The sequence below is a fragment of the Chelonia mydas genome, chromosome 18, assembly GCF_015237465.2.
Source record: "Chelonia mydas isolate rCheMyd1 chromosome 18, rCheMyd1.pri.v2, whole genome shotgun sequence".
Taxonomy (NCBI): Eukaryota; Metazoa; Chordata; order Testudines; family Cheloniidae; genus Chelonia; species Chelonia mydas.
This window is the reverse complement of record NC_051258.2, coordinates 15703222-15824347: the sequence shown is the minus strand read 5'-3', so window position 1 is coordinate 15824347 and position 121126 is coordinate 15703222. Positions and strand designations below refer to the sequence as shown.

General features: G+C 47.8%; 4 protein-coding genes across 30 annotated transcripts; 1 reads left to right on the top strand and 3 right to left on the bottom strand.

Annotated features, from left to right (window-relative positions):
- Window positions 1-5550: 5550 nt before the first annotated feature.
- TAS1R3 (taste 1 receptor member 3) lies at window positions 5551-14734 on the bottom strand. The gene is made up of 6 exons (XM_037881140.2): window positions 14346-14734; window positions 11865-12165; window positions 9768-10547; window positions 8027-8230; window positions 7613-7733; window positions 5551-6648 (listed from the first exon to the last, which is right to left on the bottom strand). Exons 1-6 carry the CDS (start codon window positions 14546-14548, stop codon window positions 5738-5740), a joined length of 2520 nt encoding a protein of 839 aa, XP_037737068.1. The 5' UTR covers window positions 14549-14734; the 3' UTR covers window positions 5551-5737.
- Window positions 14735-20884: 6150 nt separating this feature from the next.
- Window positions 20885-25680, bottom strand: LOC102932774 (ceramide-1-phosphate transfer protein). Its single transcript, XM_037881144.2, has 2 exons — window positions 25295-25680; window positions 20885-23812 (listed from the first exon to the last, which is right to left on the bottom strand). The coding sequence occupies exons 1-2, from the start codon at window positions 25663-25665 to the stop codon at window positions 23299-23301; spliced, it is 885 nt and encodes a 294-aa protein (XP_037737072.1). The 5' UTR covers window positions 25666-25680; the 3' UTR covers window positions 20885-23298.
- INTS11 (integrator complex subunit 11) lies at window positions 25093-46367 on the top strand. 3 transcript variants are annotated; one of them, XM_037881142.2, is made up of 18 exons: window positions 25093-25320; window positions 27136-27328; window positions 28607-28704; window positions 30511-30584; window positions 30866-31094; window positions 31992-32090; window positions 32193-32227; window positions 33797-33935; window positions 35867-35931; window positions 36676-36865; window positions 39721-39804; window positions 41110-41199; window positions 41909-42071; window positions 43122-43229; window positions 43788-43849; window positions 44568-44710; window positions 45144-45273; window positions 46186-46367. In XM_037881142.2, the coding sequence occupies exons 2-18, from the start codon at window positions 27301-27303 to the stop codon at window positions 46249-46251; spliced, it is 1803 nt and encodes a 600-aa protein (XP_037737070.1). In that variant the 5' UTR covers window positions 25093-25320; window positions 27136-27300; the 3' UTR covers window positions 46252-46367. The 3 variants fall into 3 exon arrangements, with proteins under 3 accessions (XP_037737070.1, XP_037737069.1, XP_027688130.1); XM_037881141.2 differs by lacking the exon at window positions 25093-25320 and adding an exon at window positions 25637-25785; XM_027832329.3 differs by lacking the exons at window positions 25093-25320; window positions 27136-27328; window positions 28607-28704 and adding an exon at window positions 28718-28886.
- A 174-nt stretch (window positions 46368-46541) lies between these two features.
- PUSL1 (pseudouridine synthase like 1) lies at window positions 46542-120706 on the bottom strand. Of its 25 annotated transcripts, none has more exons than XM_043531690.1 (11): window positions 120137-120706; window positions 117233-117290; window positions 101387-101574; window positions 87484-87633; window positions 84709-84882; window positions 65047-65101; window positions 56777-56939; window positions 52725-54669; window positions 52499-52602; window positions 51483-51586; window positions 46542-48740 (listed from the first exon to the last, which is right to left on the bottom strand). In XM_043531690.1, the coding sequence occupies exons 1-8, from the start codon at window positions 120193-120195 to the stop codon at window positions 54638-54640; spliced, it is 879 nt and encodes a 292-aa protein (XP_043387625.1). In that variant the 5' UTR covers window positions 120196-120706; the 3' UTR covers window positions 46542-48740; window positions 51483-51586; window positions 52499-52602; window positions 52725-54637. The 25 variants fall into 25 exon arrangements, with proteins under 25 accessions (XP_043387625.1, XP_043387630.1, XP_043387626.1 ...); XM_043531695.1 differs by having other exon boundaries at window positions 51487-51586; XM_043531691.1 differs by having other exon boundaries at window positions 52499-52599.
- Between the last annotated feature and the right edge of the window lie 420 nt (window positions 120707-121126).

Here is a 121126-nt window from a genome sequence, read left to right as displayed (position 1 = left end):
TTCATAATAATTTAAAAAACAATACTAGCTGCCTATTGAATTTTAAAAACAGAAAAAATATCCACCTCCCTTTCCATTCCTTATAAGGCGTCTTGAAGTTTAAATCTCCTCAGTGTGATAGATATGCCTGCTTTAATCTGCTCAGCTCTTGGAAATCCAGGGGCTCCAGGCTGCTGGCCCCGTGATCCCTGGGGTCCCTAGGGACAGCTCTGTCCGCCATTAGGGAATTTTTTCCTGAGAACCCCCTGTAACGTTTCGTGAACCCCCAGGGGTTCACGAACCCCAGTTTGGAAACCACTGCACTAGATAGTATACACTTAATAATATATTCATGGGAAGGAGCATGGCCTTTTGCCTAGGGAGATCCTAGGGTCTGTTCCCAGCTCTGCCATCAACTTGTTGTGTGACCATGGGCCCCTCTCTGCCTCATTTCCCCCTTTGTACAATGGAGGTGATAATACCCATGTACTCATCTCACTCGCAGTGAGAGAACGTGCGCCTTCACCCACCTTAGCGTCCCGATGGCTCCTACCTTTCACCGCAGGCAACAGCTAATAAACAGCAACTATCCAAGGTGCCGATCAAACATGTCGCCAAGGGCGAGCAGGGCTACGGATCTCCCTGCACTGTTGGGAGAAGAGACCCAAAGCAAGGAACGAACTTGGACACACATTGTCCTCTTCAGCTTGGGCTATGATACCTCCATGGTCGCAACGGTGCATTTATTTCTCATACAGGGTGATAGAGAGACAATTTAAACCTTGCTAGTGGGTTTAAAACCAAAGTGTCACTCGACTGAAAGAACAAATAGTAATTACATTGCCCAGAGCACAAATGCCCCAGTCAATGGATGGCAGGAAAAACAAACAGACGTATGAATGCTTCTGGAGTGGCCTGCACGGCGCTTTAAATGTGTCCGCTGGCTTGGTTTCATTGATTCCATTGCCACTCCGTGAAAGCTAGTCTCCATTTGGTTGGTTGGTTGGTTTGCTTCCCTTCCAGGCTAATTCAGTGGCTTGATCCTGCTCCATTGCTGTCAGTGGGAGCTTCACCCTTGTCTCCAGTGGGAACTGGGATCAAGCCCCATTGACCATAACGATTCCAAAGCGTCTGTTCTGATGCTGTCTGTGAACTGATCGCTGAATAGACGAGCTGTGGCTGAATCCAGCAATATCGCTGGAAGTTCCCTGTGCAGCTGGTGTGTGTGGGTGTGTGTGTGTGTGTGGACTGAGCGTTTCAGTGATGCCTAAAAGTACTGGGAATTGAGTGCCCGGATACCCTAAAGGACTTCGAAAATTGCAGCAGTATTTTGTTTTCCCGCATCCAAATAAACTGTCGTCCATTTTTTCCCCATTGCCTTTGTGGGTCCCGTGCACGTAGGGGTTTATAGCACCATGAACGAGTCAGATCCTTCATCACAAAGAGTGCCTCATTTAATCTGGATTATTTGATAGCATGTGTGTTCCTTGGTGTGTGTGTGGGGGTGGGGGGAATAATGGAGCCATATTATTTCAAAGCTAGACAGCCTGATCTGTGGGGAGTTGTTTGAGGCGGGGCAGGTATAGGGATATACAAGATAAAATCATCTTAAATCACAAACCTGGCTTTGAATAACCGTATGTGCATTTTGCCTACATGCCCTGGAACAGATCCTCTTATTCTAGATCATCCTAATACTATAAACCCCTTTAAATTCATAAGATCTGTCTAAACGTTCTTGTATTGGTGCTCAGCACGGTGGTATTTCAGCACCAGCTTCTCACCATAATGATGCTTTTCCTGCAAACATACCCCTCTTCTTCCCTTCATATCCACACATCTGCTGCCCCTTTTCACTCCTGGGATTCTAGCTCTCCTCTGCCTCTTCCCTTCTGCCTGTCACTCTCACGCTCGTTCCTCTCCTCCTGCTCTGAACGGGACAAAAGAAGCTGCTCTTCGGGGGCCGAGGCAGTAACGTGGCTCTGCCTTCTGAGCAGGATTTGAGAGATCTGGGATCTTCCAATAGGCTTACCATCCCCTGCCTCCTGAAAGCAGCTAGCCTTCAGCAGAATGGGATGCGGTGACATCCGATCATGTCAAGGTGATGCTGCTCTGGGGAGGGGAATGAATTGGGAGGGTGACGTGTTAATTTAGATTTAACAACAAAGGGCCAGATTTCCAAAGGTATTTAGGTACCTCAGGATGCAGGGAGGGGCCTAGTGAGATTTGTAAGTGTCCTAATGCCCATTGACTTGCAATGGGAGTTAGGCACCTAATCCGGTTAGGTGCCATTTGTGAATCCCTCTAGACGCACATCTGCATCTTTAGGCCTTTGTAAATCTAGCCCAAAGTGACTAGCCTCCATGCTGCTCTGAGACCAAGAGAGTCATTTCCCGGAAATGGCAATGGAAAGATTTCCCGTAACTGCAGCGGGCTTTGGCTGAGGCCGATAATTACTGTGGTTTTGTAGCACTGTAGCTTGAATGCAAATGGCCCCTAAGGCAGCTCCCCCTCTAAGACCAACAGAAGTAGCCACCGGGTGGCAGGAAGCTTCTGCCTCCCTCTTGCCTTTGATGACGAAGCTTTGGCATGTCCGTGGGCAGCAGTGCCACGTCGGGCTGTGATCTCCGGGGTTGGGGTAGGGATAGCAAGGAAAGGCCAAGATGGAAGTGATGCTCATTCAGTAGGAGGCACTTTTCCCTTGCCTCAGGGCGGTGTTATCCGCTGCTGCACTACAGGTAACTCCATCGGGTAGGTGAGATGTATCCCTGAGATCCCGACCACCTGCAGTCCTAGAAACCCTGATTCACCTAATCCAGAGCCTACTGAAGCCGTCGTGAGTCGTCCTTTCCAGTGGGCTTTAGGATCAGGCCCAAAATGCCTTCTGGCTGTTGTAGCAGAAAGAGGGATCGTCTATAATAAAGTTCTACCTCTCGTTAAGAAAATATTCAGTGACGTATCTGAAGCAGCTGCGAGGTAACCAAAGAATAAATGTCCCATCTTTGTTTTGGGTGTAATTAGAATTTCGGAGAGGGGTGTTGATTTTAATGCATTTGTTTCCTGTGGGATCAAACCTTTCCCCCTCTTGAATTTTGTAACTTTTGCAATAAATAGTTTGCACGCTCCCTCTGTACTTCCCCTCCTCTTCCCCAGAGCATGTCTCTCTGTACGCAGAGTGTAAATGATGTGTGGAATGCTTTGCACAGACAGCAGATGCTTCTGGAGCAATCCATATATTAGAAATGAACCGAAAAGGCAGTTGGCAGAAAGATCAATTTGAGGGTATGAATGTTTGTTGCTATGTATGGAGATAGAAAGTGACAGTGGAGATTCCTACTATTTCTGTTTACTCCTATCTAATTCCATTAACACAGCTGTACAAAAAACCCATATCTTTAGGGTTTGGATGTAGCCCCTAAGAAATGGGCCAAATTGAAGGAGCCTGGGCTGATGCTTGTAGTAAGCCGAAGCTGACACACCACAATGCAATAATTGGCCTGTGGAACTCATTGCAATGAAATATGCCAAGAGCTTGGTAGAGTTTCAAAAAGATTTGGACAACTCTATGGACAGTGAAAACATCCATTTACATTAGATAGGATTTTTTAAAAATGGAGAATATGTAAACCCTCATGTTTCCGAGCATTAACCAGCTCTGAAGGAACTTCTATGAGCTAGTTATTCCATAATTGTCCGTTTATAGGGTTTCCTACCCCTTCCTTTGAAACAGCTGCTATTCGCCGCTGTTGGTGGCAGGTTGCTAAATTAGACAAACCACTGCTCTGACTTGATCTGACAATTCCTGAGCCTGTTTTATGAACAGGTGAGGGTTTTTTTTTACATGTAGTTCATAATTTGCAACAAGGATTTTGTTATTTTATCCCAATGCAAATGGTCCCACTGGGTGAGGAGTGGGTCTTTTGGTTGATCCTTTGCATGTTTGCAGAGGCTGTGGGAGCATTTTGCTCCGACTTGGGACGGCAAGATTTGCATTTTCTATTTTCACTTCATTTCCATGTTCTTTGCAAAGGCAGCTTGGTGAAAAATACACTAGAGCAAATTTAGACGATTAATATGTCCCTTGTATCAGGCCAGATATTTTTCCCCTTATACTTGATCTAGATGTGGTTTCTACAAGCCTCGGTACAAATATATGCCGTGGTAGATAGATAGATTAGATACATCTAAGGAATAGCACATTCTTACCGGTATACTGAAGGATCCTGGGGAAGGTATAAATGGTAAGAGGAAAGTTTGTCACCAGAATGTTCAGGTGCGATTCCAGCATTAATTTATATCAGTTGTGAGAAGAAAAATTATACTCTTTTTTCCAATTCCTCCCTTTTCCCCCCATTTCAGGTGTGACCTACTCTTGTTCTCTTCTCCCATATCTTTCCCCTCCCATGTACCCCACCCCCCTTCTGTGTATTCCTCAAGGTGAAATCAAGGGCATGCAAAAATTGCCCCAACCCAAGGCTACGTTGGCTATTTTCCAAGAACCCAGGGTCACAGCTAACTTCAAGCAGATGGGACTCACCCTCATCTTTTAAGGCAAAAGGGCAGCACAAAGAAATGATAGATCCCAGCATGAAATATGGTATATTGGTCTGAGATGGATCCGGGAGTCTCTTTGGGTTTTGGTGGCCCCTTTGGCCTGCCGCTGATTTAGATGGTGAAATGATTTCATTCACTGTAACTTCTACAAAGTAAATCCAAGGCTGCAGAATGTCTTGGTTTTATTACTTTTTAATAAACACCTGTTACGCTAGCCTGGAGTTACATACCCAGTGTGTTGCAAAGCAAGCTTGGGTGCTAGGAACAGAGCAAACATATATACTAAGAAGCATCCAGGAGGATGGAAGCCAGAATCAAACTCCAGCCTTTAAATTAGTTGCTGGGACTGGAGGAACTGATCCTTGAATACAATTCTACGTGGGTTTCACCCTAGCAGCAACGCAGAGGCATTTCAGTGGGTTCTCTCCCCCATCCATGCTGTCTGTGATGCATATTTGGAGAGCATTAATAAAGGATCTGTATATATGTACTTGGCAATTCCTGGGCCATAACTATTTTTTTCCCCTACCGTTGAGTTGGAATTGGAAACTCACCAGTTGACACTCGAGGGGTTCTGAGCATCTGCTTCTTCCATGAGAGCAAGTCCTCTCCTCACCCACCCCATGCTATCCCTTCTTTCTGTGGCCCCTCCTGCATTTCCATGCTCTGGTCAGGACCGGAAATGGATGTACAGAAATAGCATGAGAGAAGCAGGCCGTCTTTTATTTCTGCCCTGACTAGAACCGGGAAATCCTGGAAATCTTTTGAGGGAGCTGGGTCTGGTGAGGTTCCCAGCTCAGATGTGCAGATCCGACAGGAACAGATGCTGCAGAGAAGCATCCGAACCTTAGGATGCTTGCTAAATGGAACCTGTGATGTTGCTGGCTTTATGGAGGTGACTGACTGAGCAATGTCTCCCTGTGCTTATTGTTGGCCCAAGAGGATATGGGACCTACTATTATTGTTACCTGGGGCATAGTCTTTTAGTTCAAGCATCAGAACCCTGTGATATTTTTTTTAGCTGGAAAGGTTCTAGTCTTCAGTCTACCAGGTAGGGCTGTGTGTGTATTTTATACAGTAATTGTGTCTTTCGACTGCAGCTCATGGAGTCATTACAAACCAAACCATCCTCGCTAACATTTAAAGCCCTCCCAACTTCTATTTCACAGCAGCCTAGAACAGGTCTGGTTAGCGGGAGTCCTTCTCATGAGGCCCCTCCTTGGTGTAACTGGAAATAAGCCACCGTGTTCCATTCGGGCTTAAACAAAAGGATGTAACATTTTGGGAGGTAGTAGGAGGCCAGGAGCCCCAGCGCACAGAGCAGCCCGCTGCAGATCTGCGCAGCAGGCTGCTGCGTGGGCTGCACCGTGCTATAGGTGGCAACGAAAGCGATCCAAGTAACAAAGTAGGACAGCATGCTAAATGTTATCCCCCGGGCCATGTTGTACCTCTTGGCAGGGGTCTGCACCATGAAAGTGCAGAGGAAACAGATGAATGCCAGGCCGCCAGTGTAGCCGTGGATCATAATGAAGGCGAACCAGGACTGAATCCTACAACCGATCAGAACCTGGGCATGCAGCAGCTTGTAATTGCTCGCCGGGATGGCTGGAACCGAGTAGATGTACCAAAAACAGAGCATGCTCTCAACCAGGCAGGCGATGGCGACAACGAGCCAAGCCCTCTTCTGGGTCACCCAGAGCAGGGAGCTTTTGGGACAGCTTGTGAACTCCGTCAGCAAGACGATCTCCAGTGACTTGACTAAGAAGGTGGAGAAGCAAGCGCTGAGGCCCAGGGCGTAGAAGGGCTGCTGGACCATACAGCTGACAACGCTGGGCTTCCCTATATGCAGGCAGAAGCTGAGGCACGTCAGCAAGAGGCAGAGCAGGGCAAAGATGCTCCTGGTGCCCCCGGACGCCTGCACCAGGGGCGTGTTGAGGCTCTTGAGGAAGAGCACTGCTGACAGGCAGGTCAGCACTGTGGCGAAGAGCATGAGGACCAGCAAGCCGATGACGAGCGGCTCGTCCCAGAAGAGGTACCTCTCGCTGCGGTCGTAACACTTGGTGCTTCGAATAGGTGACCACTGGTGCTCTGGACACTCAGTGCAAAACAAGTCCTCTGAAAACAAGCAATGAGGAGGGGACGTGAGGCTGGGCACGGCTTTGCACGCCGTCTCTCTGGGCTGCAATGACCCTGCCGCAGGCAGCTCGTGATGGCGGGTCACCGGCCCGGGTGAACGGAGCAGCCGATGCAGTTCCTACAGTCGCCGGAAATATGCAAGCATCTTCAGGGTCCCCAGAGCCTGTGACTAGCCAATCTCCTCCCCTGTCCGCCCCCAAACAAGCCCTGTATTTTCTGCTTCTACTCCCCCCATCAGGCAGGCGCCCCTGCTTCCAAAAGACCCTTCAGTTGTGCCACAATGATCATTTCCACCTTCTCACAAAACTAAAAATAAAATCCCGTCACGTCACATGGGCTCGCTCCCGCTGCTTTGGCCCTGCGTTGGCTGTCACCTGAGCCCTTCAGAAGGATGCTGGACAAAGCACTGGAGAATATATGATAGGGAACAATCCTGCACTGGCCAGTAGCAGGGGCAGACCAATAAAGCGAGTGAAAGATGCTCACCCACCCCATGCCACTCGAGCTGCGTACAGGGGCTGCAAAGGTGTCACAAGGTGCTGGGGGGAAATTCCCCCACCATGGGGCTGGCATAACCAACCCCGGCCTGTTCACAAGCGTAGGGGGTACACTGGGAGCAGGCCAAGGGCAGGAGCACATGTCTGCAGCCCATGCCACTACAGAAATGTGGAGCTGTGACTCGGCCCTTTGGAGGCTGCTGTAAATAGAGCAGCCCCAGGGTTGCTCCAGACTTATGGTGGGAGCAGCACTGGCCAGGATCAGGCCAGGCAAAGATGGCTTCAAGTCACCTTTGTCCCTCCTCCCCATGGTCTGCATCTTGTACACCAGGCCTCTCAGAGGAACAGCATAGAATTGGACACCACTTTTCCTTAGAGGAAGTTGTGTGACCCTAAAGTCAGCTGGGATATGGGTTATTCAGACAGTTGCTTTTCCCAAGCCTCACCTCTGGTGCCCTGGTAGGTGTTTTCTTCACAGTCGATACAGTCATAACAGCAGAGGTGGAATCCCTTCACTCTCTTAATCTGCCCTGGTTCACACCGCTGAAAACACGTGGATACAGGCTTCTGGAAGATGAACAAAGCCACAGACATTCAGCAGCAGCAATTTGATGACACTGAACCACACAGGCTGAGTATGGGCACCACTGCCCCATATAGGACCAGAGCTCTGTGTCTGAGTCCCTATACTGCTAAGGAGGACTTTCCTTTAGCTCACACAGCTGGGGTCTGTTTGGGAGCAGGAAGAACTGCTGTAGCCATAAAGTCCTGAGTGGCCACAGCAAACAAGCTGGGTGGGTAGATAGGTGCAGCTTTGTTACTGTGTTGTGATTAGCAGCACCTCTGCCCTCACTCTTTACCTTGTTATCCAGGGTGTGAAACCGAATCTGGGACGTGTCGATGCTTAAGGACCCCCGGTAGTCTCCGACGGATATATACTGGAGGCTGTTTTTCTGCCAGCTCCAAAACATGACGTCGTAGCCCTGGTTGGTGCTATGGAACTGGTTCATCTGGAATGACTGGTTATCAAGGGTGAACCGAAGCGTTTTCATGATGTCCAGCAGCTGCAGAGAAAAGGGGAGAAGGCGCGATTGGCAGTGGGCGGCGGGAGGCTGAGAGACTTTGCCAAGCACTCGCCGATATTGGGTACGTCTGGATTGCAATCGCTGGGTGTGATTGCGGCCCGACCTGACGTAGCAGAGCTAGCTTTCGTCTAGCGAGCTCAGTAAAGCTGTGGCAGCAAGCGCTTCAGCCCAGGCTAACCCCACAAGTAATTGCCCAGGGTTTGGGGTGGGTTTGCGTACAACCCATGCTGAAGCTTGCTGCTGTGGGACCCAAGTTAAATCAATTAAAGCTAACTTGGGTATGTCGGCTTCAGCTACAACCACACCCCATGACTACAGTGTACGGGATTATGTCTACATGGCAGTATTAGCCCAGGTGTCAAACTCAGGCTCAAGGCTAACCCCCCTTCCGGCTACACACACATCACACTAACCCAGGACTCCGATCCAAGGTCCCAGGGCTCCATGAGGATGGAGCCAGGACCCAGGGTTCAAGCCCTATTGCTTTGCAATGTAGACACAGACTCATTTGACTCATGCCCTGGAAGGCCGCCAAAAGTATCCCACAATCCCATGGGCCGACCTTTCTTTGTCCTCTGGATGGTCAAGTTTGGTGGACAGTGACCTTTTCCCACGCTGCTCCACGAACAAAGGGCTAGCGTGGGCCACGTTTTGGGAGGGCGCTAGGAAATCTAGGGTACAGCTGGTTGGCCCCAGGGCTGCATAATACGGTGCTGGTGCTGGAGCCCATATACAGTGATTCCTAGCTGGGGTTACAAATGAGGGTAGACAGCCCTCTCAAGCCCTAGGTTACCAAACCCAGTCTGCTGGCTCAAGTTCTACTAACCCTGGGTTTACATTGCAGGGAGACAGACCTGCTCTGAGTGTGGCAGTGGGCTGGGTATGAATGTCTCATTTTCTGATTGAAATCACTTGTCACCTGGGCAGGCTAAGATAGCAGCCATCAGCTCTCAGGCTTCTGGACATCAGCTGGTAACTGCTGGGCTCAGGAAGGAATCTCCCCTTTTTATAAAGCATTGACTTAGCATTATCCTGGGTGTGGAACTGACTTGGGGACCTGCTGCACGTTTAACGGCCCTTTACTGCAGTGTGGGGTTGAGTTAATAAATACACTGTTCCTTTGTAGATCTCAAAGTACCGCTTTCCCGGTTTTACAGCTGCAGAAACGGGGGCACAACGAGGGCAAGTAACCTGCCTGGAAGTCACCCAGAAGGTCTGTGGCAGAGTCAGGAATAGAATCCAGGTCTCCTGACTCAGAGGCCACTGGACCACATTTTGGCCATTGCCAGAGGCAGGAAACTGGACCTGATGGGCCAATGGCACGATGATCCGTTGTGGCAGATCCTATGCCTGAGTAAAGGAGTTGGTCAGTGTGGCTCAGGTCATGGGCTCATGTCAGGAGACGGCAAGGGGAATTAATCTTAGCATTTGGAAAAGGACCGATGGGAGAAAGCCGGCAGCGTGACAGATGGGTCGGAGTGGAAAAGCTGCTGCTGAGACTCCGTCCCTCGCTCACCTGCCAGGACTTGACAGTCGCTTTGGGGCACCCTTCCGCCGTGCACCCCAGCGCCTGGTGCAGCGCCTGGGCCACGCTGTACACCGCGACGTACACCGCGTAGGTCTGCTGGTTCTCCAGCAAGTGAGAGATGTCGGGCAGGGAGACGTTGTCGCACTGCCTGCACTGTGGGCCAAGCACCGGAGAGTCGGCGTCGCGGCTGTACTCCCAGGAAGCCCGGCAGAAGCTCTCCTGCTGGACGGATGCGAAGAGGTCAGTGACGTAGTCTTGAAAGCCAGGTACAATGCCTCCCTTGATGGTAAAGCCGATGACTGTCCCAATGGTCTGGATGTTAGGGATGGAGGTGACTATGTCAGACATCACCCAGGCTTCAGTGGCAATCCACACCTTCTGGCTGAAGCCATGACTGATCCACAGTTCCAGCAGGGCCTGCACTGGCTTGTCCACGGAGAAGAGGACAATTACATTCACCTGGGTCTCATTGATGTACTTGATTATTTTCTCCAGTTTCTGGTGATCTTGTGGGGCTGATGGGTCAGCAGGAATCAATGCCTCATAGGCTATGCAGATGCCCTGGGCTGTGGCCAAGTTGGAGAAGGTGCCTAGGCCTTCACGGCCATATTCGTTTTCGCTCCCAATGGCCACAATCCAGTTCCATTCAAACTTATTGATTAGCTGCACCAGGGCTTTCGACTGGCTCTTATCACTGGGAACAGTCCGGAAAAAGGATGGGTAATACTCCTCTTGGCTGAGTTTCTCACTGCTGGCTCCGTAGCTAACCTGGAAATGGGGGAGAGACCAGTGTGTCTGGATATGTCTGCACTGGACTGGAGGTATGCAGTGTAGTTGTAGCCGTGTCTGTCCCAGGATATTAGAGAGAGAAGGTGGGGGAGGTCATATCTTTGATTGGACCAGGTTCTGTTGGTGAGAGAGAAGCTTTCAAGCCACCCCGAGCTCAGCTTGAGACTCTCAGCAACAGAAGTTGGCCCAGTCAAAGATATTCCCTCCAACACCTTGTCTGGACTGGAGGTATAATTTCCACCTTGGGCAGACATACCCGCACTAGCTCTGATTGATCTACCATGCTAAAACCAGCAGCGTGGACATGGAAGCGCAGGTTGCGGGCCGAGCTGTCCACCCTGAATACATAACCTAGGATGTCGGATGGGATTGTGCTGGGGGAGGCCAGACCATCCTCCCGCCTGCGCGGCCACAATTGCGCTGCTGTTCGTGGTTCTCTAGCTCGTACAGAGCGAGTGTGCGTACGTCCGCCCACGCCGGAAATTACCTCTCCAGCGTAGATGTACCCTGTGAGACCAAAGCTGGTCCTGGAAAGAACCACTGGGAGCCAGAACCACCGACTCCAGCCTGTCACCCAGTCCCATTACATCTGATAGCGCGGGGTGCCTAAAAGACGGGTTCAGGGTAAAGGCGTAAGAAGGCAGTAGATAGACTGACTGGGGAGACTGCAGACATGAGGATGAAAATCAGTGACTTTCCCCAGTATGTAAACGCCCACTGCTGGTCATTTCCGCGCTCTGCATTTTCACCCTGCCGCCTGTTCAAAGGGGATCCAGTATCAAGAAACTGAGCTTCCCTCTGTAGGCAGAGGGCCTGGGGCCAAGCCCCCTTGATTCCACTGATAGGAATCTAGAGTGCTCAGTACCTCCCAGACGGAGGCCCAAACGCTACCCAGGGAGCAGCGTTTAGACCTATTGGAACAACAGCAGCAACTTGTACAGCAAGGCGGCTTCACTCTCCAGAGCGGTCTGCTGGCACCAGCCAGGGAGCTCGCGTGTGATCAGGAAACACGCAACCCCTCTGTCTTACTTCGATAGCCCTCCATTAGCGCAGTGTCTGAGCCCCACCGTCATGAGTGCATTTATCCACACGCCCCTGAGAGGTAGCCCCATTTTACAGACAGGGGACTGAGGGACAGAGAGACTAAGTAACTCACCATGTCTGTGGTGGATCAGGGAATTGAACCCAGGTCTCCCCAGGCCCAGGCTAGCGCTCTAACCACTAGGCAGTCCTACCTCTCACCCTCTCTGGGCCAAACCCCTATAATGCAAAAGCCGTGATTCTCCAAAGACTTACCTGCGGGATGAGAAAGAAGCCGAAGAGCTTGGCTGTAATCAGAGCGAGGTCTGACACGTAAGGCCCAATCACAGCTGTTACTCGGGTCTGGTAGTCGGTGTAGCTGCAGAGGACTCTGATGCCAGTGCTGCCCTCCCTGGTCAGGAATAACAAGCTGGGCTGTATGACCACCACAGGCTCTAAGCAGGTGTCGTAGATTTCATAGCCCAGTTTTATTCCCGGGAGGAGGGAAGTGGAGTTGTTGATTTTATCGATGGCAAACTTCATCCCTAGAGCCCAGATCAGGCCAGAAGCATATAACCTGCAGGTAGGGGAAACAGCAAAGCAGTGACCTAGAACTGCATGAAGCCAGACTGATCAGTGCCGTTGCAGTAGGGATGAATTTATTCTATGCTCTTTGAGCTCTCGGCAGCCGTGCATTAGCACAGATGTGCAGACCGGTATAGCTGAGCCTGCCTCTAGCAATTCCGGATTCTACAGGAGATGACTTAACTATCAGCAGAGCTTGACTGTAACCAGGACCTTTGTAAGATTTTGTACCTTCTGCCTGAAGATCGCCAAGCACTAATGAATTCAGCTTTGAAGCCCCATTGGGCGGTAGGTAAATATATTCTCTGTATTTCACAGGTGAGGAAACTGAGGTACAGAGCAGGGAAGTGATTCATCCTGTGTCACACACGAGGTCTGTGGCAGAGATGGGATTTGAACCCAGTGCCCTTGACTCCCTATGTGTTAACCACTAGACCATTGTGTGTGGAGTGTGCTGTTGACTTCAGTTCTGTCCTTTACAGTGGATGGGACACAAGGGTCTCTTTTCCACTCCCTGCAAATGGAGGTGTGTATACATATTGCCATTGTGGTCTGGGCTTGTTGGCAGCCTATATCGTCCCTGTAAATGTGACTAATTTGGGAATCTGACAAAGAAATATCAATCGCAAATACACAGGTAAGAGCTAGTGTGCAAGATGAATAAATTCTCTAGCTTGAGCTGAGCGCTGCCTACAGCATTCAGCTACAGAGTAATGACGATTGTAGGACTGTACGCTGGGAGATGGGGCTGACTGCTCTCTGGAGTTGGTGTATGGGCCCCCTGGTGTGCCCCCCCCCCACACACACCATGTTTGATCTGTGTGAGGCTTGCTTCCTCTGAGGCTGGCTTTTCCTGGGAGTTGACTCAAAGCAAAAAGTAATCCAGAACGCCAGATTTCACCCCAAAGCCTGAAGCAATGAACGGCACCCAGGTCAGCTCGTATCTCTGCATGTGGGCTTGTGGAATCTTCTCCAAATTTAAGTGTCCCTTATTAAAATTTCACCCGTTTCACAAAAGTCTGGATTGCCTCTGTGTTCTGAGGCTTTAACACAGCAGGTACTGGCCGAGGAAGAATTTCCTCACTTTTCAGTGATGCCCTTCTTCATGTAGGCTCTAACTCAGCAAAGCACATAAGCACGTTCTTAACTCCCATTGATTTGAATGCCTGCACTTAGAGTTAAAGTGTCTGCTTGGTGGGTCCTGCCCACATGCTCAGGGTCTAACTGAGCGCCATATTTGGGGTCGGGAAGGAATTTTTCCCCAGGTCAGATTGGCAGAGACCCTGGTGGTTTTTCGCCTTCCTCTGCAGCGTGGGACACAGGCCACCTGCAGGTTTAAAGTAGTGTAAATGGTGAATTCTCTGTAACTTGACGTCTTCAAACCCTGATTTGAGGACGTCGGTAACTCAGCCAGAGGTTGGGGGTCTATTACAGGAGTGGGCGGGTGAGGTATCGTCACCTGCAACGTGCAGAGGTCAGACGCAATGATCACGATGGTCCCTTCTGGCCTTAAAGTCTAGGTGCTTAAATGCTTTGCTGAGCAGGGATGGGAACGTGTAAGTGCGTAGGGCCCAATCATGCCAAGTGCTGAGCATCCTCTGCTCTGGCTGAATTTGGTGAGAGTGGAGGGTGCTCATCACCTAGCCGGGATCTTTCTTATCCTGGTTTGTAAGCATCTGCCCCCAGTAGGCCTGGTGAGCTTCCCAGCGGGTTACAAATGCGATAAGAAGCCACCATGCTCTGTCAGCGTCCCATGCACGCTTACAGCCGGTCTAAACCCACAGCGTATTGAAACCATCATGGCAGATGCAGCAGAATCCTTTCCGTGGGAACAGCCAAACAGGCCAGCACCATTAAAATCGCTGACCAAAGTGTGTTTGGAGGTGAGTGGTGGCATCTGATGCTGGAGTGAATAACATCAGCGGGAGAGTGCCGAAGATTTCCCATTCCAGCACCTGCCATCGCCGTGGCAATGCCCTCCGCGCCCCACCTCGCTGGGTACCATAGCGCTCTTTCTTCCGAACTCGCCTCAAATGTCATCCTCTGTGACTAAGACATCAGATTGTTTGCTACATAAAAGCCCCTCTCCCTCTCCCACCCTCTACCCCCGGGGGGGTGACCAAAGTCACTGTATGCCAATTAGGATGATATCCTTGACAGACCCCTTCTTACCTGTCACACACGACGACACTGGGCTCCAGTCGCTCGCTCAGGTTCATGGTATTCATTCCAAAAGGGAATAAGCCTCCCAGGATATAATCACCCGGCTTTTTAAACTGAGCCGACATGCATGTGCGTCCGTGGGCCGCGGAGCTGACAAAACTCAGGTACAGCAGCAGGGCTCTAGCCATGGCTTTGCTCTTCTCAGAGCTCATGCTTCCCAGGAAATTTAAAAAGGCCACAGGGAGCAGGGGGGGAAAGAGAGAGAGAATCTTGTGGTGGCAGGTCCCAAAAAATCTTGTCAAATAGAATTAAAAGAGGTGAGAATGACGCACGCGAATTTGTTTTGCAAAATTCATTAAATAAATAACTCTGTGTTTGGTCCTCGGTAGTCAAATATCCAGCAATGACCTCTGCGTGGGCTCTTCTGCAAACCAGGGGCTTGATCCTGGCTCCCTTCACTCAGTGAGTGGCATGTATTCAGGCCTGGAGTCTCATTGACTTCAGTAGGAAGAGTCTGTATTTGCTTGAGGGAGGCGTGCAGGATCACGTCCCATGCCCTGGAGATGATCCAATTTGACTAAAGTTGCTTTACATGACCTCTTTCACAGCGTGAAATTTGCAGAAACTGTCTCCTGTTTGCAAATTTCCCAGACACCTGGATTTGTGTGTTGTATCAACAACAGCTCTTGATTACTGCAGATCATCTTATCCAGAGTGCCCCTGCGTGGATGTTGTGTTTTATACACTGGCCTGATTGAAGCTCGGTGGTGCGAGTGCTCTGCACTTTTCAGGATCTGGCCTTTTAGTAGAGTAAATGTTTGCTTTCCCCAAACAGTGCCTGCTGCACTTTCTGTTTGGGTAACATAGCCAGATACCACGGTGATGGTCTTATACGAACAGGCCAAGATTTTTCAAAGTGACAAATGATAGTGAGTGCTCAGCTTGAGAGATCACTTGATGATTTGGATCACTTGATGATTCCCTGCTCTGTTCATTCCCTCTGGGGCACCTGGCATTGGCCACTGTCGCAAGTCAGGATGCTGGGCTAGATGGACCTTTGGTCTGATCCAGTCTGGCTGTTCTTATGTGAGAGATCTTAGAGGGCCCTACATTTCAGAAAGTGCTGAGCACACACCCATTGAGATTAGGCTCCTTTCAGGGTAGATTGATTTAAATCACTGATTTTAATCATGATTTAAATCGGCAAGCAGCAAACCTTGATTCAAATAATCGATTTTAGTCTTGTTTTGTATTTGTCGTTTTTAGTTATTTTCCTAAAGAGAGGTTGACTCTCGTTGGTTGGTAACTATTAAAACATGTCGATATCCATATGAGTTAGGCACCTAAATACCTTTGAGGATCTGGACCTCAGGCACTTTTGAACTCAGATTCTATGTAGCTTTCCCATCGTTACAGAGTTAGTGACAGAGCCCTGTTCTTAGGAGTCCTAGTCCAATGTTGTAACCTCAGGACCATCCTTATTCCACACCTGGGTTGATGCTGCTCCACTATAGTTACTTGGTATCAGCCCTTTCTTTATTATGCCCATCTAACCCTAGAGGTTTATAACTCAGCTAAAAATTCTGCTGGAAACAAACAAACAAAAAAGATTCTGGTCCAATCAGCAGCCGGTTCTGTCCTTTCTTCCCCTCCTCCCACGTAAATATCTCGTTCGGTCTGGCAGAAAAAGAAACAGAAATTAGTTGCAGATGAGACGGTAAATATCCTGTAGCTGCTTGCAATAATAAGCCTCAGTGGGGAGCATAAATCATAGCAATCACTGACTGCTCTGCTTTCAGAGGGATCCAATATATTATTTCTTGCCAGGGCTTGATCAGTCATCTTGTGCTGCAGTTAAACAAATTGCAGCTGTGTGGTCCTATGGCACCAGGGTACACAATGTACAGAACTCATCACTGCACTGTGCCTGATGGACCTGCTTTGTGTCTAACGGGAAAGCAAAATTAGCCACACATGGTTCTCTGAACAGCTCATTTGTGGGATTCCCCCACTCCAAGTGTATTTACAGTAGACAGTGTCGCTTTGGATTCTGTCAGTGCTAGAGTGGGGAGATTACAGGAACTGGACACTTTCCAAATACCTGTAAATGTGGGGAAACGGCTCTTATTTATTGGAGGATGGAATGGGGCCTGCAGCTAGTGACGGGACTAGGAATCAGGACTTCTGGGTCCTGTCCATGGCATTGCCACTGACTTAACATATGCTCTGGGAAAAGTCACTTTCTCCTTCTCTGTACTTCAGTTTACCTATTTATAAAACCATTCTAGTCCATCAGAGAGGGCTGTTTCCAAAACCACTCTCATGCTATTTGCAGTGCTTGGTGATTACCCAAAGGAGAGCACTTTTCAGTTCCAAAGAGGGCTGAGCAGGGAAGGCCTTATCAATGTACATTGTACTGCCTGTGATAGATTGGACTATGTTTAGGCCCATCCAATTGGTATAGCCAGGGAATAGAAAAACCAACATTGCTAATTTCTGGTGATTGACAAACTGTCTCCCTGGTGTGTGGGTGAGCTTAGCCATCAATTTCTGCAGGGCATAATCTTTCGGAAAGACCTTCCTAGCAGCCAACAGGCTAGGGAAGAGGGAGGGTAGGAGAGACCCCAAACATGCAAGAGTTGGGAGGCTTTTAGAGGCATGGGGGAACAACAGGGTGGAAGCTTGGGTGGGGAAAAGGAAGGACAGAGTTCCTCTTTTCTTGGAGAAGCCCAGAGGAGGTTGAGGTTTCAAAATTATCAGACTGCAACCAGCCAGAGGAGCCCTCAAGTGGTGTCCAGGGATTGCACGCTGGTTATGCACCCAGCAGCTGGGAGTGGTGGTGGTGGAGGAGTGTGTAGCGTAGGTGATGCTGGGGGCGGGGTACCTGAACTTGCTGGTGGCTCTCCCCCCTTCATCATTCTTATAGGCCTCTTTGGCAAGGTGAATTTTTCAAGCCCAGGATATGGTTCCATCCACTCCAATAGCCTGATCTTGTTCAAATCCATTCTGAATGAATAACTGCACAAGCATCCCCTGCAGATGGGAGCGAGCTCAGGGCCCACTTCCATGTTGATTCTGGAGCAGAGGGTTGTGTGTACATTGGGCTATTTTTCTGCGCTGCATTTTTATCTCCGCTCCCTCAAACATCTTGGCCATCAGGCTGCGAGAATGTCTTGTTTTTCATTTGCTGTCATGGCTCCATTTCGGTGTGAGCAGGGGACTCCTGTATGGGCACTGTCTGTTTCAAAGCACCTGATGTTTCTATCTGAAGATGCTCGTGCACTGCGGGAGGGGCAATGGAATAAGAGCAGTTAGAGCTGGCAAGGACTATGAGATCATCAAGGACAAGGCAGATTCCCGAGATAGGACCCATCAGCTGCCATTATGCGTGATCTTAGCCTCAAAGCAGAGAAGGCGAGGGCCACTCTTTTGCTTGCAAAGAAAGGAAAAGCAGTTGGTACGTAGGTGTATCTGATGGTGTATGTACGGAAACACGCTGGCATTATGGTTTGAGCAGAGAGATGATGTGATATCTGAAGATCCCACGTAGACTGACTGTTTCAGTAGCTGCGTGATGTACTAGTGTTACCAAGGATTTGTTCCGACGCAGGGCGGCGATCGTGCCTATAGGCCCTGGGTGAAGAGGGACGTGTGGAGAACCTGATCCTACACGAGTGAGAGTGTTGCTGGGTGGACTCCATGTTACTCCTGCAAGAGTGAAGTCTGGAGGGGAGTGTATAGCTAAGTGCTGAGGGTCTGGTGCAGAGCACATTGAAATCAATGGAAAGAGCTATTTTTGGTGTAGGATGTATCCCTGCAAAGTCAGTGGGGTTCAAGGGCCCAGAGCAAGCTGCAGGATCAGGCTCCTTAGATAACTGAAAGGGCTTTTTGGATACCCTAAGCTCTTTGTGCACCTTGGGGCGAGGGGGAGAAAAGGAATGGCAATAAAAAAGGTTGCCATAGGTGTTGCAATCTGTGATTTAAAGCTCTGTTCGAGAGGTTCAGGTGAAATAACTTTCCCAAGGTCAGACAGTATGTCAGTGGCAGAACTAGGAATAAAATCCAGGTGTCCTGGCTTCCCATCCCCTGCTCAAACCCCTAAGCCATTCTAGTGTAACAGAACAGATGGCCAAACCTCAAAAGGTTCATTGTTGACAGACATGCAAAAGTTCAGAGGCTTAGCTCACCTTCTTGGGTCCACTGAAATGTCACTCCTCTTTTCAAACAGCCTGAAGCATGGGGACAGGTTTGGCTGGGTATTAACTCTCAAACCAGTTTTAGAGAAAATCATTGGCTGGATTAAAAAACACACCCAGTCACCCTCTTCAGCCTACATTATGTTGGTCCCAGGAAAACTGCTAAAGCAGTGGGTCTTCCCCTTTTCCATCCCAGGACCTGGTGCGATACCGTAAGAATGTTGAGGGTCCCTGTCATCACGTCTAGTCATAAGGAAGAGGAACAAGCAATATGTTGAGAACACATCAAAAATAAGGGCAGACATTATTAGGCATTCTGAATAACTTCTTTAGCATTCCCCTTGACAATACAGCTTGGCTTTGACATGGGAGTGGTGAAATAGTGGCAGAGAAATATAGAATAGTTATTGCTAGAATGTGGAGTAAAACATTAAATGCTGCCATTAAACTCGGTGTTCTCTGGGGACACACTGTGTGCTTCTCGCCCATGACAGATGCGCTTTCCCAGCCTCAGCTCTTCATTCTCTTTGGGACCTATTATTCCTCCATAACCTTTCAAGTTCATCCCCAGGTACTAAATTCATTCTCCAAACTCCTGATTCTTATTTGAGCCTTTTCATCCACAGGTACAGTGACTAATTTTCTAGCTAAAGCGCCACATGTTGCATCTCCTGCTGGTTTTCAAATCACACTGGGACAGGAACCCTCTAACTATGTAAAGGTGACCTGCAATGAAAGAATGGTGTGGAACTTATTTTTAAATGAGCTGTGGAATTATGTGCTCAGTGGCCCAGACAGCAGGGATCCTAAAACTTTTTTTAATTTTAGGTCATCCAATGGCACAGATTTGAGTTTCCTTCAGAATCTTCACTGGAACTTGTCTGGAGCAGAGAGCTAGTCTATACTCCAGGACAGGTAAGGTGTGCAGCTATTTTTAAGTCATTTGGCAAAACTGTGATTTCTTGCATATGGGGTTACTATTTATGTTATCCTTAGTGCAACTCTTCATGGATCTCTATTCCAGAATGCAGTCATTTAGGCACCGAGGCTTATCCTGAGGAGGACAGAAGATCTAAACTGGAGAACTTCTGGTTTTAACACTTGAGCTCACTGGTGCACTTCTTACTGGCTCTGCATGCATTGATACTCCATCATGCACCTAGTCTCAAAGCACCAATGAAAAAAGCACTGTTTTCTGCTACTAGACGTTAGAATAGATCTTTCAATAAGTCAATTAGAGGAGTGATACTTGTGCATTTAAATTTAGTGTTTAGCTTGCTGTATGATCCCTATGAAGGTTGACACGGTTGTGAGTTTCCTGAGTACAGTGGGCTGTGTTTTACTGTTTAACTGACATGACTGTAGATCTCTTGGTAAGCTTTCTATGCATCATTCCCTAATCTTCAGTAAAGGGTCAGAACGTAAGTGTAGGAATATATCTAAGGACATGAACAGATGGAACAGGCCAGCAGAGAATGATCTGAAATCCTTATGTGACTGCAAAGTCAACTCATTGCTCCAGAAATATATTTTCCTCTCCTTTTAATGTTACTGGCTTACTTAGATTATAAATTCTTCAGAGCAGGGACCATCTTTTTGTTCTGTCTGTATAGAGTCTAGCACAATAGAATCCCTAATCATGACCAGCCCCCACATGCAATGGAAATACAATTAATGAGCAGAGTGGAAAGTGATTCATTTTTAAAGTATGTTCAGTAGTTTCATAAGACTAAACGAAGTACACATTCATTCTAAGATAAAAGGAAATTTAGAGCCAAATGGTGCAAGATTAATACGTGTACAGAGACAAAGAGATTGTACCTGTTCGTCACCCAATGAACGAGCGCCCTCTGGTGCACAGATAAGTTCATTGGGACCCTTCCTCAAAACCTACTTTCAGTCCCTGCAGCTGTAGGCCCACATGTCCGACAACACTTTCTGCTTAAAACGGACTTTCTAAACCCAAAAGTAATTTGGGTCCCAATCCTGCCAGCTGCTCTGCATGGCTGGGCCCTTACACCATGCAGAGGCCTTCTGTGCAAAGCAGCTTACAACCCCCCAGAGCAATTTGTAGGACCCCAGTCTTAATGAGCAGTAAGGGATAGAGGCTAGGATTTTGAACATGACCAGACCAGGGAGAGAAGAGGAACCTCAGAATTTGGAGAAGCATCACTAAACAATGCATATGCATAAGAATTTGCTAAAGATGCCACACAGATTGCAGGGTGCTGGTAGAAAGGTGTGGATTTTGAGTGCATGTACCACCCTGTGGAATCTAGCCATCATACATATAACTCCCATTTGAAAAAAAAAACAGGACCAACAGATTAGTAGAAACAAAGCAAACTCAGGTTTTCCACTGATAAGTGACTTTTTAATTGAAAAACCACTTGTTGGAAATTGCAAATCAAGTATTACAGCTTTGATCATATAAGAATAGTATTTAGCTTGGACATACTGGTGGAGAACAGATAAACAGTTTTCACGTTTCCCTCTTTATATTAAACCCTTGGAACAAAGGCATTACGCAAATGTTACTTACGATACATGCAGCTTTTTCACATCATATGTAGTGCGAGATACTTTAAAATATTTTATGAAATTGATCATACGCAAAATATGCAACACGACATTTTAGATGAAATATCAAGAACTTCTGACCAGAAAGAAAACTCAGTTAGCTAAAATAAAACAAAAACCAGCAAGTATTTATTAGACATTGGAACACTGAGTTACCTGAATTGTCTTAATACGTGGGGGAGCTACCCCATGGCATTGTGTGTAAACAGCATTTTTAAAGTTACAGTAAATTTAAAAGGGGCTTTTCTAAATTAATATCTTAACATGGAAGTAAAATAGTACATTTCACAGAGCTATACTAGAGGCATAAATACCTTTTAATCACTGTGGGTAAACATCTATCCTTGGATCAGATGGGGGCAAACCCTCCTTTCCTGATCCTCAAGCTAAGAAACACTCTATGCACAGATTCTGATCTGCAGGATCTAGAGAGGCATGCTGCAGCTGAGAGTTTAGAATCTGCTGTTAAATTTATTTGGTCTCATTTCTGATCACTAGCCAAATGACTAATTAAGCAACCACTCATTATTGGGTTCAATATGCCCTGAATGTACGAGACCCAAGATCACATGCCTTCAAAGACCTGAGAAAGGCAGGCATTCCTGTACAACGCCACTCTTTGGAGGCAAGTTATTAACGTAATTTAAGGGAGAATAGTGTGGCTAGCTAGGTCCAAACCCATGAGGTAATACTCAATTCCAGCACTGTGGCCTTATTGGCCATTTAAATGCCTCCAATTATCTAGATCACTTTATTAATGTTAATAAAATGTACAGTGGCACAGTGTGAGAGGTGTGAACGTTGTCTTAAAATAGTTTTACAGCAGTAATATTAGTGTTCTTTCTGAAATATCCATGCACTGTTGTGAAAGATAAATTTTGAAAATATCTGATAAAGTACAATTCATTATTTTATAACCAGCTTGCATCCCTCTTCCTATGTATACACCTATTATATATACAACATATATAGGAATTCTTGCTAAAACAATTTTACACTTACCACTTGCATGAAGATTTACCCTCCTTTTAAAGCTTATGATTGATTTGGACTGCAAGGCATTAAGCTTCAGCAAACACTATGATTTTATGTATAGCACAAATCATAATTACCCCACCCAGCCAGCAGGACTTCATTTCTCTACGCTTTCAGCATTCCCTTTATTTCCTAAAGTCTACTCTATGGGTAGTTTCTGTACCTGTAGCCTCAACTTCCATAAAGCTCTGAATTATTCTGTGATTCAGTACTGTGCAGTTTGCACTCAAGATTATTTCCCACCCCCAAAAGGCACGATGCCAAGCAGCAAAACTTGAGGGAGGGCGGGGGAAGAGGGAGAAAATAACAAAGGGTCTTCCTGTCTCAACAGCACCACACAAAAATGGGGGAAGGGGAACGTATCCTTATACCACACCGCCACACCATTTAGTTTTTGTGAGGATGAGTGGGAGAAGACGGGGCAGGAAGTGTTATCCAGTGCAAGTGATGACCAGCTGCCATGAAGATGGTCTGCAATCAATTGCTCACTGTTGTAAGAAAGCAGCATAATTTCAAGGGTCCTGCATTGTAGTGCAGCAAAACCAAAATTCCAGGCCCTGTAACACACATCACCTTGTTAACCTAAACAGAGAACAAGTGGCTGAATGGCAATGAGTGTCATCTGTACACAGGCCCTATAATACCACAGCGAGAGGTTCCGACCCTAGTTTAGCTGAATTTTAGCATTATCCCATGAGTAGGACAAAGGGAGATTCCTCACTACTTTTGTTTAAAGGCATTGGAGCTACAAAGATTAAGTGATCACTTGTGGCTGGGGGCTTTGTTTGGCTTTTACAAATAAAGACCTGATAAAGTTTTGAAAAAGGAGTTCAGTGCAGAGGAGAGAGATAAATCCTTTAAGTTTAAACAAGCTAACATGGGCTTTGGAATGTTTATTCCAAATTTCTTCTAATAAAAGGGGAGCCAAGAATTAAGTCAGCTCTCTTTTAAAAGGCCAAAGAGTATCAATCAAATTATTTATGGGCTCTACTAGAGACCTATTGGAGATGGCAGGGTAGGGGGAGAGGGAGGAAGAGAATCCAGTCTTTAGTGCAAATAATCACTTATTTACATGAGTGCCCCCACCCCCAGTACAGTGAACTCTTTCAGCAATTACAATAGTGAGATATTCTAATCAAACATCCCCTACGCTAGGGGAGGTCAAGCAGTTTGTGTTGGGCATAGAGCTCCTCTGTGATTTTATAGACTTCGCAGATATAGGGCAAAGCATCCCCCAGCATAGCCACAGCCTCTTCAGCTGTGCCCACATTCATGGTTTCAAGGAATGTATTTCGAGTGGGTAAGGCACAAAAAGCCACCCCAGCAGCCTTGCGAATAATCCAGGGATGATAGTTAGCCAAGGAAGCATTGTATGTCTCTGAGCAGATCACAGAGGTTTTGGAGTTGTCCTTGCCAGTCCTCAGTCCTTCCAAGAACATCTGCAGCCAGTGAAGGGCTCGGTGGAGGCGCAACAAGGTTCTGCAGCCTGAGTCAGATCGCTTTTGGAGATCAACCAGGCCGTTAGCCAACTCATACTCCACCATGGATTGAACGGTCAAGTAGTTTTCTCGCTGGTCACTATTACGGTAATTCTCTATTATCTCTATTTTGGTCACTGCATCTTTAGAAATGAAGGAGAAAATTGTGCCCAGGCAGTTCAGAAACCTACATTCAAAACAAAAATCAATTGTGTTATGTAACAGTGTAAGGGAGCTTGAGAAATGATGCTGAAATGGTGACCTTACTTAAGTGGTTAAGAGTTAGATCGGTCTTAATTTATAACGGAAATTATTGGACAGACCAGAACTGGTGAACATAGATTGAACTTAAATCTAAGATGGAATACATGGAAGAATAAGGTGGTAGTCATTTTTATTACAGGTGATGTCGTAAATAACTGGAACAGGCTTACAAACAAGACAGTAGCAGAGTCAAGTGTTGGTAATATAAAGCAAAACTGGTTAACTATATAGAATGTAATCTACTAACAGCCACTTTGTGCCTAGGACGAGTCACCTACCTTTTCAGGGATGATCAAGAGGCAGTGTTTCAGTGTTAGGCTTGGAAGGATTAGGTTTTTATTGGTAAATATTTATTGATAAACATTGATTTCACTGTACACACACACAAACTGATGAAAAATATTTTCAGAGACCGTCAAAGTTTATGTATAGGCAAAGTAAAAAAAACAAAGCCGCTTCAGAACTTAGTTTGATGTAAGGTTATTGACGCTGTGTGTTTTGACATACGATGTTGACAATTTAAGTTATAAAGTTTTGGCTTTTTGAATCTCAGTGTCTATAATCTCTCCCCCCCCCCCCCCCCATAATTTTGTGCAACTGCAAAAATTTAAATGGATAAACTTTTAGTTTGAAGCATATTTATCGATGATTTAAAAATTCAAAATTGAATTTCGTCATGTCTAATTATGCTTCACCTGTACGTAGGTCACAAGGGGCGGGGCTGAGGCAGGTGCTTGGCATTAAACTCCTGTAAAGCGTGTAGGAGGGTGACAGCAGAGACACAAGGCGGGTGAGGGACTATCTTTCCTTGGGCCAACGGGTGTTGGCGACGGATACAAGCTTCGGCGTTACCATGAACTCTTCTTCACGGCGGATGGCGCGCGAGGGCACCAAAGCCCCTCCCCAGGGGCCTGTGCGCCCGCGGCTAGTTACCTGACCCCGGCTTTACGGTGCCCTATCGCCCCTCCTACGTGCTCAGCCCTTTGTCCTCGGCCCGCAGCCCGGTTCACGTCCCGCTTCTTTCTAAGGGGCCTCCTGCAGCCTCCCCCGGCTTGGGCTCCGGCTGGCCCCGCCCTGGGAAGCGCTCGGAAGCTTTGCTCCGCCCCGGCCCGCCACGGGGCGGGGTCAACGGGCCGGGCCGGGCCGGGCCGGGCCGGGCGGCCACGCCCAGGTCTCCGGCCGCGCGTCCGGGCGGGGCGTGACCGCGAAGGGCGGGGCAGTGCACGCTGCAAGATGGCGCCCCCCACCCCAGCCGCTGCCGGCCACCTAGGCGGCCAAGCACCCCTGTCAATTAAAATCCGGGGCGGGGCCTCGCGGGCGGCCGCTGACCCCCGGCCCGGGGGCGGGTCTCGGGCCGGCTGAGGCCAGTCGCAGCCCGGGAGCCCCCCCGCCGCCCCAGCCTTACCGGACCAGGCCTTTCCAGCCCGCCAGGTACGGGTCCACGCGGACTTCCCGCTGCTCGCTGACGCAGGCTGTGAACGCCACCAGCACTTCCCTCAGGGAGAACGTCTCCGCCCCCTCCGCCATGTTGAACCGCCAGAGACTCCCCCCGGCTCCCCTCAGCCAGTTGCTTCCGCCTTCCCGACTGCTGCCCCGCCCCTTCCCGCCGCAGCCAATCGACGCCCGAGGCTCCCGCTCCAGCCATTCACCGTCTTCCTTTCCGGGCAGCGCATTACCCTGGCCAATCGCAAGTCGGCTTGTTGGGGGGGGTGGTTGCGGAGGTTGATAGCCGCTGGCCATTGGCTGGCGCTCGCTGGGGACGTGGTGAGAGGCCATGCCTGCGTCACGTGATAGGGCAGGGACAACCCCTCCAAGGCAGAGGGCGGGTCTTAGTTAGGGTTGCCGCGCATGCGCAGATGTCCCCGGGAAAGCGGGCCTGCTAGAAGCAAGAGCGATGTGAGTCCGTTTGGGAGCCGCGGGCTGGGAGTGAGCGGGGGGGGGGCCCTGCTGCGGGGTCAGTGGGCGGGAGGTTGCAGTGTTGAGCAGGGGCTGCCGTGCTGGGGGGGGGGGCCGTGTTGCGGGGGGGCCGCCGTGCTGGGGGTTAACTGGGACGTTTTGTTTTGATCACTTTTTCGGATCCCAACCTTCTAAACCTTTTTAAAATGGTTTTTATATAAATCATATTTTGTTCCTAAAAGTTCTTTTGAAACCAAAAAAAAAATCAGGACTTTATATTTCTGAAAAAAAGGATGTTTTTATGTTGTTTCAGGATATTTCAGCTTCATGAAAACGCTTCATTTGGTTGTTGTTTTTGACGCTTAAAAAAACCAGCTTTTTCTAAATATTTTGGTTTCGACTTAAACAACATTTTTTTGTTTGTTTTGAGGATGATTTTCCCATCGGCGGTCGTGGTCACTGTTCCCTCTAAGCTGTGCACGGGGTTTAGGATCTGTGTGCGTGTGCAGACACGCACAGCTTAGAGGGAACAGTGATCACTACCGCCGATGGGAAAATTATCATCAAAACAAACAAAAAAATGTTGTTTGTTTTTTCCTAAACCGTGCGCACACGGCGAAACACCGCGTGCGCAAAAATTTGCACCGAAGAAATTTTTTGCGCACACGGCCTGTCAAAAATTTGAGGGAACATCGGTAGTGATAACACAACCTGACAGCTTCCCATAATGATTTATAAAATACATACTGCTCTGGAATCCCAGAAGCAGAGCTAAAGAATGTGCTAATTGTATTCAGACAATTTAAGGGGTTTTGTTATTTCCCAACTTAGAAGTTAATTGAACTAAGTTCATTCTCATCTTTGATTTAATAGCAGTTTGCATTGGGAAAGGGATGCAGAGGATGAGAGTCCTAATTTTTTAAAACTAACTCCCACTTCAAAATCAAGGCTGTAATAGGGAGTTTGTCTGCAGTTCGTTAATAAATTAATGAACTTAGTCCTTGCTCAAGAATCCAGGAGGCTAAAGACCTCACTCTGTCCGCAGATCAGGTACTTCAGGAGCAGCAGCAGTCAGGCTTCCCACATACAGCCATGCCAATGTGCATCCCCTCTCACCTGGGCTGAATCTCTCTAAGGACCGAGAGAAGGATTCAGCCTCCATGGCCCAATCAGTCTTGGACTGAGTGACTATAACACACTGTAATAATGTGAGGGTTAAGGAAACCAGTTTATGTTTTTGGGGAACGTTAGCCTTGACTATGTTGGAAACAGGCATGCATTTTTAGATGACACTAATAATGTGCCGAGTTAGCTGACTCTTTTCTTGTCTGTATTCTTGTCTCCGTCTAGGAAGCCATGGGGCCCCAACTGAACTCTTCTCTGTGATATTAGTAAATAAACAGATCAGTGGTTTGAAGAAAGGCTGGATCTTCTCTTGTTTTCAGTACCCAGTTATGGTATCTCTGAAATAGCCTGCTGTACAGCTAAGGTTCAAAGAGTTCTTCTCTGCTTAAAATGCCTGAAATAAAAGTCACTCCCCTGGGTAAGTTCAAACCACAAGGTGGAGCTGAAATAGGTAGAAAAGGTTTGGATGCTGTGACAGAGCCTTAAAGGAATTAAAATTAATTAGAAATAACTAATATAGAAATGTAGAAATAACTCCAATACAGATAGCAGGAGATTTGTGCCTCTTTCCGTGTTTTGGGATAGAATAGCTTGTTATAGTTTTAAGGGATTGGCAATCCACTTCCCACGGCCCTTTTGGCTGGAACAGCGAACTGCGGCCAGTGGGAGCTGCGATCGGCCGAACACTGCAGGTAAACAAACCATCCCGGCCGGCCAGCGGATTTCCCTGACGGGCTGTGTGCCAAAGGTTGCCGATCCCTGCCCTATCTTATACTTCTATTTATGTTACGTTACTTATATGTTACTGTGTTACGTTTGTATAACTAGCATTCAGATTTGACTCCTCTCTTTAGGTGATCTTAATCTTGCTTTGCAAACATGAAGACAGAAAGAGACGTTGCTAACCTTGCTTTTCGATGTTAAAAGGATTAATTAATGTTTATAAGCTGCCTCATAGATAGAAATAGCTAGATACGTGCAAAATATTATTTCTTGTTGTCCTTTTGAATTTGGCAAACACTGTTTTCTGCCCACCCCAAAAATGTTTTTACTGAAGCTGGATTATGCTGTGCGCCTCTTGTTTCATTTGTGGTCTTGCTTCAGCATACATATAAGCATAGTTTGTGAAGAATGTTAGCTTATTTAACATTGCTGTAGAAAGAGTGGGGGTCATTGTTCTGTGGAGTACACAAATTCAAAAACAGCTGCTGTTACTTTGTGTAGCTCTGTCTCTGTGTGTAGTCTGCGTACAGAGGATGTTCCTGAAAGATGATAGTAGTCTTAGTGACAAGCCATTTGATGGCATCTCCTTAAATATATCGGCAGAAATGCTGTTTGCTAATGTATGTCTTTTGGTCTGAAACTGACAAGCTGGGTGCTAAATGGAGAGCTGCACTTTCACCGAAAGATGAGACCCTGTGGCACAGAGGAGTGACTACAGGAGGGGGAACTCCAGATTTCAAATCCAGCCCTGCCAATGATTAACTGTGTGCCATTGGGCAAGTCATTTCCCCAGTCTGCGCCTGAGTTTCCTCCCCTCTAAAATGAGGTTAATGATACTTGCCCTTTTAATACGGATTTTGATGTTTATCTAGTCAGTGTTTTTCCCAGAGCTTCAAATGTTTATATCCTTATCAAGATTTAAGAGGTTACATAGACAGGTGATGCAGCTTCCTTTGTTTGTCTCTTGCTCCAGGGGCTGGCCAGGATGTGGGCCGGAGCTGCATCCTTGTGTCTATTGCAGGGAAAAATGTCATGCTAGACTGCGGGATGCACATGGGCTATAATGATGATGTAAGTATCGCAGAAAGACTGAATGCTGTGTGCAGATTCTTTAAGGTTTATCTGCCCCGCCTTTTCCAGTATTACTTCTGGTTCTATGGGTGCCTAAGCTACACAACCTACTTGGCCAGCTGTACCAGCTTCATTTAGAAATTGTTTGAAGAATCCAGCACAACGTCTTGGTGCACTCTCAGGTGAGGGCTCACTTTCCTCTGAAACCTCAGGTATTAACCGCTGCTGGAGATGTAGTACCACGCTTGATGGACCAATATTCTCTCTGGCAATTCTGAGTTCCTGTGTGGGGACTATATGTCCCCTCTTCCCCATATATGTTTGTGTTCTGTAGTTCCACCTCCCAGCCCCCAGGTGGTGTGTGAGCTGCCTGAAAACCTTAAAAAGAGGATCAGCAGGGCAGTGGATCCTGCATTTCAGGGTCATTTCACTTTAAGTGGCAGGAGGCTTCCTGTGTGCTTAAAACAGAGGTGGGCAAACTACGGCCCGCGGGCCACATCTGGCCCACGGGACCGTCCTGCCCGGCTCCTGAGCTCCTGGCCGGGGAGGCTAGTCCCCGGCCCCTCCCTTGCTGTTCTTCCTCCCCCGCAGCCTCAGTGCACCGCGCTGCCAGCACGGGAGGCGGCTGCACTGCGGGGGCAGGGGAGAGCAGGAAGGGAGGCTCACCTGCAACCTCAGGGGAGCAGGCGGTTGGTGGGAGCGCGGCGAACACGAGCGGAGGACTCAGGAGGAGCACCGGGCGGCTGCGCAGCCGGCCAGAGAGAGGTGGTGCTTTGAAGGGGAAACGGCTGCTTCTCTCCAGCTGCGTGGCTGCCCCTGCTCCTCCTGAATCCTCTGCCCATGTTCGCAGGGCCGCATTCTGAAGGGGGCTTTAGAGGGAGGGTTGGATGGGGGTGGAGTTCCAGGGCGCCTATCAGGGGGCGGGGGTGTGGATAGGGGGCGGGGCAGTCAGGGGACAGGGAGCAGGGTGGGTTGGATAGGGGGTGGAGTCCCGGGGGGGGCGGTTAGGGGCAGGGGGTCCCAGGAGGTTGCAGTCAGGGGACAAGGAGCCCGCGGGGTTGGATGGGTGGGGTATTCTGAGGGGGGCAGTCAGGGTTAGGGGAGGCACAGTCTTCCTTACCCGGCCCTCCATAGAGTTTTGGAACCCCGATGTGGCCCTCGGGCCAAAAAGTTTGCCCACCCCGGCTTAAAACATAAAACCCATCATTAGTTTGGTACTGGGATGAGCTTTGTTACCAACCAGTTGATGGGACCCAAACCAAGACCTGCAGCATATATGCTTTGCTGAATATAGAGTGATGCATTGTGGTGGTTGGGTTTTCCCCCTGACTCTGTTGTTTTGGCTCACGATGCCTGAATATTGATGGCTTCTAAGAGAGAGAGGAGTAAACAGAATTCATAAAACACAGCACAGAGCAAACTAACAACTTTAGCAGAACTCTATGAAGAGGTCTGAAACCTACAAATGAGCATTTTGGTGAAGATAAAATGGATTAGCTATCTTTCTTCTTTGACGATAACTTAATTACTTATTTGCAATGTTCTAATAAACCCTCCCATTGGCAGTTTTCTCCTCCTCCTTCTTGGCACTCTCTGCACTCATCTCTTTTATGGGGTTTAGCCTGTAGCAATCCACTTTATTGGTGACACCAGCATTCCCTGTTGTCCCGCTGGAGTTCTGCCCTGTAATAAGATCACAGTGCATTCCTAAAGCTACATGGGCGGCTGACATTTGTTTAATGTCATGTTTTGAATTCAGTAACCAGTTTTGTTTAATATTTGATAACATGCTTTTGTGTCTTTTAGAGACGCTTTCCTGATTTTTCATACATTACCCAGAATGGAAGGCTGACTGACTTTCTAGACTGTGTAATCATCAGGTAAGAAAACTTGCTCCCGTCTTATAATTCAGATGCAAAAGAGGAAAGCACTGGAAAATAATTCTTCCGCTTTCCCCTCCTACATTAATAAACTAGTCATCCTTAATGGCTTGCAGTTCTATACCGCAAAGATTAGATTGCACTTCTGCTTCATGCAAGGATCTCTCAGCGCTTTACATGAACTAATGCGTGTTCACAAGATCTGTGTGTTAGGTGACAGCAGTAAACATCTAACTAAGTGCCTGTGGGATGTATCTTTCATTCTGGGTGTTCCTTCACAGCCACTTTCATTTGGACCACTGTGGAGCTTTACCGTATTTCAGCGAAATGGTTGGCTATGATGGACCCATATACATGACGCACCCCACCAAGGCCATCTGCCCCATCCTGCTGGAGGATTACAGGAAAATTACTGTGGATAAGAAAGGGGAGAGCAACTTCTTCACTTCCCAGATGATTAAAGATTGTATGAAAAAAGTGGTAGCTGTCCACCTTCACCAGACAGTTCAGGTAAAATGAGTCACCCCGGGGAACTCTCAGAATAAATCAGTTGGACTGTTGAAGAGGAGAGTACAGGGTCTTCTATTGCTACACTTCTGTAGTGCCTGAGCCACAAAAAGGTTAAGTGATGTGCTCAAGGTCAGACAGAGAGTCAGTGGCACACCAGGGAAAGGAGCCCAGGAATCTTAATCCCCTCTCCTCATACCCCTGCCCCTGCTAAGGAGCACTTTCACTTTAAACTTTTAAGATATTGTGTTTCTTGTCAGTTTCCCTTTGCAGCCAGCTGTGTGTGCTAAGGAGCTTGATACAGAAGGAGAAGGACTAGTCAGTTTCCTAGTCAGTTTCCTCTGCAGCCCTTCCATGTATAAAGGGGGTGGAGGATTGTTGTTCCTCACCTAGCAAAGACCAAAAATAGGTGGAAAAACCAAAGTGCATATAAAAGAAAGAAACAAGCAAGAGATCAGGGTGGAGGTCCAGAAACAAGAGAAAGCAGGGAGGCAGAGACACAATACAAAATAGGAAGAAGGTGAGACAGAGATTACCCAGAGTCCTTTTAGTGGCTGCTATTGAAGATTCTCAGGAGCTAGTGCGTTTGTCTTGCAGCCTGTGGATTCTGAGGCACTTCGGGGGTAATCAAATCCCTTATTTGTTCAGGGTACTGCACCTGAAGTTGGTTCTTCTCTATGGTTTCCTCTAGCAGGAGTGTGGTATAGAGGATGCTGCCTCTCAAACACAGGGGGTGGGAAGAGGACAATTGTATTTGGGAAGGGATCGGAAAATTAGCAGTGAAGAAACAGAGTAATAAAATCAGCTGCCATCAGTGCTCATAATTCCTAATTCATGAATTCTCTTTAACCACTGAGAGAGATGTCATCTAAAATTGGCTAAATGGTTTTGTCTATGTAGGTAGATGATGAGCTGGAAATCAAGGCGTACTATGCTGGCCATGTGCTGGGAGCAGCCATGTTCCAGATTAAAGTTGGTTCTGAGTCTGTGGTATATACTGTAAGTATACAGATAAATATTTATAGACCGATACATCTCCTTTGTATGGTATGTGTCCAATTATCTTTCAGGTAGTAAATGGGTTTTCTTTTCTTCCATTAGGGTGATTATAACATGACGCCAGACAGACACTTAGGGTAAGTAGGAAGCAGAGAGACTGTGAATTTTAATGTGTGTGATCCATACACGGGAGATCTTAACCTGCAACTCCTGGTAATGTATGGGAGTTTATTAGTGTTGATTCTGTGTTCTTGGATAAAAGACTCGGTCACTTAGTGCCTTCTCTCTTGGGAAGATAAATGCAGTTTTCAATTATGGAACTAAATAGGTTTAAAATAATTCCTCAAGATAGACTCTGAATGCACTTCTGCAGTATTATTCTTTTCTCTGGTGTATGGTCATGTTAATCCCCTTTTTAAGACTGCACAATAATTGGGTTTAAATGTTTTCCTGTCATGGCATTTTTTTATAGGTGTTAGCTTTCTAACATAGTTCAGATCAAATGCTATAAATTTGTAGTGAGGCATGTTTTGTTTTTGACTTGCAGTAATAAATGTTGTATCAGTGCTAAAGGAGAAGTATATTTACGTGTATGAAAGATTTTAAATGTTGCTGATCTTTAATAAAATGAAACCTCTTAAATTAGTCATCAGCAAGTAAATGACAACTTGTGTCTCAAAAATCTGTAGTGTTAGTTTCCATATTGTGCACTGGATTCATTTAGCAAGAGACCGTTACAGTGTGGTTCAATGAAGTTGGGATTCCTGGCTCTGCTACTAACTTCCTGTGTGACCTTGAGCAAGTCACTGCACAGTAATCTGGACAAACTGGAGAAATGGTCTGAAGTAAATAGGATGAAATTGAATAAAGACAAATGGAAAGTATTCCATATAGGAAGGAACAATCAGTTGCACACATACAAAATGGGAAATGACTGCCTAGGAAGGAGTACTGCGGAAAGGGATCTGGGGGTCATAGTGGACCACAAGCTAAATGAGTCAACACTGTTGCAAAAAAACCAAACCTCATTCTGGGATGTATTAGCAGGAGTATTGTAAGCAAGACACGAGAAGTAATTCTTCCGCTCTACTCTGCGCTAGTTAGGCCTCAACTGGAGTGTTGTGTCCAGTTCTGGGCACCACATTTCAGGAAACATGGACAAATTGGAGAGAGTCCAGAGAAGAGCAACAAAGATGATTAAAGGTCTAAAAAGCATGACCTGTGAGAGAAGATTGAAAAAATTGGGTTTGTTTAGTCTGAAAAAGAGAAGACTGAGAGGGGACGTAACAATTTTCAAGTACGTAAAAGGGTGTTACAAGAAGGAGGGAGAAAAATTGTTTTTCGTAACCTCTGAGGATAGGACAAGAAGCAATGGGCTTAAACTCCAGCAACGAAGGTTTAGATTGAACATTAGGAAAAACCTCCTAACTGTCTGGGTAGCTAAGCACTGGAATAAAATTGCTTAGGTTTGGGGTTTTTAAGAGCGGGTTAGACAAACACCAGTCAGGAACGGTCTAGATAATACTTAGTCCTGCCATGAGTGCAGGGGACTGGACTAGATGACCCCTCAAGACCCCTTCCAGTCCTATGATTCTGTGATTTCTGAGCCTTAGTTTTCCCATCTATAAAAGATGGATAAGGACCATCATTATCCCTATATTAAGGTGCTATATATTATCTATTAGATTGTCTGTCTCTGTTTTTAGAGCTGCCTGGATTGATAAGTGTCGTCCGGATTTATTAATCAGCGAATCCACCTATGCCACAACTATCAGAGACTCCAAACGCTGCAGAGAGAGGGACTTCCTGAAGAAGGTCCATGAAAGTGTAGAGAGAGGAGGGAAGGTATGGTATGCGGCATAAGCTAATTGGGGCCTTTCCCAGTCTGTAGAAAGCATGCGCATCCGGTGGGTCAGTAGGGCTGTATTATTGCTAATATTTGAGCTGCCTTCTTACACAGCATGACGACAGCTCTGTTGCTCCACCAAGCAAATCTGGTGGTTGGTTTTATTGCTAACCTATGCTAGAAACGGAAGGGTATTAAGTGGGTGTTCTTGCTTTTCTAGTGGAAAGGAAATGCCAGGTTACAATCTGAACTCTGTCGTTCAAAGTTACAGAGACCGTCATGCCTGAAACGCAGACGTGTGCATTCTGTGCTCTAAACCCATCTCTTGGTCTCTTTCTAAATTTCAATGAATATCTGTCAAAATCTTTACACTTAACCATTCATAAGAAACAATTTCTAGTATAACCAGTGCTCTCATCTCCATATTCCGTGCCCCACTATTAGACCCTGAGCAGATTTTTGCTGTAAAACCCCAAATATATGAGAAGTATTAACCTACCTACATCCCCTTCTGAAACATTTTAAAAATGTTTGAATGCACTGCATGTAGCTTTCCCCCTTTTATTTGTTCAGATCTTTTCTAATCACATCAATTTGAAGTAAACAACTGGTCGTCTTGTCTACGTGACCACCAAAGCACATGGCACATAGCAGTGCTTATAATGTTAATAACATCTTAATGCAATTTTTAACTGTAGTTGGCTTTTGTGATTTTTGTGTGTCTTCCTTAGACACTTGTTTGTTTCTTGTTCATTCAGAATTTTGGTCATTGCCCCCCTCTTGTTAATTAAAAGCCAACTTTCTGTAGCCTGTGAGAGAAGTTTCCCAATAAAATGTGCCTTAAAGCAGTCCTACTTAAAGATGGATGTTGTATCTGCATTAAAACAAATAATTTAGAGCCAGATCCCAATGGTCAAGTCACTGGATTCTCAAGTAATGGAACTATGCTGATATTCATGAGGATGTGGCCCTTAGTTCCTGAGGTTTGGATTAAATTAATCACTGATAAAATGGGAGGTGCAGTCTGTATGGCAGTCACATGTTTACAGTTTTAATGGTGTTGTCTTGGTTAAAAGGTACATTAGTTCATCCCCAGTGACTTTGGTCATATACTTCATTCATTTATTGTTCTGTTCCCAGTGAGGGAGAAATCTGGATCTGCTTATGGAAGGAAAAAGTGAGTCCTCTGAGAACAGAGGTAGCATACAGATAGATCTCCCACCTAGAGACTCCTCTTAGAACTAGCTGATGATTTAAGTATGAAGTTGTCACTGAATCTGGAAAACCAATCAGTAATGTAAGGTGCTGCCAATTGGCAGCAAGCATCAGTGAACAGTTTGACAGAAGAAAATATTAGAGACATGAAACGACGTGTGTGAAAACTCTCCAAGGAGGCAGCTGTGTGTACGTTCTATGTTGGACTCTCACGCTCCTTGTCCCCTGGAGGGCTAAATAAGTTACTGCTAGGACATAACTGCTCCAGTGCGGCCTAGGCAGTTAAGATGAAAAGTGCTTGGCACAATGTAATTTTCCATAGACAATGCCAGAAATGTGGTTTTGTTTTTATTTACAGTATTTTATTGGAAACTTCCTTGCAGTGCTAAACAGAACAATGTGGCTCCCTAAGTCTCCATAAAGCGTGTTCCCTGTTACATTGCAAGAATCCAGGGAGCCTGGGATGTTGCTTTCAGTATAAGTGCAATATCTCCTCTCCATTAAGAACAAATGATGAATAGGGAAATAAAAAGCAGCATCAGGAAGATCGGCCCTCTATGGGGAGAGTCTGGAAAGGAGGGCACATGGAGTTCATCTGCAAAATTGAATGTGCACCCATTGTGAGCAAGTGCAGGTGTTTGTGGGCGCTCGTGGGGCACGTAATTTTTGCATAGTGTTTCGCAGTATATGGTCTAACTCTCCACTTCAACTGCAGGTTCTTATCCCGGTTTTTGCTCTGGGACGTGCCCAGGAACTCTGCATCTTATTGGAAACTTTCTGGTAAGAACAGCCTCAGGTTTTCCATTTAAAACCTATATCTATTCCCCTTCCCCCCCATACACTTAGTGCCCCTTTTTTTCCAGGATTCTGTGGTGTCTGTCTTGTCATGGATAGTCTTACATTCATCTCTCTGTCTCTAGTCTGTATCTGCCCATGCTGGCTAGTGTAGGATTGCTCCCTGTAGTATATTTTTCTAATGCTTTTGTCCCTCCACCACTTGGACACTACTCTGAAATATCTTGCTCTTTTGAGACATGCCTCACCTTGCCCCCAGACACTCAGTCTAAATTTTCCCTTTCCTTATTTCATGCCATCCCTCTGGCCTTGCAAAACTCTCCATGCTCAGGACAAGTAACTTTTTTTGGATGGCTGAATAAAATATTGAGTCTTTTTCCTGAATATCGTCATGGTAAAGATCAAAAAGGAGAGGCTGTGTCTGGGTTGGAACATGTACATGATAATCTAAAGATGCCTTACTCTTAATTATACCCCGTAGCATCATGTTTAACATTCATAATTGATTAGATAAGTCTGGAGCAGTTGACAATGAGAATTGGATTATCTAACATTAATGTGACATAGCAGTGATATTGGCTTATTACTTCCCCAGGTAAGTATATGCATAGAAATCTTAGGTCCCTAGACTGATTCTTGAGCACACAAAGGGGAGCGCCTGAGGGATTTTTGCCAGGATCCCACTTAAGCAACGACAGCTGGCTGACTGACTTTTCTCTCTCCCCAAAGGGAAAGAATGAACCTGAAGGCCCCAATTTACTTCTCCATGGGGCTGACTGAGAAGGCCAATCACTACTACAAGCTCTTCATCACATGGACCAATCAGAAGATCCGGAAAACTTTTGTCCAGAGAAACATGTTCGAATTCAAACACATCAAGGCATTTGACAGGGCCTTTGCCGATAACCCTGGGCCAATGGTACGTGGAGGTTAAGAACATGATAGGATTGATGTGCATTGATAGGAGATGCTTTAGTGCTGTTTTTTGCCTGGGTTAAGGAAAGCGCACAATTTACATAGCATCTGAGCGCCTCACAATTGTGAATGTATTTTTCACAACACCTCTCTGAGATAGTGAATTACTATTATCCCCATTTTACAGATGGGAAACTGAGGCCTAAAGAGATGAAGTAATTTGCCCAACGTCACATAGGAAGCGCCTATGGCAGACCTGGGACTCTACACCCAAATCCCTGTTGAATATACATTTTTTGCACTAATAAATCCAATCATATGCAGCAATAATGAAGCTTTTGTCTTAAACATAATAAAAGGAACAAACATACTACAAGACCTACCTTCTTGTAACTACAGGTTTCAGAGTAGCAGCCGTGTTAGTCTGTATTCGCAAAAAGAAAAGGAGGACTTGTGGCACCTTAGAGACTAACAAATTTATTTGAGCATAAGCTTTTGTGAGCTACAGCTGACTTCATCAGATGCATTCAGTGGAAAATACAGTGGGGAGATTTATATACATAGAGAACATGAAACAATGGGTGTTACCATACACACTGCAACCGATGTGATCACTTAAGGTGAGCTATTACCAGCAGGAGAGCGGGGGTGCAGGGGGAACCTTTTGTAGTTATAATCAAGGTGGGCCATTTCCAGCAGTTGACAAGAACGTCTGAGGAACAGTGGGGCAGGGGGGATAAACATGGGGAAATAGTTTTACTTTGTGTAATGACCCATCCACTCCCAGTCTCTATTCAAGCCTAAGTTAATTGTATCCAGTTTGCAAATTAATTCCAATTCAGCAGTCTCTCGTTGGAGTCTGTTTTTGAAGTTTTTTTTTGTTGAAGTATTGCCACTTTTAGGTCTGTAATCGAGTGACCAGAGAGACTGAAGTGTTCTCCAACTGGTTTTTGAATGTTTTAATTCTTGATGTCTGATTTGTGTCCATTTATTCTTTTACGTAGAAACTGTCCAGTTTGACCAATGTACATGGCAGAGGGGCATTGCTGGCACATGATGGCATATATCACATTGGTAGATGTGCAGGTGAACGAGCCTCTGATATTGTGGCTGATGTTATTAGGCCCTGTGATGGTATCCCCTGAATAGATATGTGGACACAGTTGGCAACGGGCTTTGTTGCAAGGATAGGTTCCTGAGTTAGTGGTTCTGTTGTGTGGTTGCTGGTGAGAATTTGCTTCAGGTTGGGGGGCTGTCTGTAAGCAAGGACTGGCCTGTCTCCCAAGATCTGTGAAAGTGATGGATCGTCCTTCAGGATAGGTTGTAGATCCTTGATGATGCGTTGGAGAGGTTTTAGTTGGGGGCTGAAGGTGATGGCTAGTGGCGTTCTGTTATTTTCTTTGTTGGGCCTGTCCTGTAGTAGATGACTTCTGGGTACTCTTCTGGCTCTGTCAATCTGTTTCTTCACTTCAGCAGGTGGGTATTGTAGTTGTAAGAATGCTTGATAGAGATCTTGTAGGTGTTTGTCTCTGTCTGAGGGGTTGGACAGAGTTGGACTCCAAATGCGGTTGTATTGTAGAGCTTGGCTGTAGACAATGGATCGTGTGGTGTGGTCTGGATGAAAGCTGGAGGCATGTAGGTAGGAATAGCGATCAGTAGGTTTCCGGTATAGGGTGGTGTTTATGTGACCATCGCTTATTAGCACCATAGTATCCAGGAAGTGGATCTCTTGTGTGGACTGGTCCAGGCTGAGGTTGATGATGGGATGGAAATTGTTGAAATCATGGTGGAATTCCTCAAGGGCTTCTTTTCCATGGGTCTAGATGATGAAGATGTCATCAATGTAGCGCAAGTAGAGTAGGGGCATTAGGGGACGAGAGCTGAGGAAGTGTTGTTCTAAGCCAGCCATAAAAATGTTGGCATACTGTGGGGCCATGCGGGTACCCATAGCAGTGCCGCTGATTTGAAGGTATACATTGTACCCAAATGTGAAATAGTTATGGGTGAGGACAAAGTCACAAAGTTCAGCCACCAGGTTTGCCGTGACATTATCGGGGATACTGTTCCTGACGGCTTGTAGTCCCCCCCTCTCCTGCTGGTAATAGCTCACCTTAAGTGATCATTCTGGTTACAGTGTGTATGGTAACACCCATTGTTTCATGTTCTCTGTGTATATAAATCTCCCCACTGTATTTTCCACTGAATGCATCCGATGAAGTCAGCTGTAGCTCACGAAAGCTTATGCTCAAATAAATGTGTTAGTCTCTAAGGTGCCACAAGTCCTCCTTTTCTTCTTGTAATTAGAAAATTAATCTACAAATGGCAAATCTGTTAAGTGCATTCCTCTGCATTGATCCAATCTATAGTTCTTATAACCAATCCCTTTAAATTAAACTCATGACAGTGACCCTTTAAAAAAAAAAAAAAAAATGTTGCATTGTTGCTGTTGATTTTGACAGATTCCTGTTCTAGTTACATCCCAGTAGATCGCTCAGAAACCATCACGGCACTACAGGCTAATAAAAACTCTTGAAGGGTTTATTAGGAAATGTGAGTTCTGAAGTATTTTGTTTTATGGAAAATTATGGAGATCTTATTTTATGAAAATAAGGCACAGTTTGAAAAAATTACCTCTGCCTCTCCCTCCCTCTTCTTCCCCCCCATCCCCCCCCAAGCCCCACAGCTGTAATGAGTATAAACGGTACTGTATATTATTTGGTGGTATATAGATTCATGGATGGAACTTTCTGGGTTCTGTTCTTGTGTGCTCTCTCCATAATCTGGGAAACCTGCTTTTTAATCATTAGGAAAAATGAATCTCTGTGTGGCAGCTCCTAACACTCTTGTTTTGAAACCTAGGTTGTATTTGCAACCCCAGGTATGCTTCATGCCGGACAGTCCCTTCAGATCTTCAGGAAATGGGCAGGGAATGAAAAGAACATGGTAAGAAATTCTGTGACCTTGAATGATGCCTCATATTGATGTGTGGGGCTACAGTCCAGTCGTTTTAGAAATAAACTCTGCCTATAATGGCAGTGTCTTTTGCATGTATCTTTCCTTTATCAGCTGTTATCTAAAGAGTCATCAGTTAGTAATAATCACTGACTGACCTTATTTAATTAAAGCATAATTAAAAATGCTTTTTATGACTGGCATATTGCATTTGGACCAACTCCAGGCCCTGAAATTAGTGGATGTTTAGCCATTGGCTTCGCTGGGGCCAGGATTTGTCTCTGCTGGACAAGGATTCACCCTTTGAGGAACAGATACAGCTTGATAAAATCAAGGTTTAATTATTGTGCATCAACATGACGCTTTCAGTTCTGATGGCATGTCTACACTCCAGACTTAAGTTGACCTATGTTAGATACCACACTGTGCTTCAATTAGGGGAAAACAATTAGTATTAACTCCTGACATGCTCCCTGTGATCCATGCGTGGGGACACACTGGTCCATTTATTTCAGTGGGACCAGCTTATCAAGTATCCATGCGGGTCAGTTTTTACCCAGGGAACACTGTTTATGAAAATCATCGACGGTGAATAACTGTGGAACTCTGAGCGTTCCTCACGGAGCCACACTCTGAAAGCCAGCCTGCTCTGGTGGTCTCGATAAGGATATAAAATATCCCCATGAGAGAGTTTCTGTGCACAAAGGCTGATGGTGACCTTTGAAACTCATAAGGTGACATTCCTCAGGTTTGAGACTGGAACCACTTTTTATATTTTTTTACTAAATATTTTGAAGGTCTTTTAAAGAAGCCTTAATTTTGAAGGAATCCGATGAAACTGAATGATAACCAGGCCTTTACAGTCGGGGAGAGAGGGATTTCCCTGAGGAACTGACATGGGTACAGTTTTTTTAGCTCGAGCTTTTGTGTAAGAGTTTATGTTATGGAAATGTATTTTCAGCTGTGCTTATCTGTTCAAAGCTGTCTGTTTACCCATGACTAGTAATAACCCTTATTTAGTAGCATGCAAATTTTAGCAAAAGCCACCTTTTAAATTTAATCTTAATGCTTGTGCCATGCTCGGGTCTTTATCATACAAGATGCTAAGGGGCATAATTGAACAGAATAGATTCAGTAGAGTCTAAACAAAGAGCTGTGGTATACAGGTCGAGAACCATGGAAACTTGCCATCAGCATCATACAGGTGGCTGTGTGGCTAGCTCTGTCCCAAGAGAACAATTTACTGTAGCTCCGTTCAGTGTGCAAATGCTACGTATTTGTCTGGATTCCTTCCAGGTCATTATGCCAGGTTACTGTGTGCAAGGAACTGTGGGCCATAAGATCCTGAGTGGACAGCGGAAGCTAGAAATGGAAGGAAGACAAATAGTAAGTTTATTTTGGAAGGGCACCATTGACTTTCAGGGGACTTGCACATTGCACTGCCCTCTGTGTCGGTGAAAATCTCTCCCTGTGTTGATATACCAAGTAACATTTTAGCTGACGTGATTGAATTAGTTCCTTTGGTTGCACTGACAATGATTTGCATTCTGCGGCCATCCTTCCACGTGTGGACCCACAACTACAGTCGGTAGGAGTTTGGCTACAAGGGCAATGGCTGAACAATTGCCCCATAAATCTCTTACTGCCTGAAATCACTGTAGATGTGCCCAGAGGCTTTAATGGGTGTTTACTTCTATATGGAAAAGTACATAAATCACCTATACTCAGTGAGGTAACTGTCACATAGATTCCTGCTGGAAGGGACATTGCAGCTGGTAATTAAAATCCTTACATGGTGATCTTCTTTGGGCAAAGCTGAGACAGATAGATAGTGTATCCAGAATTACAAAGTCTGATCCTGCAAGGTACTAACTGCTTTCCTTGTATGGAGCTGACTGCTGTCATCTGCCCCTGACATCAAGGATCTGGCTGTCTCAATTGTCCCACTTTCTGAAGTAGGTGTCTTGCTCACTCCAGTTACACGCGGACGCTGAGAGCTCTGGTTTAGTTACTGCACGGCTTGTAAGTTGCGAACAAGCAAAGCAAGTATTGATGGGGGATGGTTTCTGTTTGCTTCTCCCCTTGCTCCCTGCAGCTGGAGGTGAAGATGCAGGTAGAATACATGTCCTTTAGTGCCCATGCTGATGCCAAGGGAATAATGCAGCTGATTCGCCAGGCCGAGCCACGCAGTGTTCTTCTGGTTCACGGGGAAGCAAAGAAAATGGAGTTCCTGAAGCAGAAAATTGAACAGGAATTTCGTATGTGACTTGTTTGGGTGTAGAGGGTGCTGGGGAGGATTCGTTGTGGAAGGGGGAAGGATTAATTATTTTTATAGTTCATGTACTTTGGCCAGGACGTGAAATCTAGTTGAATAACGTGTTTTGATTGGCTTGATGACTCTCCAGATGGCATGGCTTGCAGTAAGCCCCTGCTGCAGGTTTAATGATCTTTGGGGACCAATCAGATGCAGTGCAGTCGAAGAAACAGAGAGTTATTGTATGTGTGCATGTATAAACAGGGATTTATTTCTGTAAGCTGTGTCTCTTGGACTCCTAAAACCAACAGAGACTGGTGGGGAAAAGTTCTTTCATGTTTATAATTCTGTACTACGGACTTAAGTTACAGTGAACAAGAGTAGAGGAAAAACTAAAACCTTTTTTGAAAGCAGCTGACTCTAAGGCGAGGTGGAGAACGATCAGCAAAGAGACCATTGTGTTTCACTCTCTGGATACTTATTTATTGGGTGCATTTTCCCAACAGTTGCAGGTGACTTTTGCATTAACTTGTTTTTATCATGGCTGTAAGTTCTGCAGCAGTCTTGCTGCAGCCTGTGATCACCCAACTCTCACAAATTCTCCAAGGCTCAGGCTGGATGGGAGTTCTCCAAAAGAAACCCATGCTGCTGCATGAGGGGTTGCTGGTGATTCACTAAGTAGCGTTGTTCCCTTTGTGGGAATCTGTGCTGTCTTCCATGGGAAAAGTATGTAAAAAAAAAAAAAAAAAAAAGGCCGTGACTACTTGTGACTAACGATCCCAGGGAATTTACCACATGTTTAGGGGTGTTAACTCTGGTGTCCTGGCAAGATTCCCTTTAGAACAAGTATACTGGCTATTTGCATTACCCCTTCAAGTTTCAGTTGAGTATAATGTTCTTAGTCCCTGTCCCAAATTGTTGTAAAGGGTTGTTGTTAAACACCCGCCGCGTTCCACTCTAGCTATGGGTGCAATGATAGTTCCTATATAAAAAGTCCTTTGGGATTAGAAGCTCTATATGGACGTTTCTCCAGTATTGTTTGCTTTTAATACAGATATCAACTGCTACATGCCTGCAAACGGAGAAACCACTACATTGTTCACCAGCCCCAATATACCAGTGGACATTTCCCTTGGATTGTTGAAGAGAGAGACTGCCATCGGTAATACACCAGTTAACAATGACTTTTCCCTTTCAGGCACTGCAGTTCTAGAACAGCTTGTTTTTACTGCTGAATGTAAGGTTATGCATGGATGTGTGAGAAGGGGATGTTGTGGACACATTTATGTGATCTTCCATATAATGGAGCTTCATCACTAGTGGGATGAAGAGTTCACCTGCCAATCTATCCCCATTCATAGTGTATTCACTGTTTTTTAAAAGCCGTTTTAATCCCCCCAAACTTCTATCTAAACCGAGGAAGCGACGTGTGCTGCAAGACTGAGAGAAAGTCAATGTTGCTGAGCCTGATTTGCCCCATCCCCAGGGAATTGCTAACTGGGTTAAGACACTGTTTGTAAAAGGTCTCTGCCAAGGTTATAAGATCATAGACTAAACCTACTGCATTTCAGTTGAGGGGCTGGCAGTTCAGGCCCTCTTCTCATCATGGCCCTGCAGTCTGTTAGATCCCAAAGTGTTTTACTATGTGTGTATAAAAAGTGTTAGATAAGCACAAGACCATTAATGACTTCGTGCTTCCTTCCTGTTGGTCCCACTCTAGGTCTCGTACCAGATTCCAAGAAGCCAAAGCTCATGCATGGCACATTAATCATGAAGGATAATGTAAGTGAAAAGGAGATTACTCTAGTACTTGTCTTGTGGCCTCTGTTTGCCTCTGCTAACAGTAAAGGTGTTGTGCACAGTCCTAGCTTCTTGGAAGCAGCTCAGCAGTGACCGCTCTGAAGTGTTGTGGGGCTATGAAGGAGATCCAGGTGTATGAGAATTCTCAGCTTCTCAACCACCAAGGCTGGTAGAGATCAGACCAACCCAGAGGCATGGCTCTCTGTCTCTGGAAGAGGATACTGGAGACATAGCTAACCAATCCACAGAGCCGCTTCCAATACAGTTCTGCTTTTTGTCATGCTCTTGCCTCCTGCTGCCACACTATGGATGCATTTACCTTCTGGTCCAGGTCAAGAGATCTTATGCTTAGCCTGGTGGTTGTAGTCTCACTCACTCTTGTCATACAGGTGGGTTGTGCCAACTGTTATTCATAGAGCAGCTGTGCTTGAAGGCAGGTTTGGAAAACAGGGAATGTATGATGGAGAGAGGTGTTTGTATAAATAAATCTGTGTACACACACACACATCTAGCTAGCGGCTGTTGTTTGTGGCATTGTCCACAGTGTGCGAGGCCATTTAAAAAGGCATGGTCCATGCCCCAAGGAAATCTATGTGTTTGTCCTTTGCTCCAGAGTCCTTTTTTCATTATTGGGTAGCTCTCTATAGAGCTAATGTGAATGGCAGCCTGTGATTAATGGATTTCTCCTTTCCCTTGGCAGAGCTTCCGCTTGGTCTCTCCCGAGCAGGCACTGAAGGAACTGGGGCTTGGGGAGCATCAGCTGCGTTTTACCTGCCGTGTCCACATTCAGGATCCTCGCAAGGAGCACGAGATGGTGCTTCGAGTCTATAATCACCTTAAGGGGTAAGCATGCCACAGGCTGTTTAACAGCTGCTCCTCCAAGGGTGGCCTTGCTGTTCCAAAGCAGCTGTGTGTAGCTGGGGAATGTTAATAACAAAAAAACTATTGGTAGAGATTCCAGTGACTAAAATGTACAGATAATTCCTCTGCTCTAGACTGCTGGCCCAGCCCCTCAGGAGTGGTTTATGCAGACAAACCAGAAATCAAGCCCTGTGGGACCATGTGACTTTCTAATGATTAATATAAAAAGGCATAAGCAGGCTTTGAATAAGTCCTGTTCTGCCCTCCTCGGCTGGCAGGTATTGGCTCAGACGGTGGCCTGGGAGGTGCAGGTGTTCTCTGTACTGATGCACTGATTGTAGGAGCTAGGTCTGTGTAGTCAGACGCCCACTTCAGTACAGAGCAGGAATGCATAATGTACCTTCCATCTTCCTAGAGTCCTGAAAGATTATTCTGTTCAGCATCTCCCTGATGGATCTATCATGGTGGAGTCCATTCTGATCCAAGCCACAGCACAGTCAGAGGACCAAGGAACCAAAGTTTTGCTGGTGTCATGGACATACCAGGTAAGAATAAATGTCACTTCAGAAGACACACATTCACAAAGTGACTCTGGTTAGCTGTGTTCTAACATGGGCCTGTGGTGAGGGTTGCAGTTGTAAGGATGAGTTTCCAGAGGAAGTGGGTTATTGCAGTGAGGGAACAGAAAAGAGCTACTCCATCTTTGAGTTTGTTTGTTTGAGTCCAGCATGAGCCACTTGGGCATGGAGTTACACCTCCCATGTGCAGCACAGACACAGCTGCAGCATCCACACGGCTATTGTTAGCAGGCTAGAGCACTGTGCACTGGTTCAAACTTCCATTGGGCAGCCGCAGGCCCACAGGGCCTGTTAGTGCATGGCAAGCTGGGGTCTAAATCTACAGCACTCTAACTCTAGAGTCACCTCCTTTCCTTAAGCTTTCCCCCAGTGTTTTAGCCCTAATAAAACTACCTTTCCAGTAGCACCATCTCCTGAGTCTACTCCCACTGCGGGCACTGGAAACAAAATCATCAACCACCCTAAAATTGATGGCCTTAGCCATCAGCAATATGATGCAATGGGTGGAGTACTGGTAGCAGAGGGAAGGTTGGGGTAGGGGGTTGTATGAAAAATTTGAGTTGTGACTAACAAAAAGCTCACCCCAGCAGAGGCACTAGTGTTTAATTTCATGGCTAGAGTTCTCTAGTGCCTAGGTTTTGTGGATTTCAAAAGGATTTTCTCTAGAGGGGAAATGTTTTCCTGAGAGCAAAGCAAAAAAAGCGACATCTGTTGTCTCAGCGCCCCCTCACACTTGGCAGTAACAAACTCCCATTTGTCAAACAATTCAGAAACAGTACTAAGTTTAGGTGTAGGCCTGTCAAAACAGCAGGCTCTGATTTGCTGCCCTAAAAGAGAGTGGAGTGAGGGTGTTGCCACCTGACCTATTTCTCTGTACAGGATGAAGAACTGGGCAGCTATCTTACATCCCTGTTGAAAAAGGGACTGCCACAAACTACAGCTTGAGTGACGCAGCAATGGGGAAAATGGAACTTCAGAAGCCTTCCAGGTTTACCTCTGTTTTTTACATTATCCAGAGCATGTAAATACTTTTTTTTAAATAAAACGTCTATTGTAAAATATCCTGCAGTAGAGAGTATTAAACTATTCAGACAAAATTTTGCTTTAGCAGCACTGCTATCTTCCACTGGCAAAGCCAGTCACAAATATCAATTACTGCGCAAGCTGTTTGCATCAAGTTACCTGGAGCAGCTTTGACTGGAGTTCCTTGTAGAGCACGGTAAGAGATTTTCAAAGTCTTTCCCTTCACATTTATTTTTGTAATAGTAAAAAGAACATTTGGATGACAACACTTTGCTTTTTCAACATACATAAGAACATCACAGGAAGATGCTCCTCTTAACAGTATTTTAATTCACTCCGCCGCTTGTGAACAAAACGATCAGCTGTCAATTTTAACAGTACATAACACTGATAGGGGGTTAGAACTTAAAAGTAGGCCCAAGGGATTAAAACAAGCATGATATTTAAGTAGTTAACCGCATATGCATATGCTGCTGTGAACAATAGCTGAGGAGCTTCTGTATGCCCTAGGGGTCTCTTATTGAGAGGAAGAACATCCCTCAGGTAGAAAGCAAAGCTAACTTTTACAGTGTTCAGCAAATAATGGGACAACAGGGAGGTGCTTGGTTATTCCCATTTTATAGATGGGCAGAGCTTCAATCATGAGCCAATGTCCTGCAAAGCAACTGGTATTAGAACTAGCCCTCTGAGTCCCAGTCTGCCTCGATAGCAGTTAAAATAAAGGATACCTAAGAAAGTTGAGAGAAGGCTGCAGATGATGGAATGACTCAGTCAAGTATTCGGTATACCAAACGATACTGGTGCAGGTCCACTGGTTCGGATAATTTGTCAAATATTTCATACAATGTCACCACTTTCCAAACAAAGGATTGTTTTTGGTACTGCTTAGTAAGTAACATTGAAGTAGAAATATTGCCTGACACCCTTTAGCAGATGTGCCTGTGTTGTGTATAAATAGGACTTCAGTTTTTAGAGCTGAGGGGGGAAAAACTCTTGTGTCTTTAATCTTCTTGTTGTCCGCTGAGCCCACCCTTGCCAATTAACAGACTTTTGGAGGGGGGCAGGGGTTGTAACAGACTCTGGTCTCCTAGGAAGTGGACTGACACCACCAACAAATTCAATTCATAGTCCCTGCCCTAACGAGTATGTGTATCCAGCACCTGAATACTCCTCCTCAGAGTTCAGGTGGAGAACTTACTGACCTTGTTTTAAAAAGACAATTCATTCAATTGCTGTGTTGGTGGTCTCACTGCTGGCTTGCTTTAATAAGGATAGTCACTGAATTTTCTGTCACAGATGGTGTAAACCTTGGATCGGGATCTGAACTTGAGGCCAAGCCGCCATGGCTTGCTGGAAGACGTGAAGTAGTATAGGATGGGATTCAGGCAGCAGTTGAAACTGACGAGGGCCAAAGTGACCCGGCGCATTTTGTAAATTAAGTTGGTAAACAGGCAACTTTGGATGAGCTGGACCCTCATCAGGAAGTGGAGTAGGTGAGTGAGATGATAGGGAAGGAAGCATAGGATGCAGATGAGCAGGATGAGGTAAATGGTCCTCAAGGCCTTCTTCTTGTGAATGCTGTGTCTGGTGTGGTTGATCCGCTTGGCGACGAGAGGGTAGCTGATGAGGATGATGGCAAACGGGATGACAAAGCCGAACAGCAAGGCACAGACATTGTAGGGCAACATGCGATGGGTCCAGCTGGTCAGCGAGAAGTTCTCAAAGCAGGCAGTCTTGTTCCCTGTGCCCTTGTTGTGAAGGGGCCCCCCAAGGATAAGCGGGATCGTGATGCTTGCAGCAGTGAGCCAAAAGCTGGTGACCACTGTCATGTAGTGGGTGACTTTAATCCGGATGTAGGTGAAGGGGTGCAGCACGGCAATGTAACGATCCATGCAAATGCAGGTGAAGAAGGCAATGCTCAGGTAGATGTTGATGTAGTACAAGGTCCCGGTGATCCTACAAGCCATGTCTCCAAAGATCCAATTGTTCTGGTTCAGGTGGTAATGGATTTTAAAGGGCAATATACACACAAACAAGGTATCTGCTACAGCCAGGTTGATGAGGTAGATGGAGTGCGAGGTGTGCTTGACATTGCAGGTCAAAAGGTAGAGAGCTAAGACGTTTTCTAGCAGTCCCAGTACAAAGACAATGCTGTAGATGACAGTGAAGAGATGGTACTGGAAGTCTGCTTCAACTAGTGTTGCATTAGAGTGTCCCCTGGCCAAGGTACACGAAGTGTTTTCCATGCTTTCTGCTGCAGGAGAACAAGTTCTGTGGGGATAGCCTAGATCAGTCTCTTCTTTCCAAAGATGAGCAAGTCCAAAGCTCCAGGAGCTCTCTGTGAGAACTCGAGTTGTTACATCACCCAGTTCTGGTTAAAAATGTAGCTAAAGCTTCTACGCTCAGTAAGCCTAATAAGATAAAAACAAGCATTAGTGTGGTCGGGAAAGACCTTTCTGTCAAGTTACAATCAAAAATATCCCCTAAAACAGGAGACTGGTTGAGATTAAGCAGCTGCAGCCCCCAACTTATTTACATTTAACAGGCAGCTGGAGGAGACCAGTTACAGGAGCAAGCCAAGCCCCAGTTCTCTGAGATTAGGCATCCAAATTTAGGAGTGGTTGTGTGAGTTTGAGCATTGAACTGGGCCTAGCAGACCTGACTTCTGTTTCAGGCAAGTCATTTCACCTCTTTATGCCTGTTGCCCCTCCTACCCTTTGTCTTAGACTGCAAGCTCTTCAGGGCAGGGGCTGTTTCTTGTGATGTATCTGTACGGAGCCAAGCACACGTGGGCTTGAATGTCAGCTGGGGCCTGTAGCTGCTACTGTAATACAAATAACCTCTTGAAACAATTGGGATACCACCTCGCCATGGAGTGAGGTTTCATGCAGTGTTTGTAAAGTGCTTTGAGATCCTCTGGTGGGAGGCCCTAGTAAAGTAGATGCTACTATTCATTAAAGGGGCACAGTCAGTCCCCTCACTTGTCCTGTTGTTACAAGAAGCACCAAAGATTGTTATAACAGATTAGAGAGGTGGGGGGAATAGTTTCACTTTGGCACGACAGGGCGAACAGCAAGTCTGACTACACAATGTGTTGGTGTAGGTCTTTCAGATAACAGAGTGGGGGAAAGGGAAATAACTGCAAAACCACACTGTGGCAGACCATCCACTGGTGTCCCATGCAAGAACATTTCACCAGAGCAGGATCTAAACACCCAGTGACAACTCTATGATTTGACCCTGTCCCTGACAAGAAAAAAGGATAACCAAGAAATTGCAGCAGGCCTAAAACAAACATACTGATTCATGCACACAGACAAGGAGGTTGCAATGGTCTTGGAGCTATCTTAAATTTAATTCTCCATCTGAGGAGCAGCCAGGGTGATCAGAATAAAGAGTGATGTGTGAGTGGAGAGGATACTAGTAAATAAAGTGAGCAGTGGGGTTTTGAATAGGCTGTAGACTTTGTCTAAAGGAAACAGGAGGAAAGAGAGAGTAATTTTACTGCCCACTAACCGAATGACGTGGGACAGAGCAGACTGAGTAAGTCCGTAAGAAGCAGAGGTAGCATCATGCAGGAAAACGTAGGTTTTTTTTCCCCCATAAGTGACATTTTTAGATATTTAACTGACAACACCAACCCACTCAAGTTAAAGGAAAATCTCAAAAACTCTCACTTCTCAAGCAGTCTGGGGGTGAGAAATGACTAGCCAAGGCACAAAATCTACTTGCCCAGCATTACCACAATGAGAAAACAGTGACTAATATTCTAGTTGTCTGCTGTGAGTAGCACAGCTGTGCAAGATTGTAAAGCCACCATCTAAGTAGACATCAGAAACCAGGTCTGCCCCACTGAAAGAGGGCGTCGAGAAGTCATTAAGTTCAGAACTGGTAAGATGAGTAACTCGGTTTAGATGTTCCACTCCCTTAAAGTGAACCTGCTTTGGATTAATTATAGCAAAATGAGGATCAGAGAGGGAAGAAATAACACTGAAGACATTCCATCATCAGCTCTTTACAAACAACCAATTTAGCATCACAATACACATCGGAAGTAAATAAATCAAAGTGTCTTCATTATACACAAGCGGGTAGAGGTAGCAGCAAAACTCTCCCCCTGTCACAACGCTAGGAGAAGCACCCAGTTCCCCAGGTACAGTCAACTTCTCCCTATTGTAAATAAACTAAATTGTTTACTGATGGTTCTCCTATTACCCGACAGCCCCCATTCTGCTAGTAAGTCAGCTTGCAGGACCAGCGCCTACATCTCTTTAAAAACCCCAATTCTTTCTGCCCTATTTATCAGCACCCATTTTACTTCTTGCATTTCAGCTTGGATAATGAAAATCACCATTGTGAGTTTCACTTGCCAAGCTCTCCCTGGTGCAAAAGTTCTGGTAGTGAAGAGGAAAAGGTCTGTTGGATTGGAAAAGAAGTTTCCATTGTTAGTAATGGAAACATTTCTGCTAGTCACAGGATAAACCCTTGTTTTTACAAAATTCAAATTTCAGGTCAAACTGTGATTTGACAGCATCCCTTTTAAAGCACCAGAAATGCATTCCCAATGTCAGGGTGCAATGTCCAATGAAGATTACATCCAAGTAGAAGGAATTAACAGCATAACAAGATATTTAAAGCAATAAATAAATAAAAAATTAGCATATAAGATGGTAGGTTGTTTTCAAACATTTACCATGGGTGTTGCAAAACTAACTCAGCCTGATAATTTGGAGAGGGGCTTTCCAGCTTGTATTAAGATGTTGGCATTCCTTTAAAAAAATCCAGACGCTAAACCAAGGATCGTGCTGATTAGATGTTTTTACTTTTGAAGTGCTCATATAAGGCGCTAGCTTCTGAACGTGGAACTGACCAACTAACACCAGATCCTCTAGCTAGTTAAGTTGGGTCGTTCAGCTATTGGACGGACAGATGATGAGAGGGTTTTAGTTTTACCCAAGTTGAGAAACAAGATGGCAGCTGTGGGGGTGAGGGGTTGGTAAAAACATCTGTAGAGAGGCTGTAACTTTAGAGCCTGCACTTGTGGCTGGATTGATGGACAGCCAGAGAGCCTGGCCTGCCAATTGCCCTCGTCTTGCGCCATGCAGCGTTTCATGACAAATCAAGAAAGGGAAGTGAAAGAAACAAAAACTCACCCACCAGCCCCAGGCCATTTTATCTCACGCGAAAAATGCAGCGAACACACTGGATCCTGTGAAGACTCTTCACAAAGCAGAGGCTTGATGCTGAGCTCTCCTGTCTGAAGTGAAGCACCAGAATAAAGTCACATTGCAAAGCATACAGCAAAACCCTCCCACCTTGCTCTGCAGAGAGAAACCACAGGAAGTGCAGAGGTAGGCCAAGAGTTCCAGTTCATACTCGGAATCGGCTGGTAGGTGAACAGAACGTTGCCCAGCATGTGTCACGTGAAACTACAATGAGATGAGTTTCAGTTTTGCCAGCTCGTGAAAGGCAGTCTTTCCGTGCACCAGCTCGTGAAAGGCAATCTTTCCGTGCACCAGCTCGTGAAAGGCAATCTTTCCGTGCACCAGCTCGTGAAAGGCACAGTCCCACGTTAGTTCACAACTGTGACTGGCACCTGAGCTACTACACAGCCCTTGGTCTCTCCTTAGCAGAGAATGCGAATGCTTCCAAATCATGGGCTAGTACTTGACTTTAGCCTGAGCCTAAATCAGATTCATTCCACTTGTGATTTTTTCTGTATTTTAACCAATGCTTTTCCTGGTAGGGAGAAATGGCAATGAGGTGGGAAGGTTTAGGCCACTGGTCAACTCCTTTCCAGGGAAACAGTTGCCTAAATTTGATCTATAGCATCAGATTTCCTGTGTGTCTGTATCTATGTGGAGCTCAGATACCCAGGTGAGTCTAAAGCACCATGACAGCTGGTCCCTTAACTGTTCTGCAATATGTCCAGTCTCTAGGATAATGACAGGGTGAGGCCAAAGCTATACAAGCAGATGCAGTCAGCACCACCCCTACTGAGACACCGATGTTAACCTTCCCGACTGTGTGGCATTTTCCAGGGCTCCTTGGAATTGCCTTAGTGCTAAGAATGCAGCTCCCAACTCACCCTTGTGCAACTGGGATTAGAAAGTGAGTAGGAACCAACCCGCTAGGCACGAAGGGAGAGAATAAAGTGGAAAATTCTTACCTCTCCTTCAGCGGGTGGAAGAAGTGGTTCCACTGATAAACCTGCTACTGGCAACAGTAAGGGGATGAAATACTTCATTTTGCCATCACAAACTCACAACCCTGCTGTCAAAGAGTTAATGCACATTGTACAGTCTTGCAACTAAGTATTAAATGGGATTTTTCATTTGTCTGAATAGGTTACTGGGTATCTAGTATCCCCCCAGTAACAAAAAGCACCTTCTTACCTTGAGGAGCAGACTGTAGGGGTCTGAACACCAGCTCTGCAGCCAAGGAGATAGCTTATCACCAGGTCTTAGAGTTCAGTCTCATTTCCTGTATATCACAAGCCACCACCACCACCCAGCAATCAAAAGGAAACCAAATATACAGCCCTCAGGAACCTAGACTTTGTGCCACAGGCAGAGAATGGGAGGGACTAAGATGCACCGATGCCCAGAGTCGCTGCAAATGCCGGGGAAATGAGTAAGTGAGATAGACCCTGATAATCTTGGCAGGTCACCTGTATCCACACACCGCAGAGGAAGGTGGGGGGAAAAACCACCCCCCACAGTCACTGACAATCTGACCCTCTCTCTGGCCAGTTGCACCGGTCCTTCTCAATAACTGCAACACCAGCACATAAGGAGGAAGGGCTAATTAATAAAGTTGACATTAGGCACTTTCTTTGTGCACTAAGGATGATTTTTGCAGCAGGACCCGGCCATGCACTAGTGTTTCACTGAGCGATACGTTTGCTTTCGTTTGGGAAGAACCACAAGACACTGAAGTTTTCACCAACCAAGCCATAAGACACCACAAAGCTTTAAAAGAGAGAAAGCAAAAGGCAGAACAAGATGTTATATAAGAATAACTCTTGTTTCAGTCTCTCTGCCGAAAACTTTTGCCACAAAAATGAACTGTTGCATAATATGCGCAGCAAAACAGGCCAGCCTCCAGCACACCTCGGTCTGACTTTTAGCTCTCAGTGAAGTCAATGCTCAACTGCCTGAGGCATGGGCCTTTGCAAACAGAGTCCCACTCAAGGACGGTGCCATTCACAAGCCAGGCCAATTAACACACAATATGATGCTGATTGTATCAGACCTAGTCATAAAATAGGCTAAACTTAAGGTTTAAGTGTCACAAAAAATGATCCTGTTTAATTAAAAAAAAAAAAAAAAGGCACCCGTGTGTTCTCCATCCCGACACGCTCCTGTGTCGATTCACGTGTGCTTTGTGCACTGATGAGAGCAGAAAACAATCCGCAGCCCCAGCTCACATGCTGAAGTGATCCAAGAGCAAGCTGGATTCTGATCTGCCTCTTGTATCATCATCAAACTCAGCTTCCACCGCAATTTTGTCAGCCAGGCAGCTGACAGCAGGAGCTCCCGGCTGCTAGTCCCTGGCCCTTGGCAGCTGGGCTGCCCCGCTGTCGGCCCCGGGCGGCTGGGTCTCCCACTGTCAGCACTGCGCATTAATAACTGTAATACACTTGCAGCAAAATGTCAGATTATCAAAAAAATTTGCGAGCATAACATAATACTTGTTCTAGCAAACTTTTCTTAAACAAATAGGTCTTCTCTGGCTTTTCCAAATGACCACAATTAATTATTCTTCTGCAATTTTCCATGTCTTGTCTGCAGCTCAGCTGCGATTATTTGACAATCATCCCGCGATTCAAGTTGGGCCTTCATGATCCATACATAAACGACTGTGTCTCCTGCTGGTCTGCAAGAGGACAGGGATTACAAAGAATAGGGGTAGAGAGGAGACAAAGGTTTGCCTACCGTGGTCTGACCCCATTCTGTCTGTGCCTTGGGGAAGTGACGCCCCTCCACACACAGGTCCCTTCCCTGTATGTTGGAGGAGGCAGGAGGCAAGGGGAAGACAGTATGTGAGTGCGTAGCCAGTGGTATGACCCAAGTAGCCTAGAATCTGCAAACCAACCGGCTGTCCGTCGCCCAGAGTTACCAATCCTTCCACCCGGGCAGCCTCTAGGCACGTGGACAAATGACGTGGAGATGCCTCTAGCCACAATCAATGGGGTTTATTGAGACCCGGCCGCGTATCAGCATACAAAGCGAGTTCCGGAAATCTCCGCAACACGGCCCCCACCAACCGAGTTCTTTCAGGCACGGCTGCACGTCTCACAGGGCCGCTATTTTGCTGCGTTACCTTCTGTCTCCAAGTCTGCGAGGAGAAAAAGGGAAAACATTGATGTGGAAAGAAAGAAAAACCCAGCCCCACCTGAAAGCACTTAAGTTTCTGTGTTTCTTCATTTCCTGCCTGGGCTCCGTCCCCACACACGTGGGCAGATGGCTGGGTGGCTTGGCAGCCAGCGCTTCTTGGGAGAAGTGCCATTAGAACGGGCCAAAACCGACAAGCTGCAGCGTTTTCAAGGCCCGCCCAAGAGCTCTGCTTTGTCTCCAGGCGGGTTGTGCTGCTCTTTGTTCCCCGCGTCCTGCTCTGGCACCTCCAAGAAAAATCAAAGGAGGCCTCCTCTGCTGCTGTGGGGGATGAAACCTAACCCCAGTTTAACAGAGCCTTGGGGAGCCTTGACAGCTTTAGCAAGCCCTGGCTGCAACGGAGCGGGCCAGGGAGGGCCGGTGGGGCTAGCTGAAATGGACACTCTGTGTTTGTTAAGGATCCTTCATTACCAGCTCACCCCAGCCCTGGGTGAATTGCTGGATAACGAGGAGAGGAAGCAGCTCACAGGGAGGGCACTCCAGGGAGACGGGGGCCCCAAAGAGAGCCAGTAGAAGGTGAACCATTGAAGTCCGTTTGTCCCCACCCCACCTGTAGAAGTAAATTGAGTTTAGTTTATTCACTGCAGCTGCCGTGTGCCTGGGGACAGCTCGGGGGTCCGAAGGCCTCTCTCTACGCAGCACAGGATCACCAGTTACACAAGCTGCCCCATATCGCCACCCTCCATCATTTGTGCCCTCAAACCTGACCTGGCCAGCTAGGGCACAGTGCTGTGTAGCTGTCAGGATACCTGGGTTCTACTCCAGTGCTTCTGCCACGGAGCCCATGTGACTTTGAGCAAGTCAGTTTTGCCTCTCCGTGCCTCAGTTTCCCCATCCTCGGCAATAATACACGTCTTTATAAAGGGCTGAGAGCGCTATGGACGAAGTAGCTCCATTAAATACTTGATTATTGTATCATTTCACAATGGTGGCTCGCATTTGTCACTACGGCAAGGCTTGCTTGGCGAGTGAGCTAGGAGTTCTTTCAATGTCCCCATCCTTCTCTCTTGGAGCGGATCGCTAATCTCATCAGAAGCAAGTACACGTGTTTGCGGCAAAGATTTCATGGATTCCCTTTAATGGGACACTAACACAGAGCCCGGATTCGATTTAGAAATAAGATAATCTTTCCCCCATCAAGACATCATCTTATCACACTCTGCCTGCAATAAAATCGCTTTTATTAATATCCTCCCTCCCTACAAGGGATATGTATGAATTCATAATCTTCTGAGAGAGAGAGATTGTCTTTTTGGGGGGGGGGGGGGGGAAGGGACTTCCATGAAGCAGTACCTGAAATAAACAGCTTAAAATAGATACCATGTCTCTGCTCACAGGGACCCCCTGGATTTCCGTCTCCTGTTCTGGACAGGTTAAGCAACAGGTCTTATCATTACAGGTTCTGTGCAGTAACAGCCCAGTGAGAGATGGTAATGAAGATGCGAGCAAATTCTGGATATTTGGCTGGCGCCCACTACCCTTCTCAGCCCGCTATGAAATATTTAAAGGGGGTAGTGGCTCTACTTGTTACGTGCAAGAGACTACGTCTCGAACCCTGGGTTCTGTTCCTGTCTCTGGGAGGGAAGGGGTCACGTAGTTAGAGCAGGGGAACAGGTGCCAGAATTATTGGATCCTCGACTTCGCTCAGCCACTCATTTGCTCTGTGACCTCGGGCAAGCTGCTGCCCCTCCTTGTGCCGCAGTTTCCTCATCAGAACGGCCATAACGCTTACGTGGGTATAACGAGGCTTCATTAGTTCGTTTGTACCGACAGAGCACCGTTCATCCAAGAATCTCAACGCCCTTTGCAAACTTTATGATGAGTGTTTTACCCGTGGAGGAAACTGACCAGGAAACATGATGTCACATTGCAGCGAGCGCCCATTACCACATGTGGCTATAAATAGCCTGTGAGACGAATAATGGCGCAGACGGTCTTGATTGCAAGGCTGGGGCAGGTTACTGCTGCCTTCAGAGGCAGATCCGACTGCACTGAAGGAGCCTTGCGATGCTCGGTGTTCCCTCTGACGGGAACTCCATGGATTCACTTACCAGCTTCGTCGTACTCCACAGATTTCAGGAAGAGTCCAGCTGCCGGAGCCATGGTGTTTAGTGGATAAGCCAGCGGGTCTCTGATCTCTAATAGTTCCTTTATGCGATAAGGAGCCAGCCTGCCTTGGCCAACTGCTACCAGAGCCCCTGCCATCCTTCGTACCTGAAACGACAGAGAATCCGGCTTAGAAATACCGCCCCATCGTTGCCCTTGTAAAAAGCAGATGTGAAAACCCTCAGCCCGGCACCTGATGCTTTCAGTGTAAACCAGCAGGGCCCAGGGGCATGTAATGTCCCATAACTACCAGGCCAGCGAATTAGCGTATTGAGTGATGCTTCACGCCCTGCAGTTCAAGGCAGCATGCCCGGTCCCTGTCATCCTGGGAGGAGTCCTGCCAACACACACTAGTTGAGAAGAAGTGGCCTGAGAAAATTCCAGCATTGGCGATCGGTAAATTAAGCCCCTTACTCAAAGGAAGGTGAGATAAACCAGCCCCTGCAAGAACGTGTTGTCTCTCTGGGGCCTCTTCTGCAGGTATTTTTAGTCCCACCGCTGGCTGTGGCATCTCCCTGCCAAGCCAGCTGGGGGAAGCTCCCATCACTCATCCCAGCTAACCCTGTGCCTCTGTCCGGACCCAAAGGGCTGGGCGTCTCCTGAGAGGAGCTGAGTGGGAATTAAGGGGGCTCCGGCCCTTGGAGGAGATTCCAAGCTCCGTGGTCTATTCTATGCTGGGCTTCTTTACTGAAATGCCAACCCGGGGGCTCCATCACGGCACAGACCCGCTAGGTGAAACACCCGCAGCTGGCCTGCGTCAGCTGACTTGGGCTCACAGGGCTGTAAAATTTCAGTGGAGACGTTCAGGCTCGAGCCGCAGCCCAGGGTCTGGGACCTCCCCCAGTCACGAGGCCTCGGAGCCCGGGCTCCAGCCTGAGTCCGAACGCCCACACTGCGATTTTGCAGCCCCACAGCCTAGTCTCGCGTGCCCAAGTCAGCAGACGCAGGTCAGCCGCGCGTGCTTTAGTGCGGTGTAGACGTAACCAAAGAGAACCAGGCCAAGACCAGTCACCCCAAAGAGCCCTGACTCTCTGTCCATACAGACCTGGGCTGGACTTGATGTGGCAGCCTGGAGCTTCCACATCTCCCAGAAGCACCCCTTGGCCTTGCTCTTTTAACTCCCAAGGTGTGTCTACCCTGCAACACAAGCCCAGGGTTAGCAGAAAGCGAGTCAGCCTGCCCTGGGTTTGTTACCTTAGGGCTTGAGCATCTACACCCATTCGTAACCCCAGGTTAGGAATCGTTGAAACCCAGCCTGGGGCTCCAGCATCTACATTGCATTATGCAGGTCCGAGTCCAGCCAGGCGTACCCCAGACTTCCCAGCGCCCTCCCACAATGCGGCCGCTCTAGCCCTTCGTTCACGGGGCCGTGTGGGAAAACTGGACTGTCCACCAAGCATGACCGTTCAGAGGACAAAAAGTCAGCCCATGGGATTGTGGGATACTCCCAGAACATGAGTCCAGGGGAGGCAGTGTCTACACTGCAAAGCAATAGGGCTTGAACCCAGGCTTAGAGCCTCCTGGAACAGAGTGATGTGTGTGTACACGGAAGAGGGGTTAGTGGTGAGCCTGAATGCAAACCCTGGGCTTACACTGCAGTGTAGACATGCCCTGAGACCCCGCCTTTCTGACACCCCCTCATGCCTGGCCCCTGCTCCCCCAATGCCCTGGTGAGCTCCAGCAGCTGCCCCCATCTCCAGCCTGCAGGGGGCAGGACACTGCGCTGCAGTGATAGGCAGTGGCCCCGGCTGCACAGCTTGGGGCGGGGGTAGCGCTGCTGTGATTTGCCGGCTCCATGCGTCTGCCCTGCTCAGTGGTGCCTGGGGACTGCAGGCAGCCGTGACAGCTGCCACCAGTAACACAAATCAGCACAGTGACCTGCAGTGGCCAAAGGAGGAGGGGTGAAGTGCAGACCAAATTCCTGGGCCCTCTGCATTATATTCTGAGCCCCCCCACAATGATACTGAGAGCGCTGGGGACGCTGAAACGTTCTGCTACGAGCAACGCTGCCTCTAACTGGAGCGCATGCGTGGGCAGAGAGCGAGCAGAGCAGAGGCGAGGAGCAGCAGTGCCCACACATCCCTCTGCGGTAGGAAACTAACAAGCATGCGACAGAGCTGGGCTTTCAAACTCAAGTTACGCAACCAACCTTGTTTCCAGGCGGGGGAGACTCGGGGGCTCGTTTCTCTCTCAAAAAGCCAAAAACAAGCGAGTCAGATGAGAGGAAATGCCCCCGCAGCCAGCAATCTGACATTTCAAACACCTCCTCTGATCTGCATATAACACCTCCCCCCTGCCACTCGCTGATTTCATCCACACTGGGAGAACTGGAGAGCTACATGGAGAAGTCATATTTAGAACACACCCATCACTTGAGCATCTAGGCTAACAGTTGTCCTTTCCCTCTCTGTCCCTGAGACCGAAGGTGCTGCAGGGATACCGCTGGTACTTGCAGTCCTCAGTGCCTCCTGTCCCAAGCAGCCTCCTACGCCAGAGGCACTGAGCATCTCTGCACGCAGGCTGTGCATGGCCTGCTGCCTGGCCCGCTTGCAGCAGCTGCATTAACACGAGCGGCCACAGCCTGACAGCTCTTCCGCACATCTACCAACATGCAGGAGAAGCAAAGCTAAAAACTAGAGCACCAAGGATGCATGTAGGAATGAGGTCTGCCCACAGGATGCGCTGTCGCTCGTTAAGAGAGAGGCTCTGATAGATTGTACGCTCTTTGGGGCAGGACCGTCTTTTTCTTCCGTGTTGGTACACGCTAGGGTCCTGGTCCACGAATGCGGCTCATGGGCACGATGGTAATGCAAATCATTAATCATAATAATCAGGCCCAACACCTCAATTCCCTTAAGCCCGCTGTGATAGGGTATGGGATGGCCTTTGGTTTCCATATGGCTGCTAGGAAGTGAAACCCATTGTTGTGTTTTTCAAGGCACCGACTGCCCAGCAGCTAGTTAGTTACACACAGGAGCTGGACAGATGTCACTGCTAACAGCCAGGTCCGTGTCCCCTCCAGGCAAGGAAATGGTGGGGCCAGGAGAGTGGGCATCGGCGGGGATCCTGTTCAAAGCACACAGTGCAGCGGGAGAACGGAGATGACGGGATTTCACAGCTCCCACAAGAGTGAATGCCCAAAACGGAAACGGTCCACCCATTGGCACTAGCATCACATCAGTCAGTGTCCCTTTAAGGGCCTTGGGCATAATCAGAGGGGGAGCTGATCCTGCCGGAGGGATGCTCAGTGCTTTCCGAATGTCAGGCCCTTTTAAGGCATCTCAAAGTGGGCACCCCGGAAAGCCCCAGGTTGGCCTGTCCAAAGCACTCTGCTCTGCTCCCACGGGCAGGCCGGCCGGCCCGGAGCACTGCAGAGCGGCTCCCCTCAGGCCGTGGGACATGGCAGTCCCTGCCCCAAAGAACTCACAGTCTAGAAGACAAGCCATAAGAGAGGGACGAAATTAACAAGTAGGTGGTGCAAGGAGCCAGTCACCAGCCGAGCTCTCCACGTGCCCAGGGCCCTGGTATTATCCCAACGCTTCGTTACGAGAATGTGAGCCTGAGCGGGTGGCCATGGGCCATAATCCGCACAGTACAGTCAGCAGGTGCTGCGAGGGCTCCAGACCTCTCAAGGAGAAGGCCCTTTGCTCCTCCTGGCTGCCTTTCCAAGGGCAAAGCTAGCCCAGTAGGGGTCTGGGGGGGACGCAAGGCACTGTAGATATGCTAGACGTTGTTTAGCCTTTGCTCAGGGTCCCTGCCCTGCAGGTTGTGGGGGGCGCTGTTCAGCCTCTCACAGGAGGGGACACTTCCATTTTGCTTTTATGCAAAAAGCACACTAAAAAGTTACATGTTCCCTTTTATATTATTGGCAGCCTGTCCTCAGCCGTGTCGCTGTCTCTCCCCAGCTACCAATCAGCTCCCCCACAGCCTTCCCCCGCATGACTCAAGGGGAAAATGATTCCCACATCCATGCCATGAAAAGCTGCCTCGCCCTGCCTTCTGTGTTTGCTACTGCCTCTGCTCTCTCTCTTAGCCATCTCAGCAGAAGAGTTTAAATATCTTGCCTCCTTTCACCCCCAAGAATCAGAGCAGGACGAACAGAGGTTTCACACACAAACTCTAATGCAGGTAGCTAAGTGTGTACAGGATTTTTGTACAAACCCTTAAAAACCAAGGTCTGGTCTGGCTATGAAAAGACCCTAGGACATCTGTCACAAGAGCAGGGTTTGCCCTGGAGTCTGCCCGCTCGCTGTCACACACGGTGTTCCCTAGCTGCTCCCTGCCAACCCAGAGGTGGCTGCATTGCAGATCACAGGGCTGCTGGCTGTGTACACATAGTTAGGGGAGCATTTGGGGATGAAAATTGCTAGAGAAATTGGAATTCTATCACAGTTAATAACTTTGCATCAGGAATTTCCAGCCATTGGGATCCTTCTTGTTTTGGTGACCTATAAAGGTGGCAATAAAATTATGCTTGCACCCTATTTATTTATTTAGCTTCTTTATGGTGCCACCCGATAATGAAAAACAGAAATATCAGGACTGTCTAGTCTGATTTTGCGGGAGGAGCCAAAACCCTTGAATTGGGACTTCCTCAGCCCTTAACTGAAGGGGCAGGGGGACGATTAAACTTTAACAAAAATGTCTTTTCTCCCAGATGTTTGGCAGGCATTTGAGTTAAAAGGGGTTTATGATTATATGGTTCAGGGGGTTGGACTAGATGACCTCCTGAGGTCCCTTCTAACCCTGATATTCTATGATTATTTAGTATTTGAATTGTGGTAGTCCTAGGAGCTCCTATCACAGCTCATCTAAAAAGATCCCACCTCTTCTCAATTGCTCTGGGTACACATTCTTGAGAGTTAAGATCCCATAATCCTTTAAGCTCCACAGTCAACCACAGAAGCTTGGAAAAGCAGAGTAGACACAACCTGAACTGCTAATGTAATAAAAAAAGGAGAAACAAAAACTAAAAGCCCAGGCTCCTTCCTGCCCTTTATGCAGTGCATCATGCTGCAACAGCAAAGGACACAAGCACGTCCCAAAAGCCACCTTTCAGGGCTGCCTACTGCTTGACCCTTCTTCCCTCTTGCCATCAAGAAAAAAACTCAGCACCTCCCTTCTGAAGAGGGCTGAGAAAACCTCCTTTCTGCTGATAGCATTTCCAGAAACAGAGTCTAGCAGCCTCTGAGCTGGTACCTTTGCAGCCTAGCTGCTCTCCCAGGATCACCAACTGATCTCGTCAGAGAGATACACAGCTGAGTTTGCTAGCTAGGCTGCATGATCAACTCCCAGATCTCCACCTCCCTTGTATATTGATGAGCTTATTCTGAAACTAGATTTATCTCCTGGCCCTTTGCATACTTCATGTTTGCACGGTGGCTTTCCCATTAGGCTGCAGTCATGAAATGTCACTTTAAACTCCCCACACAAGCCTCGCTAGCGACCCATTTCTAGGGTTAAGGGCTGTTCTGCAGTCACTATCAAAGACACTGTCTAGTGGTTAGAGCTGGGGAAGATCTGGACCCAGGAGATCTGGGGTCAGCTCACGGCATGACTGTGGGCAAGTCAATTTGCCCTTGAGAAGTTTAATGTGCAAAGGGCTTGAAGATCCCCAGGAAAATAAAGGGAGAAAGAGCCGAGGAATGGGAGCAGGTTCCAAAACCAGGCAGCCAGCTCCTAACAGGGCCAACCAGCAGGAGAGACGGTTCAGTGGGGGTCACCGACGTGATTGGGACTTCATCCATTGTGCTCACTGCTCAAGCATTCCTAGAAGTCTGCAATTCACAAAAGCCCCTGACATGTAATTCCACCCAGCTCAGTGGCGACCAGCCTTTCAAGCTGGGCACTGTGTTTGGTGAGGTCCCGCAAGACCCCTCCTCAAGACGGCTGGAGCTTTGTGATTGTCTGTCTGGTATCCCGGGCACTGAGAGGAAAGTTACCATGCAGGCTCAGGGGAGACACCAGGTCTAGTTTTCCAGATGCTCGCAACAGCCTTTGTGTCACACAACGCAGGGATGGGGAGTCCCACTGACATTTGGAGTTGGGCCACAGAACGTGCTCCTGCTGCAGGACATGCCCACCAACTGCTATCTCGTCACCTGCCGTGGGTCTCTCCAGATTTCCCACTAGCCTCGGATTTTGGGCACCAAACTGATTTTACCAGCAACCAATGAACGCAGACCGAATCTGTACGAGGGAGTCAGATCGAACACACAGAGGCCCAGCTGCCACGCTTACTTGTGCAAACAGCTGTTGTGCAAACGCAAGTCCACTTCCTTACGTGCAATTGGTTCTGCCCGCACAGAAGGGAAGGCTGGGGCTAACATCTGAGTTCCATTTGTATTTATTAGGCTGTTTGTGCCCTTACGAGAAAAATGAAGACACAGATGTAAAGCGAATCCTGCAGGGACCCAAGCACAGCACTGTAGAAGAGCAGGAAACAATTATCCAGGAGGTTGCATTTACAGTGGAGTAAACTCAGCTAATCAGGTTTGTCCTTGTTAAACCCACGCACAGGTCAAACGAGCGAGGAGTTATTTAGATGAAGACAAAGCACCATCACTTTCCCACTAATGCCTTAATCCAATCAAAGCAGCCGGCTCCCAGTGCCGTTAGCAAATAGGGGTTTGGGTTCGGTCTCAAAATCTTCAGACTGATGGGCCAACCCAGCACTGATCTGTTTTATGGATCTTCCCCTGCTCAAGACAGCTAGGTCTTTTACATCTCTACCTGCTAAGATCCTACATTTCAGCATGGATAAAAGAAGCCCAGGTCTGACTGTGAAGAAACAACCCTTCTGGACACGCACTATTTAAAAAACAAAAACCAGGAGTACTTGGCACTATTTTAAATTTTCCCCACTAGAGGTCACTGCCTGCTGTGAATCTAACTTCGATGCCTCAGTGTTTCAGGTCTGCCGGCTTTAAAGGGAGGCTACCCCCGAGGGATCTGGGATAGCCACACGCCCCGATCACCTCCTCCTCAGCCTCCCGGGGCAAACACATTGCACTCCTCGTGACAGTTCTCCTGGGGTGCCCCACCCTGCTTCCCTTGTCAAACGCATCCTGACTGCGCCTGCGGGTAGGTCGGTGCGCACAGTTCAAAGCGGAGCTGGGTTTCTGCAGGGATGGGGGAGGCTGTCATAGCAGACTGCAGTAGATAGTTGAGCAGAGATGGGAGCGTGGGGGGCCCAGAACATCACTGCCTGAGGCTGGGGCCTCCGGTCTAATCCCTAAAACACTCACCGGGAGGGAGACAATCTCTCTCTCTAAATTGTCCTTCCCGGGAACAGGCCTAAGTCCTTCACATGCCCTGAAGGTCTCCCCCTTTCGAGCCCACTACTGCTCAGTCGCTGGGCACCCGCAGCCAGGGAGTCTAAAAAGCTGCTCGGCCCATGATGCAAACAAAGCTGGTCTGCCAGAACGGAATCCAAAAGAGCTGCTTATTGATCCCACAAAAAAAAACCAACCAGCCCTCTCTCTGCAGCTTGCTGCCGCCAGAACGTGACCATGGCTAAGACCCACCAACGAAGAACTGCCAATCCTTTCCGAACAATGAGCTCCATTAAACTGGGGAGCAGCCTCTCTCGGGAGGGGGGGAAATGTGGTGAAAACCCCACTCCTGAGTCATTTCAAAGCAGACAGGACAAAACTAGAGAACAGGGCAGAGTAGGGAACAATCCTGCAGTAGGGAATAATCTCCCTGGGAGAGGAAATACATGGAGTAATGGAGCTTTTCCATCTCTCCTTTCTGTAGTTCTACGTAGTATTTCATGATCCAAAACACAAGGGAAAACTCCAGACGGTCCTCACGACGCTCGGCATCGTAACACAGAGTGAGACTGGCTGGCTATTGGCTGCAGCCACTCACACCGCAGGGATAAGACAAGGTAGTTTGGAGACAATTAGAACTCCCACCCACGTGACCTGGAACCTCCAGTCATTTTAGGAACAAACTTAGAGGTTCTGGTTGTACTGGCCCAAACGTGGAAATAAAAACATCTAGGTTCTATTCCCAGCTCTGCTATGGATTCACTGCATGGCCGAAGCAGTCATGGCACCTCTTTGCCTCTGTTTCCCCATCTGTCAAATAGGGAAGACACCTCCCAAGGATGTAGGGAAGTTTGCTTAGTGCTGGTGGGGTGCTTTGAGATCCTCAGGTGAAAGGGGCCGAAGGCGGATAGAACTATCACAATTGCAGCACTACACCGTACCTGCCTATAGAGGAATGATCTGCTCTTGAATTCTAGCTCCCAGAACTGCAGCCCCCTAGGAAAAAAAAAAAAAAAAAAAGATCAGTTTTAAAAATTGTCTCTCTCAAACCAGCCCCCCGCAGCCCCAAGAGGGACCGTAAATCACTGGTCAGTTACAGGCAGGCAGGCGAATCAATGTGAAGCCAAGTTTCCACTTCAGTGTTGGGGATCAGGGAGGGCTCTTCACATCAGAACAGTGACAGCTTCCTCTGGAGCCCAGATTCTCCAGCGGGAACTAAACTGAACTTGCAGATAGTCAGTTATGCAGTGAGCACGCCCCAGCCCTCCACTCGCTGTAAACATCTGCAAGGGACAGGCAAACGGGCAAATATCACAGTCCTGGAGTAAGAGAAACAGCGCTGGCCGAAACAAAGGAGACACCAGCCTTTGTCAGGGAAACGGCAGAGGAGATTTATGGGGGAAGCTGAAATGCTGCTTCTAAGACAGATGGCACCAGAGAGGCCAGGGCAGCTCGGGGCTGCACGGGACACGGGCTGCACGGGACATGCGTTGCACCATACCCAAAGCAATTTTCTCCCTCACCATCCCAGCTCGCTTCTTGCATGGAGCTTATAAGTAGGTTATACAGCAGCATCAACTCCAGGCTGTTCTCCACCCAACTCACACACAGCTCTGTCAGTCACACTGTGGCTGGCCCAACGCAGGTGGGGACGGGAAGAGGCCAGGATGGTCCTTCCCTTTGTGCCCTCGGCATCCGCATCACGCGGCCCATCTGGCAGGTTCTCTCTGCCCGGCGACAGATTGGAAAGGGGGGGCAGCTGCAGAGCTGGGGAGTAGCAGGGGGTGCGGTGGGTCTGGGCAGAGCAGCATCAGCAGAGCCGTGGAATGGTAAAGGCGCTGTGGGTCAGGACTGAGGAGCGTCGGCAGAGCTGCTCGGGGAGCTAGGAGGGGCACGGCAGGGGATGCTATGGGTCAGGATTCCAGGGCATCAGCAGAGGTGTGCTGGGGAAGTTTTGGTCCCCCGCTGCTCTGCCATTCACCTGTTCGCTCTCAATGGCGCCAAAACTCAAGCACAAGAAAACAACTCATCTTTGTGCCACCAGCACCGAACAGCACTGAGCCTCAGCCTCTCCCTAAATCTCTCCGTGACCTAAAAAATAATCAGTTTAAACTAGCGTGAGTGGGAACAAAAGACTAAAACAGGCTCCAGGAGAGAAGATTAAGGAGGAACAATTCCACTCTGAATCTTCTTAAGCCTTTGGAAGGAGAAGAGAGAATCAAACACCACCGGCCCTGTTTCAGTGCTCCCTGGATGGCCCACCTGCCCACCGGGTTTCTGGTTACCAAGTAGAACACACCTATAGCCCTAGGCTGGTGTCGGGGTGGGGGGCGGGGGGGGGAAGAGGGGTTCAGATCACAGTTTTAGTGCAATTAATAACCTCTTCCGTCAGGGAAGTTTTGGTTTTCTGATTTTTATTTAATTCCTTTTGGTCTGGATGCACTAAACCGCCCCACAGATTCTCAACCCGTTTGAAACACTAACTACAGCTCTGACCCCGAACAGAACAAGCCGATGGGCCTCAACCCTGCCCTTCCGCTCTCAGCTCCCCCAGACTGACCACGTAACTAGCACAGATAAGGACATCGTTGCAGTCCAGGGAAAATCACGTTTACCTGCACCCCCAATGAGCCAAAGGTTGCAGACATTCCCTGACCGGGGCAGCTGCAGGGGATCCTACTGTCGATTATAATTATTGAATAGTGGGCTCACGTGGGCTGCTGCCAGCATGGTGGCGGTTTCTGGGGCCTTGCCTCCACTGGGGATTTCAGCCGTTCGTGACCAGCCACAGGTACAGCTGTCCCGGCACAGCCAGGCAATGCTACTCTGCAGCAGAGAAGCGGTCACCGCGTCAGGGCAGGTTAAGCCACGCAGGTGCAAACTGAATCTCTGTTCACAGTAGGGGCTGCAGCCCCGTTGGTCAGTGAAACAGGGCTGGAATCCCCGTTCATCTGACTCTGCCCTTAGACAGCAGCCTCCCTGTATCAGGGCTAAGACTCCCCCCCCTTTTCTTCCCAGCCTGTGAGACCCAGAAGCGTTGCTGATTTTAATGTAGCTTTCGAGGAAGCAGATGTTGTGCTGGGGGTTCTTTCAAGAGATTCTTTTCCTGCCATTTCAGGTGGGACATGTTCTGACTGCCTGAAATTTGCCCCTCGCTGAGTAGCACGGCCCTAAAATGCCCAAGGACAAAGCAGAGGGGAAGAGCCAGAGGGGAAGAGATGGCCAGGCGCTCTCAGCAGGACTCAATATTTACAGCGCAGTCCGGTTGCTGGGGAGATGTGGTCAATTTCAGGAGCACAGGTTTAAAACAAATAAAAGGAAGTATTTCTTCACACAACGCACAGTCAACCTGCGGAACTCCTTGCCAGAGGATGTTGTGAAGGCCAAGACCATAACAGGGTTCAAAAAAGAACTAGATACGTTCATGGAGGATAGGTCCATCAATGGCTATTAGCCAGGATGGGCAGGGATGGTATCCCTCACCTCTGTTTGCCAGAGGCTGGGAATGGGCGACGGGATGGATCACTTGATGATTCCCTGTTCTGTTCATTCCCTTTGAGGCACCTGGCATTGGCCTCTGTCGGAAGACAGGATACTGGGCTGCATGGACCTTTGGTCTGACCCAGTCTGGCTGTTTTTATGTTCACTTATGGGATTGTCATGCCTGGGCTGGACAGCTCTGGGGTGGCTCTACACCGATGCATTACCTTGGCCAAGGGGGCTGGAGGGTTCTGGGCTGCTCCGTGGGGATGACGTGCCTCAGCCTGGCTTGGAGCTGCTCCACACAGGTGCTGTCCCATAGGTGAGGAGGCTCCAAACCAAGCGGGAAATCAACACTTTTTATTCGCACCTGCCGGGTGGTCCCAGCTGATCCATTTAAAAAGCCCACAACCTCCTCAAGCAATTTCCAATTCAATTCTCAACGGCTGCATAGCCCAGTTTGCCAGCTCCCCCTCGTTAAAACTCACCAGCCTCACCTGTGCTTTAACCAATCAAAAGCCAGGCAGGACGCACATACCCGGGCAGGGCACTGCCCCGATGAGCTGAATCTAAATGGGGGCAAGCCAAGCGCAGACAGGATGCCTGGAACGGCAGGGGGTGCTGCAGGGGCAGACCTGTGTGAGCGTTCAGAACTGGATCAGCAGTGACGGCTACAGGCGGAGAACAAAGTGCACTGGCAGAGCTGGGCGGAGACCTCCCAGCTGGAATGGCAAGGGAAGGATTTTTAGGTCAGGGTTCTGGACCCAGGCACATCTAGGTGGAGGAAACTTGCCCAGCATCTGAGCTACCCAGGGCTGCTGACCTCCCCATCACACCAAGCCAATCCGTCTGCTACTTTCGGAAGCACTAAATTCACACAAAACCAGCCTCTTCTCCCACGGACATGAAGATTGCTTTTGGCGTTTGCTGCCATTAGGCAGCTTCTGTTCAGGGGGGGATGGGGGCGGAGTCGAGTCATGAGGATCGTTTGGCTGATGTAACCCGAGCAGACATCTCCCAAGAGGATGCACACAACGCGCTCTTCTCCAGGAGATGCAAAATGGGCCTTAATTGAGGCACTATTATTTAAACAGCAGGCACTGCAGCCCTTATGCGCAATTTTCCTCCAGGCATCTGTAAGGAATGGGGATTGGGGGGGTGAGAGTCGATGGTTAATAACGACACCACCAAAGTCAACTCAGCCGCCGGAAGCTAATTCTTCCATGGCAGCCCAGCGCGGCTTCCTTTTTTTTGGGGGGGGGGGGGGGGGGGGATCTGTCACTTGGACCTTGGCCAAAAGTTCACCTGAACGGAGCCAGGGATGGGAAACGAGGATGGCGGCTGCACTGACAGCGGCTCGCTCTGCAGCTAGCGATGAACTAGTGCAGCAGGGAGTTGGGTACGTTAAGAGGGGACACGAACGAAGCATGCAAAATAACGAATGGGACTTGGCGTGTTGATCAGAAACCAGCATGACCCGTGTGTGACGATACAAGGACAAGGGGACAGTCAATGAACTTGAAAAGCGGCCAATTCAAACCTGATCAAAAGGAAAGATTTTTTTCCCCACATGATGCATAATTAGCCGGTGGAACTCACTGCCACAAGATGTCACAGATGCCAAGAAGTTTAGCAGGATTAAATGGGTATGAGGCATTGATAGAGTTAGAATAGTACATACTAAAAAACACACCAAACAAGAGTTTTGGCAGGATAATTAGTAGGAGCAGTATTGGAATACCTAGGATCCCTAGTCATGGACCAGGACCCCATTTTGCTAGGCACTGTACAAACACAGAACAAAAAACGACAGCCCGTGTCCCACAGGGTTTATAAGCTACATATAAAACAATAGACAAAAGGTAGATACAGACTGACAGGGGAGTGCAAGAAAACCATGAGACAGTGTTGGTCAGCGTGACCGGCTGTGGTCTCAGCACACCAGCAGCCTAACCTGTCAAGTTTTTTTGTAGGCATCGCGGAAAAGGAGGGTCTTAAGGAGGCTTCTGAAAGAGGATAATTCATTAGTTTTGTGGATGTTCACGGGGAGCTCCACTCCAGCAAGAGGGGCAGCACAGGGGACAGCAAGTGGGCAATGGAGGCTGGGATCCTGGACTGACTGGTGGTGGGACGGCGAATGAGAGATGGGGAAAGGCCGTGAAGGACCTTGAAAGCGAAGACAAGCAGCTTATATTTTCGATACATTAGAGAAGGGAGAAGCCAATGCAGGGTTGCAAAGAGAGAGGGCGACACGGTCAAAGCGACAGGCTCTGAAGGGCTCTGAGCGCGACAGGACTGCATTGGTCAATTCCAGAGAAAAGGATGTTGCAGAAATTGAGACGCAAGATGGCGAGAGCCTGGATAAAGCCTCCGGCTCTGTGGCAGAAGCTCGCACATGTGTGGTTTGGGAGTAGACTTTCCTTGGGAGCAGCTGAGAGACCATAACTGCCAATTGCAAGGTCTGGATCTTTGATGTAACTGGTACTGACCACAACCAGGATATTGGACTAGATGGAGCACCTGTCCGGCCCGAAGTTCCTAGAAGGCATCTTTGAGGAAGCTCTCATCACCCTCCTTAATAAACTGAACACACAGTGAGTACTCCAGGCGGCACTGCTGCATGTGTTTGGATAGATGGAGCCAGCCCTTCCTGCTTCTTTGCAGCCCCCTCCAGGACTGCTCAGGTGCACAAGCCTAGGTGCAAAAATTAACATTCTTCCAAACCGGGGTCAGCTGCTGAACCATGAAATGCATTCGCAGCCAAATGTCGAGAAAGAATTTCTACCTGTCAAGAGAGCTGGGGATGCAGCCTCCCTGTAGACAGCCGGCCCGGAGTCATCCAGAGACTGTCAGCACGTTGGCTGGCCTGGGAAATCTGTTTGTTTCAAACAAGCTTATTACAGAAAATGTTTATTTCAAAAAATATGTAAATCCCAACAAAGAAAGAAAACTTCTAGAGCATTAGCATCACCAACTTTCCATCTCATTGGCCGCTCTAACAAGAGCTAGAGAAGTAAACATGGATTAGTTCAGTGACTGGATCCATACGATTAGCTTGGGGTTTGCATCTTTAATGAGAGAGCTTTTCCCCCAGCTGTTTAGCAGGTGTCTGAATTTATTCGTTGTTGCTGAAACAACAGTTTTGAACATCAAAATCCCCCTCTCTTTCCATTTAATCAGTTTTCAACTGCTTGGTGTCTGTGACTAGTTCCCCAGTCATCCAAAGAGTCTTTCAGGGAAACAGAGTGGAAAGAACTGAATTCATAATGTAACAAACACACCAGATTGTTGGGTTTTTTCCTTCCACAAACCTTTCAGATCTTTTCTCATTCACCAGGAAGCAGCAAAAATAAAGACAGCACACGCCCATTTCTCCCACTCTTTGCAGGTCACCTTTAGGAAATGGTGCAACTGTCTGAGAACACCGGAGATCCACCCAACATGGCCTTCCATTCCATGTGCAACATCGCTTCGTTGTCATTCACCTTCCTTGGGATATAAACCCCACCAGCTTCCGGGCAATCTCTACTTAGCTGGGGTCAACTGGATTATTCCATAACTGTCCACTAGCGGGTGGGGGCTTCCTTCACTTTCTGCTGAAACAGCTGGTTCTGTCTGCTGAGCCAGGATACCAGGACGAGATGGACTGTCTGATTCACCCTGGCCATTCCTACATCCCTGTGCAATTCAGGTACAATTCCACAAAGCCTCGTGGGGCTGGGAAGCATCAGATGCTGGAGACAGGAAGCGAGCGCTAGAGCTGAAGGAGAAATGGGGCATTTCTGTCCCTTCCCTCTCCATCGGCAGTCACATTTTTGATGAAAAACATGGCCAACCTTTCAACCAACTGCAGCAAGCGGACGGATTCCAGGGAGGGGCAGGGATAGAGCCAAGGGAGGGTGGAGAGGAGGAGGGCACCGTTTGAACGGGCTGGGGAGAGGGAAGGGCCTGGCCAGGAGGTAACAGGAAACGGCAGTGCCATGGGATCTGAGTCACATTCATTTCAGCCTTTGCTCTATGAAATCCCATTTATCCCGTCGGGAAACGCTGCCTCTGATACATTCTCCCTTCTGCTCGGGGGCACCCAGCCCTCGGCCTGGCCTGGTTGCTAACGCAGCTTCGCTTATTGGCAGAGAAAGGATGAGGAAAGTAGCTCTGACCCCTAGATAAGGCTCCTTCCCAAACAAGAACTGGCTTCAACTACCACCAGGTAGGCAGCTATTGCTAGTTTACTGCAGGTTACATTTATATTTCATTTATGCTTCTCAATACCCAGTGCAAAGGGCTCTTCAAAAACAAGTGCTGCAGGAAATTGCAAATGAAGAATCTCGTTACCTAATGAATTGGAGCCATTTAGTAAATAACATTTGCCAGCGTAAACCTGGAAGCAGAGCCAGGCTGCTCACTGCAAGACTGCAGTTCCTTCAGCCACAGTTCAAACATAATTAGCTGGGCATCATATCACCAAGATAATGAATTTAAGAAGCCCCCAGCAGGTCAGATTTAACTCTACGTCTTCCCCTTCTCTCCAAAAAGACAGTCGGAGACTTTTTATGTTCCGGATCCATGGGCTTCTTACACTTGAGCTAAAGGAGAACTCCCTCAGCTTGTCCTACTAGGTCTGTAATACTGTCCCCGGCGGAGGAGGGGGGAGAGCACTAGAGGGTGACATCACTCATTCATACGCTCAAAGCCAGCACATGAGCTCCAGCACATCAGCAGCAGACAGGGGGAACCCAGGAGTCCGACTCCCACTGCCGTAGCTTGCCTCTGTTGATGGGTGGCTCCTTCCCTGTGTCCCAGCAGGAGAAACTGGGCTCCGGGCACATGTCACATGCTCGGTCGGCACTGGGGCTAGCAAGGCAGAGGGGGAATACGCCCCAGACGGTCATCGTCCCAGGGCCGGTCGGAGCGCTTACATCGGTGTTGCAGGCAGTGGACGCTCAGCTGACGAGCACGGACTGATGTGGGGAGATGCGTGTTCAGATGCTGTTACGGATCAGGTCTCAACGACAGAGGCTAAAAGTAGAAAGCACCCAGCAGGCGGAAAAGGAAGCCCAGGCAAAAGCGCTGGGGAACTGACAAGATGCGCTCAGTGCAAGCCATCGCTGAGCTGGCAAGGCAGCTAACGTGCAGCGAACGCGCAGCCGGCCCCAGGGGTGGGGGAACAAGTTCCGACGAAGGAAGGGCTGGTGGCTAATGCACCGGAGCAGGGCTCAGGTTTTTCACCGGGATCCTCCAGCCCAACCCACTGCACTGCTCAGGCCAGAGACCTGCCCCCAAATAATCCCGAGAGCCGAGCTTTTAGAAACACATCCCATCTTGATTTAAAAATGGTCACTGATGGAGAATCCACCACAGCCCTTGATAAATCGTTCTAATGGTTAATCACTCTCACTGTTACAAATGTATGCCCTATTTCCAGTCTGAATTTGTCTAGCTTCAACTTCCAGCCCTTGGATTGGGTTCTACTTTCTCTGCTAGACTGAAGAGCCCGTTATGAAGTATTTGTTCCCCACGTAGGCACCTGTAGACTGTAATGAAGTCACCCTGTAACCCTTCTCTTTGTTAAACTAAATACATTGAGCTCCGTGAGTCTATCACTACAAAGCAGGTTTTCTAATCCATTAATCATTCTTGCAGCTCTTCTTTGAGCCCTCTCCAGTTTATCAACCTCCTTCTTGAATTGTGGGCACCAGAACTGGACACAGGATTCCAGCAGCGGTCGCAATAGTGCCAAATACAGGAGTAAAATCACCTCTCTGCTCTTACTGGAGATTCCCCTGTTCATGCATCCCAGGATCCCACTAACTCTTTTGGCCACTGCGTCACACTGGCAGCTCACGTTCAGCTGATTATCTACCATGATCCCCAAATCTTTTTCAAAGTCCCTGCTTCCCAGGATACAGTGCCCCATCCTGTTAGTATGGCCGACATTCTTTGTTCTCAGATGTCCACACATACCTTTATGTGTTTTAATACAGTTATTTGTTGGCTTGCCTCAGTTTACCAAACCATCCAGATTGCTCTGTATCAGTGATCCGGCATCCCCAGTATTTACCACTCCTCCGATTTTTGTGTCATTGGCAAACTTGATCAGTGATTATGTGTTTTCTTCCAGGTCACTGATAAAAACGTTAAATAGCAAAGGGCCAAGACCCAATCCCTGCGGGTTCCACTGGAAACAGACCCTGTCTGATGACAAGTCTCCATTTACAGTTACACTTTGAGACCTATTGATTAGATGATCTGGGTTTAATGCCCAGCTCTGCCATGGGTTTCCTATGTGATCTTGGGCAAGTCATTTCATCTCTCTGTGTCCTTGCTCCCCGGCTGTACAATGGGGTGATAGCACTGTTCTTCTCTGTCTGGTCTATTCTGGCCCTGATTCAGGAGAAAACTTAAGCACATGCTTAACTTATCAGTGACATCAATGGGATTTAAGAACGTGCTTAAGGGCTTTTGTGAATCAGGGCCTTCGATAGCAAACCATTCAGGGCAGGGACTGTCTCACTATGTTTGTCCAGCGCCTAGCACAACGGGGATCTAGGTGCTACCGTCATACAAAGAGCAAGTCCACAAACCCAAAGGGGCAAACACACTATGGTTGGCTGCTTTTCTCCTCTCCTCCCAGCGTGTAGCTGGCTTTGGCCAGGCTGAAATGCCAGGAGAGAGGCTGGTCTCCTGGTACCCCCAGATGCCACTTGAGGTCTTGCTCATCATGTCATCTCCAGAGCACTTTGGCAGGTTGGGGTTGGTCCCCCAGCCACCTGGGCTCCTTCCTGTTAAGAGGGAGGGAACTTAGAAGAGCTAATTAAGCACTAGACACCTTAACTTAACCAATGGGCTACTCGCCAATTAGGCGTTCCTCAAGGTGAGCTGGGGTGGTAGAATCTGAACATAGTCATTATTGTCTGCTGGCTTGGGGGCTTGCAGTTATTAACCAGATCTAGTGCCGTGGTTCTCAACCGGGGCCCTGGGCCCCCTGCGGGGCCGCGAGCAGGTTTCAGGGGGCCCTCCAAGCAGGGTCAGCATTAGACTTGCTAGGGCCCAGGGCAGAAAGCTGAAGCCCCACCGCATGGGGCTGACGCCTGGGGCCCTGAGCCCCGTCGCCAGGGGCTGAAACCAAAGCCTGAGCAATGTAGCTTTGCAGGGGCCCTTGGGGCATGGAACCCCAGGCAACTTCCTTGCTTGCTACCCCCTAATGCCGGCCCCGGCTTTTATATACAGAAAACCAGTTATTATGGTACAGGTGGGCCGTGGAGTTTTTATAGCATGTTGCGGGGGGCCTCAGAAAGGAAACGGTTGAGAAGTGGTCTCTGGGGGGATTCACTCTGTGGATCCCTCTGCTCATGCTGCGAGCGTCTTTTAAGGGAGAGACAGTTATCAAGGTGCCGGAAACAGGCAGCATCCTGGTAAGCTCCCCACCCCACAGCACTGCTTACTAAGAACCCCAGACACAGTGAGTGCTGGAAGCAGGGGAAAGTTCCCCGCCTCTGGATTTAATTTCACGTCCTGGGAAAAGGCAGAGGAGCTGGGTTTCAGTGGGGATATTACATTACGGGGTCCACAGCGAGGAGGGTTTTGTGCTTGGCTGGGAGGAGGGAATTCGAAACCAGCCAGATTGGATTGCCGGGGGAAGGAGGGGGAGCCCTGCTAACAGACAAAACAAATCTCTTCCCCCCTTAACCAACCCTCCGCAATGCTGGCTACAGGCGTCCCTGGGGCATTTGCAGATAAGACTCCCTTGCTTTCCTCTAAGCTGCAGCTCACTATAAATCTGCCTCCTCCTCCCACGCCCCGTCCTCTGTCTCCATCCCCGCCCAGCGTTCAGCATCATTAAAAGGAATTTTTTACGGGTGTGATTTCTAATCGAATTTGCTAGACGTTACCTGACCAGGCTTCGGGATGAATTACTAACTGGAACCTCATGGCATTAGGTTGTTCCAGGCTCTGTCTGCCCCCCCTCCCCATTCCTTCCCCCCCGCCCCAGAGAAAGCAGGGCTTTGCCAAGCTCTCAGGACCCGCATCTCTCTCTCTCTCTCTCTCTGAGCCTCTGACAAAGCTACAGCACTCAGTGGTTTGTAGCGTCACTATAGATCTTGGACTGTAGCTACAAGGGGGTGGAAATTAGCACGATTCACAGGAACAAAAGCAACCAGTGTATGAGGGAGAGGGGAATAAGCGATGCTGGCAGTAAGCTGGGCAAAGTGTGACCGTCTTCCCTGAACCCAAGAGGGACTGCAGCCAGGACAGGAGCTTACAGAGCTGGGCCCCTGGGTTCTAACAGGATTTGGTCTTGCTGCTTGGCCAGGCCCACTGTGCATTGTAACTACATGCCGCATCATCGGGGGTTTGCACAGGACAGCGTGTTTGGCCCATGACCGTTACAACCCAGGGCCGCTGGCCTGGCAACATCCGGAGCGTAGATGGGAGGCCATTAGCGGCGCTATAACTGGGTTTGGAAGTTGCAAGTCTAGTGCCGTGGTGCACAATGCCTAAACATGCAGGGTGGCCACCAGTTCTGGTGCAGAGCCCTCCACGCCCTGCAAGGCCCACTCCAGGACAGCATCCGCTTTACGGCGTGTCCAGGCAATTCTGGGGCTAGGCGCCACCCGCTCTCCAGGTTACATTTCCAATTTCAACCGGACCTTTTCTCCTGCCTCTGCCTTGCTGACCTTCTGCCCCCTCCCCTACCTGGCAACTCTGTCAGCCCAGCCAATCCTGGTAGCCCTTGCCCAGACTCCACTGGGATCTTGCCCAGGGATGGCTGCATCTGGCACCAAGCAACAGCTGGCACAGCTGTATTCCAAGTGCTCTGTATCCTCACTGCTTTCTCTAACCACTGCCCCAGTCTATACCCATTAACGCAACATCAAAAACATCTGAATCCCTTGCGTCAACACAGAGACCAATGTGAACCCCCCCCCCCACAGTTTTGGGAAAAGTTGGATGGGAACTTTGTGGCCTGAGTTCAGCACTGATATCCACAAAGCCCAAATTCAGACAGACGCACGCCACAGACGCAGATTAAGGAAACCGGCTGCCCTGCAAAGAATCTGGAATGTAAACCTCTTGAGTGCCTGTTTTGGTCAGCAGTTAAACTGGGGTTTTGCAGGCAGGCAGTTGGATGTAATGCAAAAGGAAACGCCGATCTTCCCGCGTGCTAGGGTAGGCCCCGGGTATTTTGCAGAGCGATGATGCACTGTGCACTTGCAGCAGAGGAGCTCCTGCAGTTAGAGTGGCTATTATGTTCTTCAGACACATGGCTGACCATCCGCATCAGCACCACTGACTGGCTGCAGTTACCAACTGGCACAAGGAGCCCTGTCCACAACCCAAGGATCATCAGTGACCTTCCTCCAGTATCCAACAAGAATAAAGGGGCTTTTCACATCTACCTGATTCATCACTCACCCTTCACCGAGGAGATGAGCACCAGTCCCAGTGGGGAGATGGGAATTCAGAACTTCTGGTACAGATCTCACAACGCTACTAGTTCTTCTCTGCAAACCCAGTTAGCCTGCAGGGCTGAATGATGCCACTTTGCATTAGAGCAGCTGCTGTGAAAAGTCTGTCCAAAGCCAGTGGTCGGCAGCCAACTGCAAATTAAACCAGCCCAGCTCACTGTGGTGGCAGTCCTTGGTGTGGGTCTGGGAGTAGGTGGCATTTTCCCCCTAGAGATTCAGCAATGAACCAGTGCCCCAAACGGGTGTTAGGAAGCTGCTGGATGGCAGGAGGAGCAATCTTTCAGAGAAGATGTGAAACCGAAGTTGGAAGTGGTTGGTTTTTTTTGGTAACAGCTTTTAATCTCAGTGTCCCGGTCAAAACACACAGTTCCTACATTCCTCCTATTTAAACTCTTCTGTCATTTCCGCTAGAGAGCGCGTTCAGCACCACTTCCACTCCTAAATTAAAAGTGGAAAACCGCTGTGAGCTGTTAAACAGCTGCCATGTTCCACCCCAGAGGTGGCTGCCACTGAGCAATCCCTGCCTAGTTTGAATGAGTGATTCCTAAGCTTGTAAAGAGCTGTAGGATCCTTTGGATGCGCTAGGTGTAGGTTCTTATACACGTATGCACAATGGCTCACAAACAGAGCAATGACTACAACCTGAGACACGCGGTATAAAACAAGGTACAATTCAACTGCCTGCAGAGAAAGTGCTGACTCTGGGAATGCTCCCTGCTGGGAACAGAAAAAAACCCTCTCCTAATACCCAGATCAAACCCACAATGCGATTTCATCAGAGCTGACTGGGAAAAGTCATATGGTCACCACCGACTTTGCAGAATGCTTTTCATCATTCAGCAATCCACACCGCAACGTCCACATGCTGCTGGAAAGGCCAGAGCAAGCAAATCAGGAAACTGACGTGCACAGGGAATCCATCTGTAACAGTCAGGAAGGCATGTAGCAGCAGACGGAGAGGCGTTCCCATGCCGGTGCGAGAGTCGGGGGAAATGGCCAGATGGAGATTCTGGTCCAGACATTAGGTAAGCAGGCATTCCTCTCCCTTGTCAAATCCGTGCTGCTTGGATAGAAACAGCCGCTGCTTTTTGCAACCTGGGATCACGCCGATTCCAAAACCTACTTGAATAATCACCAATGTTCCTTAAAGGGGATCCTACCAACGCTAGTTCTCCCAACATTTCACTTAGGCTTGCAAACCCCTTTTATTCTTTATTGGCCATCTTTGAATACTTTGTGCCTTTGCACCATCCTCTCACCCCAAACGGCAGAAGACCCAGTATTCACACCCAACCCTATAACAACAAATCCATGTCTGCAGCCCAACTCTCAGGAGCAGCCCTACAATAACAAACCAGAAACAACCTTCTTCTCCTACAGCCATAAAATCAAAACCCAGAATGCACGGCACAGCACTCAAGAGCGACCCTAGAACAACCAAAATGTCCTGCCCTAAAGCATGATCCTGCCACAACAAGCCAGTGCCCATGTGATGAAGACAAAAATATTAGCTTCGGAAATAGATACCAGTCTTGGATTTCCAAAAGTTTTAGGGTTTCTAAGGCTCATTGAAAACAGGATTTTAAAACCTCCAAAGGACACCTCAACACCATCCTACCAACGTAGGGAGATTTTTGTTTTATGGCGGATCCAATCTGGTTCATTTCTGGAAAAAGTGGTTTTGAAAATTCACGGTTCAGTGGCGGACTCTACAAAGGGACATGGCCAGAGGCAAAACACTCTCCAGTCCATTCCGGGCATAGAGGGGGTACATATGTAACAGCACATTTATAGACTCATAAATATAAGTACTCACCGGTATTTAAGTGCTGCTGGAATTCACGTGAGAGCGAATGGAAACTATCCAATGCACTGGGAGTTCCTAAATGCCCCTGCTCCCCCATTCACCAATCCTCCCTCAATTCCTTCCTACTGCCACTCGGGATAACATTTGCCTTTGCTAATCCTAACAGCTGACCTTTGTGTGCACGTGACTGTTAGTGCTCTGTGGTCTGTTCCCACGTCCCTGCAAAATTATTGGTAATGGCAGACTGGGCAGCTATGAAGATTTGGACCATCTGTGCTTATGCAGAAGGGGTCCGTGTGTGTGTAAAGTGTGGCTGCGAGAAATGCACGCGTGTTGTTCAGGTTGGTTCCCCATCGGTTTCGGCCTGCCCAGAACCTACAGGCTTGTGGCGAAGGGCTCGGCTATCTGGGAAGGTGAAAAGCTACCATGCGATCAAGACGGGGAGAGTGGGGTTGAGATCACCTGCCAGCCTGCACGGGAGGTGGGCGCGCTGAAGGGTGCAGAACGCTGCGTTAGAACACGCCACGTCGGGAGGATGCTTTCCAAGAAAATCACCAATAACATCCTGCTGCAACGTGTCATTCAGTTCCCACCCCCCCAGACTCTGCTCCCGTCAGAAAACGTTAATATCCTACCGCTTTCCCATGCCATTCCTTTCCCTCTACGTAGATGTTGTACGTGCTCTGCCCATATGCACACGGCACACACAATTTTAAGCAGATTAAGGCCCTGATCCAGCAAAGCACTTATGCAGGTGTTCTGAATCGAGGCTAATATATTTAATGCAGCCTCCCTTAATTTTATACAGCACCACCGGCAGGATTTCTTTGTCCCTAGTTCTCTAAGACCCCTGATCAATAACCCTGGACCCCAATGTAAGGAGAAGGAAAACTGAGGGCCTGGCCACACTAAGTATTTGGACACTTGCATTCAGTTCTTGGCTTTGTCATTGTTTCGCTGCATGACCCTGGGCAAGTTACTTCCCCTTCTCTGCCTCAGTTTTCCCATCTGTAAAACAGGGCTAATAAAGGTGTTCAAGCCCATGACCTATCTGATCTCTGAATTTTAAATTTATTCTAAAAGAAGAATGTAAAAAGTGCATTTTTGATCAAGACTAGGCTGAAATCTTGCAGTATTTTGCTGGGGTCTAGGGCTGGAATTGCCTGTGAAATCTGACTTCCTAAATCGACACAGCAAGTGGCATCTCTGATGGCGAAGTCGAATAGGACTTAAGGATGAAACCAATAGCAGTCTACAGAGGTTGCCCTAAAAACCTATGGAGCTGAATGGAAAATGAGATTCTTTCTGAAAGTTTTCTGAGCCTTCTTATAGAATTTTACGGCGGGGATAGAATTCTCTATTAAGCTATATCAGATGACTCAAACTTAGAGAAATGATTGATTCTCTGTTAAATTCTATCAGACTTTTCCATAAGGGGGAATTTTCTCCTTGTTAATATCACACACAATTCTGCTTCCGAGCAAAACTCTGGGCTGGCTTTTCACTTGGCACAACCCAGCACCTCGCAACGAATAATACATGTTCAGTGAGAAACAGGTGATGGAAAATTACTCCCAAGGAAGCAGCGATGGGGCTAAGTTCCTGAACATGGCTTTAGCATTCAAGAGTGCTTTATATTGATGGGACATTAACCTAACTTCCACTGTTGCCAAGCAACCGTGAGTTTGATGGAGGGAGCAGTTTTAACAGCTGCCCTTTTACACAGACAAGGGGTCAATTCAGAAGCTCGGTTTTCATTTGGGGGGGAAGAAAGAAGCAGGAAGAAAAGCTGCATTATTTGACTAAAAGATCATGGTTTATCATTCGCTGTATCCCACCCCCCAGAGTGAAAAAAAATAAAATAAACCTCTTAGATTAGTTTTAAAACCTATTTATATGCTGTTCGTGCAATCTCAGGCCTTTCTTTGCAAGCTGATTTCCTGCTGGTACTTCAGTAAAGAAATGCACACGCTCCAGGTACATTGGCCGTCAGTCACAGGTTTGGGAAAGGTGCATACCGAGTTTTGTAAGTGACGACTGTCCCACCGAGGGACCATCTGATTAATTATAACCAGGAGATTTTTGCAAAGGATAAATAAAACCAGAACTATATTTATTCCCTAAACCAGAAAAATAATGGTTTGGTTTAACAAGATTTTAATAATTAAGGCTGGGATTTGAAAGGCATCTATGGGAATTAATCATCCAAATCCCATTGAAATCATGCACCTTTGAAAGCCGCAAGTCTGTATGCTCAGTAAATAAATAAATAAAACATTACATCGCTGTAAAAATGACTCGCTATAAGACAGCCGTCTTTGTGCATCGCCAGAACTCAGCAGAAAGGCTCCTCTAACAACTAGTGTGATGCCACTGATTCAGCTTTAAGGCTCTCTCAAGCTGCTTGGCACAGATTTATGAAGCAAGATAAACTAGAAAATGCACATTCCCTTTCCAAACCATTTAAATCAACAGCATTCTATTAAAATCAAATACACAAAACCAGCCACGTTAAAAATTCACAAATTGGTAGATCAGTGACGAGAGAAAGATCTGCCAAGTCCACTGCTTTCCCCGGTAGTACTCTCCTTTTCAGTCATTGGGTTTTTTTGCCTGGAGCTGGGTTCAGTGCAGGGAGATTTCACTCTGACTCAAAGAGCAACTGATGGGTTTCAAGAAACAGCCCTGGTACCAAAAACAGGCCTGTCTACATTTATGATACTGGCACTGGAGTAGCTAGGCTGCTGCAGTCACTCCATTGCAAACCCTCTCCTAGACACGCTGCACTGATGAAAAGCAGGACGTACACCACTGTGGCCATTTACTGGAGTTGGCTGTACTCATACAGAAGGGTTTAAATCACACTTCTCTTTCCCTGATGTGCCTGATCACTTAGGTTACCCAATTCCAGATCCCCCAGGCTCCAGACATGCCATAAACACGGGCAATCATTTCCACACGCTAATGACTAGCTATACCATAACTTCACAATGGACAGGCAGGTGGCTTTGGATGGATTGTGCCAGTAAAGATGCAATTCTGGCCCCCTCCTTTGGTTGCTGGACTATGAGCAATTTATTATTGAGCAGCGAGATTGGAGAGGGAGCTCCCCTTCTTGCCCCATCACCACCTCTCCTGGCTCCTTTTACCTGCCTTCTACCCTTTCCCCTAGCTCCTCCCTCCACCCTTGGGAAGACTGCAGGCCTGTTGGTTGAGGTGAGCCTGCAAACGTCCCAGCAGAAATGTGCAGAGAAGCCAGGCTGCACAAGCTGGATAAACACGAGGCAGCCGTGGCTAGAAGCGAGAGAAGAAACTCCAAGTCAGCCGCTCCCGAGTTCCAGTCCCAGCTCTGCCTAACTCGCCCTGGGTTTAACCTGGGCCAAATCACTGGACTGCCTCACTTTCCTCACCTGTAATTCTCGCCTACCCGCCCGGGGCGCTGACGGGATTGATTAGCTACTGTGGCAAAGCCCTCCTTCAAGGCTAAGCATTACTAGCTACACAGAGCTGTGGTTTTTTGAAAGGAAGAGACGTCCAGTATCGTTAGGAGGACATGCCTTTAATGGGAAGGCGACCTGACTTTTCACAGCACCAACAGCTCTGCCAACATCACCTCCTTGCCACTTCTCCCTTGGGCAGAACGCAGCAGAGTAGGGGACACAGGTTCGGGGGGTTGGGGGGCTCCAGAAGCAAAGAGGTGTTTTAACTTCAGCTCCACCCATCCTGATGGAGGAAGGCTCTTTGCCTCCAGCAACAGCAGCCCATGAGTGACAGCAAGGAGGCTGCCATGCACAAGAGGCCAGCTCTCATAGCAGTCTCCCCCCTTGCCATCTATCTCCAGGAACTACCTGGAAAGGCAGCTTATTCAGCTGCCCAGTGGCGTGTGGTGGCCAAAGTTAAGATCAGGTAAGGGCAGATTTACTACCAAGATGCTGCCTAGCCCGGAGAACGTACGTGTATATTCTCCCCCCAGTGGCTCAGCTCTATAAACACTGATTTCTTTGCGGCGGGGGGGAGGGAGGGGGTCTTTCCATCATGACCCACCATTTCTCTTCATTTAAAGGGCCATCATGATGACTGCTTTGTTCTGGACACGCACACCAGAACAATTGATTATTCACTTATCCTAACAAGCCAGGCAATGCCTACCAATGATCTGCTGTTCAGATCAGAGTGTGTTTAAAAAAAAACAAACCAACCACCTCTTGCACTTCTCTGGCATATTAACTCCCGATGAATCCCGCACCCCTTTGCAAATTAAATAGAGGAGAATCCCTTCTTCCTCACGATGAAATGCAGCTGCCTCTAGAGTGGAACGCAGCAGCTAACAGTGCATCCCAGTCTTGGGGAGGACAGGAAGCATGCTTTATCTGACCAAGCCACTCCCAGAGCTGGGGGTTGATGGAGGTAGAATTTAAAATGTCTAAACTGGAACAGATCAGGACGACAAGGGCTAGAATCCCTACTTTGGGGAAAACATGCCAAGGAACGTTTAATGAACACCAGTGGCCATGGCCTCTGCCTTACACTCAACCCAAGAGTCTGGCAGTTCAGTGCCATGATAGCAAGAGAGAGTGCCACCCACTGAGACGCCAACACCGACCCAGAAACACCCTGTTTCTCCTCCCTGGGTCTCTCATGTATGGATCACACCCATAGAGTGGCTTAGAGTGTCTGACCCAGATGGGACAGCTACAGTCATTGATCTTTTACTATTCTATGAGCATGGGTGCAAACAAATCTCCATTTTCTTCTCTTTTCAAGGCGACAAGTTTTTTAAAACGTGGTTTATGGAACAAATCCAAATCTCTCGGTGCTCTAAAGCTTGGATCTCAGCACTTGGCTGACCCTTCCCAGTGGCCTAAAACGGATCATCCTGCCAGTGAGCCCGCTGTACTCATCCTGTGCCACCATGCCTACAAGGGTCACCATAAAGCTAGGAGATGGCCAGGGCCTCCCCCTTTAACTACCTCGCTTGCAAGCTGCAAGGCTGGACAGCTGGCAGTGAAGGAGGGCGTGCATGCTGCAGCGATGTCTGAAGCTTACACCACACAGGATCAGTCCCTTATTTTGCTCCACAGGCACCTTGGCCAAAGTCGGAGATGAAGAAATCTGCATGCAACACTTGGGGAATCTCACAGACAGGTTTGGCTCAAGTGCCCCACTCTAAACCTACGAGTGAGATGGAGTTGGCGGAGGGACACGCAATATGGCTAATTCACTAAATACTTAATGCAAGCAAGACTCATGCGGAAGTAATAACAATCCAGCACAGCTTTACAGAGGCCACAAGGAATGGGCAGTGCTCCAGTTTCAATTCTTGACCTTAATGAGTGGTACATCACTGACCAGAAAGGAGAGTTTTTTTAAGATGGCTTTGATCCTTAAAAACTGAAGCTAATCCCCTGTAAACCAGTGGTTCTCTGCCTTCTCAGCTGTACGGCAAGGAGGAGTTAGGGAAATGCTCCATCCGGTGAGAACAGCGCATGTCCTTCCACTAGCAGACCAGAGGATGCAAAGAGCCAGAGTCAAGTCAAGTTTGATGGCTCCCGGCAATGTGGCATTCGATACTGACCAGGGAGGGCAGGAATGACACAACATGTCACTGCATCTGCCTGATCCACACTCCATGGTGGGACAGGCAGCCAGTGGGTCTATTCGGCTTGCTCACACGTGGGCTGCTGCTTTCAGTCCCCTTAGTTTCCAGTCTTAGGCTGCTGGCAAGGGGAGAGAACAGTGGGCTATTGGCAAGCTGCAGTTGGTGGTCTCTCAGCAGAAGCAGTGGGAAATCAAGGTGTATGGTCAAGGAAGTGCCTGACAGGGCTGAGGGCCACGTGGGTTCTTACCTGTATTCATAGTGATGTGACATGAAGCCAGAAGAGGGTCGGATGTCTGCCTGGGCCAGGGTTTTAATGGGAGATTTGAAAGGCTTTTCAGAGCTGACTGAGCGGAAGGTGCTGAAGTCATGGGTCCCTAGGAGGGAACCCGCTGCTTCCTGCATGGCAGGAACGTTCAAATGGCTGGAACAAAATGGAGAGAGATACATCAGAGCAAGAAGGAAGGTCTGAGGGGGGGGTCTGGAAGCAAGGGAAGGTTCTGCACAACCATGTCTTTTGGGCGGGGGGGGAATAAATTTCCAAGAAATGTCCAAGTCCAAGCCCCAGATTCAGACACTCTAGAAAAAAACTGAGAGGGGCGAGTAGAGGGTGGGGAACTCCCATATTGCAAATGGCCCCCTACTTATAATGGCCCAAACCAAAACACATGGTGTTCCAAACCCTAATCCAGATGTGAATTCTGTTCACCTCTAAGGACCTACTACTGCAAAGGTTTACGCAAGGCAGTATCTATCAAAGAACTTCCAGATCTCTCATGACTGCAAGCTCTGATCACCTGCATGAAAGTTACCGCCCTGAAAAAAACAAACTAAAAATCCTCTCTGGAGGATGAGGTTCTGATAAATTAAAATGGAAATTGCAGAGACACAAGGACAATTACCTAAACCAGGCATTTGAAATAGCCTGCTACAAGCAAGCCAACCCGCAGGTGTAACGGACTAGAGATGGAAGAGGAACTGGCAACAGCACAAGTTCAAGGCACTTCAAACTCTCAGTGAAGATAGAGTGTAAAGGGCAAAAGTAAAGTTAAGATTGCTAGTTGCCATTCACATTTAATAACCCAAAACGTTTCAAGGTGGTAGATCTTCTTTTAAGGTTTTTTTGTGGGAAAAAATGGTGGGTTTGTTTTTGAGAGTCCCCCCCAACGGAAATCACCACAGGAAATGTCCATTTTTGATTAAATGTTGGGGGTTTTTTTTTGTCAGAAACCCACAAAAATGGTGTGGCTTTTGGCTGTACATTTTCAGTTTTTCAACAAAAGCCCCAACACTTTTGAAGAAAAACTTCAAAACAGTTTTTCCATTTTTGTGGAAATTTTTCACAGGAACAAAAAGGATTTCCCAACTAGCTCTAAAGGTGGTACTGGAAATACAGAAAGGAATCTGGTTCGGGGATTTTTAAACTGACAGTGTCCCCTTTAAAATATATATTTACGGATTTAGGGCTGATGCCGCTTTCCACTGAAATCAGTGGGAATTTGCTCTCTGGATTTTGTTAGAGTAAGGATCAGTCCAATTAGTAAATTGCCCCCGACTCAGCGTTTGGTACAGTCTGTCTTTACCCACTGTGTGGTATTGTCCTTTGAGAAAATTAACTGCAACATCTGGGCTAAATTACATGTCATTTCACAAAGCTTGAGATTAGGGTTTATGGTGTGTGCAACATATAATTTTGCAGTTTTAAGTTGTTTTCCCCCTCCTCAGCCCACAAAAAAGAACACACATATTTACCATTAGGACAACATAAGTTTGATTTCTCTGCTGGGACCATTTGTGATTGTTTTGCTGGCTTTATAAGAATACATGTAATGAAAAAATGTCAAGTTATTCCATTAGTGGTGATAAAACTATTGTAACTGACTTTGAAGTTATAAAACTGTTTTACTATAATGTGATTGGAAAAACTCCAAAAACCCCAATATTCTTGAATGTATATTTATTATAGTATATGATAGTAAAAAAGAATGAGGATAGCGTGACATTGTTTTATTCTTTAACTAACAATTTATAGTATCTTAAAGCTTGAAACCGACATCCTGTTTCTTTACTAAAATATTTGTATCCTCCATTGCACGTATGCTGCTATATTACTAAAGGGTTGTTTCATAGGTACCAATCTGCAACAACTGGCTTGCTATTCCAAGATTGTTTACGAGCACTGGGCGACGCAGACTGGTTTGTTTTTGTAGGGTTGCACATGAACGATTGGCACCTGCGTTCATTCATTATTTGAACACACAGCATTGTAGAATGTGACCAGGGAGAAGAATTATATGGATTTGCAAACGGGGGCAAGAAAAAAAACATTGAGTTGTCAGGCTTGATGGGACTGTACAGAGCAGACTATCTGTAACTCTAAAATCTGCAAGGTAATGGGTTTCTGCACATTTGTTTCTTGTTGGATAATTGCGCCCTAGATTGTCAGAGTTAACTTGCTGTACAGAAAAAAGTCTCCATTTTAGATGCTCCTCACTCTCTACAGAGGATGCAAAAAGTTTGCTCCATTGCGAGTTTCTGGCTTTGGCAGCGCAGAGAACGTCAATCACAGATGCACTCCTTTGTGGCTCAATCACTGCAGATCTGCTATTGGCTGTAAGCCAGCTAGGCCACTGCAGTTATCCCAGATCTCACTGAAGAAAGGACGGACAGCCAGATTCACAGTGGCAGTAAGTCAGCGTGGTTCCAGTGACTTCATTCGACAAAACTGACTTACACTGGCTGGGGATCTGGTCTCACACCTGGAAATTTAGGGCTTGTCTATGCAGGAACACTCAGGAAAGTGAATCCGAATTAACTAATGGTGTGAATTTAAAGTGTATTAGTTAACCCATATTAAACCCATTACCATATTAAATTATTCAGAATTAAAGTGGACTTAATTCCACTTTGTTTGTTTTTTGTTTTTTAAGTTTCAAAGTGAGTTAAACTAATAAAACAGAAAAACATCTGCATAATCCAATAAAGGGGATTTTCCTGAAAAGTTCGGTTAATTAAATAAACTTACTCTCCCTTCGGAGCCCAGCACAGATCCCTTTCAAACACCGGTATTTGGGAATGGTGAGAGCAGCCTGTCACCAGCCGATAAACATAGGTTCTTGACAGTGCAGAGAAGCGTGCGTGGAAGTTATCAGACACCCGATAGGCACTCAGAATGCTGTTAGGAAAGAAAAGTTGGGATCCTTTTTAACCCACTGGTTTAAGCCTGGTCACTACCTGGATTGGCGACCTCCAGAATTAAACACACAACAGACTTCTCTAGGAAGCTCCTCTGATGATTCCCTATGGTTACCACCCATCCCTTTGATCTGATAACAAACCAATGCTCTAGCATGGAACTTGGGGTCACTGTGGATTTGTGTTGATTAGGATAGAAAAGGAGACTGTATGCTTCAACTCAACTGGCTGGCACTTGGTAAAGTCTACACACCCCGACTACCCACCCTAGAGTTTTAGACTGTGTTAGCCATCACTTCTAGCACACCTTTAAATCCCAGACAAAAGCAAGCCTGCGTCGCTGTAGGAGGTATCTTTAGAATGAGACACAACTGAGGTTCTGACCCCTTGCAGTTATTAACAACCCCAGAGCTCTTTTTGCAAGAACAGGGAGGTAACCTTGGTGTCCTGACCTAGGTTCCAACCTGAGTAATTAATTCCTGCCACCCTTAATTCCCTTTCCATTTCAGTTTCAACTGAAGGGTGTATCTTAAACTCATGTGTTGCTGAGCACTGCTAAACAGCTGCTCCATTCCTCCTTAGCAGTAGATGTGGAATGCAAGATGGTGTACATCTAAATATGCATAAAGTATTCTCTCTCTGACACACACCCACCCACCCCCCTTAAGGGGAAAGTTTTGCAGGAGTAAGACAAGCAGGAGTTTGCTCACGGTTTGCAGAAATGCTGTGGGATAAAATGTACTATACAAATACAAGATATTATATTATGCTACATTATGGCTAGCATCAACCACAGCGGGGCCACTAGCTCTTCAGTGGCTGGTGCAAATGTCAAGGGACGCATAATGGGGTTTGTTTTGTGGTTTTTTGCCAGAATTCACTATATACTTACCAGTTTCTTTGGTATCCCTAGTATGTTACACAAACATAGAACATCATGATTAACTCTGTTGCTACTGATGTGGATTTAAAAATTAAATCTTTCTGCACCTTCCCCACTATCCTGCAACTCCCACCGTCATGCCTAGATCACACGAATGATGGCAAGAGAACCATGCTCTCCCCCACCAGGTCCCTTCACAGCAGAGCTCTGCAACGAATGAATAAATCTTAGAGTTGATGGATTTTACTCCAGGGTTGAGCACATCCACACTGACTTTCATGCAAAGATTATAGCCACAAGGTGAATCCTAAGTAGCGATCGCTGTGTGGAAGCTGGCCAGACTGCTACGAATCAGTTTGGAGTGGGGAAATCCACTGTGGGGGTGGCTGTGATGCACGGGTGCAGGGCCATCAATCGCCTCCTGCTATGAAGGACTGTGACTCTGGGCAATGTGCAGGACATAATGGATAGATTTGCAGCAAAACTTTCTCACTTTCGCTTCGGAGTCAGAGAGCAGGATGGCAGCCCGGGGAGGGGTGGTGGTGAGGTGGCACTGGGGTATCAGTACAAGCACATAGGGCTGTTGTTCTGAATACTGGTACCATTTTCCACAGGCAGTAAACTGAGGGTAACCGAGGCTGCCAGGGAGCAGCTCCTGCATGCATCTGGCTGCAGACTGGATCTGTATGCTGCTAGCCTGAATGCTGCCTTCTGAAGTAATTGCTGAGTGCCATGGCGAAGCGTCCTACCACAGGGAAAGAAACAAAGCAGCCCTCCCAAGAAACCTTCGGCAGAGGATTGCAGATTAGCTCCAGGAAAATTTCCTAGAGATCTCTATGGAGGATTCACAGGACATCCCAGCATGCATAAACCAACTGTTCACCAGGGCCCCCTCTGCTTCGCTGCACAGGGGAATGAGAAGCAGATAGCAACTGGCCCTGTGTTGGTTATTTCACGACCTCATCTAGCCTGGTTAAAAAAAGCCGTACATGGGCAGATGTGTCCCTGCCGTACTGAAGCAAACGGAGGACTTACCAGAGCTTCCCTCCCCTGCATCAGGCTCACCAGAGCTCGACTGCTGGGATTGGCTACACTGCTCAGGAGTCAAAAAGAGATCCTGGCTCCTCACACCACCGGCTCTCCCTGTCACCTGTCCCCATCCTCCTCTGCTTCCATTTCCTCGTCCTCAGAGTTCATTCCAGTGGGCCAGTGACTCCAGCCCCCCCGCAAAGTATCCATGGGGCTCTTGACCGTGCAGGTGGGGCTGCTGCAGAGGATGGCGTGCAGCTCCTTGTAGGAGCGGCACGTTTGCGGCTCTGCGACAGAGCAGCCATTTGCCTCCATGGCCTTCTGGTACGCCTGCCCCAGCTCCTTGATTTTTACACGGCCCTGCTGCGCGTCCCTGTCGTAGTCCTCCTCCACGCCCCGAGCAATCCGGCGGTAGATGTTGAACTTCCTACAGCTAGCGCGGAGCTGGGACTGCACAGCTTCCCCTCCCCACAAACCCAGGAGATCCACCTCCTCTGGGCGTTTGCTGCCTGACGCCGGCACGGTCAGCTGGGCAGTTCCTATGTTAGCTCTCCACACCGAGCAAGACAGGAAGAGCCATTTCATAAGTTCCCGGGGTGTTAAAAGGGGAGGGGCGTATAACTGCATAGCTGGCTGCAGGACAGCAGGGTTCAAACCAGTTACCAGAGCGGTCACGGTGGGACACCTCCTGGAGGTCACCGAGGACGCCGTGAGCAATGCAGTGTCTACACCGACACTGTGTCGCCCTAACTACGTCGCCCGAAGAGCTCCGCCTCTCCTGGAGGCGATTTTGTTCCATCAGCGTAGCGAGCGAGTTAAAGCGGCAGGAGGAGCATTGTAGCGTAGACACCTCCACAGGTAGGTTGATGTAAGGCAGCTTACGTTGACCTAACTCGGTAGTGTAGCCTGGGGCTCAAAGGCTTAGGGACACCCAGAGCATAAGGTTGCATCCCTGACCATCTTGGCTAATAGTCATTGATGGACCTATGCGCCATGAACTTATCTAGTTCTTTTATGAATCCAGTTTTACTTTTGGCCTTCACAGCATCCCCTGGCAAGGAGTTCGACTTCCACAGGCTGACTGTGCACTGTGAGAAGAAATACTTCCTTTTGTTTGTTTTAAACTTGCTGCCTATTAATTTAATTGGGTGACCCCTGGTTTGTATGTTATGTGAAGGGGTAAACAGCACTTTCCTGGGGGCTTTAATGAGTTCCCTCCCATGCTTACAGTCAAGCATGAATTCGAGTGCCTTCCTGAATCGGGGCCCTGAGAAGGAAGGTCCTTCCAGCCATGGCCCACCTGGATACCCAAGGAGCACACTCCTCGCTAGCTCTTTCTGAAGGCTGTTACTCAGCTCACTGCAGCAGATGGAGATAGCAGGAAACTAGGTCACTCCCCCACCCCCCCAAAGACAGACACGACTTTGCCGCAGTCGGGTGGAAATGCAGGGAGCACGTTGCTGCCTCTTAGACTGATTCTGCAGCCAGGAAGATGGGCACGTGGACTGCATTTAAGAGACCACCACGAAATCACAAGCTCTTGTGTATTCAGAGGAAGGGCGCTAGGACAAAGTTATCCCCGGCGCAGCTCCATGGACTTCAGAACCGTTACACCGGTGAAGAACTTGTCAGTTTCCTACACTCCCTTATTTTCTATTTTAATCCAGGTAGAGGAGCCTCTGTGAGAAGCTGCCATGGCGATGGGGCCACCTTGGTTTAAAACAGAGGGGGGCCACAGATTATAGCAGGGGGAAGCAGGGATACAGCTCCTCCTCCTCTCTCTGCCTTTAGGAAGCAATGCCCACGCCCCTGTTAGCTCCTCCACTTCTTTCCATCTATTTAAGCCACTGGAGGAAAGAGGTTATATTGAAGTGTTTCCCACAAAGGATGCTTCACTTTGGAACTCAATTCCCCTCTTGGTCCAGCTGAGCACAGATTTGTTATCCTGCAGGGACAGGCCGAAGGATATTGCCCCATGGGCTTTTGGAAGAGGACGAGGTGTGGAAGGGAAAGGTCACTATCCTCTTCTGGCAGGTGTGACTCTAACCAAGGTGGGCCGCCCCTCTGCGGAATGCAGGGGTCCTCACAGTGCCGGGGGCCCTTTGCATTAGGTTTGGGGTGCTCTGAACCTGGCATCTGAGGAGGAATGAGATCAACAGCCATTAAAAAACCCAGGTGCCTATCAAGAGCAAATATTTGAGCAACAAACGGATTTACAAATATTTTTCTTGTGCCCTGGGGGTTTTGCCAGCTGGAGTGCCCGCTGATCCTCTCCCCAACTGCCATGGAGTGGATCAGGAAGGATCACAGAGCTGAAGGACTCAATGCAGTTTTCCTGTAACAAGCCTCATCTGACCCCAGTACCATAATTAAATGTTCCATTTATTCCCCCCGCACACACACGCACACACACACACAGCAAGTATGCGGTTCCCCTGGAGCCTTCCTCGTCAATGCTCATCTACTTATTAGGAAATAATCACCCTTGTATGCACTCCAATAGAGCGGCTCTTTCAGAAAAGAAATATATTTATGCTCACATGATTCGTCTGTGTACACGTTATTTCCTGCCTCGCACACTCAGCGTAGTGAGAGCTACAGTCCTTTTAGAGCTGGGAATGTCTTTCCACAATGTAGTCCTCTCAGCCTCCCTCCTTGCTTCATTTCAGTCACTCCTAGAGCACATTTCAGCAGCACGGCCTGCAAAAACCATGCTTGGCACTGACAAAGTCGGAATTTCCAAAGGAATTTAGGTCCCTTGGTTACCTAGGCTGGGATTTCTCCAACGACATAAAAGATGGAATCATCAAAATAAGTGTACTTTTTGTAACCACAGAATCATAGACCTGTAACCTGGCTCCTTTCCACCCCTCCCATCCTTCCAGGAGTGAGTTGTCTCCTCTCTACCAAGTCTGTCTTTCAGACTGGGACTAGAGCTGGTTTGAAAGAGTGGGGGAGATGAATTTGTTTTTTCCCAAAAATATTCCAAACTTCTGAACATTTCAAGCAGCTCGAGCAGCGAGCCCTTCTCAGAACCCTGCCGTGTACGTGCGGTCTACGATGCACCGAGCAAACTTGTGACTGATTTGCAACACCCCACCTTTATTGCTTATGCCTCTGACCCTGCAAAGGGAATTATATACCCGCTTGGGAGCCCTGCTGAAGTCAATCGGATTTTATGCAGGAGGTTGGCAGAGCAGGATCAGCCCTGAGCCCAGTGCCTGGCGATGTTTGCCGGATACAGCGCTTAGGCATGATCGGTACAGGCTACACCCACATGGTAAGAGAACTCCACCTACTGACAGGAACTGAATCATGACTATTTATCTGTATTACCGTAGCACCACAGAGAAGGACCCCGTTGTGCTAGGCGCTGTACAAACACAGAACAAAAGGACAGTCCCTGCTCCAGTGGGTGGACAATTGACATATAAGTCAACTGAAGGGGGAGCACAAGGAAACAATGAGGCATTACTGGGCCGTGGTTTCCACACCCCAGAAGCCTAACCATTGTCAAGTTGTTTGGAGGCACCAAGGCAGAGAAGAGTTCTGAAAGTGCTAATGGGGCGGGGAGGAGGGGGCGGCGCGTTGGTAGATGTTTATGGGACGCTCCTCCCACGAGGGAGGGGCAAACCCACTGACCAAGTTTTTCAAGAGTAACTGGTGATCGGTAGCACCTCAGTTTGTGGGGGATCCACTTGAGATGCCGTAAAGGGACCCGATATTCAGAGGGCAGGTGCTCAGCACTGTCTGAAAACCAGACCCCTTTAACACATCTCAAGTGGATGGTACAAAAATCACTCGTTACTGTGAAAGCCTTGGCTGTGTTCTCCTGCGCTCTGATTCAGAGAGGTACTACCTTCCACTGGTGATACAGAGGAAGCAAAAGTGATTCTTAAAGATCCCAACAGAATTTGTATGGAAGCAATATTTTATTAGCAGGTCCTGCGAACACCCTGGGGGAACCAAATACTTGGCTTCCTTTGCTTTCATCTGACACTAATGTTTATTTTGCTAGGTCTGTCATTAATCCAGAAGCAAATAATAGGCAAATATGGAACTGAAACCAGAAACAAAAGGAATACAAGTCAATTTTCCTGCCATGATTCCATCACTCTGACAAAATGCCAGCAAATATTCGGCGGGGAGCCATCCTACAGTCGCTGGGGAGAGGAGATGTCTTTAACAGATCTTCTCCATCTATGTGGTACATACTGGATCTGCGTGGGCGAGATCCTTTAAAATGTGCTTTGCAGCCCTAAAGTAACGCAAGACTGAGTCGAGATGCGGCAGTTGCTAAGGGACTGCAACCAGACTAGCTTTTGGGGAATAACAGGACCATTAGGCATGTAAAATCCCTATAAAGCAGATAATGCGCAAGGTACCATTGCCATAGGGATAGGAGCCACAGAATACAAACACAAGAATGCCCTTAGATCCTCTGAGTTTTTGCCCAGGGCGCAGCAAGGTGCAAAGGTTAGCCGAGATTGTGGGCAGGCACAAGTGAGAGTTGGGGGTGGCGGCGGGAGGGAGAGCGGGGAAGGATGCGCTGGGATAGAGGGTGGGTTTCAAACTCTTCTGCGATGGGTTAGGAATTCCTCACGCATGTCTCCAGCTCCAGAGCGTGGGTTTTGGTGGAGCATCATCTGCTGCAGCCAGTTTTGTGGAGGGGAAGATCAGATGAGAGATTAGACCCATCACATGGCATATGGGAGAGCTCTACAGAAGGATATTACTGCTGATAATGCAGCCAGCCAGCATGGAATCTTGTTTCCCTTCCAAACTCTATCGACAATCATATGCTTTCACAAAGACCATCCCCCCCACCCACTTCCCCAATCTCAACCACATGAAAGTGCTGAGTTTTCTGTTCAGCATTAGGAGGGAATTTTTTTCAGCAGAGTAATATTGACAGAGGGAGAGTGGCGGTTGCTGAGTCCGCTCCGTCTCATGCCCGTCACCAATTCCTTAATATGAAGCAGACGGACGGTTTTGAAAAGTACAGCAAGGGGAAGCAGCACCAACCCAAGTTCCTCTAAACGCAAACCCTCTAACCGATCAGAGCGACACTGTCACTGGTTAAAGACCAAATAAAGTTAGATTCCCCGTCCCAGGGGTCAGTCATTGCAACTGTACCAGGCCATACAGAAAGAGAAAAGCTTATCTCTTCCGTGGGATACGACTGCCAACTTTTCACTGGATGCTCTCTAACCGGGATCTTCTGTCTAATGCCAATCTCAGCACATAAAACCGTGAGCTTCTTTATGGGTTGGAAGGAAGAAAACTCTGAGCTTTCATCACGACCATCAAAACCAGCCTCCCCTCTCCATCCAAAGCCCAGCACAGAAATCTAGGGCCACGCTGTAGATCAAATCTCTAGTTCATCACGTTTATTCCCGCAGCATCTATTAACCCATCAGGAGGTAAATAAATCAACAGTTTGATATGTATTGAGTATGAAGTAGAGTTTGCCTCATAAAAAGGTTTGACAGGGAGATTGCTATCTGGCTTTCCAAGGCCTCGTAGTAGAAATGGAAGAGCTATCCCTTAGACCTGGAACAGGGTTTGAACCTAAAACGTCCTGTGCTAGAAGTGTGGCCCCCTACTGCTTGAGCTAAAGGAATACCTCCACTAGCTTGCAACTGCAGTAGGCTGTTATCCCCTTCAGCAGACCAGCCACTAGAGGGAGACAAAGGCCAACACTTTCTTAATGTGTGTTAGACATCGGATAAATGGCTGTTCTGAATGGTGTCATTCTTCCCTCCAGGTCAGTCCTGAACCAATATCCCAGTCTGGCCATAGAGGTCACTGCGCCGTGTCATTCAGAAGAGACTGAAATCCTGACCACGCACAGTCATTAAAAATGTCATAGTACTGCAAAAATAAATGGTATTCTGGCCAAACTCCATCTCAAGTAATTGCATTCTGCTTCCCTAAATCCTCGCTACAGTTTCGCAGAGGTATTGTGTTCTTTACTTCCTACCCCATAGCGTTGTGCTGTTAAACACAATGTTCCACTGTGGTGAAGTAATACCTGTACATCCCCTACCTCCCCCCCAGAGATGATGTGGAAAGGGTGTTCAGATCCTCAGATCTCAAGGTGTTACAGAAGTGTGAAGTACCATGGTAAAATTCTGTGTGAGCCTCTGGGTTTCCTTTAGTTAATAATGGTTATGGTAGCATAACTTCTAGCAGCCTGCTGGACTGAAAACCAATTCTTTCACCCTGCTGCCTTCATGCAACAGCTGGAGATGTTTTCGGAAACTCCATGCCTCCCAATTCAATTAACATATCGGCATCCTACACCTCATCACTCTCAGAGTTCTTATTTATAGCACATGTGGGGCCAAATTTCACCCTCTGATGCATGTAAGGAATTGCCATGGACTTCCAACACAGCCACATATGTACACCAGAAGATTTTTTGGTCCCCAACTCTACTTCTCGATGCTTGTCTCATTTGTCACAAAAGCAAAATGCTCCTTACATGTCCTTTCCCCGCAGTAATGATTAGCCATCAACCCAGACTATAAATCAATCACAAGTACATTGTCAACTTACATGCCATGATTTTAAAACCTTTACCTCCAACTCCACAATTCACTAGTTAGAGTCACAGTGGGAACACATCACTACAGGCTATTTCCTTATCGAATTCAGTCCCTCACCCACCCACCATGATGCATGCACTTACTGTGTTGAAACTGGATGACTGCCAACACCAAATTTGTTTCGCTAGAAAGAAAAATTGCATGGAATTTTGCAAACGAATTCAGAAAAGAACACTTTGCAATTCTGGAGCACCTTTCATCTGACGATTTTGGAGCACCAAGCAAACATTAACAAAACCTAAAACCACCCCCAATGAAGCCAAGAGGAATCATTTGACACAAGGGGAAATGGAGATATGGAGAAGTTAAGTGACTTGCCCAAGTCACAATGAGTCAGTGGCAGAGCCAGGAACAGGATGGACAAATTATTGGGTTCAACACAGGAGGAAGTGGATGAAATTCTGTGATCTGTGATATACAGGTCAGACTAAATGGTCTAATTGTCCCTTCTGGCCTTTGTATCTCTGAGTTCTGACTTCCAAACCACTGCTCCCACCACTAGACCACACAGGCAAGAAACCAAATATGGGACCTCCACACTTATACTCTGTTCCTTCCTACTGTCGGAGTGATCAGAAGTTCTTTGACTTCCAAACTGTGTTAAGTTCGGAGACTGAAAATATACGACCGAATTCTATTTTATGGCCTTTTTTAAACCAAAGAGTCATCTGAAAACAAACCCTCTCCTAGCTCTCAAGACAGCTGTGTAGGCCATTTTCTATATGTGTTGTACAAGGTGAAAGCTTTCGAGGGACAGTTCCCCACAGATGTTAAACATGTAACTTCAGCTGGCTTGTGAAATACTGGCTTCATGCGCTGGCCTCTGACTATGCATTCAAAGGCCACATGGTAACCACAGCCATTACCAATCCATCTGGCTGAGGGCTTAAACAAGTGAAATTACAATGATGCACTTGCTGTTGGCAGTACAGCTGAGACCTATACAAGGGGCCTTGCCAGTGGGAGTCAAACTTTATCTTATTGCTGCTTTTTACTTTGCACCGTAACTGTCAATGAACTCAAGTTCATTTTTGCTTTGCTGTGTGTCACAGGTATCAAAAAACCCCAAACCTCAAAACCACCACCACCAGGATTCTTTCCTGTATTTTAAGCGGGGTATCTGGACACGGTGGCTTACATTTGTCAACACTGGTTTATTATTGTAGGGTTGCCTCTGAGTGCTGAGCTGTACAGCCTGGTTTGTTATTGTAGGGTTGCCTCTGAATAGTGAGATTGTGGGACTGAATTTTTTTTTAAATAATCGTCACAGAAGCATTTGCTTTGAGGGAACTTAATGGACTTTGCAAACTAAGTTTTTTGCACTTAAAGAGACACCAACTTGAAACAAAACAAAACAAAAAAAATCACAATCCCCTCTGAAAAACTCTGACCTAAATATTTACACCTTCGATTACGCTAAACAAACGAGATCAGAAAATCTCTCTTTTGGCCAGTTTGTTTACTCTGCATTTGCCAGCATTTTATAGCCAGCTTCACTCCTTCCCGGGGGCCAGTTGGGCTCCCTGTCCCAAGCCCCAGCACCGAGGCATTATTCGCCTGCACCTTGGTGGATGAACTCCCTTTCCCAGGCACCAGGAGAGGGCATCTCCAAAACTAACACTGAAGAGGCAAAAGGAAGAGGCATTGTGTGTGTGGGGGGGGGGAGGGGGTGTGTGTGTGTGTGTCAGGAGTATGTTCAATGAGATCGCTCCTCAGCCTGCCCTAAAGACCCTTCTACAATCAGCAGGGGAGCAGTAATCCCTCAGGAAATTAGTCAATTAAAAATAATAATTAAAGTTGATTGTCCCTTTAATAATAAGGCTCTTACAACACCTTCTCCCTCTGCATCTCCTCTGTCCGTGAAACTCAAATTCCGAGGACTGTATTTAATCGTTCCCATACCGCCCAGCAGATACCATGGCACTTGTTCAGACATAAGAGCGCACAGCTGGCTCCGAGACAGCTGCTGCAGATGCTGCTCCTTTTATTCACTCAGTCGAGAGCCTTCAGACAAAAGGCCCCACTGTATTTCAATGCAAAGTAGCCTGGTCACCCAGCTCCGGAAACGTTGCAATAAACCAGAGCAGGGATTGATCCTGAGGGGTGCTGAGCACCTGAATTCCAAGAGGGCTGTCCTGCGAGCTACAAACACTCAGCTCCAGACCCTGGGAAAGCTTTCACTGTGCACGGGTAGGACCCCGGCCACCATGGCAGCAAGCGTGGATTCACACATGAGCACCATGGCTGAATTTAGGATACCGGAGGACAGCTCCCAACCAGCCTCCCACGCTGACCCTTGTCATCCAGGGGCGTCACCACGCCTGTCCTGGGCAACGCTAACGGCAAAGCTGCGAAGACGCTGCCGTGAAGAACGCTCTGGAGATGGTGCTGAAGAGAACAAGAGCAGAGAGAGAACTCTGGGGTCCTGGCAACTCAGCGAATCCTCCATCTTGTTCCACCTGTCAACACACCAAGGGGTCTCACGGAACATGCATGGGGTCTAGCAGCTCGGCCTAACTCTGGCTGGGTGCTGACTCAGTGCATGGACCCGAGCAAGTCACAAAAGGCCCTAAGCGTATTCGGGGTTTAATTCCCACTGAAGCCAATGGACGTTCGGCATTGAACTGGCTTTGGTGCCTCTCAAAACCCCGCCAGACGTCTATCTGCATCTTTAGGCGCCTAAACACCTTTGACAATGGGCCTAATTTTTCAGAGTTGCTGAGCACCCACCACACCAGTTAAAGCCTGAGAGAGCTTTTTGGGGGGGGCGGGGAGGAGATCAGGACATTTAAACCAAGCTTCCTAATCTGTCTCACCGTTCACTCCCGCTGGGATAACAAAAATGGCTCTCTCTTTGGGATGCTGCAGAAATGGGCTAGGCCAGGGGTTCTCAAGCTGGGGGTCGGGACCTCTCAGGGGGTTGCGAGGTTATTACATGGCGGGTCATGAACGGTCAGCCTCCATCCAAAACCCCGCTTTGCCTTCAGCATTTATAATGGTGTTAAATATATTTAAAGTGTTTTTAATTTATCGGGGGGGGGGGTCACACTCAGAGGCTTGCTGTGTGAAAGGGGTCACCAGTACAAAAGTCTGAGAACAATCGGGCTAGGCTGTGGGTGTCCTGTGCTTTGGAGGTGTCTTGCTATTAGGGCTGGCTCAGCACCCCCCCCCCCCCCCACACAAAGGACATGACCCTACATGGTATTTCATACGCTGATTTGGGGATTCTCTCAAACCGGACGGGCAACACGGAGGGGAGAAAACAAAGTGGCATTAAAAAAAAACAAAAAAAAACCCACTACCACCCATGCAAAAATATTTCAGAGCTGACAATTTACAGCCAGGGTTGGCGCAGTCCCCCAGTGCCGGACGCCTGGATTCTCTACCCTGCAATGCCGAGATCAGATGCAACTGTGATGTCAGCCCCCAAATCCCAGGCCTTGCTGTGTCGGCATTTGGGTTGGGCCCTGCTATACAAAGAGGAGATTAGGATTTAAAGCAAACAGGGGCGCTGGGAGGGGGAGGGGCACTTTACAATAATGTTGCTATGCTTAACAACAATCCTTTCACAGGGTGCGTTGGGGATTTGTTTTTTGTCCCGAGCCCATTGGCTCTGTGGCAGGAGAGTATTCACCTCCATAAGCGTCCCTTTGTTTAATTTCACGCCACCAGACAGCAGGCGGGTTGTGGCGACATGTGATAGTTCAGGCCATGTTCCTCGTAAGCACCATGAATGGGCATCTTACATCAAGGATCTATCATTCAGGTCTCAGGCACTGACCCAACTACCTGCTTTCCTTAATGCCAATTTGGATTGTAAAGCACTTACATAGATTATTATTTACGAAAGCGCTTAGGGACCAGGCGAGACGCGGACCTCATGGTGCTAGGTGCTGTACTAACAAAGAGATCATCCCGGCCCCCAAAAAGTTTGCAATCGAAACAGACAAGACAGATAGTGGGTATGGAAGAGAGCTAAAGCACACAAGCAAAGTGATGGTCTGCAGACAGCATGTTGGTGCCACAATTTGGGAGAGGTTTGTTGGTTGTTTTCCACAAAGCATTCAAAACAATAAAAAAAGATAGAAGTAAACATCGCGCTTAGCGTTCACTCACTAATAATTGAAATGCACCCACCTCAGAGGAGGAATATAGCACTATTAACAGCTCACAGTAACAGCACACAACAGTTTAGGAAGGAAACAGATGAACATTAAGTTCACCCATCTCGTTGGAAACACAGAAAATTAACATACAATATACCTTACAAATTGCTTATATAACAAATGCAACTTCCCGACAAAAGCTTTTGGTTTAATTATCATATTTTTCCCAGCAGCCAGGTCTGTGGGAGCAGGTGTTTAGACCTGGGTTTTGTCCAAAATAAGCTGATTTTGTGATTCGATGAGAACTAGCAATAACTGCAGAGGGGTGAGGGAAAGGAGACAAAACGTCAGACATTCTAGTCTAGTCTATGTAGATCCTTATATCGCGCTCAACTCTGCAGTTACGTGCTCCTTGGTCTAGTTATCACCAATCTGGTATCAGCTCATAAGGACTGTGTAGCTGCATCACTGAGCAGAGCATCGTATTTTATTACAAAAATAATAAACTGGGAATTTTGACTTAACGTCTCTGAACCAGGTCAAGTGGCAGACGAGATCGTATTGAGAAGGGATGGGGCTGACCTCACTGGAGTGGAGAGGGCCTGGCTGGTGCTAGCGAGCAACTGAAAATCCTGTTTATTTGCTCGGAGGTCTTTGCGTTGTTGGAAGCAATCTTATTTAAAGCTGGTTATACGGGCAAAGAAATGCTTTTATGAAGAGCTAAATTCGACTACCTGAGCAATCTGCAGCTTTCTGTAGAACAAGCCCTTGATTGTCTATCAAGGATATGAAGTTACAGTCATACCATCATCACTGGTTGACCATGCCCTGAATGTAGCAATTACAGGAGCTGGATCCCCCCAGGATCTCCCTCATTTCAACCCTTATAGGGTTCTCCACGAAGTGCCATTACTGTGATACGATGAGACTGCCTGACTGCCAAACCACACTGGTGGGACAGGGGAGACTGTATGTGTGGACGCGGGTGGAGAGCTTGCAGAGATGTGTAAGAGAGTCAGACCCATTCTGTGGAAAAATGTGGGGAAGTTCATCGCACCTTCGCCAGCAATCGCAGAGAGAGATTTGTCCCTCCACCCCACTCACCGGATTGGTTCGGGTTTCAAGTGGTAATTGAGGGCGGAGACAATAACGCTCTCAGGGAGAGGCGGCTTCCCGGCGGCTCTCTGGATGTCTAGGTGAGCGGAGTTGCAGAGAGCATGGACACCGGTGTCCGTTCGGCTGGAGACATAGAACTTGATGGGAGTGACAGGTCTGAGATTCTGTGCCGCCCGCTGCAATCCAAGAGAAGGGACAGTGAGCAAGGGATTCGCAAGGAGGCATTAGAACACAACGCTGTGTTCTTTGGCTCTCCCATGTGCCTTCTCCTGCATCATGGCAATCAACGGGAGCAGAAGCGGAGCATGGTTATAGGCCTGGTCCCACTGATCTGACCTTTGCTCTGGTAGAACATCAAATCGTACACATTTAATGCAAGCACATACAGCAAATGAAACTTCCTGCATCAGTTCACCTGCTTCTTCCTTTGAAGCTTTTTTTATGTAGTTAACACACCAGAGGAAAGAACTCCCCACTCCAAGCCCCCAACACATTTACCATGACTCATGCTAAGTACTGGCCTCCGATCGTTTGAGCTGGAAACAAAACCAGCCAGCTCTGTCACTGGCAAATATTTAATAATGTTTTCCCGGTTCTCATCAAGGGATCCATTCTGCAAGGGGCTGGGGTCCATCAGCTTCCAAGGACAATCAACAGGAGTCCAATTCAGAGGCCTCAGCCCCTTGCACAAAGCAGATCAGTGGGTGCTTTCGTTTCTTTGAGGCCTACAACAACAAAATACCCAATTTTCAAACATGACGGGGTGATTTTGGGGCCCAGTTTGAGACACGATAAAGGGGCCTGATTTTCAGACAGTGCGGAGCGTTTGCCCTCTGAGAATCTGGCTCCTTTAAAAGACATCTTAGGCTGGACACCCAAAGATGGAGACACTCAAAATCCCTAGTCACCGCTGTAGATGCAGGTCGTTGCTTTTCATACAATTGTCATCAGGGAAGAAGGTATCACATACAACAGATGTTAGTCACAATGCTTAATACACAACCGGAAGGTGCCCAGACACTGTGGTGACGAGGATGGTATAAAAAACCTGGACAGAATAGAAGATAGAAGAGTAGGTTGGCTGGTTGTTTTGTAAAGTCTGGTCCTGCTTTGAGCAGGGGGTTGGACTAGATGACCTCCTGAGGTCTCTTCCAACCCTGATATTCTACGATTCTAAGGTGACTTCCCCTTTACGGTGACCCAGATTCTAAATCCAATCTCCCACCAAGATATGGCTGTCCCAGATTTTCCCTAGCCCTGGCTTTTCCCACCGTGCCATACGGCGTGTGACTGGCTGAGCAGAGATGGCATTTAGCAGAGTGGCAGGTCAGGTGGGCAAATCCATTCCTCCCCCTTCCCAGCGACCCTTAAAATGCAAAACGTTGTCTTGTCTCCATTTGTAAGTCACAGCTTAGCCATGACAGCGCCCAGCGTTTAAATGCAACCCAGCAGCTTATCCTGTGATGGGCGAGTAACTGCATTTACAGCCTTTTCTCATTTGTGGACCCCTAAAATATTTCAAATGGAGGTGCTGACCCCTTTGGAAATCTTAGGCATAGTCTGCGGACCCTCAGGGGTCTGCAGACCAGAGGGTGAAAACCACTGGTTGCCCTAGGCCTCCTTACAATGCTATTGATCTTAGCCTGACTCTGTGCACACACCCCTAAAAGATTATGGAAGCAATTCACTCAAGAGACATCAGCAGTACCTAGGGATGGATCCAACACCACTGCAGTTTGCCACCAGACTTTAGCAGGTGCAGGGTTCACCCTTTCATTTTCAGCGCAGACCCTAGCTGAATACAATATCTCAAGCCAAAATTCCTCCCACCCATAAAGGGAGCAATAGGCTTCCATCAATTATTAAGATCACAGGAGGGGCCAGCAGATCGGACTAACAGTAACACAGCACCTAGCTCATGCATTTCATTAGTCTCAGGAATAAATACTCACACCCAAGGATCCAGGCACTTCCCCATTAATACGCACGTGTAGCGTTGGAGCCGCTGCAAGGACATATACGCAGGGATACTAGTGACAGGATAAACCATACGGACTCAAGTCACACCCTTCTCTTCATTGGTTACACATGTGACTATAACACAGAATTGGGCTGCTCCTGTTTAAATATACCGCCTTTCTTTCCTAGTGAGAGTCATCTTAGCATTGATGCGATGTCCTGCTAACGCTACTGGGACGTTAGTCACAGCAAGACTAAAATTAATATGACTGTGGGCAATATATTATTTATAGAGAGAGAGGATTGTATTTTACTAGAGCCACCATTCTGCCCTTGAATCACACTGCAGCTGTGAAGTGAGATTTTTTTGAGGAGGCAGAGGATGGACAGTTAAAAATTACACCCAATAATACTAAAAATCACCATTTTTAAACCAAGGGTGGTGGAAGTAATTTAATATCTGCAAGGTTCTGCACCACGGCACAGCTTCCAGAGTGAATTAAACACCTTTTGAAAGGGATTTCAGTTCCCATTCTCCTCCACTCCCCTCCCCAACAGCTGGGTTCCCCTCCCTCGCTTTCCTCCTTTGCCCCATAACAAAGGGCTGGAAAAAAACAAACAGGTGCGATATCACAGCCCCCCTGCTGGGAAAGTAAAGAAAAACTCTGCTAAATGAGTCATTAATGTGGTGTCCTCTAATTAAGAGACTCTATTACAGCTAATTAGGCATGTGTGTGTGTTTGCGCGCACACTAGGATGAATTACGTTTTCTTAAAAACCCTAGTGAAGACAGGGCAGGTTTTATTTTAACACGTTAGTGAGTAGGAGCCTAGGGTTCACCAGGACTGACTTTACACATTTTAAAACACAACTTGTCCCATATATGCTCAAGTTTTCAAAACACGTTCGCTATCTCGTTGTGCAAATACACCTTTCAGCCTCATGTTCACAGGCCCTTAGAGAGAGACTAAGGCAGTTAGCTGGGGGGGGAGACATGGATGGAGGGGGAGGGAGAGAGATCAGAAAGATGGGCTGAAAAAGAAATAAAGGAGAAAACCAGATTAATGGCTAGCAATTGGCTCTCACTCCCCTCCCCCTTGAGGAGACCAAGCAGTGATCTTTATTAGATTTCAATTTGGTACTGAGAGTCAATAAAGTTTTAGCCGCTCACTCGGAAATGCCTTCCAGGCTCCTGCTATTTTAGCAGAGAGGATTCTGGACTCTTAGAAACATACCATGATGAAGCATGGGGAGGAGTGCAAACATGTAACTGAGCTACAGGGGGAAGGCCTGGGAACCAGAACACACCCCACCCGAGGCTTTTTCTCTTCCTAGTCCTTCTCTTTGGCGCTCACATATGGTTACAATTAAGAGTGAAAATCTTTATTTATTACCCTTTAGCAGAGAGGAGCAGACAGAAATTAAACAGTTTTCTTTAGCAGACCTTGACATGTGGCCCAGCGACTTATGGTAAAGCTGAAGCTGCATTTAGAGAGCAAACTTGCAGGAAGACGTGTTTGGGTTTAGCAGATTTCGTCAGGCATACGAGAAGCGCAGCGAATCCACACTTGGGGAGCCGGGCTAGAGCATGGGAAACACCCTGCTTGGCTTGGTACGGATTTGCGTCTGCTTGGGCTCAGGGGGATCCCCACGCCCAGGCCATCCCTTCTCCAGCCCCTTTCAAACCAGTGTCTGAACGGCACTGCAGTGAGAACCAGGCGCTGAGGTTTGGATCTCACCCCTCGGCCTGGGAGGAGCTCTCTCTTTTTGGAGAATAGACTGGAAAAGAAGAGTGGACTGTAGGATCCAAGCAGGGCTGGCTGACTGGCACGTGGGGAACAATGAACCCACAGAGACACAGAACTGGACGACGGGGACAAAGAAAAGCTATTTTCACAGCTGCCTCCATCCAGCAGGCATCCTTCCCGTGCAGAACTCTCTGGAGAGGAAACTGAAGGATCTCTGCACTGAACATTCAAGGAATAACCAACAACAAAACCAAAGCTATTAAAAGCTATTTTCCCTCCAGCCCAGCGGCCACATGGTCTTTAATAGATATTACAAGTGACTCCTGCACCAGATTCCTTTTTTAATAGCTCAGTGAAAGCACGTCCTAATTAATCTCCCCAATGCGGAGCATTGCTGAACTGCTGACCCCAGTTGCGAGCAACTCACAAATGACCCCTTCACTTACGAGTGTGTCCCATAATTGGACCATCCAGATGTCCTCTGAGCCTATATGCAGCTGGTGGTTTGTTTCCCCCTGATTTCCACAACGCTAATCTGCTAATATCACCTGCACTGAATTATGAAAAGATGCATTATTTACTCTTTAGTAATTTCAGGTAAAAGCCCGATAATAAAATAAAAACACTTTGAACCCGCCCAGTGCTTTTCATCAGAGGAACTCACCCCGGCATTACTGATATTAATTAAGCCTCCCAAATGTCTCCCCTGGGTATGATCTCAGAGATCCAAATGAGGAAACTGAGGAAGAAGGATTAAGCAACTTGCCCAAGGTCACCCAGCAAGTGGCTGGTACAGCTGGGACTGGAGTCTAGGATTGAGGAGTCTCCCATCACTTGTGCTGTTTTCACACCAGTGTAACTTTGCTGACTTGAATGGACTTACTCCTGATCACTCCAGTGCAAGTAAGAGGAGGATCAGGCCTTAGAAGTCCCCAGGGGCTGTTTCTTAGCCCATGTCTCCATCCAAGCATCCTCACCTTAGCTGATGTTCATTTCTGAGTGCTCTGCCATTTGATGGCTTGGCCCAGGCCGGAGGTGCCTCATTTACCTAAATCCAGTCAATTTTCTATTTGACTTTACTTTCTGGTGTGCGTTCTCTCCAGCCAACAGTAGTCCTTGAGCTGGGATACACATCCAAGGATTTCACTTTACCCTGAATTCCTGCCTACGCTGTGATGCATGAAAAGAACCACTTGCAGGTAGCTGGGCTGTTCTTCTAACAGGTCATTTGCTAAGCGCTTCCACATTTAGAACAGCATGGAAATGTCCACTCTTCAGTGCCAGAATTATATCCTGAAGGGACAGGAAACAACAGGAATCCCTGGTAGGTTCAGCAGGATCCAGAGAAGAAGGACAGAGTCTTGCAGAACCAGGGAAATCTCTGCTTGCAGAAGAGGAGACAGAGAGACATCACCTGCAGTGCTGCATCCTATAGAAAGACCTGATTTTCAGCTCTCTGACCCCGGTCCAGTTGCCCTTTAAAGGTTAAAACAGACCGTGAGGGTGTCTCTACACAGCCCAGGGAAGCAAGCGCTCCCAGCCTGTCTTCAGAGACTCGGGCTAGCAGGACATGGCTCTAAAGTTGGGGCTTGGGCTGGAGCTTGTGCTCTGAAGCCTTCAGGGGAGGGTGGCAGCCTATATACTTGGAGATGGGAGGGGCTAACTGGCTACAGACACAAAGAAGGGGGCCCACTCAATAAGTCTGAGAACCACTGAGCTAGGGGAAGTAGTTAGAAAAACTCCATGGTAAGCTTGTTACATGAGGTCTCACCTCTAACCCTGACATCAGAAGTCACCTAACCATGATACGTGCCTAACTGTGATGCTGTATGTACTGGACATCACAGAGACAGCAGGAACTCTGGCTGCAGGGTCAAAGTCTATCAGCTACGACGGTGCAACTCTCCTGATTCCAGTGACGTTACCCTGGGGTAAGCCCTGCCAAAACAACACTGAGCACCTACCCTGCAGGCCCCTTCAGCGCTTTGCCAACTAATGACATCCATGTGAGATCGGAGAAGAGCATTCATCCCCTGGGGAACACGCTGACGGTGAAGTGCCCTGCCCAAAGCCAGACAGAGAATGAATGGCAGCACCCTGAGTAGAATCTGAGCTTCCTGAAGCTTGCTCTGTGCTCTAACCACTGGACAATGCTTCCTCTCTGACTGTGCCGGGTTAGAGAGACGGGAAATGGATGCTTTCAAATGGGTCTTAAAAGGTCAAAAGAGAAGTACAAGGGCAAACTGCATGCAGAAGCGAATTCCATCCATACGGCACCAGATGTGCAGAGACCTAATATAGGCAGTACGTGCTGCACTGGCTCACGGCCGCCTCCTGAAGTATCAGGGTACATTTTAAAATTAGGGGGCCTGATCCTCTTCTGGTATCTATCGGCAGCCTCATAGACTTAGACAATGCGACACCGATTCACACCAGCTGAGGATCTGGCCCGGTACTTAGTGTGATGGATGCAAGTTCTTGTGGCAACAAGGAGAATACAGTAGAGACATTCACTAGGCCTGGAAGAATGGGTCTAAAAGCCCATCACCCACATCGCTGGAAGAGCAATCCAACTCGAACAGGGACAACAGATGACTCATTCCTGGGTCTACCTTCTTTTCTTTGGAGTTTGTTCTGAAACAGCCTCACGCGGACCTGGGCTGCTCTGTTCCCCGCCCCCCCCTTGCATGGGAAATGGTATCTGGATATAGCACAAAGCTGCTGGCCAAAGCAGAGCTTTGTGCAGGAAGATTTGTTCTGGGCAGTGTTCATCAGCACGATGGGAAACAGCACACTCAGGAGACGATTCAAATCAAACAGCAAGCACCACAGTGCACATAAGTCCAGGGAGAAAAATACAACGAAGAAGCAACAAACAACAGCTCAGGGCTTGGGGCTCTGTTTTCTTGGGGGTGTATAAATTGGATTTGCATTTATTGCATTTTAGAGGCGATCAAACTGGGTGCAGTTTACTAGCTGCAACGCTAAATGGGCTTGATCCTGCTAATCCTAACAGTGCTTCCCTATGCAAGTAATCCCACTGAAGTCCAGGTGCCCACTTGCATGAGTAACAGCTACTCATTTGGGTATGGGGATTAAAAGGCTCAGGCTCGACACTGGAGGTTTGTCCCTCTAAACTGCACTTACAGTGGGGTTACCTGTGTGTAAGGGCTACAGGATCAGGTCCTATATATCTTGTCAATATTAATAAAGAAACAACAAGAGACATGGCCAAGCCACAGTGTTCAGATCTAGATCCAAACTCCAGAGAAGTCGGGGGGATGGGGGGATGCTTAGATCTGGGTTCTTGGTTTGCACCCATCCCTAGAAATGATAGGAGTTTTTAAGGGTTGCAGGCTAAATAAATATTCACCAAGAAAGAAAGTTTTAATCTCCTGGGGGGAAAAAAGCCAAACATATTAAATCATCATCTATCTCTGTATGCTTAGTCTGCAAAATTGATACTTCTCTCTGTTTCATGCAGGTGGTCTCTGAACACTAACAATCTGTGGGTACAGGATTGTCACTATGGTGCATGCCATGACCACTTGTGAACTTCATGGTGACAGCGGGGATAGAATCAAAACCTCCTGCTCCAAAGGACCAGTCCCCAGCTACTTGAGCTAAAGGAGAATCTCGGTTAGCAGTACAGGATCTATGGCACACAGCTGAGCAATTCTGATTCCATCCAGGAGGGGGCAGTTTACATTAACATGTCTATGTGGTGCTCTCTAGAAGAGCACTTCTCCACCATCCAGCCCCGAAGGAGTCTGAGGCACAGTTTGGCAACCTAAAACCACCTACATGCACACTGTAGGCTCTAAGATAGCTCTCCCAATGAATGGGGCTATTTTAGCTGGAGCCGCAGATGTTCGAATGTCCCCCAGCTTGTGAGATTTTTCCCAGACCTCCCCCAGGTCTATCAAGAGCTATAGCTATCCTCCGCAAAAGCTCCAGATGAGTCTTAGAATCATCCCGAGGTGGAGAAATAGAATCTGCCACAATTTCCTCCTCTGGAGATGAGGAAGAGGATGCCAACGGAACCAGGGGTTGGTCTAGTTGCTTCTCCTCTTGCAGCTGCTCATGAAAGGAAACCCGACTCTGCTTGGTACCACCACTACGGTGCTTGTGGTGACAATTCTCCTGATGCCCGGCAGATGGAGCCAGCTGAGATGGCTGCAGGGATGCTCTTGCCTTGGCTGGGTGGGGGAGGGGAGATGACCCCAAGGTTCCAAAAGGGCCACAGGTACAGCCCTGGACCCAGCTATGCCTAGCCCAAAGGTCCCTCTTGTAGGCTTCCTGCTGGGGTGGAATCCAGGGCGGGCAGGTAACCTCTCTCTCCTGATGGGGTTGGGGTACATAGGAACCCACTTCAGAGTTCAATGAGTATGAAGCTTCTTCTCGAGAGCTCAGCGGCACCGTACCCATCAGTGCCGGAGAAGACCATCAAAAACAAGCATGGCAAATACACAGATGCATAGTCTTCCAAGGAACATTGCACCAGTCTGTCAGAGTGACCACGAGTGATGGCATCACAGCAGGCATGGTGCAGTCAAGTTCCCAGATCTGGCTCAATCCTACAAATCCATGACTCTCTGGGGCAGCCCTCCAGAAGGCCCAGGTAGGATCAGGGCATGTTGATGGAAGTTCGAGAGCACAGTGTGCTGGGTTGTTTTTGTCCATAGGGGTTGGGGTACATAGGAACCCACTTCAAGTCCAATGAGTATGAAGCTTCTTCTCGAGAAGCGGCAGGCCTCGAAACCCGGAGAGCGCAGCACATCTCCAGTACCAGTCCCCAAGCTGGGTGCCAGAACCACACAAAACAAGTTTTTTCCCCTAACAAACTAACTAGCTACTAAAAGGACACTCACAATACCTGGGTACTAAATACAGGTATTGAGAAAAGCCTTAGAGAAGCAAGGACAGGGAGCGCCAACAACCATCACAGGCAGAAGGACTGAAGGAGACCTGGGGTTGCTCAGCCCTTTATGCCTGCACCATGTGCACGAGACAGAAAAGGGCACTCGGGCCGCCCTGACCAGTGCTGCTAAGGGTAAAAACTCTCCGATAACTGTGCATTGGAACACACCAACACCTACAGTGGAACGGACATGTGCAATTGCTCAAAGAAGAACAAGTCTTTCGGAGTTCAAGGTTACAAGAAGGTGAAGCAAAGGGGACAAATTCCTACAGACTCGAGAAGTTTTCCATTAATGTTCCTTTAAGACATCCCATGTGGTTCTCATAAATGCAACCCGACTCAGCAGTGCCCGACATCAATCCAACCACATGAAAGAAACGAGCATATCCACGAATTGGCCAGTGTGCAGCTGAGGAGATCAAAATGCCGATGCCATGAAATGTCAATAACAAATATGTTGATCTAACTTTTTCTCCCCCCTCCCTTTTTTTTTTTAATTGCCCATTCTACCCATTTGCTTGTTAAAACAAAAAGCTGCTCGCTCAAATGTTACAAAACAACTGCTGAGCTCATCCAAAGCCCCAAGCATGGGACAGTGAGGGAAAACAGTGCTATACTGTGCAGAGGATGGGTAAATGGGATACACAGCCTTCTGGACTCTCAATCTTTCAAGCGCCATGTAACATTTACGCAGCATTCCAGATACAGTCTCTGGAGATGGGTGGATGCTTTATAAATCAATGAGCAATACGAATAAATGTTGCCGAGATCCCCAATTAGAGTTATGATTCTTAGCCGCTAAGCAGGACTTTCCCTCCATAAATCTCAGAGCTCTTGGCCAAAGGATGTGAGAAATCATTATCCTCATTTTGCTACCCAAGGCGCTAAGATTAGGTGACTTGCTCAAGGTCGTGCAGCAGGTAGGTGGCAAAGCGGAGTATAAAACCTGAGTCTCCCAATTCCCAGACCAGTGCCCCCACCATCGGACGGCGCTAACTCCCACCACCAGAACTGCAGATAGCCCTCGCCTACCACAGCAGTGAGTGCCGAATGAATGCCAACACAGACCATGAAAAACAAGCATGGCAAATACACAGACGCATAGTCTTCTAAGGAACATTGCACCAGTCTGTCAGAGTGACCGCGAGTGATGGCATCACACCAGGCATGGTGCAATCAAGTTCCTAGATCTGGCTCAATCCTACAAATCCATGATTCTCTGGGGCAACCCTCCAGAAGGCCCAGGTACGATTAGGGCATGCACCCCTCTGTACGCTGATGGAAGTTTGAGAGCACAGTGTGCTGGGTTGTTTTTGTCCATTGCAACAACCTGACCCAAAAGCTCGCTACGCCGCTTTTGGGCATGACGACCGACCGAAGGAAGGCCAGATCGTTGCACACAAGCCACTTTATGCTCAGCGTATATGGAATACCCCTCAGCGCTCCAAGTCTGCCTGAGGAGTGTCCGGATTTGTGACCCATCTAGCAATGCAGGTAGCATGCAGGTTTGATAGATCCTGAACTTTGTCTCAGCACAAAGATGGTTTAGCATCCATAAGGAAGACGCGCACTTCATGCCAGGTTCATGTTCGCCAAAGAACATCCAGTTTGCTGCAACCATTCGAACCCTGCTTACAGTCGAGGTAGGTGAACTCCTCACTGCCCTCTACAGAATACCCCACTCCGAGTCTATGGACCTTGGTCTGCTGCTATGAGATGTTCAATCCCACAGCGCAGGGGGTATCGTGGAGAGGTTGGTGGGCAAATATGTGACCTTCAAATGGTGTGTGTCCCGAGGCTAGAGAGGATAAAGCAGCACCTGCTTGCTGCTGGGCTCATGATAAGTAATCAATTCCAGTGCTGAGTAATAACAAGATCATATGGGCATACAGGTTGTATATTACTTAAGAGATCTCCAGCCTGAGCTGTTGTGTGTGGCATTACCTTCAGATTCAATTTTTATGGTCAGATCTCCTCCCAAACAAACACCCACAATGCCCTTTTGCTCCCTCTGTCCTCTCTTAATTTCATACCCTTTCTACTGCTCCTTATGCCTGGAACTCTCTGTAAAACAAGGGAACCTGCTGCTCTAACAACAATAAATAGAGAGGGGCTGGGGGGGGGACAAAAACCAGGGAGTGGCGGAGAGGGGAGCCTGGAGGAGAGAAGAGTAAGCAACATTTTCCCCCAAAACAGTTTTTGTCCAGTTCTTTGTGAAACTACAAACTTCATCCTAATTTCAACATTTTTAATAAGTTGACCAGCACTAAAGTTAGTTGAACAAAAAACTATTTTTTTGCAAAAATTTCAACCTTTTCTGCAGTTTTTTTTTAAAATTTTGTAATTGCACCAAATTTTTTAAAAAGTCAACCAGTTCCAAAAAAACCCCACACTGCCACCAAATTCAAACAGTGTCCTGTACCCACTGCTCCTCACCTGCAGAGGGAGGGGTCACTGCGCAGGGAGCTTCTCCCCCGACCACCCTGCATCCAGACCCCCTCATACCCAGACCCTCCCGCTGAGCCTCACTCCTGCCGCACCCAGAACCCCCCTGAGGAGCCCCACTCAAACAGCCTCAAACAGTCCGTTGAGCTATCTAGCCCAAAGCACCTTCGATTTGTCTATATGCTGGAACCAACTGACTACTTCTGAGGGCATTCTGTGCCAAAAAAATTAAAAATTCTGTGCACAGTATTTTAAAATTATGCAAAATTTATTGGTCAAATAAATGTGGAGGCTCCAGCATGGCATTGGAGAGCACAGGCCACTGGCTGCACAGAAGTGGGAGATCACTGCACAGCTCCCCCCTGGGGACAGACTCAGCAGTGAGGCTGCACCCAACCCTGACACAGCGCAAGGACCGGGCCTGCCCCAGAAACACCCCAGTGCCCTGCCCCTCAGTGCCAGATACATCCAGGTGTGCGCAGGCTCAGCCCGGCAGGATCCAAGTGTGGAGGGGCTTAGTGTGGGAGGATCCAGATGTGGATTGAGAGGGTTCTGTGTGGGGCCATCTGAGTGTGGGTGGCTCAGTGAGGGATCCAGGTGAGTTGGGGTTCTGGATGCACAGGGGCTTGTTGCGGGGTCTGGGTGTTGGGGGCTCAATGGGGGAGGTCTGAGTGTGGGGGGATAGAGCTCGGCAGTGGGTCCGGGTGTGGGGGTCCCCTGAGGGGGACAGATGCTGGGGGAGTAGGGCTCAGTGGGGTGGCGATCCAGGTGCAGCCGGTTGGGGCTCATCGGGGTGGTCCAAGTGCAGGGGAGTGGGGCTCCTCAGGGGGGTTCTGGGTGCGGCAGGAGTGAGGCTCAGCGGGAGGGTCTGGGTATGAGGGGGTCTGGATGCAGGGTGGTCGGGGGAGAAACTCCCTGCGCAGGGACCCCTCCCTCTGCAGGTGAGGAGCAGTGGGTACAGGACGAGAGGGAGAGGGGGAGGAGTTTGCAACCCAGCCCCGGATGCCATGCAGGGGAAGAGGAAGTCCTGTCCTCCCCAGCCCAGCCAGGACTATCAGCTGAGCCTGGCATAGGGTAGGAGCCACCAGCCGGGTCTTCTCCAGTCCCTCCCCCTGCCCCACAGTGATTTCTCTCTCTGCCGGCTGCCGCGGGCACCCGAAACATACTGCTGGGGAAGGTCGCATGACCGCTCTTGTGGCTTCCCTTTGCTTCCCCATCAGAAAGTCATTTTTCTGTGAGGAAGCAAAGAAATCTGCAGGGAACATAAATTCTGCACATGCGCAGTGGTGCGTAATTCCCCCAGGAGTAATCTGACCCATCATTGACATGCAGGTGCCTCTGACCACTCTGAAAAATGGCAGCTGTTTAGGAGCACACAGAAACACAGCACAACAGTTTGGCCAGGAAGCAAAGAATACTGCATGGTAGGTGAAGCTCCAAGAGTCATTTTTTTTAGGTAGGCATTACTTAACCTGGCTTGAATTTAACTCTGACGTCAAGGTCCACAATTCTACCCATGCAAAATGGGAAGAGTGATTTTTGAATGGCCACAAGTCATTCTTTTCAGCGACCATAAACGTTTACCATCTCATCTTAAAAGGACAGCACCTCCAAAAGTGCATCACCACCTGACACCATGTTGGGGCACCGATGCAGTGCTAAGGATTCACACCATCTATTGAACTGCACACAGCCCTATCCTGCACACACCTCCCAAACATACCCACTCCTCCGAAGAGGAAAAGCAGGGCAAGAGCTAAGACTATCTCAGAGACAAGCACACCATCCTTAAAACCCGTAGGGATGATAACAAAACATGCTGCTTTAAGAATACTACGCTCAGATCCTAATGTGAGGGGAGACATCATATAGAACCTAGATGGGCTAGAATAAAACGTATGGTTTAATCTCTGCTCCTGGCAAGCATAAACCCAGCCCAGAAACATGCCAGGGAATAATCTTTCCAGAAGTAAAGCTTATGAGAACCATACATCATTTCTGTTGCTTCAGAAGTGACTAGAAACAGTCGTGCGAGAGTCTCATTCTGGATAGCAAGCGCAGTCCACTGCAGCACAAAGTGGCTGGACTGTAACCTCTCTGACAGCTCAAATCTCATCTCTTACATAAACAGGCATGTGTTTCACTTTAGCTTATAACTTACCCTGACTGCAAGAAGTAAATTAAGACAGCAGAGTCTCCTTTTAATTACAGCCACTCGTGGGGACATGGGAATCACCAGCAGTGTTCAGAGATGTGCCGCTCAATACAGAATTGTAATTAACTTAGCATTACATTACAAAAATGCCTAGATGTGCAGAGCATTCATTCTGTAACCTGTACTAGTGACCCACTTTCTACTGGCTGACATAGGAATGGGTCTTTTTTCACTGCTACTGCACACTTAGGGCCCAATCCTGTTAACAACTGATACAGAGAGAAGTCCTGACCGCCTTGGGAGGTCTCCTGGAAATTAATGGAACAACTCAGGCGCTACTCACGGTGTTTGCAGGATCAAACCCATATGCAGTGTATTAAAAGGGATGCTTTCAGATTAGAAATCATTTAAAACCCCCGCAAGGTTTCTTTATGTGTGTTAATAGTTATATCGGAGCATTAAAACTGGAGAGAAATGTTAACGGCAAATTTCCTTCTTACATTTTTGCATTTCTTGTCATCTTGACAATGAAAACGAACTAGTCAATTTCACTTTTATTTACATGCAGCATTGCTGTAGCTGTATTAATCCCAGGATATTAGAAAGACCAGGTGGGGGGTGAGGTAAAATCTTTTATTAGACTAACATCTGTTGATGCGACAGAGAAGCTTTTGCATTTACACAGCAAAAAACTCTATGTAAGCTTGAAAGCTTCTCTCTTTCACCCACAGAAGTTGGGCCAGTAAGAGAGATTACCTCTCCCTCCTTGTCTCACTTTTGTTTACAGTTACTAGTCAATTTCACCTTTGGGTGTCACACACTAACACAATGCTGTAATGTTTGGATTGCAGTTCTGCAGGGGAATGTTTAGCTTAAAAAACAAAAACTGTTTCTACTAGAATTTTCAGAACCATTTCTACTGGTTTTAAGTTTTATGAAAAGTTGTTCTTACAAGCCCAGCTTTTGGTTCCAGTTTGACCAGGCAGAGAAGAAGACTGTCTTGTGGTTAAGGCCCTGTATCGAGACTCAGGGACCCGAAGGTCAATTCTATGCTCTGCAACAGACTCCCTGTGTGACCGTGGGCAAGTCTCATAAACCCAGATTATCAGGTGTTTAGGAACCTAACTCCCATTGAAATCCATGAAGGTTAGGTACTTAAATACCTTTGAGGATTTGTTCCTTAATTTCTCTGGGCCTCAGCTTCCCATCTGTAAAGTGGGGAAAACACCACTTCGGCACAGGTGTTTTGCGGGGATAAATTAACAACGTTTGTGAGGTACAGTGAGGGGAGCTATGTAAGTACACAGGCAGACACACAGGATCGCTTTTAATAGCTCTACCAGGAAGAATCCAACTCAGTACCAAGTCTTGAAGCTATTTGGTTTTGCTTGTGTAGAAACTGAGAGATTGTCGCTACCTGTCAATTAGTGGGAGGAGAGAGGTAAGAATCCACTGCTAATTAAACATTTCTGATGGCTTTGCTTAGATAGGACAGTCATATGACCCTCTGGAGAGGAATGCACTTCAACAACATAAGGGTGATTAGCAAAATTCCTCTACATCAGACAAAATTCCTGCACATTAGACAAGTCATCTAAGAACCAGATGTTCCCTCGGTACAGTTCCCAACAGAAATTACAGAAAAATAACGGCTGAGTGACAGTGCTGCCCCCTTTGAGACAATAATGACCATGAGGAACATACATTACGATTAAACCAGTCATTCATGATTGCATCTCTGGGACAACAGGCGAAGTGCACCATTCTTATGGGTGTCTACATTCAAATTAAGCACAAATCATTAATTTTAATGTACCATGGTAATAACTGAGTTTTTGTTAATAGCAAAAAGCTATTCAGTACATCGCTTTGGAACACAGCAAAACTTCTGGCATGTGGAGCCTGTTTAACAAATGCATTTGCAGACTTTGGAAACAACAATGCTTTGCATCCATACAAGGATCTGAGAATGTTTTACCAACATCCTTCCAGTAAAACTCTCATGCCCCTGGGAGGAAAGTGTTTCAATACCTCTTTTATCGGAGGGGAAAACTGGGCACAGAAAAAGCTGGATGACTGCCACAAGGTCCTGTAGTAAGCCAGGTTTTGTCTACACACAAACTTTCACCCATTTGGTTAAACTGGTTTAGCTAATCCAGCGCTACATGGACACCAGTTTAACCAAACCGGTTTAAAATCAAATCTCAAGGGAAACCAGCACAATACTGCCTTTAGACAAGTGCCTGCCCACGCAGAGCAGCTTGCAGGACTGGCCCCCACATCCCCTCAAAAAACAAAGAAAAGGCATGAAAAACTTGCCCTGGATCAAATCCTTAACAATGCCACTGAATTGCTGGGTGACCTTGGGCAAAACACTTCACCCCCTGTGCTTCCGTTTCCCCATCTTTAAAAAGGGGATAATAATACTGAACTCTTTTGTAAAGAGCTTTGAGATCTACAGACTAAAAGTGCTGTACAAGGAGCCAGGTATTATTATTATTCTAAGTGGTCAGTTACAAGGACAAGTGTTCCTCCTTATAACATTTGCAGTTCCACAATGCAACCTTAGCTTTTCAGTTTGTGTCAGTGCCACCCCAAGTACGTACCTCCAAGTAATTCTGGACGCCGAGCACAGCCTGATCAGTCAATGTCTCCATGACACCACTGCAGAGCAAAAGAAAGACAACAGTTCTTAGCAATGGTCAGTAAACGCCAACCTTCAGCCGATGGCTGAACATAGGATGTAACATCACACTTAGGCTGAGTACCTGGGCTACAGCAAAATAAGGATCGTCAGCTTCTTTGTCAAGTGAATGACTGTGATTGAGATCCAGCAAATTCTTTATATAAAACTTAACTAAGGATCAAATGCTACCTTTCACCTATTTTAGATAGACTGCCATTGACTTTAATGGGCTTCGAATCAGGCACCAATACTGTACACTGAAGTAAAATTATATCTGTTTTCCTTCCACTATATGCTGCTAATTTAGTCAGGCCCTCATTTAGCAAAGCAATTAAGCACATGGTTATGTCCCATTGACTTCAAGGGCTGTTAAGTGTTGTACTGTATTGAGGCCACAGGAATAGGAATCAAAGTTTTACAAAGACTTCTTAACAATTCACATAGGATGGAGTTTGCGGCTTCTAGCTATAGTAATTGTCCCATTAATAATAATGGCCTAATCTGATTATAGGCAAAGAACAATATTTAAGCCGCAGATGCAGACACGAATTTATGACTATGGTTTCAACAACAGAGGACATTTGCATATCTTATTTCAGTTATTCCTTCTCTATTCTCCTTTCATTGTCTGCCTAATAGAAGGTCTCGCCGAGAGTTAGAGACTCACTCAAGGGGAAAAAAGGAAAAGCAAAATAACGCAATCTCAGCTGTCAAAATGTATTACGTGGCATATCTAACACTCAAACTCTCCCCTCAGAAATTAAATGGCCCCTTTACTGAGTCTAAAGACAAGCTTATCTGCCTTGGTTCTCTCTGCATCATTCAAGGACGAAGGGAAACGGTCACATTCAGCACTTCACATTTTTAAAAGCTTTAATTTATTTATTTTACTTTGCAAAAAGGTTTGTGACTGCAGAAATCACAATCCACCCTTTCTCCTCGTTCCCTAGCCAGGCCCTCATCCCACCTACATAGGAACTGCCACATCAAGGATCCGTCCTTAGCTACTGAGATTTCCTCCTCTTTGGTCTTCCTGCTTTTCCCCCTTGCTCCCCCATCCAGTTCACACAAAATACTGCCAAAAGTCACCTTGCTTCCTCCCACAATGTTCTGATCACATCACTCCCCTCTCTGAATCTCACCCAATTTTCCCTCTAGCCTTCCATATCATGTTCAAGCTACCTGTCCTCACCTTTAAGCCTCTACATAACCCCATTCTCAGCTACTTTTCTCTCCTACCGCTTATGTTTCTCCTAAATTGCCCTCATAACAGTTCCTTGAGATCCTTCTCCTGCTCTGACCTTCAAGAGCCAGGGTCACAGTGCACAGGCCACCCTTGCTAAGTGTCTGGAAGGCCCCCAGCTGGAGCAATTGCACATCAGTCAAAATTAATGATAACGACAAGCCCACTGAAGTTCTGGGGACGATTTGCACAAGGTAAAGGCTTTCAGGATAAGGTCCCAACCCCGCAGATGCTATTGCGAGTGAGCAGTGCGACTGAACGTAACCTCACACGTGCAAACGTGCATTTGCAGTACTTGAGCTTCAGCTCAGAAACTTCTTGAGGCAGGGACCTTGCGAAGCACTGAGAAAACCGAGAGTACTGCAATAAATAACTCTACTCAGTGTAGTAAACAGGGGACAAAACCTAGGGGTTATTCTAACAGTCACTGACCTTCATGCGAGTGATTTTGATTCTCGCATTAGAAACGACAGGCTGAAAGTTATAGACATTAAGGTCTTGTCTACACTAGAAAGGGTTTGCCTGTCGCTAATGCTGGCAAAAGAGTTTGTTTATAGCGTATACCAGTTCCCCAAACAAAATCAACCAGACCAGCAAAAAGGAGGTTTTTGCTGGCCTCACAGCACCGACACTGGAGTTTCTGCTGGCACACCTCTTATTGTCAAACTCCTACCCAACAAAGCTAGGCCCACAAAAACTTTGAGGCCAAGTGACTTTGCTATAAGTCCCAACTTACAAACGTTCAGAGGGGTTGCCGTGTTAGTCTGTATCCACAAAAACAAGGACTCCACTGACACCTTAAAAACTAACCGATTTATTTGGTCATAAGCTTTTGTGGGTAAAAAAAGCCCCACGTCTTCCGATGCAATCTACAAACTGTTCTTCGTGGTGCAGAGTCAACCCCCACGGAACCCCTTGCTGGACCAGAGACTCAGGCCGAAATACCTCCAGGGATTTAAATGAAGTTACTTTGCATTTACACCTGTCTGAGGTCAGAAGCTGGCTCTTTTGTCTATCCTCCAAGGATATCCTGCATCCGATGAAGTGAGCTGTAGCTCACGAAAGCTTATGCTCAAATAAATTGGTTAGTCTCTAAGGTGCCACAAGTCCTCCTTTTCTTTTTGCGAATACAGACTAACACGGCTGTTACTCTGAAACCTCCAAGGATAGAAATGTGTTGTCGGCCCGTCCCCCATCACTCCAGTTGGGCTTTGAGGGAGGAGGGAACCAGGACAACATTTCCCCCACCCCAAACGATTTGCCCTCGTTCCAGTTTCTAATCCCCAGTAGATGTATTCCTATGCATTCAATAACGGGATTAATATTTACCAAAAATACAATGAATTATTTACCTTCGAGACTGGTGTGTAGTTTCCTTACCTCCCACCCCTTTATGGTGACCAGACAGGAAGTGTGAAAAACTGGGACACTTCCCCTTCCCTCCACCCCACCCAGGGGCTGGGGTTATAGGTGCGCATAGAAAACAAATCCCCTAATAGGAGGACATCTGGCTGTCTTCCACCCCACGCTAAGAATGCGCAGATCCCGGACTCGCTTTACCCACCCCACCACGGCACCTACCTATAGTTAGTCCCAAAGTACTGAAAGAAAACTAGGTACCGAGTTTTGGGGGAATGCATCTCTGGTTGCGAAGGCTTTAATTTAAAAGCTCTGCTTTCGGTTCAGGCTCGCGTAGCAGCCGCGAAAGCAGCTGTTACCGCCCCCCCCGGGTTGAAATGCGCTCAGCAACACAGCCCCGCGCCCCATTGTCGCTACTGGGGCATAAAAACCCCGCCCGGCTTTGCGGGGAAACCTGCGAGCTCAGAGCGAGCCTCCTCCTCGCCGGGGGATCGGGACTGCAGCTCCGGCAACCAGCCTCGGCACAGGGCCGCTGCAGCAGCTGCCCGCTCTGCCCGGGGACGCCCCGCAATGAATTGCCCCCCCCTCTCCAGCGCGCCCCCGTCTCGCTTCCCCTCCCCGGGCGCACAGCCCCGCCGCGCGCCCCTTCCAGGGGGCTTCCAGGCACGCGGTTTGCAGGCGGCGCCCGGGGAGCCCCAGGGGCGCACGTGCCCAGGAGGCAGCGAGCTTCCAGGGGCCTAAAGAGCTCGGTGTCGCCGCCGCCGCTTGCAACTTTGGGCAGGCCAGAGCCACCCCGAGCAAGAGGAGGAGCTTTAGACTCAGTTGCAATCCGCGGTAGGGAGCGAGGTAAAGTTTCGCCTTTGGTATAAAACGTGTAATGGCTTTGTGATTTTTTTTTTTTAAATCTATTTTTTAAAGGTCGAGCCAGGTTCATCCTTTAAAGGGTCTCGCCTGCCCCAGCCTGTAGCTTTTGTGCATTTAAAAATGCTCCCTTTCCTCACTGAAATTCCTTATTTTACTTGTTTGGGAAACCAGTTGCGGGGGGGGGGGGGGTTCATGTTTCCCCGCAGTTTGCACCCCAGGCAGCTACAGGGGGGGCTTGAAAGTGGGATTGACTGGACCCTGGTGTAACCCGAGGGGAAACTGATTAGCCTGTCTCAACGTGGCCCCACCACCTAAGAAGAATAACGTGAAAAACACAATAAGCAAACT

Bases quoted from the DNA above. Each gene is read 5' to 3' on its own strand.
- PUSL1 (XM_043531682.1), bottom strand. From the start codon at position 48,575: ATGGAAAACACTTCGTGTACCTTGGCCAGGGGACACTCTAATGCAACA.
- LOC102932774 (XM_037881144.2), bottom strand. From the start codon at position 25,665: ATGGCCTCTCACCACGTCCCCAGCGAGCGCCAGCCAATGGCCAGCGGC. The intron at 23,813-25,294 runs GTAAGGCTGGGG...TTTTGAATGTAG, and splicing joins GGCTGGAAAGGCCTGGTCCG to GTTTCTGAACTGCCTGGGCA.
- INTS11 (XM_037881142.2), top strand. From the start codon at position 27,301: ATGCCTGAAATAAAAGTCACTCCCCTGG. The intron at 30,585-30,865 runs GTAAGAAAACTT...GTTCCTTCACAG, and splicing joins CTAGACTGTGTAATCATCAG to CCACTTTCATTTGGACCACT. The intron at 31,095-31,991 runs GTAAAATGAGTC...TTGTCTATGTAG, and splicing joins ACCTTCACCAGACAGTTCAG to GTAGATGATGAGCTGGAAAT.
- TAS1R3 (XM_037881140.2), bottom strand. From the start codon at position 14,548: ATGAGCTCTGAGAAGAGCAAAGCCATGGCTAGAGCCCTGCTGCTGTAC. The intron at 10,548-11,864 runs GTAAGTCTTTGG...CCCCATTTCCAG, and splicing joins GCTTCTTTCTCATCCCGCAG to GTTAGCTACGGAGCCAGCAG. The intron at 7,734-8,026 runs GTAAAGAGTGAG...TTCATCTTCCAG, and splicing joins TTCACACCCTGGATAACAAG to AAGCCTGTATCCACGTGTTT.